The 142,418-nt window shown below is 49.4% G+C and overlaps 2 protein-coding genes across 8 annotated transcripts in view; one reads left to right on the top strand and one right to left on the bottom strand.

Moving 5' to 3' along the window:
* Positions 1-8,777: 8,777 nt before the first annotated feature.
* Fgd3 (FYVE, RhoGEF and PH domain containing 3) lies at positions 8,778-74,958 on the bottom strand. 6 transcript variants are annotated; one of them, XM_040755948.1, is made up of 18 exons: positions 74,838-74,958; positions 50,465-50,616; positions 49,051-49,529; positions 39,994-40,083; positions 37,126-37,262; positions 35,093-35,249; positions 31,106-31,244; positions 30,525-30,583; positions 29,088-29,234; positions 27,892-27,984; positions 25,842-25,921; positions 24,045-24,075; positions 23,240-23,347; positions 21,998-22,060; positions 15,598-15,720; positions 13,223-13,363; positions 11,608-11,748; positions 8,778-11,028 (listed from the first exon to the last, which is right to left on the bottom strand). In XM_040755948.1, exons 3-18 carry the CDS (start codon positions 49,477-49,479, stop codon positions 10,777-10,779), a joined length of 2,190 nt encoding a protein of 729 aa, XP_040611882.1. In that variant the 5' UTR covers positions 49,480-49,529; positions 50,465-50,616; positions 74,838-74,958; the 3' UTR covers positions 8,778-10,776. The 6 variants fall into 6 exon arrangements, with proteins under 6 accessions (XP_040611882.1, XP_012966125.1, XP_005066376.1 ...); XM_013110671.3 differs by lacking the exon at positions 74,838-74,958 and adding an exon at positions 72,250-72,737; XM_005066319.4 differs by lacking the exon at positions 74,838-74,958 and adding an exon at positions 61,232-61,464.
* A 21,174-nt stretch (positions 74,959-96,132) lies between these two features.
* Bicd2 (BICD cargo adaptor 2) overlaps positions 96,133-142,418 on the top strand; it is a 46,484-nt gene continuing 198 nt past the window's right edge. The window contains exons 1-8 of one of the 2 annotated variants that reach the window (XM_005066317.4): positions 96,135-96,509; positions 124,555-124,767; positions 131,178-131,330; positions 133,778-134,239; positions 134,916-135,941; positions 136,539-136,690; positions 138,689-138,899; positions 140,558-142,418. The exon at positions 140,558-142,418 is cut by the window's right edge and continues 198 nt beyond it. In XM_005066317.4, coding sequence (XP_005066374.1) covers positions 96,270-96,509; positions 124,555-124,767; positions 131,178-131,330; positions 133,778-134,239; positions 134,916-135,941; positions 136,539-136,690; positions 138,689-138,899; positions 140,558-140,563 — 2,463 coding nt within the window. In that variant the 5' untranslated portion in view covers positions 96,135-96,269 and the 3' untranslated portion in view covers positions 140,564-142,418. Of the gene's footprint in view, positions 96,510-124,554; positions 124,768-131,177; positions 131,331-133,777; positions 134,240-134,915; positions 135,942-136,538; positions 136,691-138,688 lie in introns of both variants that reach the window. The other variant, XM_005066316.4, reaches the window with a different exon arrangement.

The raw sequence follows: 142,418 nt of genomic DNA on the forward strand, positions 1-142,418 counted from the left end.
CCTAATTCTGTTCCTCTCCCAGTCCCCCATATCCTCCCTTTATCCCTGCAGCATCCCCTAAGAGAAAACTAAAAGAATAAATAAATAAAATAAAACTAAATAAGCAAACAAACAAAAACAAGAACAAAACAAAGCAAAAAAAAAAAAACTTTTGGTTTCTCCATCTTTTCCGCTTCTCCAACACCTCCTCATTCCCCCTGGTGGCACTGGGAGCAGTGTGTCACACAGCATACCCTTTTGTCCAACCAGCTTTACTAACAAATGTTCATTGCAGTAAGTCATTGTCTGGTTCAAGGCCTCTGCTTTCTGGTACACCATCCTCATTGGATCCTCACTGAAACTCCTCTGGGATACCCTGTGACTGTCCCAAGTCGTGGAGATCCTGCAGGTACCATTCCCTTCACCAGCTCCAGCAGGTCCTGGATGGGGTAGATGTTAGAGTGGGCCAACTAAAGGCCAGGCTGTGGGCCTGGGTGGTAGCTGAACTGGTCAGTCCCAACCACTGGGGCCACCCGTCTCAGGTGAGGGGCGGGGCTAGCTCCCCAGTGCCCATGCATCAGGGACAATTGTCCCTGGCCTGTAGTGAGGGGTGGAACCATCTCTCCGGAGTGCAGGTGCCAACTCTCTCTGTGAGGGGTGGGGCCAGCTCTCTTGCTAAAGTATCCAGTGAAAAGCAGGGCCAGCTTTCCCTGGGCCAGCAAGGGGTGAAGGGCGGGACCTGCTCAGCATGACCCTCTGATTTCATCACACATGGCTCCTATGGCCCCCTGAGGTGACACAGGCCACAGACATCAACACAGACCCAGCTGCAGCTGGACCATGGACCCAGACATAGCCCTGCAGCAGCTTGGACCCAAACCGTATCCTGGCTGTAGGTGGAAGCACTGGCCACTCAGATCAGGATGGCCCTGGTGGCACCATGGCCCCAGATACCACAAGGCCACAGCTTGCAGCCCCAACCCCAGTCTTCCATGTGACCTTTGGTGGCAACACAGGCCTCAGACTTCAACACAGACCCCAGCCACAGTAGGACTACAGATCCATACATGGTCCTCGGTAGTAGCCAGGTCTGGCTGTCACTGTTGTCCCAGGTGGCTGTGCAGGCCACTCAGACTGGCGTGGTCCCAGCGGTTAGCAAGGCCCTCGGACACTAGCATGGCCCCAGGCCTTGGGTGTCTGAATGGACTTCAGTGGTAACAGAAGCCTCGGGCATCAACATAGCCCTGGCTGCAGTAAGGCCACCGTGTCCTCCTTTTGAAAAACACAAACCATTGAATTTCAGTACTTTCTAATCAGTATGGTTTCTGTTTTTGTCTCTCTGAAATAGTGTTCTCTCTCTCAATCTCTCTCTCTCTCTCTCTCTCTCTCTCTCTCTCTCTCTCTCTCTCTGTGTGTGTGTGTGTGTGTGTGTGTGCCTCTCTGTCTCTCTCTGACTCTCTCTGTGTCTCTCTGACTCTCTCTGTCTCTCTCTCTCTATCTCTCTCACTAGTGTATGCAGCCCAGTCTCACCTTGAATTTCTTATCCTCCTGCCTCTGCCTCCTGAGTGCTGCTGGGGTTACTGGCATGGTCACTAGGTTTATACAGCAAGCACTCTGCCAACTAAGCTACAGCCCCACCCTCCTGTGTTGGTGGTCACCTTTTGCCCTGTCCCAGACTAATACAAGGAGACCTGCACCTCTTGAGGCATTCTTCCCTCAGGTCCTCCATTAGACAGATAAGGCTCCATACCTAGAGCCCTTCAGCCACTTCTCTGACTCTCAAGCCGTGGCGGCTGTGATGGTTCACCTTCACGGCCACCTTGACCAGATGAGGAATCACCATTGGAACACACTGCCATTGGAACACACCACTACGAAAATATACCACCATTGGAACACACCACCATTGGAACACACTGGCATTGGAACACACCACTATGAAAATATACCACCATTGGAACACACCACCAGCCGGGCATTGGTGGCGCACATCTTTAATCCTAGCACTCAGGAGGCAGAGGCAGGTAGATCTCTGTGAGTTTGAGGCCAACCTGGTCTACAGAGACCATTGGAACACACCACCATTGGAACACACCACCATAGGAACACACCATCATTGGAACACACCACCATCAAAACACACCTCTAATGGGTCTGCGCAGACATTTTCACAACCAAAAAGACCCACCCTGAATGTCAGTAACACCACCCCATGGCCTGGGGTGCTTAACTCAATAAAAAAGGAGAAAGTGAGTTGAGCACCAGCATTCATCACTCCTGCTGCCAGGGCTTTCCCACCGTGACAGACTGCGCCCTGAAAGTGTGAGTCATAAACCCTCCCTCTGTTAACTTGCATTAGTCAGGTATTCTGACACAAACAAAATAGCCCCATGCAACCTTCAGATGAACCCGTCTAGTGTTTCAGGAGACTTACCTCTGCAGCACTGCGGGCCCCAGCAAAGACACAGGCCCTGTGACATACGCTACTCTCTGGACTCTAATAAACACCGTCTTTTTGCAGTTCTGGTCCAAGTATCCCTAACCATCCCCCATCGCTGAAGTCTCACATCTTACAAATCACAGCAGGGACTTCATCTGAAGTTCCAGGGAAACAGGAATTGGAGGGCACCATTCAACACTTTATATCTGTGTAAGTGGAGAAGGACAGAAGCTTTCTGATGAGGCTCTGCCAGGACAGAGGACTCAGAGCCCCCTCCTCCACTCAAGTGACTATTTTGAGATGAGAATCATCTTCCTTAGAAACAGATGGACTTTGGAGCTGTCAGTAGTTTTCCAGTTGTCGTTTGGAGACAGGAGTTACTTTTCTTCAAAGGGGGCAATAATTTACATCTTTTGAGTTCTGATAAAGAAAGGAAAACAGACCTGACAGTGGTGGCGCGCGCCTTTAATCCCAGCACTCGGGAGGCAGAGGCAGGCGGATCTCTGTGAGTTCGAGGCTGGGCTGGACCGACAGCCTCCAAAACAATACAGAGAAACCCTGTCTCGTAAAACCAAAAAAAAAAAAAAAAGAAAAGAAAAGAAAAGAAAGAAAGAAAGAAAGAAGGGCCGGGCGTTGGTGGCACACGCCTTTAATCCCAGCACTCGGGAGGCAGAGGCAGGCAGATCTCTGTGAGTTCGAGGCCAGGCTGGACCGACAGCCTCCAAAACAGAGAAACCCTGTCTCATAAAACCAAAGAAAGAAAAAGGAAAACTGAGCTCTGTTTTGTGATGGAGACTCAGGAGGAAAGGGGCCGTAGTGTTTGTGTGAGTTGATGAGACCCTGAAGACTAAGCTTCCTGGAGGAACGGCCCTGGCAGGAGAGAAAGGGTCTCATCCCTCATGGAAGTGCTGTGAGCCTGGGTTCTGGGTCCGGGAGACATGGGCAAGGCAAGAGAGTCTAACAGACATTGACTGGGTCCTGTGGGCAGGTCACCTGTTTTTAGGACGTCTGGTCTAATGGGAACCATTGTTCTGGTGTCTCTGCCTGAGGTGTAATCAGAGCTTAGCCTGTCTTCCTTGCCTCGGTTTGGAACTCAGTGAGAGCTTCTTTCTTCTGGCTCCAAAATGACCTGAACTCATGAGTAGCTTGTTCCTTCTGTGGTCACAGTACCCTCCATCTTGGGTCACAGTGGCACCCTGAGCCAATCCCCAGAACTGAAGGAACTGGGTATGTGCTAGTCTTCCCCGTGCCATGGATGCGGAGTTGGGAGCCCACTTCTCAGCATACACTTGACTTTCCCAGAATTCAGAGCTGCAGTGACGCATTCCCAGCCTCCAACACTTCTCCCAGATGATTGGTGTTCCTGAGACATATTGGCACAGTCTCCTGCTGTCCTGTGTCACCTGTTTGCACAGTCTTCCATTGTCCTGCATCTTGCCCCAGCTGGTCAGAGATGGCTGAGTCCAATCCCTGGCCAGCAAGCACATCCTTGGCTTTGCAGGGATGTGAAACACAGAGGAAGCAAAGATGGCAGAGAGGGTGGGTACCATCCTCAGAGACCTCTGGGGATGCTCCTATCCAGGGCAACTTGTAGGTATGTGTTTCCTATGGCCCAACAGGAAGAGGTCTGGAAGTCCTCAGGATCCAAAGGCAATAAAGAGGTTGATGGGTTGGGCAGTGATGCAAGGTTGCTGTGAGGCCACACCCTGTCCCACTGGTGCCTAAGAAGCAGATTTCTGGAGGATTGCTAGAGGCTGTGTTAGAGTTCTTGACTGGGAGCAGGCACCCAACTCAGACACCATGGGCTGGGTGGGCCAAGGACACCTGAAACGTGTAGAATGTTGTAAGGGCTGCTGCTTTCCCAAAGCCCGCTCTGATCTGCTGCCTCCCCCCTTGTCTCACCCAGACCCACAGCCCTGGCATCAAGACATCCCAGCAACCAGAGGGGGTGCCCTCGCTGGGAGGAGGAATCTATGGTCTGGGTGGATCCCCTCTCGAAGTCTTCTCCCCAGGAGTGCCCCACCCACAGTGATGGATGATGAAGGGAGAAGCATTCTGGCAATGCTGAGAAGGTAGATAGGTTTAGACCCCACCCATGGACACCTGGCCTCACCCGTGCCCATGAGGAACCCTGCAAGGGAGACAGTTCAAGGCAGTCACTGAAGGATCTAGCCATGGAATCACCATGTAGCAGCCTTCATGACTACCAGCTGGGTCCAGACTTCTCCCTGCCATACTCCTGGGAGCTGTCTAGAGACAAAGGTGAGCATCTCCATTCCCTGGACACCCAGTGCCTGGACTGGTTGCTAAAGGGCAACAAGAGAGATCTCTGAGCAACTGGTGGTTAATGCCCAAACACCAGAGCCCACACGGGTGGCAGAGAGGGTTAGTGGCCAGCATGCCAGGAAATGTAGAATTTGGCAACTTCAGGCTTTGGGCTAGCCCTACTGCCTCCATGGCAGAGTTAGAAGCAGGCACATTTGGAGTCTGACCCACTGGGTGCAAACTCCTATCTACCTAGGTTATGGTCCTAGGGTATAGTGTCCTGCCTGGGACTCAGTTTCCCTGTCTCTACAGTGAAAGTGAGTATATGAGCAAGAGCTGCGTCTGATGCCTGGGGGACTCTGGCTGAGTCAGGGGAGTATAGGCATCCTCAACCTTGGCAGTCTCTTTTTTCCCCCATCTGTCACTGAGAAGTCCACATACTTCTCACATATTCAGGGGCCATGTTGAGCCCATCTAAGCTGCCTGCAGTTAGTCACTGAGCTCCCATTGCATGCCAGGTCCCACTCAGAGGCTGTATCACATGTGTGAGTGTATGTGTGTGTGTGTGTTTTATATGTATGTGTTCATGTGGATGCATGCATATGCATGTGCTTGTGTACATGTGTGTGGAGGCCAACATCAGGTGTCTTCATCAATCTCTCTCTCACACTTTCTCGTTTGTTTTTTGTTTTTTGAGACAGGGTTTCTCTGTGTAGCTCTGGCTGTCCTGGAAGTCACTCTGTAGACCAGGCTGGCCTTGAACTCGCAGAGATCCACCTGCCTCTGCATCCCGAGAGCTGGGATTAAAGGCATTCGCTATCGCCGCCACCGGCTCTACCTCACTTTTGAGACAGAGTCTCTCACTGAACCTGGAGTCCATCACCTTGGGTAGGCTGGCTGTCCAATGAGTCCCCCGGATCTGCTTATGTCTGTCTTCCCCAGAACTATGGTTACAGATGCACTCAGCGCTCTTCTGTGGGGTCTGGAGATCCGAACTCAGGTCCTCATGCTTGCTGAGAGACTTTACCCACTGAGCCATCCCAGCCCTCTCTTGGCACTCCAACTTCACATGGGGCAATAGCATGACCAGGAGAGCTAAGAGTTAAACAGCAATGTGGGAGGACTAGGGCTAGACAGGACCAGGGCTCTCACAGGCGGCCATATCAGGTCTCATAGGAAGAGCCCTGCCAATGCCCCAGCACAGGCAACAACACGTGCAAAGGCCCTGAGGCAGCAGGAGGCCAGCTGTTCCTGCAGGCTGGCAGATAGAGCACGCACTTGGGGTGGGGGAATGACAGCAGGGGAAAAAAAGGGTAAAGTGTGGCGGCGGGGCCAGGAGCCACAGGCAGCATCCAACACTTCTTTTTTTTTTTTTTTTTTTTTTTTTTGGTTTTTCGAGACAGGGTTTCTCTGTATTGTTTTGGAGGCTGTCCTGAGCATCCAACACTTCTGATCCCAGAAGCAACATTCAGTACATCCAATCTGCCTCCCCACATGCCACGCCCCCATGAGGCTGGCACTCAGGACATGTGGCCGCAGTGCCTGGTATGTGAACCCCAGCTGGCCCTCTCACTCACTGTGTGACTTCAAGCAGGTCCCTCTCTGTGCCTCAGTTGGCACCATGCAAGATGAATTACGATTCCGACGCCCGGCCCAGCCTGTCCTGCATCCAGCTGTCTTGGAGGCTGACCTCCTTTCCTTGGGGATGAAGCCAGTGCTCCGGGCATCGAGGGGATGGTGCGCCAGGTGAGACGGGCGGTGGGCTGAGTGCTGACACAGCGGCTGGGCTTTGCCCTCTCCATGCTCTCCATGGTTCTACACCTTTCCTTCAAAGGGAGCTGCAGATGGCTGTGAGCCATTTGCTGGGAATCAGACCGGGATCCTCTCAAGAGCAACAAGTGCTCACAACCTCTGAGCCGTCTCTCCAGCCCTGTTACACCATCTCCTGTGCACGTGGATCTAGGAGTTTCTTCTGATGTCCTGAAATGTCACCTTTAGGATTTATAATAACCAAGAAAGGAAAAATGTGCCCGACTGTGAGGGTATTTCCAGAAAGGACTGGCTAAGCAGGGTGGGCCAGGGAGGGCCCACGGAGGGCCCACCCACCCTCAACATGGGATCCAGGACTGAACAATAATAATAATAATAATAATAATGATGATGATGATGATGATGATAATGAAATCGAGCTGAACAAGCAGCAGCACCCATCGCTCTCTGTTACTTGACTGCGGATGCCATGTGACCAGCTGCCATGCCCCTGCTGCCACGCCTTCCCTACCCTGAAGGACCATATCCTCTCACTGTAAGCCCCACCCCCAATCCCTTCCTTCCTTTAGTTGACTTTGTCAGAGCAAAGGAAAAGGTAAATGATACAGAAAATTGGTACCAAGGAGTAGGGTTATTGCTGTGATAAACCTGACCATGTGGCTCTTGGGGCTTTGGAATGAGCCCGCAAGAGGAAAGTGAGTGTCAGAATTCAGAGCTGCAGGCTAGAGGACAAGCCCTAGAATTCTCCATGTAAATAGAGCTTTCTGGTAGGAGTTTAGAGGCCCAGAATTCAGAGAGAAGATGAGGGGGCCTGGCTCATGAGATTTCAGAGGGAAACAAGGACTCTCTAGGGACTGGGCTGTGGGCCATGTGTGTGATATTCTGGCAGAGAATCTGGCTGAAGTCTATTCATGTTCCAAAAGCTGGAATAGGGCTGAATTCAAAGGGGATGGGCTAGTTCCTTTGGTGGAGGATGTTTCAAGACAGGATAGAATTTGGCCTGTGGCATGGTCACTGTTTTCTCTTTTGAGTCTATATTAAAACAAAGCAGAAACTGGAGCAGAAAAATAAGAAAAGTGTGCAGCTTGGTGAGCAGACAAGTGTGAGGGCCTGTGAGGTCCATGCGAGGCCTTGCTGGGAAAGTAGCTGTCATTGTTAAAGACATTAACACCCTTAAAGAGAAACCCCAGCTTAGCACCAAGACAATGGGGAAGAGCCATTTGTAGACCACAAATCTGTTTGAAAGGAGAGAGCCTGGCCTGTGAATGCCACTGAGGTTTCCTGCTTGAAAACAACCACCTAGAGAAGTGTTTCCTCCGATTAGGCCACCCTGGTACACCTGAGTCACCACAGCTGGGGTCGAAGGGAGCCAGACTGCATCTGGAGCCGGAAGCAGAACTTAGTGCTGGTTATAGGCATGCAAGATGCAAGAGTTTCAGTGTTTGGGAGGCTTGCACTAGAGTCCTAGAAGGCAGCTTGAGGCCAGACAATGTGTGATGTGGTCAGATTCTCTTCAAATGAAGAGATTTGAAAGACCCCTGTGTGAAGCCCTGAAGGTAGAGCGTAGAGTCGCAACTCTAGGATATGGAAGGTGCCAGGTCCATGAGATGCCTCTTGAGGAAAGCTGCAGGTATGGGGTGGAACTGAGCGAAAACACGGGCTGCAGGAAGCAGAAGGGGAGGGGAGGGGATACCCAAGGCTGTTGAAGCCTAGATGATGCCATTGTAGCCCATGTGCTGGATCGAGATTTGATGTTTAGCTTGCTGGGTTACAGTTTTGCTTTGATTCAATTTTACTTGGTTGTGCCTGTAATCCTCAGTTTTGAAGACTTTTGTGTGTGTGTGTGTGTGTGTGTGTGTTTTCTCACATGCATGTGGGTACCTACAGAGGTCAAAAAAGGGCATCAGATCCCTTGGAACTAAAGTTATGGCGAGCTGTAAATCACTTGACTGGTGCTGGAAACAGCTGTGGTCCCTTTGTAAGAGCAGTGAGCACTCTAATCGTTGAGTCTCCTTTTGAGTCCCACGCTCACTTTTGAAATGGGAACACTTACTCTGTACCATTGTGTGTCAGAAGTATGTGTGCATTGTTTATTTCAAGGGCCTCGAAGTTAAGAGGCTGCCTGAGACTCAGCAGACTCCACCCTTACACCCTGGGAAAGGGAAGAGTCTGCAAAGGCACGAGGCTTCCAAGGGTGGGTGTTGAGGTTTAAAAGTGATGTATCTGAGTACCAAGTCCACAAGGGTTGTGGACTTGTGATGGTTGGTGTTGCCAGCCTGGAAGGGTTCAGTATCACCATGATGACAAAATTCAGACCATGCCATTTGAGTGTTTCCAGAAAGGTTTAATTGAGAAGAAGAAGAAAAAAAAACAAAAACAAAACGACCCTGAAGGTGAGCAGCAGCATCCTATGGCTTAGGGCCCCGGATGAACAAAAAGGAGGAGGTGGGTGGAGCCCGGTGTTTGTCCCTTTCTGTTCTCCCACCGTGGATGGAATGCGGCCAGCACTCCTGCTACCACGTTTCCCTTCGAGACAGACTGTACCCTCAGACCGTGAGCCAAGCAAACCCTTTCTTCCGTACGTTGCTCTCGTCCAATGTTTTGTCACCGCAACAAGCAAAGTAACTTGTGTACCTTTCCGCTCAGGTAGCATCAGGGCCCCCAAGCTGCCAGCTGACTAGTCCACATCCTGGGGGCAGGATACACAGGCATCCTCCTAGGGCTCTGATTCCTCAGAGGATGGGCACTCGGAATCCTTGAAATGCAAAGGCCAGAACTTTTACAAGCAGGGGGAAGCAGCGGAGGATGGCAAAGAGGCTGAAGACTTGTGTCCGTCTGGTGTGTCTGCCATGCCGTGTGCAGAGCCAAGGAAGGCGCCTCCTTCCTGTTGTCCCAGGTGGGCCACCTTCACCACTGCCCCATCCAGGAATGGGTCGGATGGACTTTGCTACGTTTCCTTGGTAGTAGCTAAAAGGCCTCATCCCTCCCGGTGTAGAAGTGCTCTGCTTGTTTTGCAGTTTCCTTGGGGTGATTTGGGACCATTCAGCATGGTGAGGGCAAGGCAGGGGACCAGGGGTTTGCAGGCAATCCCGAGGCAGCCTATGCCCAGTCCCGCTGGCTCTTACATAGACTCAGCCGTGCTCTGACACCTCCCCTGTCCCCTTGTATCCTGTCCACGTCACTTCTGCTCCCACCCACTTTACTTTTACCGCCATCCTACCGCACCTGGGCCCCCATCTCACGTGAGGCCCCGCCTCATCTGCGCCTCCCAATGTTACCTATAACCGGCACTCATTTCTGGCTCTACATTCCTTCTCCCGTCCAGGTAGCTGGCCTGATGCCTGCCTAGCTGTCTCCACACAGCACTGTGCTGATGTTAGAGGGCGGGAATGCTGAAGGACCAGAGCTCCATCATTGTTCCCTAAAGTTCCTACTCCTCGAGAGGCAACACCCTGAGCCCCATGACCTTTGTCACACCGCCACAAACCTGACTGCCAGCATCCCCACCCTGCCGTATGGCTTAGCTCCTCACCCACTCACTACGGCATCTGGGAGACAGAGCTGCTCTCCCAGACAAGTGTGTGGTCCATGCCGTTTTGTTACCTTTATCTGCCATCCCTCTTCTAGCCACCTGCCTTGAGGGAGAATCCTGTGAAGAGTGGATTTGAAGGTCTTGAGGCTGACGGCCAGCATTTATTTATCCTGACAAGCATGGCACCTGCCCACAGAGCAGCCAGCCTGAAACTTCATAAGCCTGCCACCCAGGGGTGAGAGCCGGCCTCCCCACAGTCTCTGAGTGTGGATGCTTTGGGAGGGTAGGATAAGAAGGCCCTCCCTCCTTTCCCTTCAAGGGCTCTGCAGAAATAGCAGATGAGCAATGCTTCTGGAGAGGACAGAGTGTGTAAGTGAAGCCCAGAGGGGTGCACCCAGGTCACGATCTAGCTCACATAGTGGATACAGGTCAGGCTCCAGACATCTCTGCCGTCCCCAGAGTGACATCACACCAGGTTAGACATGATCACCCCTGGGCAGTGCCCACCTGGCCTCCTTGTGCCTTTGAGGGCTGGCATCACCAGCCAAGCCTGCTCAGATGCCATTTGCTTTGTAGTGGCCATGCCCCCCCTGCTCTGGTCACAATGAAGGGGCTAGAGTCAGAAGCCCGACCCTTGTCTAAGACTTGTCGAGTGATCTTGGACCCACTGCTAGTCTTCTGTGGGCCATCATTCATCCTCAGTGGTTCCAGGAGTCCCTCATTCCTTCATGTGACTTTTAAGGTTAGCCAAAAAGAACACGGTAGCGGGAAGGACAGTAGGAGGCCCAGCTCATGGAGTGCTGGTGCTTGCAGAGGCTTGGGGCTGCGAGGCACCTGGTCTGTCCCCAGCTGTGTCCCCACAGCCAGCTGTGCTCAGAGCTTCCAGCCAACACTGCTGAAGCTTTGTGGAGGGGGCACTCAGCCACCAGGTCTGCGGGCCCTGATGCAGCTTCCACACACACCCCGCCTCCAGCCCTACTTCAGAGTCAGGCACCGTTACAGTACAGCCAGACAGTGGGATGGTATGCAGCAGTCTTCCAGCCTGCAGCAGAGACAGAGGGTTAGCAGGCCTCCAGCTCATGCCAGTGGCCACCCGAGCAGGCCTCTGTGTGCAGGTCCACTGGCGTAACCTGTCACCAGGTCAACTGAGTACAGGCTGCCTGACGGACTTTCAGGTAGTTGCTGGGATGAGGTTTTGGCTGCTTCAACATACCTCCCTCGGAACCCCTGCCCATGGGTAGGTGAGGCAGGATAACTCCTATGACTTAGCAACGGGAGTTGAGAGTAGCAGAACAAGGCTCAGCAGTGCCTAGATGCATCTGCCCAAGATGTATGAGTGAACGAAGTCATGAGTGAGTATGTGTGGGGAGGAGGGGCCAGCCTCTGTGTCCCTTGACTATGCCTGCCCCCACCCCAGCTGTCTTTGGCATTTTGACAATACAGGGACATGTTTTCCATGAGAGGGGAGCAGAGGGTTATTCTGGGCATTGGGAGAAGTTGAGGGGCAGGTCACATGACTGGGCCTGCCATGGGCACTTGAGGCTTGAGGCTCTGTACTGTGGTAGCAGAGCACATCTCACAGCACATAGCCCTGGGCGTGAAAAGGGACAGGGACACGTACCTGCCTGCCTGCCAGCAGGACTAGCACCTGGGGATCTGACTCAGGGATGTCTGCCCAAACTTCACTCCAGGCTGTACCATTGTCGGACAGACGCAGAGTGCTACAGACCAGGCTAGGCCGAGGATCCACAGAAGGAGGCTTCTGGAGACAGAACAATAGGTTGGGGCTAGTCTCACCTGTAGTGATCTCTTTGTCCCCTGAGGAGACTGGGCCTGAACCAGGGCCTATGCTTGGAAGGAGGTGACCACATAGACACAGCTAAGGCCTGGATACAGGCTGAGGCAGTGTTATGTGGTTCTGAGGGTCACTGGAGGCCAGAGGGAGGGTGGCATGTGGTATCAAGTAGGGTTTGGAGCTGGGCCCTCTTGGAAGAGTGAGCCCATTCCAGGTTAGGACAACACAGGGAAGCCAGGCACTCAGGAGGCTGAGGCAGGAGGATTGTAAGTCTCAGGCTAGCCTGGGCGACATAATAAATAAATGGAGGGCCGGGCGATGGTGGCGCACGCCTTTAATCCCAGCACTCGGGAGGCAGAGGCAGGCGGATCTCTGTGAGTTCGAGGCCGGGCTGGACCGACAGCCTCCGAAACAATACAGAGAAACCCTGTCTCGTAAAAACAAAATAAATAAATAAATAAATAAATAAATGGAGGAAATTCAACAGTAAGTACAAGAGTATGGGTCACAGGGCAAAGGGACTAAACACTTTATACCCTTCACCACACACTCACCACATAAACACACACTTTCCACGTGACACACGCGTGCGCACACATACCTCACATACACCTCCTGGGAGACTCTGCTTCCCTTTTGATGTTTCAGTGCTATCATGGAAACAAGACCCCTGAGTCACATGGACCTGGTTCTGACCATCAAGGCTACCATAGTTTCAGTCCTTAACAGCTGTTTGTCCTTGACTTCCTAGACAGCCAAAGCTCTTGCCATCTTGGCTGCACGCAGGGTGGCAGGAGCTTTGAGAGTTGCGGACCCTAGCCCTCTCGGACCATCTCACGCCATCTTTGGGAAGCAGACTGACATTTGAGAGAACCCCCAGGAGACCACAAGTGGAGACAAAGGAGAATGTGTTTTCCCTGGAAAACAAAGGGATCCTTTTCAGAGATGTCCTGCTCCTCCATAAAAGGGACTGTGTCCTTTAAGAAAGAAGGCTGGAAAAGTAACAGCCACACTCAGGAAGAAGATGTGGTAATGGAGGAGGAGCTGACAACCTTCCTATAATCCTACCCCATCATTAACCACCAGCATGCATGCACGTGCACATGCACACGCGCGTTGACACACACACACACACACACACACACACACACACACACACACACACGCTCAGGCACACGCACTCACGCACTTTTACCTGCCCTAAAGTGAAGGAGGTGCTCCATGAACCTCAGTGCCTAGATCGGGGCAGTTTCACGCTGTGCCTCCAGTCAGGCCAGGAACGGAGCTGACACACATTTCCGTCTAACTCCTGGCCCTGACTAGTCCTGAGATGGCTTTAGACACACACCTGCTCCAAGCATCTTTCTCTGATTCCAGACCTGTGGACCACACTGAGATGCCCCCTGCATCCGTCCTGGTCCCAGGAACCAGGGACACCCACCTCTGCATTCTGTTTGAGTTCTGTGCAAGTCTCAGAGCTAGGGCTTGCAGGGACCAAGGATTCTTCCAGGAAACACTCTCGGCAGACCCGGCTCTGCTTACTGTTCTCAGCCTTGAATTCTGAGCACTTCCTACAGATGACCTGCAAGACAAGAGGGTGCCTTTGACCATGCATACATCCTGAGCAGAGGTGGGGGGAAGATCTGTAGAGGAGGTGGGGATGATGCTTGTCCTGGAATGCTGGAAGCCACATCTAAGGGCAGAGTGTGGTGATACCTTGCTTATACTCTAACAAATAAAGCTTGCCTGAAGAGCAGAGGGCAGAGCTAGCCACCAGCTAACCATAGAGGTCTGGAGGTCTGTGCAGACAGATAGGAAGTGAGATGGCTGGGCAGAGAGGAATATAGGCAGAATGAGACAGGAACTCACTTTCTCTTCAGTCTGAGGATTCCATAGAGATAAGAGCTCTAGTGTTTGCTGCTCTGCTTCTCTGATCTTTCAGCTTTCACCCCCTAATATCTGACTCCAGGCTTTTCTTACTAAGGCCTATTAGAACTTGTGTTATAGCAGAGAGTGACTTTAATATCCGAGTGCCCAGCCCATTCCTGTCTTAATAGAGACCACAGACTCCAATTGTCTCCCAGGCGCTCCTATATCAATTGCAATCACTGAAACCCACTGCAAAGCTTCCAGGAGAACCAGGTTCCTCCTAGTCTTGATGACATCTTCCAGCCCATGCACTTGGGCTGGATCCCCAGCCTACAGGCTATCCTGTACTCTCCAAATTCCTCTTGTACTCATCCACTCACCCATCCAATCTCCTCTCCATCTATCATGTATTAACCCACTCATCAACCCACCCATCCATATCTGTCTACCTAGCCACTGAACATTCACCTACCATTTGCTATCAATCCGCCCACCCACTCACCCATCCACTGACCATCTGTCTACCTTCTATCCATCAATCTACTATACATCCATTGTTTAGATATTAATTTATACACCATCCACTGTACACCCATCACATGCCCATCTATCTATCTATCTATCTATCTATCTATCTATCTATCATCCATCCATCCATCTATCTATCATCTAGTTATCATCTATCATCTATTTATCATCTATCTATCATCTATTTCTCATCTATCTATCTATCATCTATCTATCTATCTATCTATCTATCTATCTATCTATCTATCTTCCATCCAAAGATTCATTATTTTATTCCTCCCTCTCCCCATTTCCAGTCAGTATGGTGAAATTTTGTGAAACTGTAAAATCAGAGAACACCAGTCTTCAAGTCAGTCTGTGAGATACATAGGCTGTCTCTTTCTCCCTCCCTCCCTCCCTCCCTCCCTCCCTCCCTCCCTCCCTCCCTCCCTCCCTCCCTCCCTCCCTCTCCTCCCATTTCAATCCCTCCCCGCAGGTGCAGCTTTGATATCTAAGTGTAAACATGCTTAGGTCATCAGCTCCTTCTCCAAGGACACTTTGCAGTTCAGTAAGTATTGATTCATTTGCTCATTGTCAGGAGCAGGGCCTTTGGGCTTCAGTGGGGAGGACTGGAGCTGGTATATTTTGCGGACACTGATCAGTGGTAGCCCCTGCTTGCACGATCCCGTCAGACATTCCTCACCGTTGGAGCACTCCCACCATGGCCAAGCCCTCCACCTTCTCCTGCCTGGACACCTTGCATAAGGTTACATCATCTCTCTATCTATCACAGGATGGAAACATTATGTCTTACTCACTCCCAGTTGGGGCACCGAGGCACACGGCCAGCAGTTTTCCAGCTGGAAGGAATGTTGTCAGACATCAGAACTGCCCAGAAATTAGCTTTCCCTTCAGAGGTTCATGCTCAAGGACGTCTATGTCTAGGGGACAGTGCCCTGGTTTAAATCTAAAATGTCCCACTCAGGCTCATGTATGGGAACAGCTGGTGCTGCTTTGGAAGACTGCAGAAAACATCGTTAGAGGAAGTGAGTCGCTAGGGGTGGGGTCTAATGTTTGATAGCCCATCCCCACTTCCTGTCCACTTCCTGCTTCCTGACTGCAGATACAACATGGCCAGGTACTTCCCACCCCCAATTGCCATGCCTTCCCTGCAACAATGGATTGTGTACCCTCAAACTAAGTTGCTTCCTGTCAGGTGTCCCATGACCCAGCAACGAGAAAAGTGTCACGCAGGAGGCAGCCCTGCAGAGCTGCCCTGTGGCTCAGAGCTCACTAGCAGTGCACGTGACAACTCTTAAGAAGCACGTGCCACCCTGCTCGTGGTGGCTGCTGCCCAGCCATTAGAACCTGTAAAGACCCAGTGAGTGGCCACCCGGCCCTGTCCGATCCACCCTCCTCCCTGACTTGTCCCATGCTCACCTGTCCACACAGCTTGCAGCGATGCCTCCTCTTGGTGAAGGAGTTGAAGGTCTCACCACAGCTCTTACACCCAGGCTTTTCTTTGTCACGTCTTGTTTTAGAGGACAACTTTTTGGACTCCACCTACAAGGAGGCAAGTGGCCATCATCAGCTGTGAGTGTGAGCACATGATGGTCCACTGTGGGTGTGTGAGGGAGTGTGAGCACATGATGGCCCACTGTGGAGTGTGAGCACATGATGGTCCACTGTGGAGTGTGAGCACATGATGGTCCACTGTGGAGTGTGAGCACATGATGGTCCACTGTGGAGTGTGTGGAGTGTGAGCACATGATGGTCCACTGTGGGTGTGGAGTGTGAGCACATGATGGTCCACTGTGGAGTGTGTGGAGTGTGAGCACATGATGGTCCACTGTGGGTGTGGAGTGTGAGCACATGATGGTCCACTGTGTGTGTGTGGAGTGTGAGCACATGATGGTCCACTGTGGGTGTGGAGTGTGAGCACATGATGGTCCACTGTGGGTGTGGAGTGTGAGCACATGATGGTCCACTGTGGAGTGTGAGCACATGATGGCCCACTGTGGAGTGTGAGCACATGATGGTCCACTGTGTATGTGTGGAGTGTGAGCACATGATGGTCCACTGTGGGAGTGTGAGCACATGATGGACCACTGTGTGTGTGGAGTGTGAGCACATGATGATCCACTGTGTGTGTGGAGTGTGAGCACATGATGGTCCACTGTGGAGTGTGAGCACATGATGGTCCACTGTGGAGTGTGTGGAGTGTGAGCACATGATGGTCCACTGTGGGTGTGCAGTGTGAGCACATGATGGTCCACTGTGGGAGTGTGAGCACATAATGGTCCACTGTGCGTGTGTGGAGTGTGAGCACATGATGGTCCACTGTGTGTGTGTGGAGTGTGAGCACATGATGGTCCACTGTGGAGTGTGAGCACATGATGGTCCACTGTGGGAGTGTGAGCACATGATGGTCCACTGTGGAGTGTGAGCACATGATGGTCCACTGTGGGAGTGTGAGCACATGATGGTCCACTGTGGGTGGGGGGGGGGGAGGAGAGGGGCGGTTAGCTAGGGATTCTGCAAGTGACAATGCCCAGAGCAAGAGTGGACATTGCAGAAGGGAACAGGCAGAGCTAAAGCAGCTGCACCCCTTCCCAGGGACCACGCCAGGGCATCATGTGTCACTCCACACACTGCCTGAAGCAAGGTGCCAAGAGGTCAAGACAGCCTGGTCAGTGGCTTTACCTGGTCTGAGAAAATACTGTGAGGCAAAACGGAGCAAAGTGGTGTGGACAGGAGTCTACACAGACGGCACCTGCTGCCAGAGCCTGGGGAGTCCTTGACTGCAGCCCAGAGGGATCCTGTGACCCCTAAAGTGGTGTGGACAGGAGTCTACACAGACGGCACCTGCTGCCAGAGCCTGGGGAGTCCTTGACTGCAGCCCAGAGGGATCCTGTGACCCCTAAATCCTGAGGGTCATCCTTCACCCTGTCACAGGCCTAGTCTGTGTTGAACACTTGGCGACAGGCTCACCCTATGCATAAATGTACATGTGTATGCACAGGCCTCCTATGCATAAACATACATGTGTGTTCACATGCCTCTTATGCATAAACATACATGTGTGTGTACAAGCCTCCTGTGCATAAACATACATGTGTGTGCACATGCCTCCTATGCATAAACATACACGTGTGTGCACCTGCCTGTGTGCCAGTCCTGCAGAAACAGGTCTTGTGAGGAAACCAAAGCAGCTGAGGTGGTGTTCAGACCTGACCTCTCGCTGTGTCTCCTGAAGCACCGCCGCCCTCCATTTTGTGAGTCCTTGCTCCAAGGACAGAGGTGGAAGATGGCCTTGGCCTCCTCCCTTTGCAGTATACCTTGTTCTCAGGCCCACTGTCAAGGCTTTCTGCCCAGTGGGCCGGCATTCCAGACCTGACATGCAAAACCCTCGCTCCCAAGGGCTGAGTCCTCCTGCATCTGGAAGTGTCCCCCTCACCTAGCCCTGTGTAAGACTCCCATTGTGGCCTCCTGTAGGGGCCACTGAAGGGTCCAAGTGGTCACTGAGAGGGGGGGGCGCCTGGGGCGGGAAAGACACAGCGGAGAGAGGACAGCCCATCCTCGGTTGTGCTGTAGTCCTGCAGCCTCCGCCCTCTGCCCACAGTCAAGATGCCCATACCCCTATTTTTCCTGTGAGGAATCTAAATGCCAAGGTGGTGGGATTAGTTGCTGGCCAAGTAGTCCTGGCTTGTGCTGGCTCTCAGGGACCTCAGACAGAGGCCCCAGCTGTTAGTCTGACAAGGTAGTTGAGAATGCAGGAGGCTCTGGGGGTCACTAGGGTACCCTAGTAGGACACCTGGTGATGGAGGGAAAGCCGAGGTGAGCTGGGGTATGACCAATGGGAAAGGGAAGTTCCTGAAGCAGGGCTTTAAGACTCAGCGACTGATTAGAAGACAGAAGCCCCTCAGCTTCTTTTACTCGATAGTAAGCATCACTTGACCAAGACAGAGCTGCCAAAATGTGTGCCAGACAGGGGCTTTTAGCCCCACATGGATCCCATGATGCTGAGGTCCACTGTGGCCCAACCTTCTTGTGACTGGCTCTCCAATCGTGCCGTCCACAACACAAGAGGCCTGATTGGATTTGTGGATCACGGAGGATCAGGGAGCCAAGGCATGAACACTTGGCGACAGGTTACATGTGTAACCAAGGGCAGGTCTCCCAACCAAGTACACTTCCTTCATGGATGAGATCATCAGGCAGGGCTGACCAAAGGATCCCGGGCCACATTTCCTGTATAGTGGGGCATGACAGGAAGTCTAGGTTCAAGACTGCCAGGAAGTAACTGACAAAGCAGTTCTAGTCAAAAGCATCTACAATATCCACCCTGAAGCTGTTCTCCCCTAAGGGTCAATAGAGTGATTTAATTTAGCTTGGTGGCTTAAGGGACCTCCCAGTAAGACAGATGTGACCCCTAGTCGGTGGCCTATATCAAGTCATAAAATGACCCAGCAGTCCACTGGGACACAGGTTAAGGACATCAGGTCCTGCTGGGCTCAGCTGAAACCAAGCCTGGTCCCTCTGCTCCTCTAATGGCATGTCTGTTCTGGAGCCTAACTACAGGTACAGAATGGGGCTTTATGGAGAAAAGGCAGGCCCAGTGTCACTGGGAAGCCATTGGTTTGTGGGTGATCAGAGACAGTGCTTTGATGGCATCTTGGACAGGTCTGTGTTACTCAGAGTAGTTATGGAGCTCTGAAGAGGGACTTTCAGACTATGAGTGAGTGTGTGTGCATATGTGTGCATGTGTGTGTGTGTGTGTGTGTGAGTGCATGTGTGCGTGCCTGCTTCTGTTGTGAGCAACTGGACTTTTAACAGAATGAGGAAGCCTTTGAATTCTGCAAGGTGCTTGCGAAACTTCCTGGATAGGGTTTGGCTTCTCTTAGTAAAGAGGGACTGACAGAGAATGTGCGTTGGAAGACACCTAGGCACAGGACACAAGCCCAGTATAGTGGAGGAATTTGTTTTCCTCTCCAAACATGCCAAGAAGCAGTAAAGTCTGGCACCCACAGCCAAAGCCCTTCTGATTAAAAATGAAACCTTGCTATTGAGCATCTTGTAGGCTTCCTCTGTGGTATCGTGTTGTTCAGTGCAGGTCCACAGATGCCTCCCACCCATGCTGAGCTCACCAAAATCTCAGCTCAGTTCGGCTCAGCTCAGTTATGCTCAGTGGAGGAATGGAAGGAGCAGCCCATGGCCATATCTACTGGAGTATCTGCTGTTGTGGACCTGTTTGTTGGAGAAGGGCTGGCCTCAGCTTGGTTTGGTGAGGAGAAAGGGACAGGGACATCAGAACTGGACACTGGGCTGCTGTGGGGTGAATGTTGTGAACCTGTAAAAGGCTCTGTCCTGGCACAGAAGCAGGAAAAGTAAGCGGGACAGACCAGGCATGAAGTATGGCCTGGTGCCCAGCAGTTGTGGTGACCACGTCCTGGATATGGCTTGAGGCCTTAACACTGGGGCTCCAAGCTGTCTCTTCCCAATCAAAGGGCATGGGCAGCTGACAAGAGCAGCCTGTCTTAGATACCCCCAGAGCGTCCCCATCACTCTCTCAGAAGACGGTAAGGCTGGAGTAGGCAACACCTACCCGAGGCTTCAATCCAGATCCAGCTCTACCTCGGTCCAGCTGCACATTCCTAATCTAGGCACTGTCCTCACTTAGCCCCAGCTGTGAGACATCTCACTTGCAGAGCAGCACAGCTAATGTCCTCAGGACAGTCCCAGGCACCCTTGTTCCTATAAACAGTGCCCATCCCCACCCTGAACCTCTGCCTGCCTGCAACTCCTGGGCATGTGGACTCAGCCCTGGCAGTTGCATGAACAAAGGACTGGTGGGTTTCCTGGGCCTGAAAGCCTTAGCCATGAGCTGGTCACCAGCAATGCTTCCACAAGCCCACCCCAGGGCTGAGGACAGAGTCCAGGGCATCATCAGGGAGATGGTCATGGGTACCCCTCCTGGCCAAAAGATGTGGCTTGGGAGTATTTCAGACTATGGGTTCATGCTGACTTGACCAGGTAACCGTGTGTCCCTCTGGAAGCTCAACTGTGGTGCAGCCACATAGCCACAAGCTTCAGGAAAGAGACTAACAGGTTGCATGGCTCTGGGTAAAGCTAACCTCATATATATACATACATATACACACACACTAGCAATTCAGAAGGTTGACACTAGGTTAGGTGGCGTTGAGAATGAGAAGTGTTTATCAGGAACCCTGGGACAAGGGACTTCCTGGATGTAGGCAGACCTGATATTGGGTATAAAGGCCAGGGGTCTGGTGGAGCCAGGGGAGGTCAGAACTATTCCAGTAGATGTCGGGAACAGACAAACTAGTGTAGGAAACCACTGGGGTGTCTAGATGTTTGTTTCCCCTCTGGCTGCATGCAACATGTTTAGACTTCCTGACTTCCAGTTTCAATGGAGCTCATCCCTGGGTGCCTGTCTACCCTGCAGAGGCCAGGCAGCGGCGGCAGCAGTGTTTTAACAGGGTCTCTCCTCTCGTCCAGTTCCTGTTTATTTCAGGGTTCACCTTGCTCTTTCCTCATCAAACCTCTGAAATGTCTCGGCCCTCCTCAAGCATTCTCAAGGTTGCCTAACAATGGCCCGCATGAGTTCACATCTGTGGGACTTGTGGCAGCTGTGGTCACTAGGAAGGGGGACAGCAATATTCAGGCCCACCCGGACAGGCCGTGGTCCCATACAGTCTGTGACCTGGACTCATTGTCACACCAACCCTCTTCTGTTCTCTATCCCAGGCGGCTCCGCCCACAACTTGTCCCTCACCTGCTTCAAGGCAGCTCACCTGACTGACCTGGGCCCACATCCTCCTCTTTATGGGAAGGAAAACCCAGCAGTCATAATCGAACAAGGCCATATTCTCAGAGCTCCAGGGCCGAGTCACCATCTGTTCTGAGCCCCGTCTGGGTAGCTCTTTCCTGTCTCCAATGGGAGATCGGGGCTACGCATGAGCAACTGAGAGATGAAGACAGAGGAGACGAGACAGAGACTGCGAAAGAGAGACCCAGAGACAGAATGGGGGACCAAGAGAATGGGGGAGGTAAAGAGCAGGCAACGGGTAGGGAGAGAACAAAGGAATGTGCCCCACAGTAGTGCCAAGGGGCCCAGGGAGAAGAGCCCGTGTCTGGGATGGGCTGGAGATACCTTAGCAGGTGGCATCAGTCACTCCCTCCCCTAACACAGCAGTCCATCAGAGCCCAGCAAGACGCTGGGCAGAATTATCACTCCAGACTACAAGTGAAGCTATGGTCCAGAGTTGCCCAGCTACTGTTGTCATGCGTGCCTGTGATTATCAAGCCCCAAAGTGTGGCTCAGTTGCTGGTACTTGGTCCACAGCAAACATGTGTGTACCTCAGCCTATCAGACATCCCCAGATTAAAATCCCCCCCCCAAGTTCCCATGGTCAGTCCCTATCAGAAAGGCACAGGAGCCTGGTCCTGAGAGCACAAAGGGAGAGAGCCCACAGCCTCCAGAAAACCTGCTCGGTATGAGGGACAGACCTGTCTGCACACTGCTGCTCTTCTTTACTGAAGACCTTATCAAAGTGCAGTTCCCACACAGCAAGCTCGTCAGTGTTCACACAGAGGCCAGACGGCACATGTAATTGTGTGACGTCCGCTGACAGGCTTCCTGTGACCTCCACCTCTGCTGCTTAAGTCATCAGTACCCTGCTTCAGGCACAGCCTCACATCTGCACACTCAGGCAAGTTGAATCCCAGATGCTCACCCTTCAGGATGCCTTGGTCTGACCCCACCCCCAGCACCTCCCGCGCTCCTGCTAATAATCCCTGGGTGTCAGTCACTCACCCCTGCAGTACCCCCACTGCTGTCAGCTACCCCTGCAGTTTCCGCAGAGTTGGCACTCAGGATCTGCAAGAGAACAGAGACCAGAGTGAAGAGGGTTCGCAGTCACATGACACGCCCCGTGTAGCCGAAGACATTCCCTCCACCTATCACCTCTGTGCATGGAGGAGGAGTGTGTATGAGACAGCTGTTATGATAAATTGGGGCTCCGGGAGCCACGCCCTTCCCTGAACCGAAGGCTGGCTTGGCCCACCCTGGCCCTGATACTGAAAAATCACGCGTTGTGGAAGGATGAGGTTGTCCTGCAGACTTTCTCATGCTCTAGGCCCAGCTGACTAACAACAGCCTGTCTGTACCCTTTGTCTCCAAGTCGCTTGCCCTCAAGGAGAGTGCTAATGTTTCCTCAAATACATATCCAGGAAGAAAAAATGGGAGTGGATTGGATGCAAATCAGAAGGAATAGGCAGACCTCTGGGGGCAGGAGGCCAGCCAGCTGGAGGTGGGTAGGCTGAGGAGCTGGGATAGGCCAGGTGTTCCCTCCAGACACACCCGTGAGTGTGGGAAAAGCCCATGAAGATGGAGGGGTGGGGACGCACATCATTGTCCCAGAGTGCGTCTTCCCAGGAGTTTTTGCTGCAGCCTCCGGTGCAGCCTCTAGGGCTGTCCTCCCTCAGGGCAGAAACCATCTTCAACATCCAGTCTGCTCTTTCTAAGTCTGGGGAGGCCCCAGCATGAGGGATGGCCATCCCTAGTCCCTGCCTCAGTCATGTCTCCTTATTGTACCCCTGGGGCCACTGCACAGAGGACGTGGAACCGTACACTCCTGGTGCCACTGGCAGAGGGTTTTGAGCTGACACCCCAGGCGTGCAGGGGGATTTGGGGAGAAAACATAAGCACAAAAAGACATCGCTTGCTGTTCCAAGTGGAGTGTGAGATGGGCACCATGACCTGAGGATGGCCTGGGAGTGTCACCGGTTCCATAGGAAGAAGATAAGGTTCCTTGATGCTCATGGCTGCCTTCCTGAAGGCATGAAGATGACAAAACAGCACTAAGCGGGGGGGGGGGCGGGCTTCCCCCACATGGACATCAACCTGCAAGGCAGCAGATGCAGCGGGTGGCAGTGGTTTCAGCACAGGGCAAGCAGGGAATGTGTATTCGAGCTGTCTGCGTCCTACCCTAGGCCTCTCTCCCTGGTCAAGAGCTAACTCCCACTTCCCCCAGACAACAGGCTGCTGCTGACTCACGGGCTGGTCTGGAGACAGGGTGGGCTCCTCATCCTGGCTACAGGCCCCGCCGAAGGCCCTGAAGGTCTCGCTCTTCTGTCTGTGCTTCTCCACGGTGGCCTGAATAACCTGGACACACAGCAAAGTCGCAGGGCTGTCAGAGAGCCAGGGAAGGACACAGAGAGCGCAGGGTCCACAGAGCAACCCTGATCATCTTATCCTCACTGATGACTCCACGACCAAAGAAAGACAACACCTAGCCCGAGGCCCCTCCTGGCCCTGGTTCCTTCCTTGTGGAGAAGGGGCTCAAACAAGTAAATGGATTGGAAGGCTTGTGGTACCTGAAAGCATACATAGAGGCACCCCATGGCCACTCCTTCCTTCAGACTTGAGGACAGGCAGTGCCAGTGTTAGGGAAGAGTCCCTAGGTCATGTGGCCCAACGTGAAATGGCCATACCACAATAACATGAGGATGTAAGCCATATATGGTGATGCATGTCTGAAATCCTAGCCTTCAGGATGCCGAGGCAGGAGGGCCGAGGGTTTGAAGTCAATGTTGTTCCCTCAACAAAACCTATCCCCAGATCTCTACGAGTTTGAGATCAGCCTGGTCTACAAAGTGAGTTCTAGGACAGGCTCCAAAGCTACCCAGAGAAACTCTGTCTCAGCCTCCCCCCAAAAAAAACACCCCAAACCAAAACCTATCCCCCAGCCCCAAGGGCTGGTGATGCCGCTCAGAAGCAGTGCCTTTGCTGAGCGGGCCCCGGGCTCCAGGTTTGATGCTCAGGAGGGAGGGACAGAGAGAGCAGACTTGAAAGGCTTCACCTGAACCCATTCTTTCTTCTCTTCTTCTGTCCTACAAAGACAAAAATCAGTATTTTATCACTCCATCCACCGACACCCCCTGCATGCCTACCTAACCACTCACCGCCTTGTAGCTGCAGCTCAAGGCTGGAAAGGTAGCTTGAGTGTTCAGAATACACGTGGCCTGTGGGGCCAGGCTCGCCCTGCAGACCCACAGCACCCTAGACCCTGGCAGGCGATTACAAAGCTCTCATGCTCTGGGTGGAATGTGACACACTGGATTTGACACACCGCCTGTGAGAGCTCAAGCTTGGCCTCGGGGGACAGTGTGACCAGATACAGCAAGACATGCCACATGCTAAGGGTTAGTTCCCCCTCAGAGGTTCATCTTACACAGGCTATTCTGGAAAAATATGTGAGATTATAGGATGAATCCTGGCACATTAACTGACAAAAGCCAGATGAAGGACTGGCGTCCTGGTTAGTGTTTTGTCAAACTGACACGGGCCGAGTTATGTAGAGAGGAACTCCAGTCGAGGGAATGCCTCCATCAGATGTCCTGTAGGCAATCTTGGGGCATTTTCTTTATATTAATGAAAGATCTGCGAGGATCCAGCATACTGTGGGTGGTACCACCCCTCTGCAGGCGGCCCTGGGGTCATATAAGAAAGCAGGCTGGTGGGTGTTGGTGGCGCGCGCCTTTAATCCCAGCACTCCGGAGGCAGAGGCAGGCAGATCTCTGTGAGTTCGAGGCCAGCTTGGTCTACAGAGCGAGTTCCAGGACAGCCTCCAAAACATTACAGAGAAACCCTGTCTCAAAAAAAAAAATAAAAGAAAAAAAGAAAGAAAGAAAGAAAGAAAGAAAGAAGGAAAGAAAGAAAGCAGGCTGAGCAAGACATGGGGAGCAACCCGGTAAGCAGGTTCCTCTATTTCAGTTCCTGCCCTGACTTCCTTCAGTGTTGGATATGACCTGGGAGTGTAAGCGAAATAAACCCTTCTCTCCCTAAGTTGATTTTAGTTATAGTGTTTTATCACAGCAATAGAAACTGTAAACAAGGGTGGTTCAGCAGTTAAGAACACTGACTGCTCTTCCAGAGGACCTGGGTTCAAATCCCAGCACCCACAGGGCAGCTCACAACTGTCTGTACCTCCAGTTCCAAGGGATCTGGCACCGTCACCCAGACATGCATAAGGACAAAACAAAACACCAATGCACACAAAATAAAAATAAATCTTAAAAAAAAGAAATCCTTACCAAGACACATGCTGTTTGTAACAGCCACCTTTGAATGGGTGTGTGCACATGCATTCATGTGCTCATGTATGCATGTATGTAGAGGACAGCATTGCGTGTCTTCTTCAATCACTATCCACCTTACTTTTGATGCGGGACTTCTCACTGAACTTGGAGCTCACTGATTCCCCTGGGATGGCTAAAGAGCAAGCCTCGGGGACAGGACTGGGATTACAGACACACACTGCTGTGTCTGGCTGACTCAGGTCCTCATGCCATGAGGCAGGCACTTTACCCACTGCGACATCTTCCCATCTTTAATTAAAACACACACACACAGACACACACACACAGACACACACACACACACACACACACAGACACACACACACACACACACACACACACCTAGAATTAAAAGCTTAGTTCTTAGTCGTTGCTAACCATCCTTAGTTACGTGAAGCATTGAACTCTAAGTGAATAAGAACATATTGAAGGGTTATCTCATTCAGTAAAAGAAGCCATCTGCTACAATCTCAGGTCAAAGATGCACATGCATGCGGCTGCAGGTGCTAGTGCCATACCGCGTCTGAAGCTCCAGGGACCTTTTCCTTCCTGTTATGATGAATGTGTGTGCTGCATTTGGTTTCACAACATCTTGCACCTGCAGGAACAACACAGAACAGAGCAAATGAACGCAAGTTGCCGTTTTAGGTGCTCCTTGACATAGACAGACCCATGCTCTCTGATTCAGAGGTTTTTTTTTTTTGTTTGTTTGTTTGTTTTTTGTTTTTCCTGTGGAAGTGTCAGGGTGACCCCCATGGGCTCTCAGACCTATAAGGTTGGGATACTGAGGCTCAGGGGGGAGGGCAGGCCATTCCTCTTGCCCACGCAGAGCTGGGTCTCGGTCTCTGTGTTTAGACAGATGCTTGGCGAATATACCTGTCCTTTAGCAGTTGTCCTCACACAGCCCTGACCGAGCCTCTCCCTTCCAGCATGCATGTCTTTACCTCCAGCACAGCATGCACCTCCCTGGGAGGGACGAAAATCTGAGAAGATCCTTGACTCCGTCCCTCAGAAGGTGCTTGAGCCCACATGGGCAGGTGCATTATGGGTGTAAAGGAGTGTACCCAGACAGAGTTGATGGAGTAGTATCATATCCTTACAGGCTCTCAGAACTCACCCTCTTCAATCAACAGAAAACCACAGAGCACACTTGCTCCTGGAAGCTCTTGGACTGGTCCCTGTAAGAGCCCCTGACCTCAATCAGTCTGTTGGAGGCATTCCTGGACCTGGACCCAGCCAGAAACAAACTCTGGACTTTCCCACTGCACATTGAAAATGGTATTAACATATGATAGTCACTAAAACAGGGCTGTTTTGTTGTTTTGTTTTCTTTTTTGAGACAGAGTTTCTGTGTAATAGCCCTAGCTGTCCTGGAACTAGTTCTGTAGACCAGGCTCGTCTCAAACTCACAGAGATCCACCTGCCTCTGCCTCACAAGTGTGTCATCACTGCCTGGACCAGGACTGTCTTTTTAGACTAATTTATGTGTGTGTCTGTGTGCCGTTATGTACACAAGTACAGGTGCCTGAGGAGGCCAGAGGGAGAAATTAGATCCCCTGGAGCTAGAGTTCCAGGCAGTTGTGAGCCACTCAGTTTGGGTGCTGGGAACTGAAGTTGGGTCCTCTGAAAGAGTCACAAGAGCTCTTGACTGCTGAGTCATCTCTCTAGCCCCAGGACTGATTTCTCATAGAGCGACTCCGCAAAAGTGGCTTCTTCTAACTATGGAAGAAGCAATTTGTTCCCCTGTAGCTAGTAACTGCTTATAACCATTTCTTAACCTGGATCAAGAGAATTCCAAGGGAATTTCTATGGAGTGGGTAGTTGTTTAATCAAATCTTGGCTTTTTCAGATAGTTAGAATCATTTAATTGGAAGATATTGGGGGGGCTGGAGAGATGGCTCAGTGGTTAAGAGCACTGATTGCTCTTCTAGAGGACCGGAGTTCAATTCCCAGTACCCACATGGCAGCTCACAGCTGTCTGTAACTCCAGTTCCAGCAGATCTGGCATCCTCACAGACATATATGCAAGCAAAACATAATAAAAATAAATAAATTATTTTAAAAAATAAAATATTTTTGTATCAATTATTAATTCAAATCTCTCTCAGTAGCAGATAGAATCCATATCAACCCTGAATATCATGACATATGGAATAGGCTTTTGGATCAAGGGGAGCAAAGACAGAGGATTTAAGATCATGCAGGAAATGAGGCAATTTGTGGTCTAGGGTACAGACCACACGAGTAGGCCCACACGCCATTCTCAATTTCACTTCTGGATCTTTAGACAGCCTATCTTGTGTCTATGTGACCCCCGTGGCTGTGAACTTTAGTTTCAGCCTCCTGCCCCTTCAGCATGAGACCACCAGGGACTGACAGAAGGTAGAATCCAAGGCTAGTACAGTACACCACAGGCAGCACTGCCTTCCCAAGGCTAGTACAGTACACCGGGACCAAGATGCTGTCTCAGAAACCCTTAAGTCACGGAGCTGGCCATCAAAGCCTAGCATCCCCATTCCTGCGTGTTCCCCTTCCAGAGTATAAGAGGGGAGAGAAGGACCCACCCACCTGGAGATCAGAGATGTCCATTTTCTCCCGTACACTGAACTTCTGGCCCATGAGCCTCAGTTTGGGTACACAGTAGAGTATCACATTGTTGAACTGCAAGAAAGATGTCATGGGGAGAGGTGGTCACAGGAAGCCCCTCATAGGGACCCACATAAGCTTTCTTTAATGTCTCATATACATACATATATATATATATATATATTACATGTGTAAGTTTATATCTATTTATTTAAAGATGTACACATATGCCTTTAAGCACAACCTTCAAAAGGCAGATTCTGAGCCGGTAATGGACAGTGATGGCCCCACTAAATACCAGTAGCCCCACACAGTACAGGCTACTGCCAATGATCTTGTTACCCTCCAGAACTTGATGGTAAGGTGCTATGCACTTTACCAGAGGAGACATAAGCATCAGCCATACGCAGCTATGAACCCCGTGAGCTATGTTAACAACGGGTCCAGCAAGACATTCCCACTGGTACAATAGTGGCTCGAATGTCTAGGGAGAAACCAATCAATTTCTGATTGGATTTAAGGCCACAAGATGAAATCTAACCCTAGCATTATTAGCCAATAACCTGTGGCTAGATATGCCACAGGCCTGAGGTTAAAAAAGGGAAGCTTTCAAAGATCCAGCTCCTTAGAGAGCCACCAGTATAAGGCAGTGTGATAGACAGGGTGTTTGCCTAGCAAATGTAAGGCCTTGGGAAGAAGCAGAAGAAAGAGGAAGAAGAGGAGGAAGGAGAAGAGGAAGGGGAGGTAGGGGAAGAAGAGAAGTAGCTATAGGAAAATGGGGAAAAAAGAATCTTGTCTCTTCCTATATTAGGTATTGATGGATCCCTCCCTATAATCCCTTCCTGCTTTTTCTCCTCCCTATAAACCAGTGTGCTTCCGGGGAAAGTTGGGGTCTTGATGTTTGGGCTACAGTTCTTTATATTTCTGGTTTCTGGAGACTCTTTCGTTGTATCACAGGTAGATCAAATTAAAAACAGAAATGCTGGATATCAGGAGCATCCATATTAGATGCTTGTGGAAACCAGGGCAGAGCCCTTGACAAGAGGTAGCACAGCCAATTATCAGGGGAGGCCACAGAAGAAGGCCCTCCTTGGCCGTCTGTGTCTTGCCAGTACTGCCCAGAGCCAGAGAAGGTGGGGGGGGGGCGGCTCTGTGGCTGGGATGGCCACCTGGCTCACCAAGAAGAGGTGCCGGTCCTGCGTGGTGCCGTTCTTGGCCGACAATTTCTGGATGTTGCCCTCCTTGATCAGCTCATTGGCTGGGTTGACGATGTCTTCTTCCCCACCCAGCTGCTCGTACACCTCCAGGAGCTTGTGCATTTTCTCCTGCAAGAGACAGGAAGCTCAGGCAGCTGCAGAGTCACCAAGGGCCAGGGAACTGCCTGGGACCCAGAGGTGAGCAAAGCCATGCTCTGCGACTGTGACTCAGAGTCCATTGCAGCAGCAAAATGGCTGCCAGCGAAAAGGGAAGCAGGCACAGGATGACACTCGAGTTGAGTATTGAAGGGCGACTGGAAACTCAACATTCAGGAAATGATAACTCATAAACCTCTGCTGTCATGTGCCGGGGACTGTTCTACATTTAATTATTTAACTCTAGCACAAACCCTATGGGGTGAGTGGCAATGTTATTTCTAGTTTACAGACAAGGAAACTGAGGTGTGCAGGAATCAGCTGAGTGGCTATGACCCAGACTGGGCCAATCTACGTATGTTCCCCAGACCTGGTTGGGGAGTCACAAGGCACAAAGGTACGATGGGGACAAGGTTAACAGCTCATGGCTCTAGCTCTTGGTTAGAACTCAATAATATTCACAGTAGAATCGAGCCTGTAGGGACTTAGGCAGTAGCAACATGGGCTGGGGCAGGGCCTGCTAGGCCTCAGATGGCCTGTCCTTGGACTTGCAATTTCTCCCTGTGTACCTAGAAGTTGGCAGGTCAGTCTGCCCTTCTGTCTCTTGAATGACCTTGCAGGAGCCAGCAGGTATATGGAGGAGCAGTATATACAGGTACAGTCATGGCATGTCCTAGCTTGCACTGGGAAGGTGGCTGTGGTAGTTTGAATGCAATTGGCCCCCATGAATTCATAGGAAGTGGCACTCATAGGAAGTAGCTTTGTTGGAGTAGGTATGGCCTTGGAGGAAGTATGTCACTGTGGAGGTGGGCTATGAAGTCTCTTTTGCTCAAACGTTGCTTAGAGTTGACACTGAGACCCCTTCCTGTCGCCTTCTGATCAAGATGTAGCCAGCACCATGTCTGTCTGCATGCCGCCATGCTCCCGGTCATTAAGATAATGGACCCAACCTCTGAAACTGTAAGTGAGCCACTCCAGTTAAATGCTTTCTTTATAAGAGTTGTCATGGTCATGGTATCTCTTCACAGGAATAGAAGTTCTAACTATGAGTGTTCGTATGCCTACCTGGTTTGTACAGAGAGGCTGAGCATGCACTTGGTATTGGTACTAGGATGTGCACCCGGCAGATCCTAGGGAGACTGGGCATATATGTGCTCACTGATGGGGCCCACTTAGAATCAGGGTCAAAGTGCTCACTTACACGGTCAGCCCTCCCCCCTCTCCCTGCACATGTTTTGCTCCCCTACAGCACTCTGAACTCACCATCTTCCTGATGGCAGCATTGGAATGGTCAGCAGCGGTGGAGATGAGCTCCAGGGACCCTGAATGAGGAGAACCGAGTGAGCCCGGGCACACGGCAACTCCACAAGTTCTCACTGGACAGGCTGACAGTGAAAATGTGGGCATGGCCTTGCTTCAGGGCGCCCAGACTGCTCCAAAGGTATGGCCCAGAGAAAAGACAAAGTCGAGAGACACTTGCTGACCTTGCCACGGCCAAGACAAGTGGGACCCCTGACTCTCCTGCACAGTCCCCAGTCCTCTGTTCCCCGCCAGTTACGTCGGTCTTGAATCTCGAGATAAGAATGTCCTCACTGTGGGGCCCATTGCTGGGTCCTAAGCTCTCAATGGAGTCAGTGCTTGGCAGTGTCTTCCCCAGATAGGAAAAGATTACAGCACTTTCCTAGTTTCCTAGTTACTGATGTGTGTGTGTGTGTGTGTGTGTGTGTGTGTGTGTGTGTGTGTGTGTGTGTGTGTGTGTGTATTCTGCCGTTCTCTGTGTCTCAGGCCAGGGTTCTCAGCCTCTTCCACAGATTCCCCTCAGCCTTGCAGCCACTCCTACTTACTCTCAGCATCCTTCCGGTCTGGGGCGTCCCTGGGGAGCCTCTTCAGGTAGTCTTTGAGCAGCAGTTCGTAGCGAGGGACCCTCTGCACAGGCTCCAGCATGTGGTGCTGCAGTGTCAAGTTCCCACACTCCTCCTGCTTCTGGGGGAACAAAGGACACACACAGGGTCACCAGCCTGCTTCTGGCACCACGGTCCCTGGAGGTTGTCTGGAGCACATGCTCTTTAAGACACAATCGGCACAGACCACACCTGGAGAAACTGAGGCTCACAGGGGCCTAATGATGGAGGGAGAACTGGAACTCTGGGCGGGCAGGTTTGGGTTGAAGAAGACAGATGCCAGGACGAAGCTCCCCCCACAGAAGTGATTCCCACTCCTATCCAACCCTCATCGCCCTCAGGTCCTCTCCCTCTCTGTCAGGTGGAGGCCACCTGTGCCTAGCTCCCCCAGTATCAGTCCCCATGCCTAGAGGCTGCTGAGAGTCCTTCTGCGAGGTCCCTGCATAACTAATGAAGGAAAGAGTAGGGGTGCAGGGAAGCCCAGCCCATGTTGTCCCCACTCTCCACACTTCCCCCCTGCCCTCCAGATAACAGCTCCCCCTTTTGTCACACGTTAAGGCCTCCTCAGTGCAAGCAGCAGGAATCTACACCCTTGGCCCTGCACACAAGTCTACCATGACGACTGCTGATGCACTATTGCCTCTTTGCTCGCGTGGGCTCTCCTGCCGTGCTGCCTGGCTCATCGACAGCTGAGAGGGCCTGCTGTACTGCCTGCTCCACTGCCCTGCCCCCAGCAACTTCAGGGAGGGGCCCAGCCACCCACATCTTCCTCAGATCAAAACTTCTGGCCCGGCTAGTGGTGGCACATGCCTTTAATCCCAGCACTCGGGAGGTAGAGGCAGGCGGATCTCTGTAAATTTGAGGCTAGCCTGGTCTACATCGACTTCCAGGACAGGCTCCAAAACTACACAGAGAAACCCTGTCTCGGGAAACCAAAAGACAAACAAACAAACACTTCTGGTAGAGATGGCTCAAAACTCTATTGGGTGTAACAGGTTCTTGGGATCTGAACTCAGGTAAGCACTTTACCCACCAACCCATCCCCTCAGTCCCTAAAACAATTAGTCTTTTGGCAGGCATAGTGGTGGCTTTTTGTTTTGTTTTGGTTGTTGTTGGTCTTTCCAAGACAAGATTTTTGTGTGTGTGTGTGTGTAGCCCTGGCTGTTCAGGCCTCAAACTCAGAGATCCACTTACCTCTGCTTCCTGAGTGCTGGGGGATTAAAGGTGCGAGCCACAATGCCTGTCTTTGGTTTTTAAATGAAGGCTGCACTTATGAAAAAAAAAATCTGAGCATTGGTGCTGGAGAGATGACCCAAGGTAAGAGAACTTACTGCTCTGGCAGAGGGCCTGCATTCGGTCCAAGCAACGACATGGCTAGCAGCTGTCTGTAACCCTAGTTTCAGGGGATCTGACATCCTCTTCTGACATACGTGCAGGCAAAACACTCATACACATAAACTTTAAGAAAATCTAAAGAAATGTCTGGGTGTCATGGTGCTTTCTTGTTACCCCAGTGCTGGCGATGCAGGGATAAGCAGATACCATTGGCCAGTGTTCCAATGAGTTCTGAGTTCAGTGAGAGACCCTGCCTCAAAACAAGATGGGGAGTGATAGAAGGCACTCAACCTCAGCTGACATCTGACCTCCAGTAGTATACACATGTATGAGCATACCCACACACATGTTCACAGGCATATACCACACACACACACATTATTTCAAGATAAAAATCAAGGGAAGATGAGGAATGGATGTTTATAGAGTTTCAAAATATCTCTCTGCTAGAAATTTATGAATAAAGAAGAAAAAAAAAAGGCTTTGCTCCAGTGACTCACACAGAGACACTGCCCAAACTGAATCATGGAAAAACCGCAGATAAACCCAAGTCAAGAGGCAGTCAATTCCCTCAAGAGGACACGGGCAGAGCAGTGTGTGGTCCTAGTGTGGCTTGTGAAGCACAGAGAGAAAACTTAGAAGTTCATCATTGGGATAGCTGATGACTATGTGGGCTGTGAGGAGACAGTGCTGTGACAGCCGTGTGAGCTTCTCGATTTCAGTCACCAATGTGGGCGTGTGGGACACACTCTCCTTCACACTGAATGATGAAACTGCAGTGCCTGCAGATGAGTTTCAAAACACAGTAATCATCACATGTGCTTAGAGATAATGGTAAATAGCACAGAGTGTCTGTAATGTCTGAACATTTGTCCTTTTGTGGCCATGCCTGGGTATGCTGTGTGCATACACATCTCTGGCTGAAAACTGAACTTCTTCTAGGCTTGCTGATCAATCCCAGAATCTACCTGTCTCAATGCCCTACCCTCAGCCCTTGGTAAGAGGGTTCAGACATATGCCACTGATGGGGGATGTCTGTGAACACATGTTTCTCTTATCATTTGATGAATAAAGCTGTTTTGGCCAATAGACAGGCAAGGTGTAACCAGGCAGGAAGTATAGGCAGGGCTACCAAACAAGGAGAATTCTGGGTAGAGGAAGACAGTGAGTCGCCAGAGAGACACTATGTAGCTGCCGAGGAAGAAAGAGATGTGGGCATCACCGGTAAGCCAAGACCATGTGGAGATACACAGATTAATAGTTATGGGTTAATAATTAAGGGAGACCTAACCAATAAGGAGCCTGAGCCATCTGCCAAACAGTTCATAATTAATATAAGCCTCTGTGTGTTTATTTGGGGTTAAATGGCTGCAGAACCAGGGGGGACAGGAAATTCCATCTACATTCCACCATACCTGCCTTCACCTGGTGCTAGAGGTCCAAACTCAGGTTCTTGGCTCTTTCTCTAGCCTTAAGTTGGTCACTTTACAAACTCTTGGTAAACATTCGAATTTTTTAAGGCTTATAATTTAAAATAGGTTTTGAATCAAGCAAAAAATTCTCCAGAGATCAAGGGAAACCTGATGGTCATTTGATCCCATTTTGTCCAGGTCGAGGCTTCTCAGCGTTGGCCATGGACTTTGCATAGGAGAATTTGCTGTTGTGGGGCATTCTGTGCCCTGCAGACCTGGCCCAGACTCTACCCTCCAGATACCAGAAGCAACATCGGGTCAGCAGACACAGTCCAGGCCTTTGCGGAGAACAGCTGAATTGTGCTGAGGCCAAGAGGCAGAACCAGGGCTGTGTCTAGTAGGAAGTATCCCCAGACCATACCCACTGCTCAGGGACAGCATAGGGCTGAGTCTATCAATGCAGACAACTGTCATCCCAATCCTGGAGGTGCCTTGTCACCTGAGGACCTGCTAGACCCAAGAGCCTGTTCTGCCCTGTGTGGACAGGGACAGTGGCCTGTGCTCGGGCTGAGCACTGCCTTGTCCTCTGGAGGGAGATGTGTGTAGAGCTCACTATACAGAAGAGTCTTATACTACACACTTATGTGAGAAGTTAGTGTCACAGCTTCTCCAGAGGGCTGGGATGGGGGGGGGTGTAACTGCATCAGCACGAGGACCTGAATTCAACCCCAGAACCCATGTAGAAAAAGCCAGACTTCCTGATGCAGGCTTGGAATCCCAGCACTTCATACGCCAGGTGTGGTGGTGCACACTTGTAATCTCAGCACTCAGGAGGTAAAGGTAGAAAAGTTGGAGGTCCAAGGTCATCCTTGGCTGCATAGGGAGCTCAGACTATTCAGGGATAGAGACCTTGTCTTGTGGAGGTTTATTTTGTTTGTTTTGGTTTTGTTGTTGTTTTTTGGTTTGTTTTTGTTTTGGACATGGTCTTAGTATGTATTGTTGTCTGGTCTTGAATTTGCTATGTAGACCAGACTGGCCCCAGACTCACAAAGATTTGCCTGCCTCTGTCTCCTGAGGGCTGGAATTAAAGACACATGCTTGGCCTGAGACCTCGTCTTAAAAAAAAAAATCTTTTCAGAGTTAAAAAAAAAAGTGTGTGTGTCACACTCCTGCAGCCACCTACCTGGATGCTGTGGATGACGTCCTTAAACTGCGGAGAGCGGTGGGTCCATGAGCTCACCAGCCCCATGGCCCTGTCAAAGTTCTTGACATACTCGCCATACATCTTCAGGAATGGGGCCAGTTTCTGCAGGATGTCTCCGAGTCGAGGGTTTGTGTCCCTGTGTGGAGGAGCGTGGCCGTCAGACCAATAGTCTAGGTGGAGTAGTACTCTGGTGTTCAGCATGTTTGTCACCCTCTCGGGGTGTGTTTCCTCCCAGATTGTGGACTGGACATTAAAAGAGGATTTCTCTAAACACCTCAGCAGCATCGGCTGAGGCCCAGAGACCAAACAGAAGGCCTTAGCAACAGTGCTGCCCTTGAGTGACAGAACACAGTTATCAAAGATGGTTGGTGAAGTGCCATTCTAAATGAGCACAGTTTTAAAATGATGGCTCTGTACACTGCCGCCAAAGCTACGGAGAAAAGGGGAGGACTTTGCAGGACCAATGGTAAAAAAAAAAAAAAAAAAATGTCTGAGTGCGCTGAGTGAACAAATAGATTCTAGGAAGCAAGCATTGCCATAGTAACTGTGCATTTATTTCCTCTGCGTTAAAACACCCCCTTCAGGAAAGGGAGGCTCCTTAAGACCCAGGCAGTAAAACTTACTGGGCTCAGGAAGCCACCAGAACTTCAGGAAGCTCCTGAAACTTGCATGAGCCAGAAGGCCTCCCCTCCAAGGCCATGCAAGCAATAGCGATTGCTTGGGAGAGACTGTCCACTCTGCCATCAAGCTGTGGGGAAGCTCCAGGGATGCAGCTTTCATGGGACCTCCCCTGCTGCAGCCACGTTGAAGTCACCCATGCTCACTGTTTCAGCTAAGCTGGGATTGGGTGGAATCCATTTGTTTTATTTATTTATTTATTTATTTATTTATTTATTTATTTATTTATTTATTGGTCTAGCATTGAAGCCCTGTCTTGGGTAAGTAGATGGTGTTCACATCTCCACAGGCAAAATCAACATAGTAATTTTTTTTTCTTAGCACTCTCTTTTGGAGATTTATCCTTAGTAATTGGCAAAAACCAAAGAAAAAAGGCATGGGCATGAGGCCATCACTTGGTACTCATATGAAACTGTGCACAGAGGCTTGGTTTTTATAAATTAGGCAACTAGAGATGCTAGACAAGTGGCCCTGTGTCGTCATCATTACAGGACTGTGGAGACACCCTGAGGACCAACAGACCCTCCAGAGCACGGAAGGAGAAAGCCTGTGCTGCCAGACATCCGCTTTGTCACCACAAGTCCACACCCAGCTCTAAACACCTGCAGGACACAGCGCAACCTTCTCTGCAGCTTCCGAAGATTCACAAAGTGGCCCAGCCACACACGGAGACAAAGATGACAAGACAGACATCCCCAGTCACCCAAGGCAAAGTCAGGAGCCATGAAGGGCATACAAGCCCTGCAAAGGAAGGCAGGCAAACTTCAAGCCTCCCAAAATGCGGGGAGCACACAGTTAAAACTGGTAGGCCTCCCCCAGTGTCAGGGCACTAATTGTGGTTTGCGGCTTTGGCTGAAAATAGGCAAGAGTTGAGGGGTGCAGAAAGAAGAGGACCTGGAGCCACTCCTGAGGATAAGGTCCTTTTAAAAAGCAAGGGTAGGGGGCTGGAGAGATGGCGCAGAGGTTAAGAGCACTGTCTGTTCTTCCAGAGGTCCTGAGTTCAATTCCTAGCAACCACATGGTGGCTCTGGTGCCCTCTTCTGGCCTGGGCAGAACACTGTATATGTAATAAATAATTATTTTTTTAAAAAAAGTAGAAACAGGCTGACCCAGCATCACTGTTGCTTCCAGATGTCAAAATCTCATCTAGATCACAAACTGAGAGACACCCAAGGCCCAGTCAAAGCCACCAGTCCAGAAAAGGCAGGGCTAGGATTGGGAAAGGTGGGCACCCAGGCCTCCAGAAGACAAACCCCAAACCCCAAGAACCTGTCAGGCTTCCAGGCAGAGGAATTCAGGTTTAGGGGCCTTATGGGTGGCCATGACACACTCACCACTCCTCTGTGATCCTCTTCTGCAACTCGGGCAGGAGGAACTGCCCATGGAAGCGGTAGATGGAGGAGATGTTGGAGAAAATGCCGGTGGTGACTTCTGGAGGGATCCCTGCTTCTGTCAGCTTGGTGCAGAAACCCTGAGCACAGAGAAGCCCACAATGGTCACCGAACGGGAGACAGACACCTGCCACAGGAGCGGGCTCTTGGGTTCTTCCCCCCACCCCAACCTCAAACGCACAAAGATCAATCTGCCTCTGCCTCCCGAGTGCTTGTGCCACTACCACCCGACTTGTTTTTTGGTTTAAAATTTTTTTCAATTAGGAGGCAGCTGGTTTAAAAATTTTTCAATTAGGAGGCAGCCTTTAATCCCAGCACTTGGGAAGCAGAGGAAGGTGGATCTCTGTGAGTTTGAGGTCAGCCTGGTCTACAGAGTGAGTTCCAGGATAGCCAGGGCTACACAGAGAAACCCTGTCTTGAAAACAAAACAACAACAAAAAGACCAAACAAACAAACAAACCTCTCTGTCTCTCTGTCTCTCTGTCTCTGTCTCTCTGTGTGTGTGTGTGTGTGTGTGTGTGTGTGTGTGTGTGTGTGTGTAGTGCATGTGCAGAGAGACCAGAGAAAGACATTGGTGTCCTGCTGTCAGTTCCCACCACATTCTCTGTCTCTGTCTCTGTGTGTGTGTGTGTGTGTGTGTGTGTGTGTGTAGTGCATGTGCAGAGAGACCAGAGAAAGACATTGGTGTCCTGCTGTCAGTTCCCACCACATTCTCTGTCTCTGTCTCTGTGTGTGTGTGTGTGTGTGTGTGTGTAGTGCATGTGCAGAGAGACCAGAGAAAGACATTGGTGTCCTGCTGTCAGTTCCCACCACATTCTCTGTCTCTGTGTGTGTGTGTGTGTGTGTGTGTGTGTGTGTAGTGCATGTGCAGAGAGACCAGAGAAAGACATTGGTGTCCTGCTGTCAGTTCCCACCACATTCTCTTGAGTAGGGTCTAGAGCTAGGTTAGCAGTCAGCAAAACCCAGCAGCCCTCCTGTCTTTGCACCTCCATGGTGCTGGGGTTACAGGCGTGCACTTTGAAAGGGTCTACTTGTGTTTATGAGTGCTTTGTCTGAGTTATGTCTATGCACTACGTAAGTGTCTTGTGCATTGGGGCCTTTGGATCTATAGTTACAGATGGCTATGAGGCTCTATGTTGGTGTTAGCATCCAAACCCAGGTCCTGTGGAAGAGCAACCAGTGCCCCCAGATGCTGATCCATTGCTCCAGCTCCGAAGCATGCCCTTTTTACTTGGGTGCTGGGATTCAACACAGGATTTCATGCTTGCACAGAAAACATCTGTGTTGGCTAGTGTTGTGCCAGCTTCACACAGGCTAGAGTCATCTGAAAGGAGGGACCCTCAGTTGAGAAAATGCCTCGTAAGATGCTGCTGTGGGGCATTTTCTTAGTGATTGATGGGAGAGGACCCAGCCCTTTGTGGGTAGTGCCATCACTAGGCTGGTGGTCCTGGATGCTCTAAGAAATCAGGCTGAGTGAGCTTTGAAGGGCAAGCTAGGAATCAGCACTGCTCCATGACCTGTGCATCAGCTCCTGCCTCCAGGCCCCTGCCCTGTTTGAGCTTCTCCCAACTTCCTTCAGAGATGGACTATGATGTGGAAGCCTAAAGCAAATGAGCCTCTCCTGCTCACTTTTGATCACGGTGTTTCAAAACAGCAATAATAGCCGAGCGTTGGTGGCGCACGCCTTTGATCCCAGCACTCGGGAGGCAGAGGCAGGCTGATCTCTGTGAGGCCAGCCTGGTCTACAGAGCGAGTGCCAGGACAGCCTCCAAAACAATACAGAGAAACCTTGTCTCGAAAAACCAAAAAAAAAAAAAAAAAAAAACCACAAAACAAAACAAAACCAGCAATAGTAACTCTAACTAAGGCACACTCTTACCTACTGAGCCATTTCTCCAGCCCCACTTAGGTTTCCTTAATGGATGTCAGAGCCAGAATCCTCCACCTTTAAGTCTTACTGAACGCTTGCTCACAGCTGAGGATCACGGGAGAGGTAGGAACAGTGTATGGGAGATGGGGCGTGACATCTTTCCTCATCATCCTCTCAGGAGAAGGGGAAGGAGATCTCCTCTGGCTTGTGAGGCACAGGCAGGAGCCACACAGAGCAGGCCTTGTTTTCCTGGGTACTCAGGATCCTCTTCGCATTTCCTCATGGGCAGGGATGCACAGCACCCGCTGGCCCAGCTATGGATGTTCTATGTGTGTGCATGTGTGCATGTCCATGTGGGTACGGGTGTGCATGGACATAAGTGTGTGTGCATGCCTCTGGAGGCTAGAGGCCAATCTCAGGTGTCATTCCTCAGGTATCATCCAACTCTTGTTTTTTTGTTTCATTTTGTTTTGACAAGGTCTTTTCACTGAATCTTAATCTTGCCAAGTAGGTAAGATTAGACTGTCTGGTCAGCAAGCTTCCGGTATCTCCCTGTCTCCGCCTCCCCAGTGCTGGGATTATAAGCATTAGCCACCACTATTAGCCTGGCATCTTTACATGAGTTCTAAGACTCAAACACAGGTCCTTGTGCATGCAAGGCAAACACTTTACTGACTGAAACATCTCCTCAGATCCCAGCATGCATTCATGTGTTCAAATGATGCATCCTCCATGAAGAAATGTCCCCCATTGTGAACACACTGGACTTCTACCCAGAACCACACAGCACTGAGAACAAAATATATGTTTTCAGGCCAGACTTCCCTTTATCTGAATTTTAGTATTTGTCATTCCTACTCTAAGCATAATACCCACACCATTGAAGGGATACAGTGCGAATTCTGGGCATGAGAGAGGGGATTCCCAGCCCTATGGACTACCTGGTCCAGCAAGTGCAGCCGCCTCACGTAGGCTTCCTCTGTGTGCAGGAGCTCCTGGGCAATATTTAGCAGCTTCTGTTGGTCAGAGCACTGCAGAGAGAAGAGAAGCCACTTACTAGGGGGCAGGGTGCATCTAACAAGGCTATCCACAATACACCAGGATGCAGAGAGAGCACATGGAGACTCCTGAGTCTCAGATGTGGTTCTTGGCTCTCTTAGATGCTATTTCTATGGAGAGTTCTAGAAAAGGCACAGCAGTTTCTGCCAGTGTCCTCAAAGCCACTACAGTCCAGATGGAACTGTTATGTTTCTGGACTTCTAAGTAGGGAGCAGCCATAGCAACAGCATCAGAATCCAATGTACAGATAGGGTGCAGTTCAGTGAAAGAAATTTTGCCTATTACATACAAAACCTAGGGTTCCATCACTAACAACACACACACACACACACACATTCGTACACATACATGCCCTACTGTGTTGTGGAATATTTAACTATGGAAAGATACGTTACATCTGTTTATGCTGCATAATATTATTGTAGCTGTGTAAAGGTGTGTTACGTTAGTTTCTGCTGCCTTTGCCAATGATGTAAAGATGCTATATTTGTTTTTCTGCATTTGTTAAATTATATAAAGATATGCTGCATTTGTCCCACCTTGCCTGCCTAAGGCACCTGATTGTTCTAAAAAAAGCTGAACGGCCAAAAGCTAGGCAGGAAAGGGATAGGTGGGGCTGGCAGGCAGAAGAGAAAAAATAGGAGGAGAATCTAGACAAAGAAGGAGGAGAAGTGTGGTGATATAAAGCCACTGGAGATCAAAATGCAAAACTAGCTACAGCCATAGAGTCAGGCAGTGATGGCACACACCTTTAATCCCAAGACTCAGGAGACAAAGGCTCTCTGTGAGTTCAAGGCCACCCTGGCCTACACAAGAGTGAATCACTCTAAAAGAGAAACAGAGCTCATGCCTTTAATCCCAGCACTAGGGGGGTATAAAAGGAAGAAGCAAGGATCTCTTGTGAGATTTAGTTTCTAGATAGGGAGAGCATTTATCTCTGAGGATTTGGTTAGAGACAGGATTGCCATTTCAGCTGGGTAGAGGTAAGAGCTACTGGCTAGGCTGCTCTGCTTTTCTGATCTTCGGCTTGAGCTCCAATATCTGTCTCTGGATTTTTATTATTTGTGCTATAAAAATAAAAACAAACAAAAAACCCTGAAACGTATTCCACAGTTGTGGAGGCTGGAATTTCAAAGTCAAAAGCCCTGGCGAGTCTGGTGTTTGGTGAAGTCACAAGTCTCTGTGTGAAAATGGTGGCGCTAATGCTTGAGCTCGCAGTGTGGAAGGAGGAGAGGTGAAGAGGGATGGATGCTGCGTCCTCAAGTGGCAAAGGAACAGAGGAAAAGGAACCCGCAAACTCCTCCCTGATCCCCACCTTATTGTACAGTGCTGGGGATTTAACCCTGCCCAGAATGCGCGCTAAGGCAAGCACTCTGCATCTGGGCTACATGCCCAGGCTGTCCCCGCTCCCTTCTGTGGGGACACTGACTTAGCACCTCCTAAAGGCTTGCCCATGAAACAGATTATGCTGTTAGTATTATCACATTGGTGAAAAGACTCTAGCAGGTGACTTTTGGGGCGCATAGTCAATCCATAGCAATGCCCTTCAGCATTCCTCCCCCTTTGAAATACGGCCTGGAGCAAAGGGGCGAGAACCCCCACACCAGGGCTCCTCCTGCACCAGGGCCCTTCCACATCAGGGCTCCTCCCACATCAGGGCTCCTCCCACACCAGGGCTCCTCCCACACCAGGGCTCCTCCCACACCAGGACTAGGCCTGCAGGGCAGAAACAGAAAACTTGGCCAGGCACTGATAGGTCTGGCTCCTCGGGGCTCTACCCAGGAGATTTGGGAATGTGGAATCCGTCTTGCATGAGTAGAGAGCAGATGAACCCGGAACAGGAGTGTGGAAGCCACTGAAAACAAAGGCCAGCAGCACGTTAGGATTCCGGTTCCACAGGCACATGCTCTGAGCAACCAACTGTGTTGATGGGTAAAGTCTGGATGGGTGAAATCTGGAGTGATGGTTTCTTCAAATGCTCCCATCCAGCCAAAACTAAAAGCAGCAAGCAAAATTTATAAACCAGACAAAGAAGCAGGAGAATACGGCCCACTTACATGAAGAAAGCACCCCCCTGAAGTTGACCCTAAAGAAATACAGATCTGGGGCTTAAGGAGGTCAATTCAGTCAGCAAAGTCATTGCCACATACGCACAAGAGCCTGAGTTCAGTCCTCAGTACTTAAATAAACAGCCAGTCATGGTGGCATGCATGTTAATTCAGTACCGGGGAGGGAGAGATGGGTAGATCCTTGGGGCTCTCTGGCCAGACTAATCAGTGAGCACAAAATCCCGGTGAGAAACACTATCTAAAAGAACAAGGAGGGCCGGGCAGTGGTGGTGCATGGTCTTTAGTCCCACTACTGTTAAGGCAGAGGAAGGAGGATCTCTGTGAGTTCAAGGCCAGCCTGCTCTACAGAGTTAGTTCCAGGATAGTCAGGGCTGTTACACAGAGAATCCCTGTCTTGGAAAACCAAAAAATAAAGAACCCCCCACCTAAAAAAAAAAATCCAAGGTGGATACACCAGAAGAAAGACATAAGGCTGTATGTACTCAGGCCTCCACACCCAAGTACACAGTTCTCTGAGTTGCTTGATAGGGGAAAATCTGTCATAAATGTGCTAAAAAATCAAGAAATGACATATGAACAAGGAACACCATCCACAGGGATAAAAACAAAATGATTAAAAAGAATGAAGAAGACATTCAGGAGTTTAGTAGCCTGCAGAGCTCATAAAGAGGGTCCATCCAGACTTAAACAGGCAAAAGAAACAACAAGCTTGAAGAGAAGTAATTTGAATAGATAAAACTGCTGTAATCGTCTCTCTTTTATTTTATATGTATGGGTGTTTTAGCCTGCTGTGTCTGTGCACCTGTGCATGCAGTACCCGTTGGTACCAGAAGAGGGCAGAATATCCCCTGAAATTGGAGTTCATGGTTGTGAGTAACGGTAACTGAACCGGGGTCTTTTGCAAGAGCAACCAGTGCTTTTAACCCACAAGCGGTCTCTCCTGCTCCCAAAGAAGACACTTAAAATCAATCAGTGAGAAAAAACCAAGAATGAAGTATTTTTTTTTCCGAGACAGGGTTTCTCTGTAGCTTTGGAGCCTGTCCTGGAACTCACTCTGTAGACCAGGCTGGTCTTTGAACTCACAGTGATCTGCCTGCCTTTGCCTCTAAGTGCTGGGATTAATGGCATGGGCCACTAACACCCATCGAAAAGTATTAAGGATTATAAAGGACTTTCAGGACATCTTCCAGTTGACTAAGATCTCAATATGACAGTCATAAAGGATGAAAGACAAAAGTCATTTGCAGAAATGATAACAAGACTTCTGAATCTTAGGAAATAAATTAACACACAAATCTAAGAAACTCAAAGAACAGCTGGACGGTGGTGGCCCAAGCCTTTAATCCTAGTACTCAGGAGGCAGAGACAGGCAGATCTTGGTGAGTTTGAGGTCAGCCTGGTTTGCAGATTGAGTTTCAGGATAGCCAGGGCTGTTACACAGAGAAACCCTGCCTTTAAAAAGAAAGGAAGATATAAAGAGAGAGAGAGAGAGAGAGAGAGAGAGAGAGAGAGAGAGGAGAAATAAACTCAAAGAATTCCAAGTAGAATAAGCAACCAGCCACCTAATTCATGCTTGTACTCCTGGACCCAGGAGGCTGAGGCAGGAGAATAGTGAGGTCAAGGTCAGCCTGGGCTACGCAGAGAGGACCCTTTGACGATAACAGAGGAGGCAGCATACAAAGGCACCCTCTGATAGAAAGATCTAAAAGTCAAAGACAGTATTAAAGGCAGCAGGAGAGAAATGGTTGGCCTCATGTGCAGGGGCTTCCATGGGATTGCCAGATGCTTCCTTGATGGGGCCTTTGCGGGCCAGAGGGAATGGACAGATATATTGAGTGCTGAGAGAAGACACTGTCCGCCAAAGCCATGATGTCAGGTGAAACTGTCCTTCTAAGACAAACTAGGGATTTCACAGAAAAGGCCTGTACAGATGGCTCAGCAGTTAGGAGCACTTGTTCCCCTGGCAGAAGAACCAGGTGTGACTCCCAGCCCCAGCATGGTGGCTCGTGACCATTTGTGACACAGTCTTCTGTCCTCTGTCAATACCAGGCGAGCATGTGGTACTTACTCATACATTGCAGGCAAAACATCCAAACTCATAAAATAAAATAAATCTCCAAAGACTTTTTAAAGGCTTTCCTAAAAAAAAAAAAAAAAAAAAAAAAAAAAAAAGGCTGAGAGGGTTGTGTTTACTATTATTGGACCCATGCTCAAAAAAAAAAAAAAAAAGATGAAATGAGTCCTGGGACTAGGGAGATGGCTCATCAGTTAAGGGTGCTCTTGTGCAACCATGAAGACTGAGTTCAGACACCAGCATGAGCGTACAAAGCTGGTGTCTTGCCCATTCCTATAACCAGATCCGAGGGGGCTGGAACAGAAGGATCACTGGGGTTTGCTGGCTTCAAGCCTGATAGAGAAAAACATGAACCCCAGGTTCAGGAAAAGACCCTGTCTAAAAAGAAAAAGCAAAGAGTGATAAGAAGGACACCTGAAGCCAGGCAGTAACGGTGCACACCTTTAATCCCAGCACTCAGGAGGCAGAGGCCGGTGAATCTCTATGAGTTCGAGGCCAGCCTGGTCTACAAAGCTACAAAGAGAAACCCTGTCTCAAAAAAAAAAAGACATCTGATGCCTTCTTTGCCTTCTTCATGTCTAGGTATGTACAGGGACATGCAGTTCCTCCGCTACACACACACAACACAGACTCATACACACTGTGGTGGTCTTAATAGTAATGGCCCCCATAGATTCATATGTTTGAATACTTGATCCATAGGGAGTGGCATTATTAGGAGGTGTGGCCTGTTGGAGTAGGTATGGCCTTATTAGAAGAAGAGTGTTATCATGGGAGAGGGCTTTGAGGTCTCATATACTCAATCTATGGCCAGGATGGTACACAGTCTCCTTCTGCTGCCTGTGGAACACTTGGGAGCCAGAGGCAGGTGGATCTCTGTGAGTTCGAGACCAGGCTGGTCTACAGAGAAAGTTCCAGGACAACCAGACAACCAGAGCTATACAGTGAAACCCTGTCTTGAGAAACCAAAAACTTGGGCTGGAGAGATGGCTCAGTGGCTAAGAGCACTGACTGATCTTCCAGAGGTCCTGAGTTCAATTCTCAGCAACCACATGGTGGCTCATAACCATCCGTATTAAGATCTGGTGCTCTCTTCTGGCATGCAGGGATATATGCAGACAGAACACTGTATACATAATAAATAAATCTTTAAAAAGAAAGAAAAGAAAAACTAAAAAGCTGCAGTGGTCATGGTGCCTCTTCACAGCAATAGAAACCCTAAGACACACACTAATAGTCAATAAATATGTAAACACATCTTTGGGGAGAAAAAGGATGGCAAAAGTAGTCCTTCAATAGAGATAGGATAGGGCTACAGATATATAGCACCTGCCTGGTGTGCAGGACTCTCAGGGTTCAATTCCAGCGCCACATAAACTGGGTGTGGGTGTGGGAGCACATGCCTTCAATCCTATCACCTAAGAGCCTAAGGCAGGAGAATTATTAGTTTGGGGTCATCCTGGATTACACAAGCCCAGAAAGAATAACAATAGAAACGTGAAATCTATCTTCAATGTTCTGTAACATATACAGGTAAATCTGTGACATCGGGGAGGGGAAAAGACTAAAGCTTTGTCAGTGTCAAACAAAACACCACAAATTTAAAATGTTTTAGTAGCAACAATGGTAACTAGAAGTAAAACATCTATGAATATGAGCAAAAGTAAAATAGAAGGAATCAACATATCATCACAAATATCAATGAAATAAATGCAAAGAAAAATGATTGAGAAGAAAGGAGAGAGAAAGAAAGAGACAAGGTACAGACAGCGACCTTAGGAATGGCCTTTACGTCCTTCCCCATTAGTATTGACTTAACATGTAATCACGTTAAACTCTTCAGGAAAAATACACAGGTCAATGAACTAAAGACGGCTGGAGCTGGGTGTGGTAGCACACGCCTGTAATCCCAGCCAGAGGACTCAGAGTAAGGGACAACTAGGCTACCAGGCAAGACTCAAGACAGTCTCAGGTTGAAAGTGACTCAGCCCCTCTCTCTTCCCCCATCCCACACCATCCAGATGGCATTCTGGGGCACCAAGGAGCAAGCAAACAACAATTAATTATGGGTTTATCTGTTTTTGTTGTTTGATTTTTTGAGACAGGATCTCCTGTAACTCAGGGCTCAAACTCCCTGTATAGCTGAGGGTGAACCTAAACTATCACATTCCCTCTTTCGTAAATATGTTGCTGTGGAATAATCTTTTTGCACACTGTGAAGATGTGTCACTCGGATCGCTTTAATAGAAAGCTGAGTGGTCAATAGCTAGGCAGGATTTTCAGGGTAGAGAGGATGCTGGGAAGAAGAAGGGCAGAGAAGCCGAGAGCCACCAGGCGGAGATGGAAGGATCAGGAAAGCCGTGTGGGCCGCACAGAATAAAGTCAATAAAACCACAAGGCAGAAAGTCAATTAGTAGGAAGGGATTAATTTAAGTTATAAGATCTAGTTAGAAACAAGCCTAAGCTATTGGCTGAGTTTCATAATTAATAATAATTAATCTGGCAGGAGGAACAGAAAAATCTGCCTACATATGCTACTCACAAGAGACTCCCTTCGTATATTCGCATACAGGAACACACATGATGACAGTGGGGAACGATGGGAGAATATATCCTATGCAAACAGCAACCCTCCCAAAAAAGGGAGTGGCCTTATTTATAGCATAAAGAATAAGGTGTTTGCCACTAACCCTGGTGACGTACGTGGAGGAAAGGAAAGAACCCATTCCGCAAAGTTGACCTCTGACCGCCACACCCCCGCCACACACTAAATAAATAACTATGTTTTTAAAAACTAAAAATAATAATAAAAAGCATGATTTAAAAAAGATCACCGCCGGGCGTTGGTGGCGCACGCCTTTAATCCCAGCACTCGGGAGGCAGAGGCAGGCGGATCTCTGTGAGTTCGAGACCAGCCTGGACTACCAAGCGAGTTCCAGGACAGCCTTCAAAGCCACAGAGAAACCCTGTCTCGAAAAACCAAAAAAAAAAAAAAATCACCAAGGGGGCTAGAGAGATGGCTCAGTAGTTAAGAGCGCTGACTGTTCTTCCAGAGGTCCTGAGTTCAATTCCCAGCAACCACATGATGGCTCACAACCACCTTGAATGAGATCTGGTACCCTCCGCTGCTGGCCTGCAGGCAGAAGGCTGTACACACAATAAATAAATAAAAATATTTTTTAAAAACTTAAAAAAAAAGATCACCAAGAAGATATAACAACAATTGAAGTCAACTGTGACTCCATTGGGTGGAGAACTAACCCGCAACAAATTAACAGCTAGAAGTAGGCAAACCCACACCACCATACACAATGGTTCACACAGCAACACATGATGAACATCGCTCAGGATAGACCATGTGCTGCACAAAACAGATCTTAACAAAGAAAGTTGAAATTATTCAAAATATCTTTTTCAGTCACAACAGAAGAAAGCCAGAAAATGGAGAAAATCCACAGATGCAGGCAAAGTAAGTAACACCAATGCATTCAGGATGCAGGGACTGGGGATCCCAGGGCAAGCTGGTTAGCTACACTGTAGGTTCAAGGAGAGATCCTGCCTCAATACACACAGTGGAGAAAGGTCTAGAAAGACAACCAACGTCAACTTAGGGCCTCCACACGCTTTCCCATACAGGATCATGTGCCCCTGCGTACATAAATATGCCCTCACACATGTGAACAGACACTCAAAAAACAAAGAGAGAAAGAGACAAAGAGAGAGAGAGAAAGGAAGGAAGGAAGGAAGGAAGGAAGGAGTGCTTGCATAGCTCTTATCTATCATGTGCAAGGTCTCAGGCTCCATTCCCAGCACCAGAAAAAAAAAATAGAGAAGCCGGGCGTTGGTGGCGCACGCCTTTAATCCCAGCACTTGGGAGGCAGAGGCAGGCGGATCTACAAGAGCTAGTTCCAGGACAGCCTCTAAAGCCACAGAGAAACCCTGTCTCGAAAAACCAAAAAAAAAAAAAAAAAAATAGAGAAACAAAATCTTAAAACAACCTAACTGCACATACTGAAAAACTAGAAGAGCAAGAGTAGGCTGAGCCCAAGGCTAGGCTAGAAAAAGGAAGGAAGTAAGAAAGATCAGAACAGAGATAAAGACAAAGAATGGAAAAACAATTTCAAAAGAGAAACCAAGTCAAACTTGGTTTTCTGAAAAGCTCAAGAAAACTCACAAACTTTATCTAGGTTACCTTACAGAACAGAGAGAAGACTCAGTTACTGAAGTCAGAAATGAAAGAGGGGGTGGTATTGTTACAATTGGTGATGTGAATGAAAAGGATATAAGAAAATTCGATTATGTGCTAACAATTTGTACAACCTAAAAAAAAAGAACCCTCATAAATAATCTGGAAAAAAAGGAAATGAATAAGGACATTGAATCAATAATTCCAAACTTTCCACCAAGGCTAAAGTACAGGTGGCTTTGCTGACGAATTCTACCAAACTTTTAAAGGAGAGTTAATAACTATCTATGAAACACACCTGCACACACCTGCACACACACACACACACACACACACACACACACCACCACCACCACCACCACCACCACCACCACCACCACCACCACCACCACCAATGAGGAAAAAACCACACTCACTTGCCATGGATGAGCACACCCAAGGTATCTGAGCCCCACCTAGCCTTGTCTGGCAGACGCCATCCCGGGCATTTCCCTTGTGTGGAGTGAGTGTGTGGGTACATTTCCTGAGCACAGGTGTGGATGTTACACACTACAGATCTCTAGTGCTGCCCAGGCACCCTGTGTTGGATGTGGAAGGAAGAGAAGCTTACCTGAGCCAAGCCAGCATTCTCCTCTGGCCTGGAAGGGGTGATCTTAGGATCAGGCTCCTCACCTACGCCACTATCTTCCTCTTCCTGGGGGGTGTCTTGTGGGACCTGGCTGTCCACAGCTGTCACAGGGTGTAGCCCCAGTGTGGCAGGGCCTGGGGAGCCCTCACTGCCCTCTTCACAGGGGAAGTTCTCACTGGCCACACTGGACGATGGACTGTCAATCCCACTGTCCCTGTTGGGGATCTTCATGGCACCACTTGGCTCCCCCACGGAGCTGTCCCCCGCTGAAGCTGAGCTGCCAGGAGCCCCTGGGTGGGCACCTGGCCCAATGGGAAGTGCTTGAAGCTTCCCCAGTGGAGAGCTTCTGGGCCCAGCACCAAGACGAGCAATGGTTTCTTCGCGAGTTGAGGAGCTTCTACCCAATTCCATCTTCACAGCCGGACTCACTGGGCTCTGCTAGGAGGCTGGTCAGGAACTTCCTGTTGGGGAGAAAGATGCCTGATCAGTACATTCACCGAAAGCAACCCCCAGAGAGTCAACCTCAGTCAGACAACTGGGCAGGCTGGGGCTGTGTGGGACACCCCATTGGCTTCAGTTGGGTCCTATCCAGACAGGCTTTGAGAGAATAGCAAAGGGAACATGTTTTATATGAAAAGTAAGGCTTTTATCTACATAAAAAAAGTAATCCTGGGCCTGAGGAGTCTGTGAGTAAAGTGCTTGCTGCCATGCAAACATGAGGATCTGATTTCAGACATATAGACCCAGCATCAAAAGTTAGGTGTGGTGACTGCCTGTAATTCCTGTGCTAGGTAGGGGTGGGGGCTGTGAGTTCTAGTGAGAAACCCTGCTTCAAAAAACAAAAGAAAACACTGATGTGACCTCTCTCTCTCTCTCTCTCTCTCTCTCTCTCTCTCTCTCTCTCTCTCTCTCTCTCTGTCTCACACACACACACACATGCACGCACGCACTCACGCACTCACGAATGCACACGGATGTACCCCACCCCATCCACACAGAAGTAATCCTGTGGAATGCTGTATGACCTTCCTAGGATGAGGCTACTGGCTGTTTAATAAATTTCAAATATATTCGTGAAACAGTGACACACCCAGCAGAAGGGTGGCGGCTTTCATTAATAACACACTACTGTGTCCACACAGCTTTTTAAACCCTGACATTCTTAGGAGATGAATCCAATGGCCTGGGCACTACAGGTAGTTCACATGACACTTGCACACTACACAGGAGACAGAGTCAAGTGTCAATTCTCAGAGCTCAAGGAATTCATCAACAGCTCTGAGGAGAGTCAAAGGTGAGACTTGACTATAGGGAGATAAACCATCTCTGAAATCATCCCTGTGACGCTAAAGGGAAGCTTCGGACGACAAGGGGGCTGCAGACAACAGTCACTTACCTGTTACCCAATGCTGTTGCCCAATGAGGCTGACAGAGATTGACGGGCAGGCGCCTGCTTCCTCCTGGGCTCTGGATTGCCCAACGGAGACTACAACTGGCTATTGAAAATCTCTTGCCCAGACCATTGTAAGTGGAGCTGTTTAGAAAGTACTGGAAAAACACAAAAGAGAATGATGCTTGGAAGAGTCAAAGCCCAGCTCTAAAGGAAGGAGCTAAAGAAACACACCTTAGGCCCCACCCACCATAGCCAACCCAGGGCAGAACCCAGGCTTCCTCGGGGCAGATGGAAGGCACAGAAAGAAAGGCTGGCTCACTGTGGGTTTCTAAGACCACACAAGTGACCCAAGAAGACCAGGACGGTACCAGGGTCGGTGCCCATGCGTGAGCAGTGCCCTGGAGCCAGGGATCAGCTGGAATGTGTAGGCAACGCCCAGGTTTAGGAGAGCCGGACACATCATAGTCCTGTCTAGCACTGTCACTCAGATGTCACTCAGACACAACTCACTGGAGAGTCCCCACACAGCAGCCGTCTTAACCACTCACACAAAGCAGCTCTGCTATTCACACAGTAGCTCGTACAGCCACGCTCTACTAGACACGGCGGCCCCACACACAGTCAACGTACTCACACTGTTCCTACACTGGATACGCGGTAGCTCGATGCACATGCTGCCTCTCCCTCCCTCCCTCACTCTCAGATAGTCCCTGGCCCGCAGCTTCTTTCCTCACTTCCTTCCCCGGAGAGCAGGGTTGGAACCATTGGTGCAGATGCCAGCCTCACACCCCTGTGCGCACAGGGAGAAAATGTCTGTCCTTGTCCTGGAGCTACACCTGACTGCCTTGCCTCCACACAGGCACAGAGTCAGTGGCTTCCCCTGCCTCTGAGCCAACGGACAGAGCTCCTCCCACCCACGTAGGCTCTCACCATCCTGTGTCTAAACTACCTTGGGGTGGACTCTTCAGTAAGTGACTCCAAAGTCGCTCCAGGAAGAGTTTTCATTGGTTAGCGTCACTGTCACATCCTTTTTTTTTTTTCTTTAAAGGAAATAGCTTTATTACTCTGGTTACTCTATAACACTGCCTCAAGGCCAGTGAGTCTTAGGTGTCCAAACATCTGTAGTAGCTAGACTGTAAGCGAATTTACCTGTCAAATTCAGCCAGAAAAACGTTTGTTGAGCATGCTCCAAGATGGTAGCAAGCTAAACAGTAACTAGAAGTCACGCTACATTCTTAGCAGCCTCGCTGGACAGAAACGTTAGACTTCCAAACAGAAAATACATGTTTTGCTGCATTCTTGTCATAGTATGGGAGATAAACTCCAAGTTTCCAGAAGGCAGACATGACACAGCAATGAAAAGCTCTGTAAGGAATGTGAGTTGAGTTCAGCTCGGTGTGGTCAGAGGCTGCGATCTGGCAGAGTAGAGGCTGGCTCGGCCCCACTGAAGGGGGAGCTGAAGGTCAAGACATGTGTTTGTGTTTGCGTGCATGCCAGAAGTCAGCACTGAGTGTCGTACTTAGTTACTCTCCATCTTATTTAGATGGCCTCTCACTAAACCCGAGCTCAGTTTGGCTACACTGGGGTTCTTCTTTCTCTGTCTACTCAGCACTGGGGTTATAGGAACTGGCTATCATGCATGCCTAGATTTTCTTTGTGGGTGCTGTGGACCTGAACTCAGATTGTCACATTGTACAGCAAGCACCTTACCCACTGAGCCATCTTCCCACCTCATCTTTGTTTCTGAGACAGGGTCACATGTAGTTCAGGCTGGGGACAAACCTGCCAAGGATCCAAGACTGGCCTTTAACCCTTGATGCTCTCTGCTTCTATCTCCCAAATACTGTCCAGCTCAGACTGGATTTATTTTTAGTGGAGTCAACATCAAATGGAGATGAAAATGCCCATTACAAGTGGTGTGCTGTCTGTAACTGTCTACCATACAAAGGAAAGTTTACGCCACACTTGAGACAGCAGAGCCCCACAAGCCTTGAGACCTGGGAACCAGTGGGTGAGACCTCTTGCTGTCTCGGATGACTGCCTAAGGACTGTTGTGATCCAGGGAGGAGGAAAGAGAGCCCAGTGGGCGCGCAGAGGTGAGAAGATGTCCAGTTGGCTACAAAGTCTGACTGAGAGCTTCACAGAAAAAGACCCAGAGATCTGCAGAGATGCTCCCAAGGGCTGTTGGGTACACGTGCGAAGACACTTCAGAAGCATGGACAAAGAACAGCCCTACAGAGAACCACGGGGAGCATTTGCAACACCTACACAGGGCAAGGTTCCTGTGACCACCGTCCAACCTGAAAACTGCAGATCTGCAGGGTGCCAGGTTCAGTGCTCAGGAGGGTCTTGCCTGGGTGGTGGGAGATCAATTACTGACCTTCCAGTGGCCCGTCTCTGCCATCCCACTTAACAAACTTTACAGGAAGACCAAACTATCTACAATTTAATTTTATACTTGAAGAAAACTCTATAATATCTATCATCTAGCATGGTAAAAAAAATCAAACAAAAAACGCAAACAATAACAACAAACAAACAAAAAAGCCACAATGCCTGGCATCTTCTTAAAAATTGCCAGGCAGGGCTGGGGGTGTAGCCCAGTTGGTAGAGGGCTTACATAGTATATGCATGACCTGAGTTCAGTCCCCAGCTCTGCTAAACTGGATGTGGTGATATACCCCGTAATCACTCAGATGAAAAGGCAGGAGGGCCAGAAGTTCAAGGTCATCCTTGGCCATGTGGGAGGGCAGAGACTACATAGACCTTGTGTGGGGGGGAATCCCTCCTCCCAAATACCAGATACACATATAACCAGTCATGATGGAAAAAACAAACCAAAAGCCCTATCAGTTGAAACTGACTCATAACTGAGGAGGATGTTGGAAACATCAGGAAAGAACAGTAAAAACGCATTAGGACTGTATCTAAGGATAATGACAGAATAGCTGTAGGCAAGCCACTCTGTGTCCTTGCTTAGCTTCTCCTTGGCTTAACTTAGTAGCTTCACACTGAAAGCCCACCAAGGCTGGGCGACAATGGCGCGTGCCTTTAGTCCCAGCACTCGGGAGGCAGAGGCAGGCAGATAGATCTCTGAGGTCAAGGCCAGCCTGGTCTACAGAGTGAGTTCCAGGGTAACACAGAGAGACCCTGTCTTGAGGGGAAAAAACAGAAAAGAAGATCCACGAAATCTATCAAGTAGCAAGCTCCAGGTGCCTCTAGCCTGCTCAGCCCACATTGGATAACCAGCACCCAGCATGATTAATGTCACCTTACGACCTAGAGGAACCTGGGAGTGATCAGTCTAGCAGCTGCTGCTGTGGCTAAGAATCCACCATCTGCTGAGAATACAGTGGGTGTCCCAACCCTTGGAGTTGGGGGTGGTATTCGTGGGACCTGGGGGGGGCAGTATGAGGGCAAACGGAGTGAAGAAGACAACACAGTATCTTTTTTTGTTTTTGTTTTTTTGAGACAGGGTCTTGCTATCGTCCACACTGACTTCAAACTCAGCATCCTCCTGCCTCTGTCTCCCCAGGGCTGTGACTGCAGGCATAAGTCACCATACTCAGAGGGAACCGTTTCTTTTTATTTGAACCACGCCGGGGTGGGGGGGGGGGTTGGAAGAGCTCTGAGAATTCACAGCAAGATGTCAACATCTCAGAACACCGGAGTTTACTCCTGGCCGGGTGCAGCACCGGGAGTGTGACTTTCAAAGGTGGGAGCCATGCAGAGAGCGCCCACCAACCTGTTGTTGAAGGCTCAGTGCACAGCCTTGGTTCTCTGTGCCACTGCCCTCTTCTCCCCGTCTTCTCAAACAAGATCAAGGCCCAACTGTACATCCTGTCACCTAGGTCTGGGGCTAGGGATAGTGAATGGTAGCACAGCATGGAGGACCATCCTGGTGACCCTGGTATTATTACTACAGTTTCAGCAAATGACTTTCTCATGGGCTACATTTCTAGGCCATAGACACCTCCCTGGATGACAGATCCAGAGATGGGGGAAGCAGAAGGGGAAAGACAGAATTCCCTGCATATCCAGGAACATCAAGCTCCAGAGGCTCCAGCAGCCTGGTCTCATAGGAAGACGTGCAGACACCCTCTGCTCTCACCCCAAGCTAGAATCCAAGGCCTTCTGTGCGCTAGCTCATCATTTACTTCTGTGGTATATCTCCAGCCTATTCATCCATCTTCAAGGCAGTGTGGCCCTTGTTAGCCCGGGGGGCTCACATGGAGCAAGGTCCTGCTTATATGCCTTATTTCCTAGAAAACCAGGGCCATTCCCAGCACTCGGGAGGCAGAGGCAGGCGGATCACTGTGAGTTCGAGACCAGCCTGGTCTACCAAGTGAGTTCCAGGACAGCCTCCAAAGCCACAGGGAAACCCTGTCTCGAAAAACCAAAAACAAAAAAAAAAAACAAAAAACCAGGGCCACACTCAGCCCTGGGTTCCTCAGAAGGCCCACAGCATGGTCCTACACAGATTCCTGAAAGCATGGGACAGCATACAGCCCCACACCCTGATTAGCCATTTTGTTCATTTTTGGACGTCCTAATAGGCAATGTAGCATATGCATCTGATAGATTACTGTCACCCAAAACAACTTTAGGACACTGTAACAAGCGGAGGCCTCTAGCCCATTCAGCAATGGCAGGACCAGGGAGTCTAAGTACTAAGCACAGCGATAATTTTGGCCTAAAGCTAGGTTGACAGAAAATCACAGGTTGCCAATTCAGGAATGCATGAGGGTTGGCCACCAGGGCTACAGAACATCAAGGACGGAGCTGCTTATTGCATGAGGTGGCTGTGATTGGGAAGTCAAATCTGGGAACTTTTTCATCTGATTTTTTTTTTTGAGACAGGGTCTTACCATGCAGCTTGTCTGGAACTTGTTATAAACAGCAAGCTGGCCTTGAGATCACAGAGATCTGCCTATCTCTGCTTCTTGAAGGCTGGGATCAAAGGTATGCACTGCCAGGCCTGACTCATTTAATCTCAAAATAAAATCACTCTTATATCTACTTAGATATTTGTTTGTGTGTGTGAGTAAGAGCCATAGCTACCATGTGGCAGTCAGAGGACAACTTTGTGGAGTCAATTCTCTCCTTCCCCATGCCGGCTCCAGGGTTACAAGACTGACTCAACCTGTCAGTCTTGGCTGCAGGAGCCTTTACCTGTGAGCCATCTTTCCATCTCAGTTAATCTTTCCACATCTATGTTTACTCAATATTTTTGTTTACTGTGTGTATATATGCATGCTTGTGTGCAGGGGGCAGGGCATGAGTGTGCCACAGCAAGAGTGTGGAGGTCAAGGGATAGCAAGTCCCATAAAGTGGAATGACATGGAGGACCCTCGGGTCCTGTGGGTAGGTCAGCCTGGACTCTCAGGTCCTCTGAGATGGAATGACCTGATCCCACGTCTTGTGTAGTAGATTTCTGGTTTTGTGGGTCCTGAAAGGTGAATGATATCATTACTCAGGTCCTGTGAGGTTACCTGGATACTCAGATCTTGTGAAGTGGGATAAGATGGTGACTTGGGTCTTGTGAAGTGCAATGACTTGGGCACACAGGTCCAGGGCGGTAGAGCGTGGCGATGTGATGGGCCTAGTCTAGTAAGGTCTGCTTTCTGGTGGAATGGTGCTTTCTGTAATCTCAATGTTCATTTTACATTTTAAAAATTTGCACATAGTCAAAGCGTAGCTCTCTGTGTGAATGTAGGCATATTAGAAAGGGTTCTAAACATTCACTGGCACGTTGACTCCAGTTCCACCATTCATTTGTTCACCTCGAGTACCTACTGAGTCTCACGTGCCTGGCCGAGGGTTATGGGATGAGATGGGGCTCCTTCTCTTTCAATTATATGCCCAGGTCTTCCCACTTCACAAGAGCCGGGTGCCCACGTGAAGGTCATAATTACAAGGAACTTAAATGTTTTCTATCGAAAGAGTGATCACAGGAATGTGACATTTGCAAAGCTATTTGTAATCTCCCCACCTTCAGAAACATTTTGTTTGCTTACAGGCCCCACCCCATTCCCGGAATTTAATGGCCAGGGCAGAGGAGCACTTTTCTCATTTCATTCACTCATTTTTTCCTTTCATTTTTTTATCAGTTCTTTGAGAATCTCACACATATGTTTTAATCAAAGCCACTCCTCTCCCCCAACTCCTCCCACATCCACTCCCTTCTCTACCCAAATTTGTGTCTTCTTTTATTTTTAACCAGCTAATCCCAGTTTGCCCTGCTCATGTGTTCTTGGATGTGCGACATTGCATTGGAGCACCATCGGCCTAGCGGGGGCTAGTCTTAAAGAAACCTACTCTCCCTCTTCTAGAAGCTGTCAGTTGCCAACAGCTCCTCGACTAGGCATGGGATTTTGTACCCACCTCCCCTCTCCACACTGGGATTTTGTCTGGCTTGAGCTCGCACAGATCTTGTGAGTTCATACATGCAGATCACACAGAGCACGCACAGATCTTGTGAATTCATACATGCAGATCACACAGAGCACGCACAGATCTTGTGAGTTCATATATACCACTGTTGTGCTGTGTCCAGAGGACACTTTCCTTGTAGTCATCTGTTGCCTTTGGCTCTAATAATCTTTCTTTTTTTTTTTTTTTTTTTTTTTTTTTTTGGTTTTTCGAGACAGGGTTTCTCTGTGGCTTTGGAGGCTGTCCTGGAACTCACTTTGTAGACCAGGCTGGCCTCGAACTCACAGAGATCCACCTGCCTCTGCCTCCCGAGTGCTGGGATTAAAGGCGTGCGCCACCAACGCCCAGCTTCTAATAATCTTTCTGCTCCCTCCTCTGCAATGATCCCAGAACCTTAGAAGGAGGGGGTGAGATACAGGTGTCCCATTCGGGGCTGTGTAGAACGTGACAGGAAGGATTAAATTGGGATGGGGGTGAGAGGACAAGGTAGAGGAGGGACTGCAGAAAGGGATAAATAACACTAAAGACCTTTCAAAAAAGCTCATATGAAAACCTACTGTACAAGGTTCTTTAACACGCACAACACACACACACACACACACACACACACGAGAGAGAGAGAGAGAGAGAGAGAGTGTGAGAGAGAGAGAGAAGACGAGAGAGAGAGGGAGGGAGGGAGAGAGAGAGGGAGAGGGAGGGAGGGAGGGAGAGAGAGGGAGGGAGGGAGGGAGAGAGAGAGAGATAAAATGGAGTTACACAAAAAAAAAATGGAGTTACCCTATAATGGGGTGACAATACTCCTACTAAACTCCTAAACACCATAGGTTAACAAGTAAAATACCCAGACCAGGAATGGGTTACCTCTTTTGGAGTTGTTGGCCAATGAGACCCCATAGACTTCCAAACATTACAGGCCAATGGTATTAGCTACCCTACAGAATTTGATGGTAAGCCCCAATTGCTGAGGATGCCATGTACTAGAGTCATAAAACATGGAGGAAATAAAACTGGCACTGATCTGGAAGTTTCATCCCCACTAGCTAGCTTTCATAGTGCTAGAAGTTGCCAAGTTACCAGAGGAAGAAAGTAGTCATCAATCATTCCCAGCTGCGCCCTGTCAGCTACCATAAAGACTGGCCTGAAAAGACATGCTCACTATTGTAGTAGTAGTGGCATGAACATCGTGGGTGTAAACAACTACTTTCTGATTGGGTTTAAGGCCCATTCCATAAGATGAAAGACATATCTGGCACCATTATCAGGCCAAGACCCTGTGATTAGACATGTCGTAGGCCTTAAGGGAGAACCTACGACTGCTATTCTGCCAGACAGACACTATTAAACACACTCCTGACAACTTATTAGACCCATAGATTAATGTGCCCTTCAACCCTCATCAGAGAAGTTTCTATTCGCAGTAGGTGTTCGTTAGCACAGAGGCTCACAAATTTGCACCAAATTTTAAACTAGCCAATAGCAAGAGAGATTGTGAGGCTGAAGCCCAACCAGTTGGGAAAAGACACAGCACCCCTGCACTAGGATAAAAACCTGCTCTATGTGCTTGCCACCCAGCAATGCACCCTTTTGCAAAATTAAAAGCTGCCTTGTCCGTTTGCTCATGTGACCTGAGCATTCAGATCACCCTGCCTTACAGGACCCGAGCATCTAATTAACCCTCATCCCTAGTGGTTCGGAGATGGGCAAACAATACTGAGGTAGGGAAAGGCAGCAAGTATGGAGTTAACAAACCAGGTCATGTGTGGTATAGATAGTATCCATGGTAGGGACCACTGGGGTGGGTGTGTTGGGGGACCAGTAAATTAAGTTCAATGCCAATGTAGATGGCAGCCAGTGGGCCCAGCCCCGTTTGGGGAGTTATTGAAACAGGGTCTCATCAATCAGGCTTTTAAAGGAAAGTCAAATGTGAGGCCCAGATGCCTCAGAGACCACCTGATAATGGTCATGGAAGAGGCTGTCCTGGCACCTGAGTCAGGGCACCAGCAGGAAGAGCAGACCAGACCTCACGTCAGCGGGCTGCAGCCGGCTTGCCCTCGGCCCATCATGTAGCCGCCTCCATTTTACACAGGATCTGCCGATTGCATTGCTCCCCACCAGCACAGACCTGTCAGAGCTAGCCACTCATCCATCTGCTAGGTGTCTGGGGCACAGAGCATCCCGCACACAGGGGGAGGCGGCCGCAATGAATGAAGGCCTTCTCATCTCTCATTTCCTTCCTGGACTAGCTTGGTCAGGCCGCCACAGCCATGACCAGCCGTGCTTTCTTCTGTCTTCCTTGTTTTCAGCACCCACCCATCTCAGAGCCTCCCTGGACCATGACAACAGTCCACAAACCCAGCCTCATCTGGGTTTTGTATCTGCCCAATGCTGCTTTTAACTCCCTTCCCAGTCACTTGACAAAGGAAACTCAGTTTTTCTATCTGTACGTGGGAATCGTGAGCAGCCTGCCTAGGTCCCATAAGAAGGTACAGTGTAGTGAATACTTCCTGAACATGCACTAAGATACCCAAAGTCCCTGTTGTAGTTCATGGAGTTGGTTTTATCATGGGGCAACAGGGCCACACTTCTGGCTCATCGGTCAGGCTACCGAAGACAAGCTCAGACCAGTGGTAACATCATAACGTGCTCTTGACCTCTGTACGCAGAGTCCAGAGGGGCCCCTGCACATTGGGAGGTACCGATCCCTCTAGAAACAGAAGTCAGACTCCACTGCTACCCCCAGGAGCAGAAGCAGGCTTCATGGGGCCTGTAGCAGCCCAGTTGAGACAAACCACTTCCTCCTGTCCTTGCTGGGTCTGGCCCCACCCATCCCCCCAAGGACTTTGTGAATTACCAGCTCAGAGAGTTTGTATGGTGACCAACCAGTCCCTTCACAGGCTTGGGGGCCCAGGATGAGCAGACAGAGTGATCTGTGCCTGTTTCTTCTCTCATAGCAATAGGAACTGGGGAGATATCTTGACCAATGAGAGGCCCTGTCTCAGAAACAACAAGGTAGACAGGTCATGGGGAGTAACTGCTGAGATTGTCTTCTGGCTCCCCCCTTCCGAGAGAGAGAGAGAGAGAGAGAGAGAGAGAGAGAGAGAGAGAGAGAGAGAGAGAGAGAGGGAGGGAGGGAGGGAGGGAGGGAGGGAGGGAGGGAGGGAGGGAGGGAGGGAGGGAGGGAGGGAGGGAGGGAGGGAAGAAATGGTTAACAAAGACCACCCTGGGTGTCAGGAAGGACCAGTATACACCCAGGTAGAGCTGCATAAGCTCTAAACCTTAGCAAGCTTGGCAGCATTCAGATTCCACTTTACAGACAGGGAAATCGAGGCAGAGTCTGAGAAGCTACCCAAAGACACAGTTCTGGGGCTCTACAACCGCCCAGAAACTCTGTTTCTGGCTTTCTTTCTCCATCAGGGTCCTCTGTCTGTTCCCCCCGCCACAGCTACTCATCTTCTACCACCCTAAGTGATCCCCAGAAAAATGGAAATACGCTGGTCACCAGCAATGACAGTGACTTCTGCCCTACCCTCCCCACAAGTCCCAGAGCCCAGCTTTTCAAATACGCCCTGCCTCTCCAACCTCTGTGCCCTCTGCTAGGCTGTAGTGTCAAAGCGTGAAACATAATCCCATTACTCCATCTCTGCTGCTATGATCTTGCCTGCCCTAGCTGGGGCTGCCAGCATCCTAAGCTACCACTCCCAGAGCTGCCCAGGCATAGCTTGGGGGTTCCAAAGAGTCCTTAATGGACTCAGCTTTCTTTCTTAGACAGTTACATCTAAACTGTAGATTCTAAAAGATTCTAGAGCGGGAGTGGGAAGGCCTATCCCTCGATAAGGACGCCACCCACGACCAACTCCTCAGCTTAGACAGAGAGAGACCTGTTCTGTTTCCCCCGAGCCTAGAAGACAGGAGAGAGACCTGAGGCACCTGGAATGGGGTCATCACTGCATGGGATCAGCCTTGGGTCTGTGCCCTTCTTGAGCTTCACCGACAGACTGACAGACTGACAAACTGCCCATCCTGTAAATTTGAGCTGTGCTCCATCTGCCAACAGCACGTCCTGTACCCCGTAGTCACAGAAGCTTCTCTTGCTGACCAGTCAATGCCTACAGCAATGCTATCTTTTCACCAATGTGAGCCACTGAAGGCCATTGGCACGAATTGAGATGCTGCTAGCACTCCACGGCAACTTCCTGCCTTGAAAACATCTGTCTCCCTTGAATAGTTCCTGTTTGACTTCTAGTGCTCCCCCACTTCCCTCCCTGTGTGCCCCCCTCATGCGACACCTGACAATATGTTAGGGCTCACCAAAGATCCCAGGGGCCAACCTCCACTCACCGTTCTTCCAAGATCAGGCTGTGTCTCCTCCAGGGCTGAACTCACTCAAGAACAAAACCCAACTTCCTCTTTCTAATTTTTGCAATATTGGTCACAAAACAGTGGCGTATTTGCATTTCCGCAGCAATGACGCAACGTGAGAGGAGGTTGGCTTTCTGAAGGGCCTGATCTGATTGTGGTGGGGATGACTTTGAAAGCGTAATCCTTAGTCACAACCATACAAGGCTCCTGGCTCTGCAGCAGCCAGGGCTGAGTTCAAGTTTAACAACTGGCTGGACCAGGACCACTGTGATCCTCCTCCTGCATCTGGCTTGATGGGTTGGCTCCTCTGAGCAGACCTGAGTGCTGCAGAAAGAGGATGCACTAGGAGACATGTGACCCAGGCTAGACAGACTCAGAAGCCCCACTGGGTCTTCTTCTAACCTTGGTGGGCGGAACAGCATAAGGGCTACAACGGTTGGAAGAAGTAGACTCCATCACTGAAAGATTGCTTCAAGGTGACTCCTCCGGGAGACCTGGAGAACCTCCGGTGACTTGGCTGATGAGGACTGGCCCCCGCAGGGCTGAGTGCTGCCTCTTCCAGTCCACTGTAAGGGGAAGGGCCCCTCATTATCTCAGGAAGTCAAGAAATAATGGGGGCATTTGACTCCATTTTAGTAACTTTGGAGGGGGCGGTTTAAGACGGGGTTTCTCTGTGTAGCCCTGTCTGTCCTGGCACTCACTTTGTAGACCAGGGTGGCCTTGAATTCAGAGATCCACCTGCCTCTGCCTCCCAAGTGCTGGGATTAAAGGTGTGTGCCACCACTGCCTGTCCAGCAATGCTTCTTTTGTTGTTGCTGTTTGGTTTTTTTTTTTTTTCAGCCACACACAGTTTAGTAATGCATTCTTTTTTGGGGGCTGTGGTGGTGCACACCTTTAATCCCAGCACTTGGGAAGCAGAGGCAGGCGGATATCTGAGAATTCAAGGCTAGCATGATCTACACAGAATTTCAGGACAGCCTTGAATTCTCAGATAGCCGCCTGCCTCTGCTTCCCAAGTGCTGGGATTAAAGGTGTGCACCACCACTGCCTGTCGAGCAATGCTTTTTGTTGTTTGTTGTTTGTTTTTGTTTCTTGAGACAAGGTTTCTCTGTGGCTTTGGAGGCTGTCCTGGAACTCACTCTGTAGATCAGGCTGGTCTCGAACTCACAGAGATCCTCCTGCCTCTGCCTCCTGAGTGCCGGGATTAATGGCGTTCACCACCACCTCCCAGCAAGTAATGCTTTTTAAATCGAGCCCAAATGTTTTTAATATATCCCCACAGCTTTGGGTTTTGTTGAGACAGTCTCACCAAGTAATCCAGGATGGCCATGAATTCACCAGGTGGTCCAAACCGATTTGAATTTACACCTCCTTTTTTTTTTTCTTTTCCTTTTTGGTTTTTTGAGACAGGGTTTATCTGTGTAACAGTCCTGGCTGTCCTGGAACTCTGTAGACCTGGTTGCCCTCAGGCACTTACTCTTTAACTCAACCTGGATCAGTCAACATGTCTAGGTTGGCTGCTCAGCAAACCCCAGGGCGCCTCCTGTCTCAGCCTCCCTAGTGCTGGGATTACAGGTGTGTGCTACTACACTAGACTTTCCCATGGGTTCTGGAGATTGAACTCAGGTCCTCGTGCTTGCATGGAACCATCTCAATTCTCTAAACTCCTATATACTCAGCTAATTTTTGTGTGTATATGAATGTGCACATGCATGCATGGGTATGCATATGTCTGTATGCACTTGTACCTGGGAGCCAGGAGACAAGCCTGGGAATCAGTCTTCAGGTTCTGTCCATCCATTTTGGGGGGAGGGTTCAAGACAGGGTTTCTCTATGGATTTGGAGACTGTCCTGGAACTAGCCACCACCGCTCTGCTACCCACCCATTTTTCTTTTTTAAAAGCAGAGTTTCTCACTGGACTGGAGCAGCAAGTAAAAGCTAGGCTGGCTGGCCAGCAAGCCCCAGGGATCTGCCTGTCTCTGCCTCCCGAGTGCTGGGGTGACAGCACATACTCCACACCTAGATTTTTTATGTGGGTTTTGGGGATCAAGCCCAGGTCCTCATGTTTGCAAGGTGAACACTGTCCCCAATCCAGAAGCTGAAGGCTGAGGTGTTGCAGAGCTTTTACAGGTTCCTTCTGACTCTGTTGGCCACTATGGGGGACATAGGCTCGCGTGCACACACACACAGCTGCCGTATGCAGAAGTGAGACTCTAGAGTGGTCAAGATCTCCAGGAGCTCAAACCTTAGCTCACAGGAGGTGTGTCCTTGGTAGGATGGAACTTCTCGGAGTCTCAATTCTTCTTCCATAAAATGGAGAGGGCATGCGTCAGAAGTGTCGTGAGAAATGAGGTCTGGCCCAGGCAGTACCTGGAGAATTTTAGTCCCTGTCTGAATCTCCATTGCTGTGCTGTCACTGTCTGGCCCAGAGGCCTTTGCTTCATTCCCTGAAGGGCCATGTCCCCCGAGAAGGCAGCCTCGGGCCACCCAGATGCTTCCAACTCAGGCCAGGAAGCACAGCACCTGTCACCCAACACTGTACAGTTGTCCCTCTGCTGCCACACCCAGAGCCTGGAGGCCTCAGTGGAGTCCCACCAGGACTGGGAACCATTCCATCAGGAATACAGAATCAGCTGGAGGAAGTCAAGATGAGAAGCCAGGCCGGGCGTGGCAACGCAGTGAGGGAGACGCCCTTGGCGTAAAAACAAGGCAGAGGCCAGGCACACTGGTGCTCGTCCTTAATCCCAGCACTCAGGAGGCAGAGGCAGGCGCACCTCTGTAAAGTCAAGTCAGCCTTGTCTACATATCCAGTTCCAAGCCAGCCAGGGCCATATAATGAGATTCTACCTCAGAAAAGGATGGGGGGGGGGCAGAACTGAGGCCTAATGCCCTCTGTTTCAGAGTGGGAGGAAGCAGTGCCTCCACTTGGGGTAACACCCCTAAAAAGAGCCCCATGATGGTCCAGTGATGGCTATACCCTGGTAAACTCTTACAGAGCCCCTCCCACTGTGAATGACCATAAATAAAGTGTCCAGTAGAACCTGCAGAGGTGGCCAGATGACTTCCTAGACTAGGCCATACACAGAACTGCAGTTTTTATTGGGGCAGGGTGCACTCGGTCTCTGTGTTGAAAGGTTACTCAAGCAGCTCTGAGGAGACACATATGTGGAAGAAACTGAGACCCTAGCCAACAGCCAGCACCAACTTGTCCTGAGTGAAGGGGTGAGGTACCATGGAAGATCCTTACCCCAGCCACCGTCTGACTATATCCAGAACCAAGCCATATCCAAATCCCTACCAGTCAAACTAAGCAGAGGTAATAGATTCACTACTGTGTGCATGGGTGCATGTGTGTGTGTGTGTGTGTGTGTGTGTGTGTGTGTATGAGTGAGTGTGTGTAAGATGTGAGTATATACATGTATGTGTGTTCACCTGTGTGTGCACATGTATGTGGAGGCCAGAGGTCAATACAGGGTGTCTTCCCTTACCAGTGTCCACCTAACCTTAATAGTATTTTCATTTAATTTGTGTGCTTGTGTGGGGTGCACATGGACCATAGTGCATATGGGACATAGACAACCATATGGGATCCCTTCCACCATCCTAGAGATCAAACTCACTTCATCAGGCTTGAGAGGAAGTTGGCCCCCACTTAGACCCAAGTATGCATATGTCCAGTGTCCTTCAAGGTCTTTGGGGAAGAACTGCCCCAGAAAACTCTGTGACGAGGAGGAAAGGACAGCAAAACAGCCCAAGTGTAAAAACACTGTGTCCTTGAGAAGACCTAGAAGGCCCAGCATTTCCAACAGGCCACTATTGTCTTTCAGTGATAGAAGATGCCTGCACTGGGAAAGAGAGAGCAGGAGCTCAGCCATGGAGAGAAAACCCAACCAGCCTGCCTCAACTTCTCCAATCCGTGTCTGCTGGCTATTGTGAGTAATGAATTTTTTTTTTTTTTGGTTTTTCTGTATTGCTTTGGAGCCTGTCCTGGAACTCACTCTGTAGACCAGGCTGCCCTCGAACTCACAGAGATCCGCCTGCCTCTGCCTCCCAAGTGCTGGGATTAAAGGCGTGTGCCACTAACGCCCAGTGTGAGCAATGAATTTGATGTTGCCATCTATCTTTGTTCTTTCGCTTGGAAGCCTCCCCTGAAGGGACACCATCCCTGAGCCATCTTGCTGGCCTTTCACTTTTTTTTTTGAGACAGGGATTGATGCTGACCCTGGAACTCACTCTTTCAGCTGGGCTGGCCGGCCAGGGAGCTCTGGGCATGCACTCACTTCCCTCCCTCAGCACGGGGTTACAGACAAGAACTGCACAAACTGCCTTGTGCATGGAATCCGAATCACCCACGGAGTCATCTCCTAGCCCCCACTACTTTTTCTAAGCCACTAAATTCTGGGTGATTTGCTAGGCAGTCGTAGATCCAAGGTACAATATTTTCATCAGGAAAAGAGCAAGGAGGTGACCCGGGGTCGGAAGGAGGAAAGCTCCTCCCAGGGTAGGAGGATGTGCGCTGGGAAGGGAGAGGGCTTACTCCGATCGATCGTTTTAATCACCTCAGCCTGGGGCAGGGGAGACCCATGTTACAATGGATCGACAGCCCTGCAGTGTTCCTAAACGTGGGAATTGTACGTCACCGAGACACGGGGCCTGACAGAGGCAGTATGAGGGAGGGGGGACCTATCCCGGCCAAAGGTTTCAAGGTTCATAGTCCATCAGTCCGTCTTGGCAGTGGGAACGTGTCAGGATGCTTGACAGAGGCTGAGCAGGAAGCAGGGAGGGTGTGACTGGAAGGGGCCAAGGGTAACACACATCCAAGGAATGCCCCCAGTGATTGACGCACTTCCTCCACCTAGGCCCCACCTGCTGAAGGTTTCCGGTATCACCAAACAGCTCTGTCAGTGGTGAAATAGGAAGCTAGCACTAACCAGCCAGGCATGCTGACATGTGCCTGTCAACTCATCACTGTACAGGTGGAGAAAGGAAGAGCCGCTCAAGGCTGTCCTTGGCTACATACTGAGTTTCAGGCTAGCCTGGACTACATGGGACCCTGTCTCAAAAAACTGAAACAAGCCGGGCTGTGGTGGCGCACACCTTTAATCCCAGAACTCGGGTGGCAGAGGCAGGCGGATCTCTGTGAGTTCGAGACCAGCCTGGTCTAGAAGAGCTAGTTCCAGGACAGCCTCTAAAACAATACGGAGAAACCCTGTTTCGAAAAACAAAAACAAAACAAAAAACTGAAACAAACACATGGATGTGTGGGAGACATTTCAGATTCAAGTCGTAACACCAAGGACATGAAGGTCTGCGTATGCTATTCAGTCTCAAGGACTAGAAGGCTCTGGAGGAAGGCCACATGGGCTCCAGGCTCCCCTCAGACGTCCAACAGAGAGGTTTCTCTCTTTTGCCAAACAGCTCACTGCACAGGAAGCATCTCCCAGGAGGAAGGACTCCCCTTCCTGGCCCCTATCCTGCCTGCAGGATCCCTAACTAAGCCCTATTTACCTTTTTTTTTTTTTTTTTTTTTTTTTTTGTTCTTTTGAGACAGGGTTTCTCTGTGGCTTTGGAGGCTGTCCTGGAACTAGCTCTTGTAGACCAGGCTGGCCTCGAACTTACAGAGATCCGCCTGCCTCTACCTCCCAAGTGCTGGGATTAAAGGCTTGCGCCACCAACGCCCGGCCCTAAACCCTATTTACTAAGAAAGCTAGAAATGACTCAGCGGGAGCCAGGCCCCGAACCCAGGCTCTTCTGCAAAGTTCAAAAGCAAAGGGTCTGTCAACACGGGACTCAAAGGGGCCTTGAAGGAGAGAGCAGTGCAGCAGAGACCTGATCTGGGAACCCCATAGGGAAGGTCCACTTGCCAGGGCAGAGCCCACAACTGAGGCTGAGAGCCAAATGCCCTTACCGGATTAGTCAATAACCCTTAACTAATGAGCTGCTATCCACAGAAGATACAGCAGGCCCCAAGGGCAGTTCCTGGAGAAGGAAAGACATTGAGACCTTGCTGAGCAAGGGAAGCCCATGTTGCCCTTCTGCTCATTTTAGGGGGCCACAACCAGTCACTCCAGTCATGAAGGCAAGGTGTTCTCCATTACCCATCTACTTTTGGGACCTGAGAATCACAAGTCCCAAACCCTTCCTGGACCCTTCAGAATCCAAGTGTTGGGCAAAATGTCCAAGTGCTTCTTGTCTTTCCATAAAGATAAATAAACACCAGACTAACAAAGCAGAAGGGTGGAGATCCTCCCGTTACTTCCAAGAGGCTTGGACAGGGAGCATCTTTGCAAGTATGTATGTGTGTGCGCCTGCTCATGCATGTGTGGGCACATCTATGTACATATGTGTGTGGAGGCCAGAGGTCAACTTCAAGTGCCATTCCTTAGGTGTAACACATTTTCTCTCCCTTCCCCTCTTGTTTTGACACAAAGTCTTACTATGTAGTCCAGTTGGTGTGGAACTCCCTGAGTAGACCAGGCTAGCCTTGAACTCAGCAGAGATCCACCTGCTTCTGCACCACACCCTTATCCCTTGAGTTCTGGGATCAAAGGCATGTGCTATTATGCCTTGATAAACTTTTCTGTTTTGACATAAAGTCTCTTACCGGCTTAGAATTTATCAAGTAAGGCAAGGTTGGCTGGCTATCAAACCCCAAAGATCCACCTGTCTTTACCTCTCCAGCACTGGGATTACAAGTTGGTAACATCATGCCCAGGGGTGTGTGTGTGTGTGTGTGTGTGTGTGTGTGTTTATGTGGGTATGTGTATATGCATATGCAGGTATGTGTATATGTATTCTGTTTATGTGGATATGTGTATATGCCCATACAGGTATGAAGACATGTGTATGCACGTGTGTGGGGAAGCTATCAGTCAAGATCAGGTATGTTCCTCAATTTCCATATCTGCATGTTTTGCCTGTGTGCATGTATGTATGTATACCATGTGCATGCCATGCCATCAGAGGACCATAAGGTGTTAGACTTCCTGGAGCTGGAGTTATAGATGGCTGGGAGTCACTATGTAGATGCTGGGAACTGAACGCTAGTCCTCTGGAAGAGCATCAGGTGCTCTTAACCACATCTCTCTAGTCCCCACCTTACTTTGTTTAAACATGAGTGTTAGGGATGTGAACACAGGACCTCATGCTTGCACATCTTGACTAAGTCATCCTCCCCATGCCCCACGCCCCACACCCCACCCCCAACCCCCGGCTCATGCCCAGCTCCTTTAGGTAAGATCTGAGGATTATACTCAAGTTCTTGCTGGTATTTGCAAGGTAAGCACTTTACAGACCGACCAATCTTCCCAGCCCCCCAGACACCCTTGCCAGCTTTCGGGTCCAACAGCTAAACACCCTGCAGAATGGTAGTCTAGACCCAGGAAAACAAAAGCTTCCGGGGGCCACTTGTACGGCTGTGTTGGGTAATGAGCATTCAGTGATTTTTGTTTTCTTCTCAAAGTTCCTCAATAGCTCGTACATTTTACAGAGATTAATTCTCAACATTTATAATCAAGAAAAAAGCCAATGCATTTACAAATAAGATCACAAAACTTCTGGTTGCTCATCCAAGATTCCCAGCCCAGAGCTCTTGTTCAATGAGAGCCAGCTGTCTCTGTGTCTGTTTATGTATGGAAATTTTAATTCCCGCTTCACTACCCTTAAATTTCCCTAAGGAAAAATGTAGCCAAGAAACCAAGAGAGGGATGCTGAGAGTGAGTCCTTTTTCCAAAAACAGCTTTTTTTTTCAGGAAACTTTCTGGGTCATATTAAACTGCGGTGGCCTTCAGGTCAAGAGTGAACAATAGTTCCCAAACTTGGACATAATTTTACCCACGCTTGCCTTCTCATCTCTGGAAGTAGCCCCGGGGTGCCCAAACCTGTAGGCAAAGGCTTGTGTGTGAAGTCAGTCAAGCTCATTGACCTTGGATGGGTCCTTCACTCCAACTAGGTCATGCATGTAAAATGCAGGGAACAGAGAGTAGCTAATTAGTCAGGCTTTCTCTTAACCTCTTGATCTAAAAAAAAGGGGGGGGCTTTTTAAAATATTTGACAGTTGAGTCCTCTTAGCCCACAGATCATCTAGCACTGAACTGAACCAGCAATACCAGCTCAGTGCCTAAGTGACATTCCGAGAGCTCCCCAGACAGGGGGCATAATTACAGGGTGCCTCTGGCAGTCACTTCAATAACATCTGAGCCTGAAGTGAAAGCAATTGCTTCTTCCTACTTATAACAAAAAGCTCTGATGTGTCTACCCCCATGCGAAGTCTATGACTGGCATCCCCCCACCCCTTTACGATATAAGAAAAAAGGCATCGGAGCATAAATAGAGAGTGATCCATAAAAACTAAGGCACTAAAGGGGTGGCCACGCCCCTACTCCATCAGGCCCTGAATAGGCCATAATTCCAGCATTGTTTTGGTGCAGCTGCGTGGAGTCAGCCACGAACACACTCAGAAGCCTGAGCGATGCTGGAACCTGCCTCTACTCTCGGTATCCAATCCAGACATTAAATCCTGCTAAATGTTTTTTTTTTTTTTAACCGTCACTTGGACCCAACCTTTACTCTTCAGACTTTATTCCCAGCTCCTCCCTAAGCGAAAACTGCTCAGGGTTTAATGGCAGGTGTGTGCTTAGAGGTTGTTTGTAACAGGATGAGGCTGAGCTAGGAAGCTGGGGGTGTGGGTAACTGGGAAGAACGGAGCTGTCAGCAACTGAGGATGCCCACGGCAGTGCTATACGAGCTATCTGGAAGGAGGGAGAAGGGGAGAGAGAAGGAAAGAGGGAGGGAGGGAGAAACAGAGAAAGGAAGGAAGGAAGGATGGATTCTGTTCCTTAGTTTTATGACTGCTGAGCAATTGGTTAGGTAAGCCCCTGCAGCAGACACAGGACTTTTTGGACATAGGGAGATTAAAAGTTCGTCAGCTGGGCTGGGGAAGTGGTTCAGCTGGTAGACTGATGTCATGGGGCAGCATGCATGAAGCACTGGGTTCGATTCCCAGAACTGTATACACTGGGCGTGGTGATACACACATGAAATCGCAGCTTCTAAGAGTTGAGTTGGAGGCAGGAGGATCAGTCATTCAAAATCATCTCTGTCTACAAAGCCAAGTTTGAGAACCACCTGAACTCCATGAGACGGAGCCAAACAGAGTTCCTCAGCATGCAGGCTGTGGGAGGGTGACCAGCTACACAGACGCTGTCTCGTACAGATGGTCCCCACGCAGCCTCCCTCCCTGAGAGACAGTGTATGCCCCTGCACCCATCTGAAGCCGCAAGGGTGAAATGACCCTGCATCCATTAACTTAGTAAATGGATATAGATGTGTATGTCTCCCCCAGGCGTGGAGGCGGGGAGCTCTTATCAGACCCAGCTGCCAGCCACTCACGGCACAAATGTACCCTTGGCTCTTCCACAACACAAAAAGCTGCCAGTAAGTGAAACATGATCTTACTGCAGTGGGTGCTCTGACCCTAAGGCCACGTGTGTACAGACCAACAACAGGCTGACTCTCACCACGAGCCTGAGAGACGGGCCCGCTTTCCCGAGTCTGAGCTATGAGTCGATGAGCTCAAGGATGAGGAGATGCCCCAGGACCCAGCCCCAAGACAGACAGACTGGAAACCAGTTGCCCACCCTAGATAACCCTGGATTTCATGCCTCAAAGCCAGGTGCACTTCAGTAAACTACCCGCTGCCCCAGAACAAGGTTAGGGAAGGAAAAGCCACAAGCTGTGGCCAAGAACAGCTGGATTTACCGCTACAGAGATCCCTGACTTTTGTGTACAAAATACAGCCCATAACAACCTGCTCAAATCCTTAGCTTACTCTTTCCACGCCACCCCACACAGCTAAACACACATTCTTTTCACCTCAAGCTGCTCTCAGCCAACAATGCCTAGCTCTTAGTTGTTCTGGAAAATGAGAACTCTCTAGCTGTCTTAATTTACAGATGTATATAGAGCAGTGGTTCTCAACCTTCCTAATTCTGTGACCCCTTAATAGTTACTCATGTTGCTATTTCACATCTGTAATGGATGAACTGCTGTGAATCATAATGTAAAAATGTGATATGCAGATGGTCCCAGGCAGCCCCGGTGAAAGGTCTTACAACCTATAAAGGGGTCATGACCCACGGGTTGAGAACTCTTGATATGAGCTGGATGCGTGATTCTGGAGTGTGTGTCCATAATATCAGCCCTTGGAAGGCAGAGGATTCGGAGTTCCAACTCAGTTACATGTTAGTATGAGACTAGCCTGGGCTACATGGCACTGTCTTACCTCATTGAAAACAAGGAAAAGAGGGAGGAGTGGAGGAAGGAGGGGAGGGATGGGAAGGAGGAGGGGAAGGAAGGAAGGAAGGAGGGAGGGAAGGAAGGAAGGAAGGAGTGACTGGGACATCCTGGAGTGCCCAGGGGCCTTCAGCAGACAGTGCAGACAGGTCACACTGCATGGCCCTTTGATAAAGTTTTCCCCTAGTTCACCTAAAGAGCAAGTTTTTTTTTTTCAATGATCTTCCAATTCCCCATAGAAAATCCACAGACCTCCTTTTCTCCTGGTTTATTTTCACTTTCATTAGAGGTGACTCTCAGGGAGAGCAGCACTAACAAAAAGAGGACGCTTGTCCCCTGACATGGGATCCCACCATGGTGAGGACCTTAAAGGCAAGGATAAATTATTTAAGTACGCTATTTTCCCTTCCTGTTCTTGGAAACAAAATCGGAAGAGTGGACCAAGGGTGGAGAAATCTCATCAAAACCTACTATATATTGTTCAATAAACACCTAGATAATTGATTCTGTGTGGGAGCCAGGAATTCCATAATCACAGCAGACTGCCCCACTGGCTTCCTAACAGCCTCATTCAGGAGGCTTCAAATTACACACCCTCCTTCTCCTCAGAAAGAGTCCTGTCAGCTCCACCCCCTTGGAAACCGGCCGCACAGACAGACCCCCAAATCAGGTCCCAAAACCACTTGAAATCCAGGGTACTTACCGACTTCCTTTGGGAATTAAAGTCATTTTAAAACAAGCAAGAGGAGTCCGTGCCTTCCTTCACCCGGAGCAGGCAACCTTGGAGGCTGGCACACTTTCAGAGGGACAGCTTCCGGAAGAGCTCAACTGGGTCCCAGAGGGCAGGAAGCTGAGGGGTCTCCTCAGAGATGTCAAGGGCTGAGCTGTGCTTCCAGGCCCTGACCAGCCCTGCCTGGGGTCCTGTGGGTGGTCCTGCCTCCCTGGCAGCACCGTTGTCTTCTGCCAGCCACAGCTGCGGAGACTGAGCCCTGACAAAGCCAGCACGTGGAGAGCTAGGGAGGCAGGCAGGCAGGCGGGCGGGGCTCAGCCCAGGATGCCACAGACTGGTCCCCATAGCAACATGGCAAGGAGCTAGGCTGGTGGGGCGAGCTGGTAGTGAGTGCGGACAGTGGCCTGGGCAAGCAGGAACCCATGTGGGTCTGGGCTCCAGGGGAGCGCAGTTAGAAAGGCTGCTTATTTTTTCTGACACCACCACCAACCTACCACTTCTGACAGACTCTTAGGGTCCTGAAGCTGCAGGGATCTTTGAATACTTTTAATATCACAGGGAACTCCTTTTCGTGGTGTGGTGATTTTTTTTTTTTTTTGAGACAGGGTTTCTCTGTGTAGCCCTAGTTGTCCTGAATTCTCACTGTAGACCAGACTGGCCTAGAACTCACAAAGATCTGCCTGCTTCTGCCTCCTAAGTGCTGGGATTAAAGGCGTGAGCCACCACTGCCCAGTCAAAGTGTTGATTTTGTAAGGAGATCTTTGTATGTACGGATGTTGTGCTGGAGTATGCATGCATACATGCAGGATAATAGTATGTGATGTGCACAATGTGGGGTGTGTAGGGCACATATGTGATATCCATTGTGTATGTCTGGGTATGTGGCATGTGTGTGGTATGTATCTATCTGTGTTGTAGGTAAGTGGTGTGTATATGGTGTTGTTTTGTGAGTAAGGAACCTAAGAAACCTGGACAGTCTCTACCATGGTGTCTACTTGTTATAAATGGACAAGGTGGAGTAAACCCTAAAGAACTACAGTTCTGAGTGCCCACCAGTTGGCCAGAAGTCATGAATCAGTGGCTCTGGGTGACCAGTACTGCTTCCCAGCCCAGAGCTCCTCAGATTTTGTTCTATGTCTATATACCCACCGTCTCATTACACATGTGGAATTCATTAGAACAAGGCCAAAGTCCCACAGATGGCCCTGAAGTGACAGGACAGAGAGGAAGTCAAATATCCAGAGTGCTACTGTGGAATTCAAATTAAATGCAATGTAGTGAATCTATTCTAAAGGAAAAGGGTGTCCCTACGAACAGCATCCACGGGGGCCTGAGCGCAGTCCTCACTGGGAGGGCTGGGTCTTGCTCTGTCTCTCTGTGAAGATCGCTGAGTGAGTTCTCATTCCTCAGTGCTGCAGAAGTCTGTGGATCCCAATGCCTGTGTCTCTGACTTAGGGCGCAGCTCAGTCTTTGTCTGGGTAATTTCCGCAGGTGCGGTCAGCATTTGCATGTACTTTTTGTCTTTTTGTTTTTATTTATTTATTATGCCATGTTTTAAATTGAGCTATAGTACTTTTTCTCCTCCCCCCCCCCTTGGTTTTTCAAGATAGGGTTTCTCTGTAGCTTTGGGGCCTGTCTTGGGACGTACTCTGTAGACCAGGCTGGCTTCGAACTCACAGAGATCCACCTGTGTCTGCCCGCACTTTTTATTCTTTAACCAGAATCTACCGCATGTATAGACCGTTTTCCCATTCTGCAATCAACTGCAGCTGTTGTTCTGTGGATTCAGATTCTCCCACCACTGAGACCCTTTCCACCCAGTCCTTCCGCTTCCTGGCCTGTGTTTTCCTCAGCCTTCTCCTCCCCACCCCACCCCACCCCTCCCCACCCCATCCCACCCCCATTCAAACCCTGACTGAGGTTGGAAAGGGCGGAACCCAGTGATGAGGTACTTCTCTCTCCCAGTGTGCCAGGTTCTCTTCTCCAGCCTGAACCACGAACCCACACAGCCTCCGCTGCCAACCGCAAATAGTGACTCATTGTTACACAGCCACATGGCTGTCCTAGAGGTGGATGGAGAATATTGTGCCATCCTAAGGTACCTCACACTACCCAGAGCATGCAGGTCTACACCCCTCCAGATCTCAAGTTCTGTTTGTATGTTCAGAGGTTTATTTAGCTCATGGTTTTTGTTTGTTGTTTGTTTGAGACACACGTCTCAGGCCGGCCTTGAACTCGCTATGTAGCTGAGGATGACATTAAACTCTGATGCTTCTACCTCTACCTCCTAAGTGCTGGGATTATAGTCCAGCTGGGGATCCAGTCCAGCGCCCCCTGCATCCTTGGCAAACACTGGACCACACCCCACATCCAGACCCTCTTCCCTTGTCCTTTATGACCGCATTTCCGATTTGTTCTTGAGTGCCATGTCAGGGAAGGAAACAGGGATCTGGTGGCCTGCACTTCAATCCCACAGCAGCAGCTACCCACAGGGTGCTGGAATCTCCTTGTGAGTGACCCTGCATGCATGAGGCTTTGCTTGGTACCCCAAAACTACTTACCTTGCAACCCTTCCCGCTTGGAGGCGGTTCTGGCTTTGAAGCTGTTATTGTCCCCGTCTGGCCTCCACTATGTCGGGAAAATCCCTGAAAATGACAGCATGGCTTGAGGTCTGGGATGAATGTCTTTGTCTCCTGAGGAGCTGAGCAGAGTGTGTCATGTGGTCACCAGAATAACCAGAGGGTGACACAGCAACACTGGGAGTCACTCAAAATAGGCAGGATGGCAGAGTTGTGGTTAGCACTTGGGGAAAAAAAAGTTTCTTCTGGAAATGTGGGGCAGGCAGGCCAAGCATGTGGGGGACGATGGGAAATGCTCCCTCCTTTCCCTCCTGCTGTGATGACAAATAGTAAACAAAAGGAGGGGAGAAGGGAATTTCCTTTGCTTCTGGAACATTCATTATGTTATGGGCACTCTTTATAAATGGCTTCGTTTAATTGTCCAAGTCCAGGTAATTTTGTGCCAGACTAACCCATCTCTTGGGAAGAAAACTGAGAAGTAATCTGCTGGGGTGTAGCTCAGCTGGTAGAGTACTTGATCAGCACACTGAAGGTCTTGGGTTTGTACCCAGCACTACCCAAACCAGGGATGAGGGCACGTGTGGCACATGCCTATACTCCTAGTGTTTGATGGAGGCGCCAGGAGCAGAAGTTCAAGATCTTTTTTGATTATTTAGTGAGTTGAGGGCTAGCCTGACCTTCATGGGATCCTGTATCAAAAATAAGGGAAAGAAACACTGGGGAGGGGTGTGGGGGGCAGGACTGCCTCATTTCCAGGATTCACTGCAAATTCTGATCCCCAAAGGAAGCCTCCGGTGGTGCTAACCACATGTCACACAGAACTCATTCCCAGAGGATCTGAGCCCTTAGTGGAATTTGTAGTTCAAATTCAAAATGTGAGGTTTGGGAAGAGTGGGTTTCCCAGGGACACACAGAAAAAAATGGGGCCACTTTTAACTCTGAGCTTCAACTGCTTGAAGAAACAGAGCCTAGCAGCTGGCTGTGCCTGTGGGACACTTCTCCTTTGCTACAGGGGGGGACAGAGGCTAAAGAGCCCTGTGACATTCTCTTTCCCCCCCTCCCCCCACCCGTGTGTGTGTGCGCGTGTGTGTGCATGCGCGCGTGCGCAAATGCCACAGTGCACACGTGGAGGTCACAGGATCATTTTTAGGCGTCATTTCTCACATTTCACCTTGTTTGAGACAGGGTCCCTCTTGTTTCTCGGGCTGGTCTGTGAACTGCAGGATAGCTGGCCCTGGAGCTCCCAGGCCACTTAGTTGTCCATCACCACATGAGAGTGCTAGGATTAAAGCTGTGAGTGCCCTGCACACTCAAAGTGTCCACAGTGAGCCATCCATCACTTATTCTGTAAATATTAGTAAGCGATTCTATTTGATTTTTTATTCAACATATATGGCAATATTTTATTTCTTTTTTCTTTCTTTCTTTCTTTTGTTTTTTGTTTGTTTGTTTGTTTTTCAAGACAGGGTTTCTCTGTATTGCTTTGGAGGTTGTCCTGGAACTCGCTCTGTAGACCAGGCTGGCCTCAAACTCTCAGAGATCCGCCTGCCTCTGCCTCCCAAGTGCTGGGATTAAAGGCATGAGCCACCAACACCTGGCTATTTCTATCTTTTGACCTCATACAGAACACAAATTCTGGTTAGATTTTTTTTTCTGGTAGCTGGGGTTCCTCCTGCCTCAGCCTCCTGAGATTTCAGCTATGCACTATCACACCTTCCCAAGGGTGGGTTTTCCTTTCCAGGGTAATGCTCATCCCAACTAGTGCTGGCACAGGCTGAGATGCCTGCGATGCCATTTCTGGCCCTGTGGTCCCAGTGCTGAGGGTGGCCCCCAGCTCAGCAGACTAGCTTGGGAGTTGGGGGGGAGCTGGGGCTACCCCTCTCTTTCTCCTCTGAGCAGAGCCACAGGTGGTGACCAAGGGAGAGGAACTGGGCTGCCTGTGCTTGACGACACAAAGTTCCTCTTCATCCTACAAGCTTCAGCAAATGGTACAAAGAAAAGAGATTCTGGGCAGGAGTTACATACAGCTCAGTTGGTGGAGTACTTGTCTAGCAACAGGAAGCCTTGAGTTCCACGCCAGACACCAAACAAACCAGGCACGGTAGTAACCACAGATCTTAGGAGGTGGAGTCAGGAGACTTGGGAGTTCAAGGTCACTCTCTGATGCATGAGTTTGAGGCCAGCCCGTCTCAGAAGCAAATTGTAGTACGAATAATGAAAACCAGAGACAGATGTTGGGGCTCAAGCTGAAGATCAGAAAAGCAAAGCAGCCGGCCACTAGCTCTCACCTCTACCTCAGACTGAAAGGGCGATCCTGACCACAGACTGCGTCTCCACTGAGTTGCTCTTCCGTCCCTCTGAGACTGCGCCGAGCTCCTTGTAGTCTCTCTAGTGCTGGAATTAAAAGCATGAGCTCTGTTTCTCTTTTCGACTGATTCACTCTTATGTAGCCCTGGGTGGTCTTGGACTCACAGAGATCCATCTGCCTGTGTTTCCTGAGTCCTGGGATTAAAGGTGTACGCCACCACTGCCTGTCCTCTATGGCTGTGGCTAGTTTTTGTTTGTTTGTTTGTTTGTTTTTGTTTTTCCAGGAAGGGTTTCTCTGTGGCTTTGGAGGCTGACCTGGAACTCGCTCGGTAGACCAGGCTGGTCTTGAACTCACAGAGATCTGCCTGCTTCTGCCTCCCAAGTGCTGGGATTAAAGGCATATGCCACCACTGCCCAGTGATGTGGCTAGTTTTGCAATCTGATCTCTAGGCAAGCTTTCAAAAACAATGTATCACCATAGTAAATGAGCAAGAAATCCAGACAGGGCCAGGTGGTGGTGGCGCACGCCTTTAATCCCAGCACTTGGGAGGCAGAGGCAGGGGGATCTCTGAGAGTTTGAGGCCAGCCTGGTCAACAGACCTACTTCCAGGACAGGTTCCAAAGCTACACAGAGAATCCTTGTCTGGAAAAAAAAAAGAAAAGAAAAGAAAAAAGAAGGAAAGAAGAAAAAGAAATCCAGGTAGATGGCTTAATGAGTAAAAGTCCTTAAAGTTTGAGCCTGATGAACTAGGTTCAGATCCCCAGAACCCCCATAAAAAACTGGGTGTGGTAGCACACACCTGAAATACAGTCCCCTGTGGCATGGAGCACATGCCTCCCAACTTAAACCAACACATAGACAAGTCGGCCAAAAGAGTAAGAAAACATGAGCTGCAGAAAACACAAATTCAAGAAGGCGGTTTTCTCTAAGGAAAGGAGAGGCTGGGGGCTGGAGCCTAGGTTGTAGGGAACTGCAGGTTTCAAAATGACAGTGTCCTTCAAGCCTGCAATAAAAATGACTCAGTGTTGAGAGAGAGAGGGAAAAAGGCAAAACCCAGCAGGACAGTCATTTATGGGAACAAACACTTCCAGCACAGGCCCCAAGTTTTCCATTATGGAGTGTTTTTCTGTGTCCCCAGGTTTTTTTCCCCTGAAGACATCTACCCATAATGAGAACTGGTCAATGGGCTTCATTTGTTCATTTCTTTATGTTTCCCTTGGTGAAAAACAAACAGACAAACAAATAAATAAATAAGGTATTGGGGACTAGAGAGATGGCTCAGTGGCTAAGAACACTAGCTAGTCTTCCAGAGGTTGTAAATTCTATTCCTGTCAACCACATGATGACTCATAACCATCTGTAATGAGATCTGGTGCCCTCTACTGGCCTGCAGGCAGACATGCAGATGGAAAACTATACATAACTAATAAATCTTTTTTTTTTTTAAAGGTCTTTCCCTGGCTCTTGGCAGAGCATCGTGTGGTAAGCACTTGGCTCATGGGCCTGGGTATCTGGTATTTGCAAGAGTTGACTTGGAAATGACAGCATTCTCCTAGGATCTCACACCCTTCTTGGTCAAACTCCCCAATGGTGTTTCCCATTCGCTTCTCCTTTTCAGGGTGCAACAGGCACCCTGAGCCAGGACATTTGCACCCTGAACACACTGGCTGGGCCAAGGAGGCACCCTGTTCCTAGGCCAGGGGTCCAGATGTCCTCATACAAGGCTGGAATAAAACCTGCTCTCCAGGTTCAACTCAGCTAGACAAATGACCTTCGGAGCCCTTCTCTGCCGGGTGCTAAGGGCAACTCCTGTAGCTTGCTGGGCCCTGTGACTTGTGAGTACTGACCAGGCTGTGTGTGCAAAGCAGAAGACAGTAATTCAAGCTCATTTCCTGTCTCCCAAAGACTCCTGATTCTTCATGGTATCTCACATATACAACTTAACATCACTCAGAGAAAAGTTTTTGTTTGTCTGTTTGTTTTTATTTTCTGGCTTTTTCGAGACAGGATTTCTCTGGGAAGCTTTGTCTATCCTGGAACCCTCTCTGAAGACCAGGCTGGTCTCAAACTCAGAGATCCACTTGCCTCTGCCTCCTGAGTGTTGGGATTAAAGGCATGCACCACCATCACATGGAAAATTTAAAGTTTTAAATATGAGACTAGAGACATGCTCAGCAGTTAAGAGCACCTGCTACCGGGGGCTGGAGAGATGGCTCAGAGGTTAAGAGCACTGACTGCTCTTCCAGAGGTCTTGAGTTCAATTCCCAGCAACCACATGGTGGCTGACAACCATCTACAATTCAATCTGGTGTATATGTAATAAATAAATAAATCTTTAAAAAAAAAAAAAGAGCACCTGCTACCCTTACAGAGGATCTGGATTTATTCCCCAGCACTCCGAAGCTCTAGCTCCAGAGGATCCAAGAACATATTCTAGACTCCTTGGTCACCACACTCATGTGCACAAACCTACACATAGATATGTACAGATATATGCAAGTTAAAATAAAAGTAATTATTTAAAACTAAGTTCTAAGCTGGGCGTTGGTGGCGCACGCCTCTAATCCCAGCACTCGGGAGGCAGAGGCAGGTGGATCTCTGTGAGTTTGAGGCCAGCCTGGTCTACAAAGTGAGTTCCAGGACAGCCTCCAAAGCCGCAGAGAAACCTTGTCTCAAAAAACAAAAAACACAAACTTTTGGAGTGTGTGTGTGTGTGTGTGTGTGTGTGGTGTGTGTGGTGTGTGTGGTGTGTGTGTGTGGTATGTGTGGTGTGTGTGTGTTTGCGCCCTCGCATGCACCATGGCATGCACATGGAGGTCAGAGGGCAGCTTGGAGGAGTCAGCTCTCTCCTTCCACCACAACACTTGTCTCATATACATAAAACCTGAAGTTGAACCCTCAGTAACACACACACACACACACACACACACACACACACCTGAAATGCAAATATAAATGCATCTAACTTGCAGGCAGGATCACCACATAAACAGGCTGCACTTTGTAGCTGCTTCAGGGAGGAGGAGCTGCAATTGGAACAGAGACCAGGGCCAGCTGATGGGTAGGCTGGAAGGAAGAGGAGCAGGTCCCCAGCTCTTAGACTCAGGGAGCCTGGACACTCATGGGAGATGCAGGTCCTCATGGGCACTCACCAACGTGGACTCAGGCTCCACAGCTGCTGGGATCCCTTTGTGTGACACAAAAACCAAAAAACCCAGAGACGGATATTGGGCTTCAAGCTTCAAGCTGAAGACCAGAGAAGCAAAGCAGCCAGCCACTAGCTCTTACCTCTACCTCAGGCTGAAATGGCAATTCTGGCTCCGCCAAGGCTCAGACTGCAATCCCAGACTGCTGCCTCTCCTTCATGTGGCTGGAGACAATTTCTGAGACTAATTTTGCTTCTTCCTTATATGCCTCTCTCTGTCCAGTCATATCCCAGTGTTGGGATTAAAGGTATGGTCCCAAGTGCTGAGCCTTTTGTGAACTGTTTCTCTTTTACATTGATTCAGTCTTCTTGTGTAGCCCTGGATAGCCTTGGATTTACAGAAAGGTCATCTGTCTCCTGAGTCCTGGGATTAAAGAAAGGTGTGTGCCACCACTGCCTAGCTTCTATGATTAACTAGTGTGACTGGCTTTGCATTCTGATACTTCAGGCAATCTTCATTAAGTCATAAATAATATGTCACCACACCTTTGACAGCTTTGCAGACTCTGAAGCAGCTGAGCTGGCCTCTACCTTTCCCACAGTCATCACCCCATGCTGTGGTACACAGGTGACCCCAAAGACTCAGAGTCTGAATAACTAAGGCAATGTTCACCCTCGCTCCTCCTAGATATCCCACCGTCTATAGCCTTGATTCCAACTCTTCAGCACCCATGTGAGCCTCCTTTGGCCTAAAAGGAGCTGTTCCCAGCACTAGGCAGAGGGTAGCAGATCTTGTCTGGCTGGGAGGCGCAAGAGGGGGCAGGATCTGAGACACCAGGGAGAAAGGGAAGGGAGCCCTGAGATCGGCAGGAAGGCAGCAATAGTGGCACCCCTGTGTGTTCCTGATGAATGATTATTATCCCATTGGATTTTTTTTTTTGGTTTTTTGTTTTGGTTTGGTTTTGGTTTTTCGAGACAGGGTTTCTCTGTAGCTTTGGAGGCTGTCCTGGAACTCACTTTGTAGACCAGGCTGGCCTCGAACTCACAGAGATCCGCCTGCCTCTGCCTCCTGAGTGCTGGGATTAAAGGCGTGGGCCACCACCGCCCTGCCTATCCCGTTGGATTTTACCCACAAACACATGCTCAGTGATAAAAGGGTTTAGAATCATAAAATAGGGACAGCACAGCGTTGTACCAAGTGCTGGCTTGAGCGTCAGGCCCTGAGACTGCACATGACGACCCATGAGGCCGCCCTGATTACAGAATGGAGAGGTGGAAGGTCCTATCTCAACATCCTATCTCAACATCCTATCTCCAACATCCTATCTCAACATCCTATCTCCAACAGAGCAGGAAGCTGTGAGTCCCGAGAGCTAAAAAAACGAGGAGACGGGCGCAGCGGAAGTGGACGAGGCTGTGTAAGCGCCACCAGCGCAGAGTCGGACGGGGCAGCGAAAGCTTCCTTAACAGGAGCTCATGGGTCTTGAAGGGTTAAGTGGGAAATCTCCAGAAGGGGGCTGAGGCAGGCATTCTGGGAACTGAAATGGAAGGTGTAAAGGTTGCTTCAGCCAGATGCCAGGTGAAACTCACGTTGAAGATAAGCTTGACCAGTACTAACTGCCTTGGTGACTGCGTGAGGGACTCTGTCATTCTCGCTGTGGTCCGTGAAGGGATCAGTTTTCTGTTGTCTGTCACAGGCACAGGGTAGGGAAGAAACGATGGGATGCCTCCTTAATGTGACTCTGGGACCAGAGTGGGTGGCAGTGAGACAGGAAGTGGGGGGCTTCTGGATCATGATGGATAGTGATCAGCTGTCAATGAGTCTGGAGGCTGATGTCCCAGACCTTCCATAACCACTTGGTTGGGTCCTGAATATCTAGCTTATATTTTCCATTTTACTCACTGGAACAGAACTGTGCTCAGGGAGCCAGCTGCTGCCAGGAGGCTAGTGTTCATTCTGTATGTCAAAAGAGACTTGTTCCTCCTGCTTCAATTTCTTTACCTATATCATAAATGATCAGGGTCTAAATGTGGTACCCTGACACCATGATTGCTTATAACCTGGCACAGTGCTCATGTTGGCTGACAACACCCTGTCCAATACTTGGAATACATTGCCCAGGCCCCAAACCAATGTCCTGATATTTCCTCAGCCCAAGAGTCTGCTCCTCCTCCTCCCTCCAGGCCACTCTAAGTGCCTCAAGTCTGGGCTCTGTGAGTTCCAGGACCACGTGAAGCCCATGGAAGGAGACTGGGAAACACACAACCCAGCATTGCTTCCAAAGATCAGACAACATCACCAGCAATCCAAATGTGTCAGCAATACCTGATACTTAGCGCTTCCTCCATCAGGAGACAGATGTCAATCAATGTCAGCTATGCTTAGCTATCACGTGGGCTATACCTGCCCTGGTCTGGGCACTGTAATTCAGAAACTCAGGCACTTTCCCCATAGCTGGGTTGGCTCCTATTCTCAGATAACACACCTCTAACTAATTATTGGGGCAAAGAAGAAATCTCAAGAGAAACAAAAATAACAGTGGGGGGGGTTGATTGGGGCTTAAGCAGGGGTCTGCATAACTGGCCTCAAACTTACTATGTAGCTAAGGATGACCTTGAACTCCTGATCCTCCTGCCTCCACCTCCATATGCCGAGCTCTTTAGAGTGAATCACCATGCCCAGATTAGAAAATACGTTAAGCCGAAATAAAATATATATCTTAAAATATGTTGGAGGTGGGTAAAACCATGTTCACACTGGATGTTTGTGACAGATGTCTATTAGAGAGAAGTGTATGGGTGGCAATCTAAGCATCTATCTTGAGAAACTAAGGACTGGAACAACCCTAAAACAAACATAAGGAAACAATGAAAAATAACAGCAGGACTCAGTGGGAATTAGGGAAAAATCAATGAAGCCAACAGTTGGTCCTTTGAATAGATTTAGCAAATTGGTCAATCCTTAGCCTCTGTCTTAGTTAGGATTTTTATTGCTGTGAAGAAAGACCATGATCACAGATCACAGCAATTCTGTTTTTGTTGTTGTTGTTGTTGTTGGGGTTTTTTGTTTGTTTATTTTATTTTTTTTGTTTTTTGGTTTTTTGATTTTGTGAGACAGTGGTCCTGGAACTAGCACTGTAGATCAGGCTGGCCTCGAACTCACAGAGATCTGCCTGCTTTTGCCTCACCAGTGCTGGGATTAAAGGTGTATGCCCACCACACCTGGTGACTCTTATAAAGAAAGAACATTTGATTTAATAGTTTATATTTTCGGAGATTTAGTCCACTATCAATGTGATGCAATGTGGTGGCTTGCAGGCAGACACAGTGCTGGAGAAGGAACTAAAAGTCCTGCATCTTGACCCACAGGCAACAGGAAGTGACCTGAGACACTGTAATATCTTGAGCATGGGGGACCTCAAAGCCCACCCCACAGTGACACACTTCCTCCAACAAGGCCACACCTCCTAAAAGAACCACTCCCCAGGAGAAAGAGCTAGAACTCACCAACCTCATAAGCCAGTTAAATGTCTCAAAGGTAAAAATGCTTGCCACCAACCCTGACGACCTGAATTTGATGCCTGGGATCTTGCCTGAGAACTGTCCCCTGCAAGCTGTCCTCCGACTGCCACATAAGTGACACTGCTCATGTGCCTCTCCTTGACATGCACACAGAATAAATAAATATCTAATAAAAACAGAAAGAGATTACATTCTCCCATTCCCGTTGCTCTAATGAATTGCCACTCTGAGGGTTATGTGCACCAGGACATACCCATTTGGCACGATATCTTTGCTTTATGTGGATTGCGAAGTGTGTCCCTTGGTCTGTAGAAATGTAACTTCACAGTATAAAAAGACATAGTTGGGTACTTTTATCATACTTTAACATTTTCAACTGTGGTACACTATGAAAAGTCCAGAGCAAGGTGTCTACTCCTGCCAGAACCAGCTTACAGCTCCAAGAAGGCTTTACTAGCGTGGATGGCTTCCATGTATTCTAGTTTCTGGCTCTGCTCTCAGAAAAGTGAGTTCCTGTGTGTGTGTGTGTGTGTGTGTGTGTGTGTGTGTGTGTGTGTGTGTGTGTGTGTGTGTGCGCGCGCGCGCGAGTGAGATTGGTGTTGAATGTCTTATTCAACTACTTTCCATGTAATCATAATCTTGGTGCTACTGGGCATTGCACCTAAGACCTTGAGCTTGCTTGGCAAATATTATAGCACTGACCTCTATGCCTAGTCCCACCTTATTTTTTGAAACAAGGTTTCTCACTGAACCTGGAGTTGACAACCTTATTTTTTGAAACAAGGTTTCTCACTGAACCTGGAGTTGACCAGTTCAGCTAGACTGGCTAGCCAACAAGCCCTAGGGATTCCCCTGTCTGCCTCCCCAGCACTGGGATTCCAGGTATGGACTGTCTACTTGACCTGACAAGGAAGCTATAAAGGGCCTTTTATACCCCAGAAGGTACGAGAGACTCACTTACAAGCATCCCACCTCTACTCAGCCACAGTTCTCTAAGTCCTCTCAGTTGTCAAACCCCAGGGGGCATCGCACTTGAGTCCCCTAGGACACACACCTGCTAGATCTGCTGGATCGTTTATCTTAGAAGGGTTCTTTGGGTGTCAATAGTGAGTTCCACAGGGCCATGCCTAACATGGGAAGCCTTCCAAAAGCCCACTTTATCACTGCTGTCTGTCACATGGCCAAGCCACTGGTCACTGTTTATGAGTCGGTGGCCTCCTAACACAAGAGCTCTGAGCATTGTGAAATCCTTCTACAACTGTAAGGAACATAGCCCACAGGCCATCTCACTGGGTGGATTCCTTCTTACTGCCTTGGCTCTGAGTTTCTTCATTAGTAGATCATGCCATGGTGGCCTTGGGGCCAGATGTTAGCCATCCACTTTAAGATAGTTATCTGCAAATTACAACTCTGCAGCTCAGTGGGGACTGCTCATGGGGTACCATCATTGTGGCCATCGACCTGGAAGACCCCTGGATGGTCTCCATTACGGAACTGTTCTCGGCACTGTCTTCCCTGGAGTGTGTCTCTGCTGTCTCTCATGCATTGTGGGAATTTCAGATTTAAAGATTATTTCAGGTCCCTCGGCCTTAGTGGAGTTCCAGTTAATGGCCACTTGCAAGCCAGTAATTTTGTCTCTAACAATAGATACACATGGCAACTGACAAGGTCTTTGTCCAAAAAAATCCCAGTACTCACCACTGGGTGGCACTCAAGGACTCCTGCCATCAACCCCAATCTAGCTGTCAACCTCTGAGAGAGCCATGTCATGTCCTGAAGAGAGTTTGTTGGTGATAAGATGGCAATGTTTAACATCGTCATTAATTAAAGCGGTCATCTCTTTGTCCAGCACGTATTGTACGTTATTTCAAATTAATGGCATATAACGATGTATATGGGATTAGGTAGCCACCTTCTCAAGCAGTGTAGCCAATGAACACCGGCTGCAGAGCAAACTTGCTCGCTTCCATCTCGCAACACGGAGGGAGGAAGTCCACCCCACAAACACATTCCGCTGGAGGAGACAGAAATCCATTCAAATGTTCCTGTGCATTCTCAGTGTCGTCTCCAGGCATTACTTCCCCATAGCACTCCCATGTAACTGGGGCCTCAGTCAGAGCTTCACCAACAGACTGTCAGAATTAGTTTGTAGTGGCCCACCTCCAAGTATGCCGGAAAGGTTTCCTCTCCAGCCCCTGGGAGCCTTTGGGGGGTCGAGAGGGTGGGGCTCCTGCCGTGGGATTAGTGGCCTGTAATCAGGGAGTCCTGAGAGCTTGTTCCCCACTACTAATCCACTCTTCCTGTCTCCCCATCTGCCCCTTTCCCTCTTGTGGAATATGTAAAAGAAATGTACTCCCCCCACCCCCTGCTATTTCTTACCTTGTACTATCTTTTCTGTCAAAAGGGTAAATAAGACAAAACTGGTTTTTTTTTTAATTGTGCCAGGGAGTGGTGGTGCATGCCTTTAATTCCAATACTTGGGAGGGAGAGGCAGGCGGATCCCTGTGAGTTCAGGGCCAGTCTGGTCTACAGATTGAGTTCTAGGACAGCCTCCAAAGCCACAGAGAAACGCTATCTCGAAAAAAACAAAAAAGAATTGTATGAAGTGGTTAGCTGGGAGGTGGGGGGGGAGCAGGAGGAGAGGAGGGAGGGGAAACTGTGTTTGGTAAGTAAAATAAATTTTAAAAATTAATAAAAAATTATAAAGAAGTCACTTGGCAGACAATCAAATTCCTTCAGGGTCTGTATTTTTTTTTAATCAAAATATGTATGCAAGGGCCGGGCGTTGGTGGTGCACACCTTTAATCCCAGCACTGGGGAAGCAGAGGCAGGCAGATCTCTGTGAGTTCAAGGCCAGCCTGGTCTACAGAGCTAGTTCCAGGACAGCCTCCAAAACAATACAGAGAAACCCTGTCTCGAAAAAAACCAAAACAAAACTATATATGTATGCAAGGTTGTACTCAGTGCTGAAAATGTCATTCTCCTCACCAGCCTTGATGTCTAAATTAGTCAGTCATACAAGGGTGTGATGTCTAGCTCCTGACTACTCAGAGGGAGGCACAGGACTGACTTACACTAGGGTTAAAAGCCCAGTGGACCCTGCGGGAGTGCTTGACTGCTTAATCTAGCACAGGCATTCACCCTTCTGCAAAATCAAACCTTTCATTTTAGGGAAGTATTCTGGATTGTGCGGTCATTTTGTTGAGATTCATGTCTTACCTAGTGTAGAAGCCAGGGAAGACTTGGGTGTGGTCAGGGTGAGAACCACTCTTCTGCTCTTCGCCAGGGGTAGTAGCTGTCTTGGCTCTGAGTATGAATTGGCAAGCCTTTGGCTGAATGCTCAGCTATGAAGTCACAGAGGCAAAATCTGGGAAGCAAGGCTTAGGCATAAAAATAAAACAAAACCACTACACATCGTCAGGGAGACAGAGTTTGGAAGCAAACAAACACACTAACAAAAACACCATCTGAGCTGGTACAATACTGTACTTCAAAGGCCAAGCATTTAGCAAACACTCAGAAAAAAAGAAACCAAGAAAGAATTGTGTCCTATTGTCCCCAGACACTGGGTTTACCAGACAAAACCTTCAAAGCAGCTAGACTAAAGAAGTTCAAAGATTAAGTTTTAGAAAAGTTAAGTAGCTAAAAGATGAGCGATTGAACAAACAAGGAAATTCAACAAAGACAGGTTATACAGAAGAACCAAGTGGAAATTCTAATTTTGGAATTGAAAAGCATAATAACTGAAGAGGAGCACTTACTAGCGACATCAAAGGCAGAGCAAACAATTGAAAGCTTAAAGACAGATCAATAAAACTGGCCAATCTGGAAACAAAGAGAAATAGACATGGATAGCAATTTTACTAGTCAAGAACAGCACAGGCTGTTTGTAGCCAATATCAGCAATTCCATAAATATTTAGATTGATGCATGCAATTGGGAAATTTCCAGAGCACTGAGTGAATTGGCCTGTTGCTTTTTTGGTTTCACTATTTGATTATTTTCTCCCAGACTCATTGGTGCTCTTTGGGGGAAAAGACTTAACTAACCCTATAACAATATTGGGTCATAATTGATGATTATGGGGCTGGAAATGTGGCTCCATCAGTAAAGGGCTTGCTGTACAAGCATGAGGACCTGAGTTCAAGTCCCCAGTGTGTGCCTGTAATCCCAGCCCTGAAGCAGAGTCAGGAGGATCCCTGGGGCTGGCTGAGCAGCTAGTGTGACTGAATTGATGCCCTGCAGGTTCACTTTCAACAACAGGATGAAGGGCTATTTAAGAAGATACTCCATATTAACCTCTGGCTTCCACTAACATCCCTACAGACCACATGAACACACACAGACACAGACACAGGCACAGACACACGCTTCCACTAACATCCCTACAGACCACATGAACACACAGACACAGGCACAGGCACAGACACATGCTTCCACTAACATTCCCACAGACCACATGAACACACACAGACACAGGCACAGGCACAGACACACGCTTCCACTAACATTTCTACAGACCACATGAACACACACACACACAGGCACAGGCACACACTTCCCCACAGACCACATGAACACACAGACACAGGCACAGACACACACTTCCACTAACATCCCCACAGACCACATGAACACACACAGACACAGACACAAGCACACACACACACACTGTAAATAACATCTTGTTGTAATGTTATCTCTCCATCTATTTATTTTTGCAATACTATAGGTTAAACCTAAAGCTTCGCCGGGCGTTGGTGGCGCACACCTTTAATCCCAGCACTTGGGAGGCAGAGGCAGGTGGATCTCTGTGAGTTCGAGGCCAGCCTGTTCTACAAGAGCTAGTTCCAGGACAGCTAGGGCTACACAGAGAAATTCTGTCTAAAAAAAAAAATCCTGAAACCCAAAACAAACAAACAAGCAAACAAGCACTCCTCCACCACAGCATTGTATCTCCTGCACTCTATTTACCTTATCTCTCAAGCCAATTTGGGTTCCCACTAAATCGCCCAGTCTGTCCTTGAACTATCTCTGTCTCTGTAGCCCAGGCAAGCCTTGACCTTTTTTTTTTTTTGTTGCTGTTTTTTTTTTTGTTTGTTTGTTTGTTTTGTTTTTCGAGACAGGGTTTCTCTGTGGCTTTGGAGGCTGTCCTGGAACTAGCTCTTGTAGACCAGGCTGGTCTCGAACTCTCAGAGATCCGCCTGCCTCTGCCTCCCGAGTGCTGGGATTAAAGGTGTGAGCCATCAACGCCTGGCCAAGCCTTGACCTTTTTATCTCTTGCCTCAGCCTCTCAAGTGCTGGGACTATGGGCAGGTACTACCACATCTAGATCCAAATAACGGTTTTATTGCAAAAACTCTCTTCTATTGTGACTGGGGAGATGGCTCAGTGCCTCAGACTGTTTGCTGCCCTTCCAGAGCACTTGGATTTGGTTTCCAGCAACTGCCTGTAACTGGAGCTCCAGGGGATCTGACATCATTTCCTGGCCTCCTTGGGCATCTCCACACACATGGCATACAGCCACACCAACACACACACATACACATAAATATAAATAATCAAAAAAACTTTTTTAAAAACTATCTTTTCGGGCCGGGCGTTGGTGGCGCACGCCTTTAATCCCAGCACTTGGGAGGCAGAGGCAGGTGGATCTCTGTGAGTTCGAGGCCAGCCTGGTCTACAAGAGCTAGTTCCAGGACAGCCTCCAAAGCCACAGAGAAACCCTGTCTCGAAAAAAAAAAAAAACCAAAAAAAAAAAACACTATCTTTTCTTGTTATCTATTTTTACTCACAAACCACTTCTACGACACTTAGGTGTTCCTCTGTACCCTGGGTTGTGAAGGCTGTCAAGCTGAAAGCTACATCTCCTAGTGGCCCTTCCTTTTAGAATACTGGATGGACAGACCTGAGGTCTGCCAGTGAGAAGCGACTCGTAGAAAGGAGAAGGAAGAAGGCACTGCTCTGCAGACAGTGGCAGGCAATGCGCAGGCTCAGGCCGATGTGGACTTTAGAAGGACCTGTCTCACCGAGCTCTCATCCAGCTTCCCGGGTCGAGGCAGCTGTGACCTTGGCCGTGGTTTTCTGAATGTTCTTGTTGCACAGTTGGAACACCACTACTGCAGCATGGCTTTGAGATCTAGCCACAGGTCCCTGACAGCTGCTTTGCTGACTTTGTCCTTTCATAATTGATCTCTACTTTTAAATCTTCTTCAGTCTGAAACATCCGGAGTGATTTCAACTTCTGAACTACAACCTCCCTAAACAATTATATGTTATAGGAGAAGTGTGTTAGTTAGCTGGGTAGGAAGTATTTGAGTCACTGGGAGGCATGCCATTGAAGGGGACAGTGGGACTCTGGTCATGAGACAATAACTTCGCTCTGTGAAGTATTGCCTCACCATAGGCCCCAGAAGCCAAGGGCTCAACCAATCATAGTTTGAAACCTCCAAAACTTTGTAAAGTGTCTCAAGTATTCCTTACAGTGCTAGAAAGCTGACACACTCATGAGCCTTCAGTAAGGATTAACACAGGTAAATGCTTACGGCCTGAAGAACAAAATCTGAGACACAGTAGATTCTCAACAAACAGTAGGCACATTTTTCTTTTGTATTTTAGTGTGTATGTGCGTGCGTGCGTGCGTATGTACGTATGTATGTTACACAGGTATTGTGTGTCCATGTACACACCAGCCCTTTTAGATTAGATCAGCCTCTCCCCACATATGAGCTCATTTAATCTTTATTACCTTCTGTCTTAGTTAGGTTTCTATTGCTGTGAAGTGACACCATGACCATGACAACTCTTTTTTTTCTCATATTTTTTTAATTTAACTTTTTACACATGTTACTCTCAGTTCCCTCTCTCTCCTCTCCTCCCCCACCCCCAACCCTCCCAACCCCTCACCCCCACTCCATTCCCCCTCTGCTCCCCAGGGAGGGCAAGGGCTTCCATGAGGGATTTTCAGAGTCTGCCACATCATCCTGGGAAGGGCCTAGGTTCTTCCCCCTGTGTCCAGGCTGAGAGAGCATCCTTCCATGTGGTATGGGTTCCCAGAGCCCTTCTGTATGCCAGGAATAAATACTGCTCCACTCTCCAAGGTCCCACAGATGACCACAGCAACTCTTTTTTTTTTTTTTTTTTTTTTTTTTTTGGTTTTTCGAGACAGGGTTTCTCTGTGGCTTTGGAGGCTGTCCTGGAACTCGCTCTGTAGACCAGGCTGGCCTCGAACTCACAGAGATCCACCAGCGCTCAGGAGGCAGAGGTGGATGGATCTCTATGAGTTTGAGGCCACCCTGGTCTACAAGAGCTAGTTCCAGGACAGCTTCCAAAGCCACAGAGGCTCGAAAAACAAAACAAAACAATTATAAGAAGAATGCTATATGTGAACTAGGAAGAACGAATTTACCAAGACCCGGGCTGTGCTGGTACCTGGGTGATCCTGGACTGTGAGAAAATAGATTTCTGTGATTTGCATCTCTGTGTCTGTGATTGTTGTTATGACATCACAAGCAAACAAATGCACTCGCTGGTGTTAATGCTATCCTTAAACTTCACTGCTAGTGCACCACAGGCGTCTCTCCCGGCCCTGTAGGTTTTTTATCCCGCCCCCTCCCATGCTACTACCTCATCTTTTACTTCAGATGAAAATGTTTTGCTCTAGTAGCATTTGGGAAGCAGAGGCAGGCCAAGCCCTGTGAGTTCAAGGCCAGCCTGGGCTACAGAGTGAGTTCCAGCCCTTCCCCAGATGGGGCACTCATAACACACACAGCCTGCAGAGGTCCAAGACCCTGTGCAGGGGCTCTGAGGCTGCAGCTTGTGGCTGATACCTCTGTGCTCAGGGGTTGAGCCACATCCAGTGAAGGAGAAAGCTTAAATGTGGGAGCACTCACTCCTCCTCCATCGCTCTTGCTCCCCCAGCCCCTCAGACTCAGATGTCACACCTAAAAAACACTGCTTAATCAATCCAAGGACACAAAAATCTCCACCTGTGTTTTCTTCAGGAGTATTTTAGTGCCAATTAGGTCTTTAATCCTAGTTGGTCTTAATTTGCATCCGACAAGAGGTGGTTCCCAGTTTACTCTTTGATATTCTTTCGGGTGCCTTCTTTCGCGAACCCTGGGTTAGTTTCTAGGTGCTCAGCTCTCTCCCCTTTTTGATAGAGTTCTAGAAAACAAACAGAGCCACCTGGGGTTCTGATGTTGAATCTGTGGATCAGTTAAGGAGTAGGTCAGAGTTTTACAGGACAAAAGCTTCTCTGTGAAGCTGGGAGAGGCACTGGCAAACAGCCTAACTGCTGGGTGATAGTCCCAATGGGCTGTCTCATCCAGAGCTGTCTTGGCTCAAGCCACAGGACCCCATGCCCCCAGATACATGAGCAAAGAAGTAGAGGTCAGGGCAGGAGCACCCAGGGGAGAGGAGTATCCATTTGCTCATCAGCCAGGAGTGAGAGGAGAGGAAGTGTGAAAGCCAGTTCAGGGCTCTGTTATTGAGGGACCATGTGATTGGTGTGTGTGTGTGTGTGTGTGTGTGTGTGTGTGTGTGTGTGTGTGGTGTCTGTGTTATGTGTCTGTGTTTAGGTCCAAGAACAACTTGTGGGAGCCTCTCATTATGTGTATCTGGGGACTGGACTCTGGTGACCAGTCTTGGAGCAAGTGCCTTTACCCTCTGAACCATCTCGATAGCCCAAAAATTAATACCGAGGCACGGGCCTTGGAGCAGGATAAATGCTAAAAGGGCCGTTAAGGTCTCCTGTAGTACCACGAGTGATGTGTGGAGCCCTCCAAGGCCTTTCACAGAGGAGATTGTTGAGTGAGTGACGTTTAGATTTCAGCCAATGAGCATTTGCAGTCTGTCATACAGCATGGTGTTCCGGAATACCGTATCGTGTGCCATCCTTCTAGGTTAGTCAAGCACGCCCAAGCAGGCTGCCTCCTGAAGACAGAGCACTTTGCATCCTTGCTCACACGGGCAAGGACAGCTCTCCAGGCGTCAGTAAGTGGGCAGAGCCTGACAACGTGCTCCATGGGGGGCACGTCCTAGCCAGTCAACACAAAGATGCATGACTGGCCAGCTTTGTCTGGGTTGCCTGTGACACTGGAGCCTTTGCTCACAATGGTATAGCAAGTTGCTAGGGAGAAATTCGCTCCTCTTCACCCCTAGGGCTTTTGCAGTCCATCACTAGACAAGGCCACTGTCTGCATTTCTGGTAGGAGTCCTCACTGCTTGCTGCAGGCTCTTCTCTGCTAGGCTGCCTCCATCCTCTTGTACATAACCTTTTTTGTCACCAGAGGGCGCACTATTCCGGGGAGTAGTGCTGGATTAGGTCAGACTGCACGAGAGGAATCTCTTGGGACTCTGACTGGAGCTCCAGGTAAGGGCCAGAAGAAGGTGCTGGGCCTTGCCAAGGTTCCTGGCCTCCTGGAGCTGACATTCTACGGTGACCCACAGTGTCAGAGTCCATAGCGCTCAACAGAAGGAAGCAACCAAAGCACAGAAGGGGAATTAACATTCAGATGGTGTAAAGAAGCCTTTTAGAGCTTGTCCAGCCTTGGAAGTAGTTGCGGCACTTTAACTTTGTCTTGGGAGGGAGGGGGAAAGGTGATTAAGATTAAGGCAGAGATGATTGGGCTGTGGCTGGGGAATGGCCATTGGGACAAGCAGGTAACTCTCATGCAGTGTTTGCTGAGGAGCAGGGTGTCTATTGCTGTAAAGGGATACCATGACCATGGTAACTCTTTTTTGTTTTGTTTTGTGTTTTTGAGACAGGATTTCTCTGTGAAACAGTTCTGGCTGTCCTGGAACTCACTCTGTAGACCAGGCTGGTCTCAAACTCACAGAGATCTGCCTGCCTCTGCCTCCCGAGTACTGGGATTAAAGGTGTGTGCCACCACTGCCCGGCTCCATGGCAACTCTTATAAAGGAAAACATTTAATTGGGGCTGGCTTACATTTCAGAGGTTTAGTCCATTATTGACATGGAGGGAAGCATGGCAGCAGCAGGCAGACCTGGTCCTGGAGGAGGAGCCGAGAGTCCTGCATCTTGACTCACAGGTAACAGGATGTGACTTGAGATACTAGGCATAGCTTGAGCATAGGAGACCTCAAAGCCCACCTCCAGAGTGACACACCTCCTCCAACAAGGCCATGCCTACTCCAACAAAGAAAGCCACACCTCCTAAGAGTGCCACATTAGACTACATTTGAACCACCATGCAGGGTGCCAGTCTTTGCTGGCAACGTGAATGGGTGAGTGGGAGGATTTGGCAGTGGACCTCGGTTTCCTCATTCATAAAACAGATAGTGTGAACTGGAGTTTTGGGAGCACAGAGTGAGCTGATGTAGGTCAAAGACCTTCGAGGTTTGTGACCCAGGGAGACCTCAAGAGGTGACCCATCATCTGTGGTCGGGGAGGTTCATCTAGTTTTATTTCTGTGGGCTCCCTACTTGCACATCCTTGATGTGGAGTCCTCTGGCTCTCTCCCGGGTGTCACTCCCTCAGGGAAGAATTTCCTGGTTCCCCCACCCCTGCCAGTGACAAACTGGATCCTAGAATACTTCCACCTGGTGCTAACCTTGCTGGCCAGCACTGTCCCTGCCTCAGGAAGGAAGCCCGTGATGGTAGTGACCCACCCTCTGCATCTTAACGTGCCTGCCATCAGCTTGTCTTCAAGTTCAAAGCTCCCTGGTGGGTTTCTGCACCAGATGCTCATGGGTCTCCCCCTCCCTCCTCACACTCGGCTCTTAGACAGGTGTGGGTCTGCGTGGGGAGGTTCCCAGTCAGGCCGGTCAGGATGGATAGGTACAGCTATTTGTAGAGCTCCGCCCTTGTTGGAGCAACATTTGTTGCTTCTGGATCCTGGCTGTCCTGGAATTTGCTATATAAACCAGGCTGACCTTGACTTTTCAGAGATCCTCCTACCTCTCCCTCCTAAGTGTTGAGATTAAAGGTGTGTTCCACCAGGCCCAGTCTATTTACTACACAACTCTTGGGTTGACACTAGATTTTCTTTTATCTTTTTTTTTTAATCTTTGCGTGTTTGCACGAATGCATGTATGCACACGTGCGTGCATGCGTGTGTGTGTGTGTGTGTGTGTGTGTGTGAAGTGGGTTCATGTTCCTGGGTGTGCACAAGGACCCCACATGCAGATTGGAGTCAGAAGAAAATATCCAGTGGTCAGTGGTCTTCCATCTTGTTTGGGACAGGGTGTCTTTGTTTTTTTTTTTTTTTTCTTCATACACCAGGAGATTCTCCAGTCTCCACCTCCCGTCTTGCCTCGGGAACATTGGGGTTACATCTTTTTTTTTTGGTTTTTCGAGACAGGGTTTCTCTGTGGCTTTGGAGCCTGTCCTGGAACTAGCTCTTGTAGACCAGGCTGGTCTCGAACTCACAGAGAACCTCCTACCTCTGCCTCCTGAGTCCTGGGATTAAAGGCGTGCGCTACCACCGCCGGGCTCAGACTGTGCTTTATGTGGGTTCTGGGGATGCAAATTTAGATTCTTGCGCTTGTTGAGCAAGCGCTTTATTCTCTGAGCCATCTCTCCAGCTGACCTCTATGTTTCATGGTGGTCTGCAGCTGTAGGGTGTGGTGTTTGGGGAGGGGCAGAGTGCAAAGAACAAGCTTGTTGTATCCAAACCACCATGGGAGGAGGGAAGTTTTATTTAGACTAATAGTGAAGAATACAGCTAGGCTTGAAATAATCTCTCACGCCGAAAACAGGGGGCAGACAACATTTAAACACCGTGCTCACGAAAAGTGCCTTCATTTCATGAAAGAATATTCTAACGGACTGTGGGACAAGAGGAAGTGGTGTCCGGGTTTGGGCTCCCCGTGAGCGTCTAGCGTCGGGTTGTCCACATCCTTTTGGCAGAGCCCGTGGCGCGCGCCACAGTCATTCAAATCCCGCACAGAGCGCGCGTCACAGACTGGAAGCGATGCCCTGACATTGTGGTGGGACACGAATCTTACTCAGCTCGGCTTGCCTTATTCTACAAAGGCTGGGAGGGCGAGGCTGGAGGTTCTCTGGGTGGCTGCCGGGTCCCCTGGGCTCGGGTCGCTGGCACCCCTACTTCTGTCACGTCAGCGGCGCCGGCCAATCACCGACTGGAGTCAAGCGGGCGCGGCGCACAACGGGCTAAGGCGTGAGCGCGAAGCAGGACTACGTCTCCCATAATGCTAAGGAGACGTAGGCGTGCATCGGCTAGGACCCCGCCCCCTTAGGATTTAGACCAATCACAGACGCAGGGCGGGCGGGCGTGAGGGACCACGGGTTGTGTAGTCCATGAGCGGTGGGACTGCAGCCCCCAGTGTTCCCCGCGCGTCAGGGAGGAGCAGTGCGGCGGCGCGGGCGGCCGTCGGGGCTGGGCGGCGGCGGCGGCAGCTAAGAGGGCCCGGTTTGTGGGAGCCAAGGTGGGAGCCGGCCCCGGCGCGCCGCCACCATGTCCGCGCCGTCGGAGGAGGAGGAGTACGCGCATCTCGTGATGGAGGCACAGCCGGAGTGGCTGCGCGCCGAGGTGAAGCGGCTGTCCCACGAGCTGGCCGAGACCACGCGTGAGAAGATCCAGGCGGCCGAGTATGGGCTGGCGGTGCTCGAGGAGAAGCACCAGCTCAAGCTGCAGTTCGAGGAGCTCGAGGTGGACTATGAGGCCATCCGCAGCGAGATGGAGCAACTCAAAGAGGTGAGTGGCCGGCTGCGACCCCCGCCTGGGGCGCTAAGGTCACCCTGCCCAGTGGTGGGAGGTGCCAGGGAGCCCAGAATTGCGGCCCACGGCAGTCGGGAGAGTGAGCGAGCTCGGCCTCCTCCAGCGGCCAGTGCCCGGCTGAGGGGTCCAGACTCTCTGCAGTCAGTCCCATGCATCCGCTAGTTTTCTTTGCAGGCCTTGGTGACCCTTTCGTTAAGGTCCGATGCTCTGCCGTGGTCGTTGCTGCCTTGGGTGTGTCTGTGTAGGTGGAGGGCGAGCAGATGATGCGCTTACAGCTGAGGCTATCGATGTTAGTAGGCTGACCCTCAGGGAAAGGCTGGGCCTGGGCCACGGTCTGTTTGGCCACTGCTTGTCACCTTCGAGCAAATCACTTCCCCTCTTGGCATTTCATCTGATTTCACGACTGCCTGAGGCTGGGAAGGGATGGATACAGGCTGAGTGAGTCGCGGCTCCTGGGTGCCTGTGGCCCTTGACCGGCTGGGTTTCCCCTTGTCCTTTCCACCTGTGACTTAGCTCTGGCTCAGCGAGCTGCTTTTCTCTCATCTGTTCGTGGTGCCCCCACTGCTGGGATACATGGCTTCCGTTGACCACTTCATGTCTTGCTCTGCTTCTTGGGCTCTGCCTGTCACCGTGGTGTCTGTCTTCTTTCTGTAGGAAACGTGGTGCTCTGTGTCATCCCACTGTGGGGAGAGAGATTTGACCCCCAAGCTGGCCAAGAGCTTGGGGAAGGGCAGAAGGAGGGACCTGGGTAGGCTTCATAGGATGACTTAGGTGTTAGTGTCTCCCATCCTTCTTGACTCCCCAGCCTTGTCCCATAGACTGTGGAGAGATGATTTTTGGGAGGACACTGGAGTATGAACCAACTCTTCCCTGTGGCTTATGATGTCTCCATGGGCGAGCTCTCCCCAAGCCTTAGCTTCCACCTCTGCCAAATAGGGGTGCAGCTTCACCAACCCAGAAGTATTGCTCTTAGTATTCTATTAGGAAAGCCAAGCAGGTAACTTGCTGGGTTATCTCAACCATTTCCTTCCCTGTCAGACTCAGTTCTGGTCTTGGTATTGGTCATAGGCTCATCTCTGCTGGGACGTCTGCTCCCAGACAGCCTTGGATAGGCCTGAACTCTCTCAGAGCCTCTGTTACTTTTTTGGGGAATGGGTCCTTAAGGTCTAGGTAGAGCAGGGCTGGCTGAGTACCAGAAGTGACTGCTTCTTTGGGTGGGCGGGAATTGGGTCCTCACACAGCACTGCAAATCCATTGTCTGTCAGAGGACCTCAGTAACTTTCCCAAGCCAGGCTCCACTGGCAGTGGATTGACAAGAGGTGTGGAATGCGTACCCCTTCCTTCCCTTGGGGTAAGGTGATGTGACAGATGGAGTGGGTGTGCCCTCATCCCATAGCTGGTCTTCTGTCTGGGACTCCCCTTCCCTTCCTTTACCTGGTTCTCCAGCCAGGTAGCAACTGTTAATTATAGTGCCACTCCCTTTATACACATAGATAGGTTGCCTGCCCACTTCTGGTGGATTGCCACTTCTTGGGAAGCCTACTGTCCTCTTCTGAATTAAAATTTCCTTCAGTAGCATTTGCTTCACCAGGCTGTTGGTGACCTATCCGGTCCTCACTGCAGTGACTTCTGTTTGTCAGTCTCTGCAGTCATCATTATGGGCACAATCATTTAATGGCACACTGAAGAACTATGTTGTGCATACAGGCTTGTCTTTATCTGGAGGGAAAGTCCGTAGGAGATGGGGGAAGAGGGTGTGATCTGTTCTCTAGTTGGTCTTTAGGTATCTCTTTAGCCTAATGCCACCTCATGGCTCATCTCCACATGGCCTGTATAGGCTTGGATAGACTGCTCCTCTCCCCTTGGTAAGGTGGATAAGGTTTCTTCTAGAAGTTCCTAGTAGCGTCTAGAAGAGCGCATCGGCTTCAAACGGTGTTGCCAAAAGTTTGTGCCAATTTGCCTCCTGTCAGCATTGTGTGTGTTCCTCATACCCATGCCTGAGCAGGCCCTTGTCAAACTCCTTCATTTTGGCCAGTATTGTATTTGAAAATGCTAACTTCTACTTAAAAAACAAATCAGGATTTAAGGAGGTAGTGTATGTGGGAAGTTTTCTCCCATGGAGAGGTGAACCATCTTGTTTGTTCCTTTAGCTGTGGTAGATTTAGTTACTAACAAGTCATGCTGAGGCTGAGTTGCTTGTACTGCTGCCTGCGTTTAATGATGAAAGTCTTTGAGGTGAGGAAGCCGGCTGACCCAGGTAAGAGGGTTTATGACCAGAGCTAAGGAGAGGCTTGTGGTAGGTGAGCCAACTCAGTGTTTTGTGTTGTTTTTTTTTTTTTTGGTTTTTCGAGACAGGGTTTCTCTGTGGCTTTGGAGGCTGTCCTGGAACTAAGAGGCTGTCCTTGAACTCGTTCTGTAGACCAGGCTGGCCTTGAACTCACAGAGATCCGCCTGCGTCTGCCTCCCGAGTGCTGGGATTAAAGGCATGCGCCACCAACGCCCGGCTGAGCCAACTCAGTGTTAACCCCGCTGTCTGTATTTGTGAGTGAATGGCTATGTCCTGCTGACCATGGCCTGGGTGTTGCCTGAGGCTAAAAGTAGAGAGGGTGTCCAGTGGTCCATTGTGCTGATTGTGTGTGTGCCTGAGTCTGAGTTAGTAAGGGCCACATCTGTCCCAAGTCACGCTGTGCCTTCTTTCCTTATCCAGCATGGTGGGACAGAGACTTTTCCAGCCTGAGTGGCCATGAAGCAGCTTGCTGCGTCCTTGGCTGCAGCTTTGGGAATACCGGTATGATGGGCTGGCAGAGCAGGGTACTTACTGTAGGTGAATGGGCTGCGTTCGGGTTCCCCATCTCTGTCATGTGAGATTCCCGGGAGCAGTTTCTGCTCCACCTGGGCTTGACTCAAGAACAGGTCTGGGCGCACCCTGGCTGCTGTCCCCTGTCACTTCTGGTGGTGCTGAGTTCTGTGCATCATCGTGCTCATGTGGGTGGGGCCCAGCTCCACACTGGGCGCTGCACCTGGACCCAGTAAAGGCTTTGTCAGTCTAACTCCACCTCACTCAGGCCTCAAGCTCCTCCATGTGGTGCATGCAGCACCTCCCCAAGCCTGTCTGCCTGTGCTCGACTGTCATTGCCACCTCTGAGGGATGCCTTGTGCCCCATGCCTTGCCAGTTTGTGGGGCCACTCTGCTTCTCCCTTCTTCCTGGAAGTCCCATTCAGCTCTCAGACTTAGACACTTTCTGGTAGGTCCTTTGACTCTGGGCTTGCCTGAGCTGCTGTTTCCAGCCCCTGAGCCACTTGAGGAGGCAGGAGTGACAAAGGCATTACCAGGGGATGCACTTCAAGGTGTATAGGTTGGTGCCTTTTCAGAATGAGGCCCAGCCTCCTGGAGTTTTTGCTTCCCGAGAGGGGAAAGTCCTGGTTTCTTTTTAAATGTGTATGAGGTTTCCCTGATTCTTGGACATCCTCAGACTGTCATTTTATCCATTTCTTGAGCAGACAGATATTAGGGTCAGGCACAGGAGCCACAGATGTGTTTTGTGGGGCCAGGTAGGGTATCAGTATTGTACTGTTTGTGTGAAGGTGATGGACTTGAGTCTTGCAAATCCTTAAGGCAGTTGAAGAGAGGCAGCGATGGCATAGAGATAGTGGCCTTGTGGTCCCACTTCTTCCAGTGACTGCTGGGTGACCTCCCTTCTTCTGGGCCTGCCTTTCTAACCACCAGATGTGGGGCAGGGGGTCATGAAGGAGTTTGATAAGGTTCTTCTACTTTTAACAATGTCTTTAACTGCCACAGCAGACCCTGCTGTTCTGAGGGGCATGGGAACCAGACACCTGTACCTGGCAGAAAATCTACCCCAGGCATATGAATGGCTGCTCCAGGCTAACCCTGCCAGCATGTGGAGGTGTGGCCTTGGCTGCCTTCCACTGGGCACAGGGCTGGCACAGCTGTGATGGAGCAAGCTGTCTTCAGAGATGCCAAGCATACTTTGAGGCTTAGCAGGTGGGGCCAAAGGGAGGCCCAGGCCCCGTGCTGGGAGCCCACAGCTCTCAGAAGAGCCAGCAGGCCTCAGAGAAACCAGGCATTGCCTGAGCAGGAGAGGAGGCTAGTTGCATGTGGTGCTCAGTCCTATGATGCCAGAGGGGTGTTTGAGGACCGTGCCTAGGCTCTCAGGAACTGTGTGGCCTTAAATAAGCCACTTCTTTGTCTAAGCCTTAGTGGCTTAATAATGGTGCCTGTCACTGCAGTCTGGCACACTAGGAGTACTTGGACGGTCACTGTCCTTCCCTCAGCAAGAGCCCTGGCCCAGACTCATGTGGCATTCCTGTTGGTTTCACTCAGGGTCCCAGGCCTTTGTTTGAGTGTGGAGAACAGATATGTTCTTGCCAAATGGGGCAGCACTCCCACTACTCAGTCTTTTTTTCTCCCCAGGCTGTTCTGCATGTAGGGTAAAGAATGATTTCATTTCTTCTTTGCATTCTCTGCCATGTTGTGATGGCAGCATGTGAGAAAGACTGACCGTGCAAGCTGAGATAGTTGAGGGTTAGGCTCCAGGCCCCTTCTGGTTTAGTATTCAAAGTAGTTCCTCAAGCCTACTCTTGAAAGTCGTGTGGCTGCTCTCCTTCCTCTCTAGACCAAGCCTGGAGGTGGATGATGGCCTTGAAGAGAGCAGGAGTGGAGGGCTACTTCACTATTTAGAAATCAGTGTTTAAAACTGTATATTTTAGGGGCTTCAGAATACAGAGCAGAGCAACCAGTGCAGTGGAACCTGTGCAGTGAGGGAAAAGTGGGAACACTGGGTGTTTCTCCTTGCTGGTTCCTCTTTTCATTAGTATGTGACACACACAGACACCACGATACAGGGAAACCATGGTGCATGTCACAGTTTTCAAAAAGTAGGTGAGGGTTTTTTGTTTTGTTGTTTCGAGACAGGGTTTCTCTGTGTAGCCCTGGCTGTCCTAGAACTCACTCACCAGGCTGGTCTTGAATTTATAGATCCACCTGCCTCTGCCTCGATGAGTTCTGGGATTAAAGGAGTGGGCTACCATGACAGGCTGAAGAGTGCTCTAAGTGAGGCAAAAATAGAGAGGCCACAGTGGACTGACTCATCCGTGCTCCTGCCTGCACATGCGTTTTCTGGCTGTGGCCAGTCTTGCTTCTGTGCCTCAGTTCATCTTTCTTCCTTTCTTCTGTAGCAGTGGCTTTTGTTGAGAAAATAAGGAGTATTTTCCTACAGAACAAGATCTACTGAGTTTTCACACCCGAAACCTAACAGTTCCTCATTGTCATCTGTCTGAGCAGCATTTCATTTTTCCACCTTGACTCTCGATTGAGATTTCTAGAGTTTTTGTTCCACAGTGATTGGTATGTGGGGAGAAGATATGAGAATAATGGGAACTTTGCATTTACCTGTGTGTAGTTTCATTTATAAAAAACACCAAAAGGGTTGGCAGAGTGCTTGGCTAGCATGCATGAATTCCTGGGTTTCATCCTCAGTGCCACATAAACAGGCTACGGTGGTGCACGCCTGTAATCCCAGAGGATCAAAAGGTCAAGGTTATTCTCAGATGCAAGTTCAAGGACAGACCAAACTATGTGAGATGCTGTCTCACATAACAGTAGTGAACACAGTCCTGGGCACAGCTGGCCTAAGCCCTGTGAGAATACACTTGCACATCTGATTGGACACTTCTTGTACCAAGGGAAAAGTCTGCCTGTCACCACCTCACAGACGCTCCAGAGCTGCCAGCCCATGACACCACATCCACTCGAGCCCCTCGGCACCTTGTTGGAACCAAGTGTCTTGTGCCAAAATTTCTGTATTTCCACCATTGACTCTGTCAAGCTGTGTGCTGCCTTTTTACCATTAATTAAAAAAATAAATCACTTAAGGACCATTCTAGATTTATAGAGAAATTGCAGATAGTAAAGAGAGCTGTCCATCCCCCCTTGTCCCTCTCATACATGTTGTATATTAGTGTGATACATCTTTTAAAGTTGATGAACCAGGTTTGGGGAGTTGTTGTAAAGCCTGTGCTTGGTCTAGGTTGTCTTTGCTTGTCCCTGGTGTCCTACTTCTAGCCTAGGGTCTCATCTGGGACATCATATTACATTTATTTGGTCACCTGTCTTCTCAGGCTACTTGGGGGTATGACAGTTTCTCAGACGTCCTTTATTTTGGTGACTGGCAGTTTTAAGGAAGATTGGTCGGGTATTTTGTAGAAAGTTACTAGTGACATTTTTTATTTGATATTTTTTTCAGTAGGCTTGAATTACGGGTTCACAGGAGAACAGTCATAGTCCTGTCTTGTCAACATGTCAGGTCTGTGCTTCACCATGGCTCTTGTTGACTGTGATACCTGCCTGAGACTCGTGGGGGTGGGCAGGGTGTGAAGTACAAGGGATTGTTTCTCAAGATGGTAAACAATTCTGTATGACACTGGAAGGGTATAAAATGATTTTATGTGCTTGTCAAAACCAGGTAATGTGGGAAAAATAACCACAAACACACCAATGTGACATCTTGAGACAGGGACTCATGTGTCAATCTTCACAGACTTCTCTACACTAAAGTTGCTCCTTTCCTTCTTTTCCACGAAGTGCTTGCTCTTCGGGGGGAAGTCAGCAGAATGTTGGGGTTAGTTTTACGTAGACTTGTCCTTAGCTCCTCACCCTTTCTTTATTATTTTATATGTATAGATTGATTGGACTTGTACTTTATTCTGTGGGCTGTAATAATATTTAATTTGGCTGATAAAAATTTCTCTAGCTTTGTCTCTTATGATCTGGTATACTCTATTATTATGACTTATTTTTTGCTACTAAGCACTTTGTGTGTGTAGGTGGGGGGTGGGGTTAGTATGCAGGTGCCCATATGTGTAAAAGGCCAGAGGTAATATTGGGTATATTCTTCACTTGCTCCATACCATATTTTTGGGAATGTGTTTTTCACAGAACCTACAGTTGACTGATTTATTTGGCTAGCCTGGCTGGCCAGCAAGGCCCCTCCCCACCATTATCTTGTCTCTGCCTCCCTAGTTCTGGGGTTACAGATGCCTTTTACATTAGGTGTCTTTGATTTGAACTCACTTGAACAGCAAGAACTTTACTGACTGAGCTATCTCTCTAGCTAGCCCCTTGTTAAGCACCTTTTTGCTTTGTTTGTTTTTCAGGATGGTTTCTCTGTGGCTTTGGAGGCTGTCCTGGAACTTGCTCACTAGACCAGGCTGGCCTCAAACTCACAGAGATCTGCCTGCCTCTGCCTCCTGAGTGCTGGGAATGGTGTGAGCCATCACTGCCTGTCTTTGTTAACACCTTTTTAAACTTTCTGATACTACAAGATGTCCCAGAGTTATGTTCTATATTTAGTTCTGGAACCAGACATTTCTCCCCAAAAGCTCTCGTTGCTTTAAACGAGAGAGATGCTAGAAACAAAGATCTAGTTGCTCATTGTACCAAGGTATGACTAGTGCTGGGGCCTTTCAGCTGCAGAGCAAGTAGTGTGTCGCCTAAGTCATGTACACACACTATCTGCAAATATGAATTCATATCACTGCGTCCAGCTTCATCTGTCACCACATGGCTCATTCTGTCCACCTGCTTATCTGCAGCCTCCTACTCCAGCAGTGAGACACCTGGCACCCACCATCTGTCTGTCACAGCGTAGCTTACTGGTCCTAGTTCACACGTGCAGGTATCTAGATGGTTCGTTTGTGCCCCAGTTGGCTGCTTCATCAGCCTTTTGCCTTTAATTTTACAGGTTTCACTTTTCCCCACAGTTACTTATGCCATCGTGATATTTTTGCACCCCTCACTTGCAATTTAAATTGTTTGACCACAATCTACATTCCATCCTAGGATCCCCAATATAATTTTTTAAAACATTCACATATATTCAGATTTCCTCATTGGTACATGACACATTGTCTCAGAAAGCTGACTTTTTTTTTCTTTCTGTTATCTGGCTTTGACCAGGTGCATAGTATCATGTGTGTACCCTTCCAGTGTCATACAGAATTACCACCTCGAAAAATAATCCCTTGCATTTCACCTGCTTACCTTCACCTCTGCCAGGTCTCTGCCAGTCACTGATATTTTACCATTTCTATAGTTTTCTTTTTATCAGAATGCCATGCACTTGGAACATGTAAGATTCATCTGTGTCTTCATCTCTTGTTTGACTGATGGTTCACCCATTGAAGGGTATTTTGGTTGCTTTACTTTTTTCAGTTATGAATAAAGCTACTGTAGACACATTTTCAAATCATTTGGGTAAATATGCAGGTTTAAACTGTTTAACTGTAAGAAGCAAAACTGACTTCCAAACTGTTTGGTCCATTTGGTATTTCCGGCAGCAGTAACCGAGCGCTCCTGCTGCCCCCATTCTTGGTAGCATTCCCTACTGCTGCTGGATCTTGGCTGCATTAATACACGCATAGTGGATGTGGTTACTGTTTACTTTGCACTTCTCTGAGGATGCATGGCCCTGGGCATCTTTCCACCATTTCATTTCATCATCATTTTGCCATGCCTAGGTTGGAATCCAGGGCACTTTTCATATGCTCCTTTGCCATCTGTATGATTTTGTGTCATTCCTGGCCTTTCGGTCATTTTCAATCCAGTTGTTTACTTTCTTATTCAGTTGTAAGTGATCTCATTAGTATATGTGTAACCACACTAGTCCTTTTAGTATCTTCTTAGTAGTGTCTTTGACAGACACTTTTTTTTTAGTGCTGCTCTTGTGTCTGTGGATCATGTTTCTACTGTTTGGAACTTTATAACCAAACCCAAGGTCATGTAGGTGTTTCTTGCATTTTAGCTGCTTTCATAATTTTTTCATTTTTCATGTGTCCTTTTTCCACCATATGGGTCCTAAGAATCAAACTCAGACTTGATGACAAAGTGCTGTTAGCTGCTGGGCTATCACCCCAGACCCCTTATTTGTTTTTATGTTATGTTTCAGTCTGCTTTCCTCAGAAGCCCTGTAGTTTTTCTTTATGCACAGTGAGTTTTAGGAATACCTACATAATGCAAACCGAGGACTGCCTCTTCCTGCCTTCCTGCCTGGGGCTCTCCAGTCCCTGGAATGGCAATGGGGTTACCATTGGTCACTGCCAATTAATGATAGTCTTGGATCAATTTTCATAAACAATGAGTATATTTCTCCTCTAGTGTGTCCTCATGCTCTTGCTTCTAAATCTGTCCACAGGATGTTTCTGTGTCATCTTTTCTGCCTAAACCCAACTCAGGATAGCCCCCACTCCTATAAGACATGTGTTTTTTTGATCAAACAGCCATTAAGAGAGGGATCAGCTGCTGGGCTCCAGTTCTTGGGCATTCACTTAAGTAGGAGCTGGTGCTGGGCCCCTCTTAAAGGGTGTCGGATTACTATGCATTTGAGCCAGATGCCTCTACTATCATTTCAGTGTCAACCCCATCTTCATACAGCGCCTGCTGGTACCCGCTGTTAGCACCTTCCTCTGGGAGTCCTTCCTTATACCTCGGCTGGCTCCTTGTCCCATCCTCACTGAAGTCCCAGGGCCCAGCCACTCTTAGACAATTGCCTTCTCCTCCTGTGCCTTTCCCTCTTTACATTGGGGCAGTTGTATGTATGCTTGCATAAGGATCTTTGTGGTTATTTGGGTGGCACTCTGAACTCCGGACCAGATTATCCCAGGTCCCCTGTGACATAGTATCCAGTCCCCTGCCTGAGGCTTCTTACTCAGGACCACAGCTGCTCTTGGACACACTTTCTCCTCATGCTCTGACTGTGCCTCAGTTTTCCCCATGGGTTGCCTTTCTTCCTACTATTATGAGCTGCAGTCTGAAACACCTTTGTACTCTCAGAAATGCCAAGGGTGAGCGAGACTCAGAGGCCTGCCTCTCCCACAGTCCTCCAAGAACTTGAGCTTGTCTTGCGTCCTTCCTTAGTGTCTCCTCTCCTTTAAGAGCCCCACATTTAGCCAGGCGTTGGTGGTGAATGCCTTTACTCCCAGCACTCGGGAGGCAGAGGCAGGTGGATCTCTGTGAGCTTAAGACCAGCCTGGTTTACAAGAGCTAGTTCCAGGACAGCCTCCAAAGCCATAGAGAAACCCTGTCTTAAAAAACCAGACCAAACCAAACCAAACAAACCCAAAAACCAAAACAAAGAAATGTGTGAGAGTCATGTGACAGCTTGAGAAGAAATGGAAGGCTACCCAGGGTGACTTGACAAGACCAAGGCGTATTGCAGCCAAGATCTCTAAGTGGAATCGGAGATCAGACAGCTGTGGTCACTCTAACTTTCAGGACACATAGTCCCAGCATCCTTTAGTCTGAGCCTACTGATACCATTTCAAGGTATGCAAGTTCCTTGTGGCGGGGACCTGCCCATAGAGGACCAGGGTTGGATGTGCACCCAGGGTATCTGTTGCCACTGCATTCTGGGACAGTGCTGCAGTGCTGTAATGTCCACAGGCTTAACCACTGCCTAGAACCTTCAGAACTGAAAAACTAAGCTTATCTGTGTTCACAGTCTGTGATGGTCTCCCAACTCTCCTTGGGCTCTTGTTATTGGTCCCGTGGTGAGAAACCCTCTAGGGCATGGGTGGAGATGGCCTATACTTGAGATTCTCCTCTCATTTTTTGGACATGAACCCCTCTGATTTCTTTTGCTAAAACAGCCTAGTGAGATGAAGGAATGTGACGAGGGCTAGAGACAGTAAGAAAGGCGGGCTGCTGCCACACGTACCTGTGGTCTGTAGCCTCTTGTGCTTCAGGCTGTTCTGCCTGCTTGTTGAGTTGTCTTCCTCTGGCCCAAAACAGATGTGAGCTGGAAGCTACCCATGGGGCCTCAAGATCCCTCTGCCTGTCCTGACCACAAGCCGCCAAATGGAAGTCCCGTGTTGAGCCAGCTGCTGTGGAAGATGACGGCTGGTCTCCAGGCCCCAGTGCTGGGCTCTGTGTGCTTGGATAGGGAAGCCAGGGTCTCTAGGGACTTCTGCCAGTCCCAGGGCTCAGCTGGCAGAAGGCTGCCTGCTGACACCAGGGCAATTAGGGTGTAATCTTCTCTAAATGTCGCCCAATTCTGGCTAAATCCCTTCTGCCCAGGGATGAATCCCCAGTTTTCTAAAAGCAGCTTAACATTTGGACGCTGCCCAGGGCAGCTGGGTTCCCAGTCGGCAATGGAATGGCCCCTGTGGATTGACACAGTCCTCTGGGAATGGAGGGGAACCAACACAGACAAGACCAGAGATAGTCACTACAGCCCTATGTTGTTTTGGGGTACCTCCAGGGCCCGTGGTCCCAATGACTCTCACGGTCATGAGCATAGGGCTTCTGGGAGAAAGGAACCATTTGGTGACTGCCTCAGCTTCTTGCTGTGGGTAGGATGATGTGTTTTTGGAGAGGTGTAGTGAGATATCTACCTCCCTCACATGTGGTGCTGACCATGCCTGTTTGGACGTGGTCACAGGTGTGGATATGATGGAGGGTAGGACTAGGAGGTCTGGGGTCCCAAGCCCAGCTCGATCTCTTGCTCCCGGCTGGATCACAGAGAGCAGCCTGGGTGGATCCTTGGAGCGGGAACTTGTGGTGGTCATCTGTTTCTCTTGTAAGTGCCTTCTCCCCAAATAAAATTATATTAACCTATATTGAGCCTACTCCCGTGAATCTTGCTTCCCCATTGGCCAACAGTGTTTTATTCATCAACCAATAAGAGAAACATATGTACAGAAGACTTCCCCTGTCGGAGAGGCTTGGGTTTGGTGGGAATCCTGAATGTCTGCCATGTGATCGGTGATTGAGGCCTGCTAATTATGGGGTTAGGCAAATGTAGGTGGTCTTTGTGCCCACATGACTCCTGACTTCCTGGAAGCCTTACTCTTTCTTGTAGGGACTTTGCTTCAAAGACAGGGATGGGTTTTTATAGTAAAAATGCCCCTGGTGATGCTCTGAGGTGGATTGTCTGGCCTTTCCAGCCCCAGTTTGCTTACCTATGAGATGGGAGGTAAAGGTTCTCTTGTGCAGGGCACCTGATGAAACCCTTCCCTTCTCGGTCTGTCTGGAGCTAGCATGCCCTGCATTGCCCGTGCCTGCTTTAAACAATGGGAATCCCACTTAGAACCTTCTCACACAGTAGGAGTCAGGGTGAACAGCTGGCTGGGCTGGGGTGGGGTATGGGTGGGAGAGTCTCCCATGATGCCTCTGGGGTCCCTTTAAGAGTGCTGGCAGGTCTATTTGCCCAAAATTGCCTACCCACAGATCATGTGGGACTTCAAATATTCCAAAACCCAGACCACACCCAGGGTGATTAAATCCTCAGTAGTACTGATGTTTCTGAAATAATCTTAGGGATCTAAGTGGGAGTTCAATTGCTGGACATCTGAAATTTGCCAACATTATCCATTGGTTGTGATTTGGCCCATGGATACCAACCAAGGGCCACCCAGGAATGTGCCTGGGACATGGCTGGTGGCAATGAGGCCTAGTCTGGGACCTACTCTTGCTGCTCAGTCACTAGATGAATGTTCACTAGATGAGAGTAGCAAAGAGGAGATGGCCTTCTTCAAGGCCAGCCTACCTAGCCCTACCCTGTGTCCCCAGCATCTTGGACTTGCGGTCTCCACCTGCCACTGATAGTGAGGTTCATCATATGGCTGTATTCTCATATCTGTCACCCATTCATTGCCTGTATCCTTCCTGAGTTTCTTAACCTGTTGCCACATGCATTCCCCTCCATTTCTGTACCTGCTGAGAGAGGAGGCACAAACTTCTTGCACTGTAGTGCACTAGACAGACTGCCCTGTCCTGCACTATAGTGCACTATGCAGGCTGCCCCTATCTTGTTAAGGCAGCTCTTCTGCCTCACTGTTTTGTGGGGATGGTCCTGCCTTGCTTCCTGCACTGGTGATGGTGGTGTTGACTTAGAGGGCATTCCGCTGTTCGGAATTCCTGCTGGACTCTGTGTCATTGCCTAAGCAGGTCTAGTCCTCCCTGCTGACCCTGGGCCAATCCTGTGTCCTGAACTAAGCTCAGAAGCTCCTCACATACAGGTTCCTAGGAGTGTGCAGGGGCTTTAGAAGGGGCTCCAGCGGGCAGGTCCACTCCTGGAGGAGGGTTTGCGGCTTAGTGCTTCTTCATAGAACTGCCCGACTCCATACTGGCCAAGACAGTAGCCTCAGCTCTTGGCAAGAGATGTATCATGTCTCTTTTGAACCTCAGTTGACACCCTGGTTCTGAGGTGTGGCCCGATTGAAATGCAGGCAGGAGGCTCTTTCCAGCCATCCAGAAAGTTCTTTCTTCATGTATGATCTTGGGAGGCCTTCTTTAGAGGCTGCTAGAGACCATGTTGCTCACTGTTGGAATGAGTGTGAATCCCTGAAACAGACTGTGAGCTGGGCATTGGTGGCACACGCCTTTAATCCCAGCAATGGGGAGGCAGAGACAGGTGGATCTCTGTGAGTTCAAGGCCAGCCTGTTCTACCAAGCCAGTTCCAGGACAGCCTCCAAAACAATACAGAGAAACCTTGTCTTGAAAAACCAAATAAAACAAAAACAAAAAGACCAAAAACACCAAAAACACCAAAACCAAAACTAGGTTGTATTTTTGGGCAGCCTTTGACTCCAAAGGGTGTCTGTTCTACAGTGGACTGCTTTTCAGGTGACTGTTAGCCTTCATTGTTTTAAAAGATTTGTTTTATTGGTGTTGGAGAGATGGCTCATGATTAAGAGCACTGGCTGCTCTTCTAGATGACCCAGTTTCCAGCTCCCACACGAGGCTTACAACAGTCTGTAACTTTAGTCCCAGGGGCTCTGATGCACTTTTCTGGCCTCTGAGGGCACCAGGTACACGTGGTACATAGATATACGTACAGACAAAGCACCCATGCTCATCAAATAAATAAATAAACAAATATTTAAAAATTTTTTATTTATTTTTTCTTCGAGATAGGGTTTCTCTGTAATGTTTTGGAGGCTGTCCAGGGACTCAAGCTGTGGACCAGGCTGGCCTTAAACTCAGAGATCCGCCTGCCTCCGCCTCCGGAATGCTGGGATTAAAGGTGTGCGCCACCAACGCCTGGCTAAGATTTTATTTAATTATGTGGATCTGGCCAGACAGTGATGACACACACCCTTAATCCAGACACTTGGGAGCCAGAGGCAGATGGATCTGTGATATCAAGCCCAGCCTGGTCTATAGAGTGAGTTCTAGGATAGTCAGGGCTACATAGAAAAACCCTGTCTCAAACAAACAAACAAATTTCTCTCTCTCTCTCTCTCTCTCTCTCTCTCTCTCTCTCTCTCTCTCTCTCTCTCTCTCTCTCTCTCTCTCTCTCTCTCTCTCTCTGTGTGTGTGTGTGTGTGTGTGTGTGTGTGTGTGTGTGTTATGTTTGGGTGTGTGCATGTGAGCATAGTTGCCCATGGAGGCAAGAAGAGGCTGTTGGTTCCTCTGGAGTTGGAGTTACGGGCAGTTGTGAGCTGCTAGATGTGGGTGCTGGGAACAGAACTCATGTTCTTTGCAAGAGCAGTGCATGCATCGAGCCATCTCTCCAGCCCGAAAAGTGAGACACACAGTAACTATGGCTCACTTTTGTGAAGGTTCACACCCAGCACTTTCTCTGCTGCAGTGACCAGTGTGGATCTTCTCAGCCTTGAATGTGGTATACATTGGCAGTAAGCAGCAGCCGCTTTGGAGCATGTACCAGGCTGGGTGGGGATGTTTGCATGTGTCCTTTCTTCTTAGGGAATGCCACGCTCCACTTTCTCCAGGCATACACGGACAGACAGCCAGTGAGGTGCCTTCATTTCCTGCTGTTGCCTGTTACCTTGTGTCTAGGAAGGCAGGGCTAGGTGACAAGAGGAAGTTGATTTTCTGTGGGGAGTGGGATGAGACTCAGGACTTGTTTTGCTTTGTCTGAAATAGGCCTCCTTCTGCTCTTCCCAGGATCCAGGCCTCACCACGGGTGCGCCTGCTCTGGGATAGGCAGCTCCTATTCCCCAGAGCACTCTGTGAAGCAAGCAGGAGTTGGTCATGCTCTGTGACTTCTGCCTCATAGGTCTCAGACTTTTTGCTCTTTCTGTCAGTCTCTTGGGGAAACTTGTTTTGAGACAAGTGTTCTCAGAGTTGTTTTCTCAGTTCTAGAAGGAGCTAGTATTCCTGTGAGAAGCCAGTGAGCTTGGTCAGGGCAAACTGTGACGTCCAGTGACCCTGAAGATGATTGCTTTTCTTCTTAGGTACCACTTTTGACAGCTGTTGTCATTGTCTTCTGGGCCTTCACCAGGGCGGGAACAAGCTGTGCTTACAGCCCGAGCTGTCTTCATATGTGGCAGCCCAAGGCTGGTGGGTAGAGTTATGTGACTGGAAGTTGGGAGGGAGCCCCTCAACTTAGCAAACCCAGTGAAGGTGCCTCAGAACCTGGCTGCCTGTGATGTGTTTAGAGTCCACCTTCGCCTGTGCTTCTCTCACCACTGTGTCCAGCCTCAGGCCTCCTGTCTTGATCAGGTTGTTACTGGGTGGAATAGGCAGGTGCTCCATCCTCTAACTCTAACCCCATCCAGAGTCCACCCTGAGATTCTTTGTGCCGGTGCTTTGTACTGTCTGTGCTGTGAGTTTCTTCTTCTTCTCCTTCTCCTTCTCCTTCTCCTTCTCCTTCTCCTTCTCCTTCTCCTTCTCCTTCTCCTTCTCCTTCTTCTTCTTCTTCTCCTCCTCCTCCTCCTCTTCCTCCTCTTCCTCTTCCTCCTTCTCCTTCTCCTTCTCCTTCTCCTTCTCCTTCTCCTTCTCCTTCTCCTTCTCCTTCTCCTTCTTCTTCTTCTTCTTCTTCTTCTTCTTCTTCTTCTTCTTCTTCTTCTTCTTCTTCTTCTTCTTCTCCTCCTCCTCCTCCTCCTCCTCTTCCTTCTCCTCCTCTTCCTCCTCTTCCTCCTCCTCCTCTTCCTCCTCTTCCTCCTCCTCCTCTCATTAGTTGGCTTTGAACTAATGCTCCTGCCTCCCAAGTACTAGGATTATAGGAGTGTACCACCATGCCTGGTTCTGTGCTGTTTTTGAGTTAGTGTTGCTGTTAACTCTGGTTGGCCTAGAACTTGCTATATTGGCCAGACTGGCCCCAAGCTCAGAGGAGATCTTGTGTCTCTGCCTCCCAAGTGCTGCACCTCTACACCTCTACACCTAGCTGGTTCCATGTTCTTATATCAGATTTTGATCAAAGTACATTTATGGAAATGTGATCTTTCATCTTGTTTGTGGTGCCATCTGTTTCATTAATCATGGGTAATTGAACTCCATGGAGTGGATTCAGACCTTAAGTATGTCTGGCTTGGGATTTTATTAACCTTTAAACTATAATTACATAGTGCATAGACATTCAAACGCATGTGTGTGTTGGCACCTTTGCTGGTCACCTGCACTTCTGCTCCCTTTCTTTTTATACTCCAGGAGTTTGAGTGACCACAGCTCTATGCTCCATGCTGTAGTGTGCCTAGTGTGTGTTCCAGTAACACTTTAGATACCTTCCCTGTACCTATTGTTGGGTTATTATTTTTTCATTCATGTGTGTGGGCACTCAGACACAAGAACACATATGTATATCCATGTGTGTGGAGGGAGGTAGGAGGACAGTTTGAGAACTGGTGTTCCTTCTATCATGTGGGTTCTGGGGTCAAGTTCAGGTCACCAGGCTTGGTGGTAGGTGCTCTTACTCACTAAACATCTTACTGGCCCAGGTTATTTTTATTGAAATGAAATTGGCTTTCTGTTTATCTTAAAGCTTTATGCATGGCAGTTTTAATAGACTCAAGGATGTGTTTTTATTTTTGTATGTGTGTAGGTATGTGCACATGCATGCAGTGCCTGTGGAGGTCAGAAGAGAGTGTCAGATCCTCTGGAACCATATTTGCAGATGGTTGTGGGTTACCATGTGGTGCTGGGAACTGAACCCAGGTCCTCTACAAGAACAAGTGTTCCTAACTCCTAAGCCATCTCCTCACTTCCCATCCCCGTGTTCATTTGTAAGTTAAAGTGAGCTTTCTTGGTGTGTAAGACTAACAAAACGTACCCAGATTGCAATTATATGGCTCTGTGATTCACTACAGTGAATGTAGCCAATGAGAAAGCAAGAAGGCGTGTGTGGTCAGCCTGCTGTGGCTGCTCTCGGGCCTGCATGAGTTGCTGGCATCATGGGCTGATCTTGTTCACTTTCATTGTTTCCCAGTGCAGCCATTCCGATCAGTGCAGTAGCCCCTTGCTGGGCTGTTTGCCTTTCCTTTCCATGGATGGTTTTCATGCTTCTGACAAATGAAGAACAGTTAGGACCTTCATTGGGTGTTCCTTTGAGCACCTTCCGTAGTCCTGGGAATCAGGTGTGCATCTTTCCCATCTGATCTAATTGTGCTTCTTCCCTGTCACAGCCTTGACCTCTGGGAACCTGCATTTCTTCCTCCCTACAATTTGAACATGAGAGTTCTTAGAATCTTGAGTTAGGGATTGAGTGCAGTTATATACCTTAGACCTACACATTGGCAGCCACTATTGTTACTGACAGTAAAAGGAAAAGAGACCTCACACCCACTGTGTGGCTGTTGTCATAGACAGCAAGTGTGACACGCATGTGGGCAGACCAGAGGGTTGCCTCTCAGCAGGTGCAGTGCACAGTGGGCAGAGCCATCCCGAGCCAGGCCGTGGTGGTGCACAGCCTTAATCCCAGCCCAGAGGCAGCCCATATCTCTGTGGGTTTGAGACTAGTCCATTTACAGAGTGAGTTCCAGGACAGCCAGGGTTACAACACAGAGAAACCCTGTCTTGAAAATAATCAAAAAGAAAAGAAAAAGCCATCCTGGAGCTACATTACGTGTGCTGTGTTAGCTACCTGGTGGAATGCCTGACTGGACAATTCAGGCTCATGGTTCAGGAAATACAGTCCAACATGACAGAAAGGTGTGGTAGCTGTGGCTTCACACTTGGTGGCAGGAACTTGTAGCACAGCTGGTCTGTCACATCTTAGCAGTTTGAGAAGCACAGAGATCTCTGACCCGAAGCAGAGGTTAGTTAGAACCATGCCCTGTGCCCCAGTGACCCTCCTCTTTCAATTTGTGCCGCCTTCTAACAGCTTCACAGCATCCCCAAATAGCATCAGATAGCTAGGGACATGTTGTGACACATGAACCTGTGGGGAGCAGTTCATACTCAGATCATGACAGATAACAAGAGACTTAAACTACACATCCACACAAAAGCATATAGGTGGGGGCTGGGCATGTTGGCATGTGTGCCTGTGATTACTGCACTCAAGAGTTGGGCAGCAAAATCGCAAGGTCAAGACCAGCCTGAGCTGTATAATGAGTTCAGGCCAGCCTGGGCTACATAGAGAGACCCTGTCGTCTCAAAATATCAAAAGGCAAAAACCTCAAACAAAAACAGAAGTTTCCTGAAGACTTTTAAATGAAGGACCATAGTACTGTTATTCTTTTTTTTTAAAAATATAACTTATTTTATGTGCATTAGTGTGAGGATGTCATATTCCCTGGAACTGGAGTTACAAGACAGTTGTGAGCTGCCATGTGGGTGCTGGGAATTGAACCTGGGTCCTCTGGAAGAGCAGACAGTACTCTTAACCACTGAGCCATCCCTCCAATCCCAGTACTGTCATTCTTAATAGCCTCAAAGGAAAAACACCACAAATGGCCATCACATTATCAGTAGGTAAACATGTGGTTTGCCTGTGCCATAGAATACTATGCAGCCATGAAAAGGAATAGAGTACTGATCAAAGCTTGTAATATGCATGTACCTAAAAATTGTTGTGCTAAGTGGGAAAAAAGCCACATAAGATCAGTATTGTATGAATTACATGAAATGTCCAGAAATAGACAAATTTATATGAACAGAAAATAGATTGTTGGTTGCCTGACTGTGGGGAAGGGGAGCTGGAGACTTATTGCTAATGGGGACAGGGTTTCTCTCTGAAGAGGGGTTTAGTGTGGAATTAGTGATAGTTTTCTCACAACTATAAATGTTACCCCCCAAAAAAATAACTCCACTGGATTCAACCTCCCTGAATTCAAAAGATGGGTGTTCATAGATGGGCTGTTATCTTTATGATTTGGGTTGTGAGTGGCTCCTGAGGCTGTAGCTCATCTGGTAGTGCTCTTGTCTAGCACACGCAAAGCCCTAGGTTCCATCTGAAGTGCCACATCAATCAGGGTTAACGTGCAAGCCCAGCAGCCAGGAGGTGGAAAAAGGATCAGGAAATTCAAAGTCCTATTTGGCTACATAGCAAGTTTGAGGCCAGCCTGGGATACAGGAGACCCTGTGGCTATAAAACAAAAACAAATACAAAAGAAATTTTTAAGGAAAGAGGAAGAATTTTTGTTTGCAAAATTTTCTAAGTCAGTTTCTCCAGAGTCTGAAGAAATCATCCAAGGATCCAAGGCAGTCTTCTTCCAGCTTTCTAACAATGGTGCTCATATGGAAAGAACTTTGCATGACATGGAGAGACTAAATTATAAATTACTTTACTAACATTTAGCTTTTCTTGTTACTGTGTTTGTAATCCTCATTGAATAAGTGTCATTTTTATTGAAATTGGCACCTGTGGAGTTTGTGCTTTGAGATAAAGGTTATAAGTGTGTGTGTTTTTTTAAATTACATATTCCTAACTGAACAGTCTACTTTGGAGATTTCTTTTTATTTATTTTACTTTTAATTCATGTTGGGGGGATTCCTTTTTTGCAGTTCCTTTCAATAATTAGCTAATGTCTGACTCAATATTTCATCTTCAGACTTTGTAGTTTACTTTTGCTTCTTGGCCTATCTTGTTCCTTAACACATGGTGAATACACACTTTAAAAATTGAACTAGCTTGTCTCAATTTGAGTTCCGGCATGGTCTTCTGATGACTGAATGATTTATAAGGCAGGTTCTGTTTACTGGGTTTGCTGAGTTTTCACTTCTGGTATCAGCATGGGATTGGTCTCTGAGCACCTACCATTTGGAAGGGAAAATCTGCTGAGATCTTGTCAGTGCCATTTGAATGTATGTAGTAATAGCTAGGGACTCTGGTCCTGGATTCCTGGTTTCAAGTCCTACTCCGTGACTTACCCAAGGAAGGGAAGTGGTGCCATGGATGTGGGAGTCAGCTCTCATAATCTCACAATGTCTGTAGGAACGGAGCAGAGTTCAGCTCTGCAATCTGGGGTGATAATTGCATATTTGTTAGTAATTGTTGCTGGGTAAAAAGACACACTAACGAGGTTGCTTTGCCTTTTGTGTTTTGTGTCCATCTCTGCTGAATGAGGCTTTGGCTTGCTACTTTGTTTAGAGTCAAGGAACAGCTCTTTTTATCATTCATGTTTATTTTTAGTTGCGGCCTTTCCCCTGTGCAGTCCTGCTAGACTATCCTGAGTGTTGATAAGATGTTTCTATTTTTGTTTACTCTGTTTCCTGTTGTTTAGTTCTGTATGCCTTTTCTGATACAGACATAATTAAATTATTTTTTCAATTTTTGTGTGTTTGGGTATAATTTTCTTTTGCATTTTTTCAGAACAGTTTTAGATTATAAAACATACATGAAAAATACATTTTGTTCTTTATGGCACACAATACTAGCAGTTTCTTCCTATTTTAGATCACTGTTACATTGTTTACAGCTTCTTCACATAGTTTTCCTTATAGTTGGCAGTTTGGAAAGAAGACTTTGTCTGTCATGCTGTAGAGTCTTTTGTCTCTCCAGTCTTGATTGTCATTGAGGAGGTCCCTGATTGTTTGTTTTTTTTTTTTAACCTCGTTGGCAATTTGTATACTAGCCTCTTCCAGGCAGCATAGGTTTAATCAAACTTTGATTATAGATTTAATCTCTTAATGCTGTAAATTCTTTATCTCTAAATGAATGGTGTCGAGCTTGCATTTCTATCAGCTTAGTTTCCAAACCATCTTGAGTATAATAAGATTTGATGCCATTTGGTGTGTGGAATCCTGGTAATGCAGGACTCTGAGCATGCACTTGGAATTGCCCAGGATGGAGCAAGACTCACAGCCCCATATGAGCAGTGCTTCCCAGGCCCGTGTTCTTCTTCCCAGCCACATTGGATTCCTCTTTGTGGCTTGCTTATGTGATTGGGTGGTGGATGCTTCAGTTGATCAGTGTTTTTTGAATGGCTGGGTCATGGGGATCCTCACACTACAATGCTTACACTACTAGTTCCCATCAGAGGCCAGGCAAGCAGTAAGTACTACTGACGCCATTAGTGAAAGGTGGATAGGATGTATGTGCCAGCTCTAGGCATTTCTAACAAGTCTAGATAGAAAAACGGGTGCTGTGGGGGGCTGTCCTCATGTCCCCTTTTCTCTGTGGTGTGGGGATGGGGAGGTGGTGGCATGAGAAGCAAACCTTCTCTGCATCTCCAACCCTCACCAGGAACCAAACAGCATCTCCATTTCAGCAGGTGGCAGCAGGCGTGCCAGGATGGGCAGCTGGTACAGCTTAGGGATTCCTGGGATTCCAGGCCCAGCCTGATGCAGGCGCGGTGGCCCTTTTGGAGCAAGTGCGGAACTCACAGTCTGTGGGTAGGCGGTACTGGATCAGCCCAGACAAAGGTTTGGAGGATCCTGGCTTTGTTGTGGAATCTGCTTCCTGGAACAAGCTTTGTCTCATTAGATTGCAGAGGCTGGCTCCCCTGGTTTGGCAAGTATTGTGCCTGCTACATCAAATGATCAAAGTGGTTTTGGAAGAATTCTATGGGATAGCCCTGTCTGGAGGATTTCCATGTATTCTCCAGATTGAAAGGTCAGTCTGTACTGCTGGTACAGAAGAGTAGCTCTCATTGTGAGATGTCCACAGTTCTCTCTGGTACTCCTTTGTAGGTGAAGAAACTTTCAAAAGACATTGACAGGGAAGCCAAGCTGCCCTTCTGGCTCACTCTAGAGCAGGGACTGATTTGGGTTGGTCTTCAAGTCCTTATCTTTTTAATTAATAGGCTGGTTGTGGGTAACTCTGGCTTAGTACCATGTTCTTTCAACACAGGGCTGGACCTTTTCACACCCAGCCTTGGGAACTTAGCCTTGTAGTTCAGTTTTCAACCAGTTTCAGCAAGGAGTGCTCACACTGAATCTGACTGTCAGTGCACAGGAGCTGGGCCCAGGTAGCCTAGTTCCAGATGTGCATATACCTGCTCACTCTCCTCCTCTGCAGTTATGCTAATGGGAGTAGTACCCCCTGCCCAGCTGGTCTGTGGACAGGACTGTGAGTCTGCATGGCAAAGTAGGAAGGGATGTGGATTCTTGTCTGACTCGAGGCACTGGCATAGGGACCTGGGTCTCCTAGTCCCACCTAGTCCTTTGACCTCACTTTCTCCTCCCTTGGCATACTTCTCTACCCTCCTAAGTTCTCACCAGCTGCTTGTTTTCTGCTCTATACCAGGCACAGGACTGAGGATGCAGCCTTACCAGACTGGGCTTAGGTTTTCTACAACAGACCATGGGTGGGAGGGAGACAACTGAGAGTTGTTCAGGGTTGTTGGAACACCCAGATGACAGTAGGGAGCTCTGCAGGTGTCCTGCTCATGGGAGGATGGGACTGCTGCCTAGACTGGGTCTCAGCAAACCCCTTCCCTGGGAAGCAATTTACAGTAAAGTTTTTTTGGGGACCAGCTTATTAGATGGCCCTTAATGTCTTGAAACTCCATGAGGCATCCTAGAGTTAGGACCACTAAAATCCTGATTTCAAAAATCATAGAAGTGTCTGCCAGGCCATATCTCTACTGCTTCAGCGTCTGTGCTTTGTGTTGAGGACCAGAGCATCAGTTGTGAACTGGGGCCAATTCTGAGGCCTCGTGGCCTTCATTGTGCTGCCCTCATTCTAGATCACTGGGGTTGGGAGCAGGGTCGCACTCAGCATGGTGATTCTGGTCCAGGATGAGTTCCTTGCTCTGTCTTGAGTCAGACATACTGCTTCTATCTGAACAGAGAATGGCTCCCTGAAGTTGTGTTTGAAGGCTTCTGTTATTGGGGACTGGGGGGGGGTGTTGAGAGGTCTCTCAGTCTCTGATGAGAGAATTGAGTAGAGGATTAAAGACACATTTTGGATGTGACTCCAAAGCCCTGTCCAGTCAGCGCTGCCTCAGTGTTATACCACTCCGCAGTGCAACCAGACCAAGCCCCTGTGTCAAGAGCACTTAAACTCTGTTTTGCATCAGTTTCTATGTGCAAAGTGGCTGCCTGTGCAGCCCCCACACCATGGCACCATGGAATAGTCTAATGCTTAGTTAGGGCATGCCTGCTTGGTTTGGTTTGATTTTTCAAGACTGAGTTTCTTTAGGTAGTCTTGGCTGTCCTGACACTTACTCTGTAGACCAGACTGTCCTGGAACTAACAGAGTTCTAACTGTCTCTGCCCCCTGAATACTGGGATTAAAGGTGTGTACCACCACCACTCATCTGGCATGCCTGTTTTATGGCAGTAGTCATCTGGCAGATTCCAAGGATAGGAGGCATTGAACCCTTGTCATAGACCCCAGCCTGTGCCTTGCTGCTCCACCTGCCCTGACCTCCTTCCTGGGGTATAGTTTCAGCTGCCCTTCCTGCTCAAGCTTTTTATTCTCCTCACCCCCCCATCCCCACCCCATATCGCTGCTCATGCTGTCCCCTCCCCTGAGGCCACTCTTCCCACTATGTATGGTTTTGAAATTGCCTGTAGAGCTGCTGTGATTGTTTTGCCTACCTCAACTTCTCTTCTCCCACCCTAGTCAAACTTGACAGTGTCCCACTAGGGTCCTACAGCCCGTCCCAAGTCCCATCTCTGAGGGTGATCCTGTTGCTGAAGTCATGATTGGCCTGGTTCCTTGTAGGCATAGATAGATGATTGCACCATGGCTACATGGGTGTGGCTGACCTTGAAGCCAGCATTGGGGGGGGGTATTATGTGTTGGCCAAGAGCAAACATGGGCCGTGCTCCTCTTGAAGGCGCCTGACTGACCATGAGCTCATGCTCCTGCTCTCCCAGCCTTGTTGGGTCTTGCTGAACCTGGGAAACTTCAGAGCAGCAGGCAGGATGTGGGCCAAGAGTCTGTGTTGAGAACTGAATCTGCCTGGGTAGTCCTTAAGAGACATTACCAGAGACTGCTGCTCACAGCACAGAGCGTCCACCATCCTGTGGTTAAGACTGGAGTTGAGCTAGCTAGCTGGTCTTTTTTCCTTGTCTTCTTCCTTTCTTGAAGCAGCTGGAGAAGTTTGTAGGAGAGGCAGGTTAGAGGCTGCATCTGGGGTCCAGGGGCAGATCCTGACACCAGGATGGTAGACAGGTACCACCTAGGAGGCCCACAGGATGAGGCAGGGAAATCTACAAACTGTTCCCTACCAACCCCGAGGTCAGACAGGAATTCCTTTCCAGGGAGTACTTCTTCAAGACAGAAGGGAGCCTACAACCAGTAAGATGGGAGGATGATCCTTTATGCAGCAGGATTTGAGATGGATTTGAAAGGTTGCATAAGATTGGATACAGTGGGGTCTGTAAGGGTCAATTGAAATGTGATCAGATAGACATCACCACCTCTCTAACCCTCATCCTCCAAACCGGTAAGCTAGAGATGGTGGCCACAGGGATGGGCTGTGTCTTATAGGTTCATACTCTCCAGGTAAGGGGTATAGCACTTCAGAAACATCCATGCTGTTTACTTAGGCAACATTAGTGAGCTTCATGTACTTCAGTATAAGTTTTTGTGTAAGCCTGTTTCTGAGACTATTGGCAAAATCAAGGTAATGAGCCTGTTTCTGGTCCCTCCACCCCACCCACTGCATCTCCGTTTTAGTTTGCATTTCTAGAGTTCTATGTAAAGATAATCAAACAGTATCTTTTTCCACTAGGGTGATTTTGATGTACCAACTCTTTTTTTTTATTGGGAGTACTTCATTATGTGGATATACTGTATTTAAAATTCTTTAATTTATCCTCTTTCTCTTTCTCTCCCCACTCCCCATGTGCACATGGCAGTGCGTGCATGCGTTTATAGACGTTAGAGGACAACCCTGTAGAACTGGCTTTCCTTCCACCTTTATTCACCTGGGTTCTGGGGATTGAACCCAGGTTAGTAGGCTTGAATGGCAAATGCTTTTGCCTGCTGAGTCGTCTCTCAGCCCTCACACTTGAAAATAATGGAGAGATGGGATTACTGGTGCACACGCCACCACATCTGGTCTTTATATAGCTCTGGGCAGCTCACACTCAGGTCCTTATTATTACATGGCCAGCATTGTACCTACCCACTTAGCCATCTCCCCAACCCACCGTGGTTGTTCTTTCTCCCAAGATGGGGTCATCTCTATTGCCCAGACTGTTCTATCTTCCTGTCTCAGTCATCTGAGTAGTTGGGATTATGTGCATTCACTGTTGACTACCATGCTCAGATCTGAGGTTCTGGGGGTGGGGAAAGGAAGGGAGGGAGAGAGGGAGAGAGAGAGAGAGTTGGTGAATCCTTCAGATGCACGCTGTTGACCATGTCTTTCCTCTCCAGAAGTTCTTTCTGCTGGCATCTTTTATGTCCTGTGTTGTTCTTTGCTTCTGAGTTGAGGATTTGGTTCTGGTACCTGACCCTCCACCTGCTGCCCTTCTGGGCAGCGCAGAGCTGTGTGCTGTCTGCAAATCCTTCCTTCCTCAGGCCTTCACCATAGAGCTCACCTACTGGCAGCTGGATGTGTTTGTTTTCCCGAGTGTGTTCTGAGCTTTGTTCTAGGATGTAGTGGCTTGGAAATGGATTAATCCTTTCATGGTCTGTCTTTACACTTTGTTCTGCTGTGCTAGAGCTGCATGTAATCCAGGCTGATTCTGCCAGGCCCCAGACATGCTTTCCCTAAGCCTGTGATTCTGGCTAGCAGGAACAGGCTTGTTTTCAGACTGTGGCAGAGATTGTTCCTGCTCTGCCATATGATCCTTCCCCTGGCTTCCCCAGCCCTACACTGACCACCCTCAGTGAAGACTCACGCTGGTCCTTAGCATCTTCCACAGGCCCTGCCATCTGCTTCAGTCCTCTGTCCTGTGCCATACCATGGAGCTCCTACGGAAGGGATGAAGGCTGTTGCAGGATTCTCCTCATCCTGTCATTTTACCTGCATCTCAGACTTGAAAACCAATGCCTACTATTTTATCATATTTAACATTATTTGTGTGTATGTGTGTGGGCACACACCACATACGTGGCGTGCACATGCCATAATACACATGTTGGGGTCATAGGACAACTTTTGGGAGTCAGTTCTCCTGCCACGTGGGTCTTGAGTTTAGTACCTAGGTTGTCAGACTTGATGTCACACGCTTTTACCTGCTGAGCCATCTCACCAGCCGTGTTCCATCAGACTATTCCTGAGCTTTCTAGTTCTTAATTTCCTACACAGGAAGTAGAACCTGTCCCTGTGTCTGTGTGTCTTCTCAGTTGGAGGCGGATGTCTCCATCACAAGGTGTTTAAAAAGCTGTCCAGGGCTGCTCCTGTGCCCTAGGCTGGTTGGTGGCTTGGGTGGAGGTAGAGAGTCGGGGCCCAGATTGGCAGGCCCAGGCTTGAATATTGTATCACGATGCTTAGCCATCACACTTTGGGGAAAAGTTCTGAGAAGTCCTTGCCCCAACTCCCAAGTTGATGGGTGTGTCCCAAGCAGCCACAGGTGCTGGACTTCAATACAGTCCCAGAGCCTTGAGTTGGGGGCCAGGTTGGTGTCTGGTTCCCTTTGTGTGTCTAACGGTGGACAAGCAGCACAGGTCAGGTGCTCTGTAGGTAGCAGTGTGTGACTTGACCTTCCCTAGGATCAGGGCGAAGTCAAACAGACCAGGAAGCTCAGATCCGAGCGGCTGTGATTTGTGTAGAATGAATGCTGTGTTGGAGGACCGAGAGCGTATGGGCAAGGCCTGGCTACCCCCTGAGGGAATCCATAGTCTTGTGCAGGAGTATTACACTGTGAGCCCAGGCTGCCCCTCCACTCTCACACCCTGGGTCTGCTGGGCTGTGCATCCTCGGGCCCATTGTGAGGCCTTCCCATAGTAACTGGGACATGGCACATGCCTCAGTCTAGACCCTGCTCCATCCTGCCAGTTCCCTATCAGGATGAAAGGTAGTTGTTTTCTGCATTTTCATGTGTTGGTATTAGAAACTGCTCAGCTCAGTAGTATCCCTGTACAATGTGGCTTTGTATATTTTGCTCATTATTTTCTTGGACTGAGTTCCTAGACCTATGAAGTCATCAGTGAAAGAAAATAGTCCTGTTCTCTTTTAAAATAGTGAAAACCGTCATTTTCTTGTTCATTAGTAACTCTTCTCTTAATATTGTTTCTTGCCATAGCCATGGCTCCTGTAAAGAGTCAGGAAAGGAAGGCCGAGGAGATAGCTCAGCCTCTCAGTGGGGTATGTAATGGAGGCCAGGCTGGCCAGGGCCCCAGGGTATAAATCCAGCATAGCTGCTGGCCTCAGTGTGTGACTGACATGGAGTTGTGGAGAGGCCAGTGCTTGTTGCTCTCACTCTGTAGGTTTTCTTCCCGAGTCCTAGAGTCCCACATTCTTGCTCCTCACCCCAATGTCTGAAACATGCAGGTCCATGCATGTCTGTACTTATGTACCCTGAGATGGCCACTCTAGCTAGTTGTTACTGTGCCCTGTCCTTAGAGCTGGGGGCCCAGGCCAAATGAAGGACGATTTGACATCTGGCAGCAGGATGGAGCGGCTCCTCACCCCTTGGGTGTAATGGCTGGCACAATTTAGTAAGCCTGGGATGGGTGTTGGGTGTGCTGCTCTGGGGTTGCTTCCCATTAGCTTGTCCAGGCTCACAGTATAGACCGTTTGTTTCCTGGTCCTGGTAGTCTCCATGTTCCTTCCTGTCACTCCACGTACTGCTCCTGGACTAGTTTGGTTTCTCTCACTGTAATGAACCCTGCCTGCTGCTTGCACCTCAATGTGTGTTTTAAGCCATGCACAACATAGAACTGCTCACAGGTCTGTGTTTCTTGTGGTCTTGGGTCTCCATTGGTTTGTGGCCCCAGGACACCCATTTCATGAAGGTCTTTTCTGTCCACACAGGCATTTGGCCAAGCACACACAAACCACAAAAAGGTGGCTGCTGATGGTGAGAGCCGGGAGGAAAGCCTGATCCAGGAGTCAGCCTCCAAGGAGCAGTACTATGTGCGGAAGGTGCTGGAGCTGCAGACAGAGCTGAAGCAGCTTCGCAATGTCCTCACCAACACTCAGTCTGAGAATGAGCGCCTCACATCCGTGGCACAGGAGCTAAAAGAGGTAAGTGTGTGGGCGTGACCTCTGTCATTGTGGCAGTGGGCTATTTGGCTGCTTCAGCTTCATTGAAGCTGCATTTTGCTCCTGTGGTCTCAGAGCTGAACACACAAGCAGTTCTGCGTCTGAACTGTGGCCATCTTCAGTGGTGTCTTGAGTAAACTGAACAGGCCCTGACCGGCAGGGAGGAATATCAAAGTAGCCTAAACGATGAATGGCTCAACTCAGGATTTGGTGGCCACAGAAACAAAGATAAGCCACGAGCCATAGAGATTCTGTGGAACTATGAGGAACTTGAGGGCCCATCACTAAGTCTCCATGTGAGAGCCACAATCCTGCTTGAGGTCCACCTGTCCATGGTCTTGGGGGTTAGCCTCAAGATCCTTTTAGAGGCTTGGGATAACACTGGGATAGCCCTCACTTGCACTAGAGATTTGGACAAATAGGAGACATAGGACAAATAGATAGGAGACACCCTGTCCCCACACTGCATAGCCTCCAAGCTCTCTGGGCCTCATTCCAGCTGTGGAAGCCTACTCTCTGCAGTAGTTCTCATAGGGCAGTCAGCAGAGCATAGGCCATGAGGGTGTGCTCCAGTCAGGGCCCTGGAGGGAACTGCATCCCAAGCAGGAAGTCAAAGGAGAGGAAAAACAGGAATGGCTATTAGGACACAGGTCATAAGGAACCACCGAATACCAGCAAAACCAAATACAGCCCAGCGGGGCCAATGCTGGGCAGGGAGGGGACCGTCATGTTCAACCAGGAGACAACAGCAGAGGAGAGACTAAAGCTAAGAACGGGTGGAGACAGTTGTGAGAACAGAGCCTCTACCCCAGACAGGTGCTCGGAAGGTGAAGGCTGAAGGGCTGCCTACGGCTTGGCTGCAGAGGTGGACGGAGAAGGGGCACTTAAAGAAGAGGCAGCTAAGGGGTGTGTAGGGAGACTCAGGATTTCCTCCTAAAGCATAAACAGGAACAACAGGAATCTCCCCCCACCCCAGACCTGCCTGTCTTCAATTCACTGAGCTCATTTCCGGCCCAGGACAGTCATCTAGCCCTCTTGGCTGCCTAGGGGCTGAATGTGGGAGAAAGCCATGCATGGGCCTTTCAGGAAGGAGGGGTAGATAGATGGATTGTCACCAGAGCTGTTTCTCTTCCTCAGTGACGGCCCCTCCTCCACCCTCACGGAGCCGTACTTGTGGGAGGAAATGAGATCATGCACTGGGCTCCAGGAGACTGCCCTCCCCCCCACCCCCTTATTCAGACTGAGTTCCTCAAGACCTCAGAGACCCCACTCCAGGAAAGTGATTGCTCCCTGCTATTGATGGGCCCTGGGTCAGAGTCCCTGGGCCTAGCTTGCAGGGCCCTGACTGGAGCACACCCTCATGGCCTGTGCTCTGCTGACTGCCCTGTGAGAACTACTGCAGAGAGTAGGCTTCCACAGCTGGCATGGGGCCCAGAGAGCTTGGAGGCTGTGCAGTGTGGGGACAGGGTGTCTCCTACCCAGGATTTCAGAGACTGAAGACAAGGATTTGTCTAGGTCTCTAGTCTAAGAGAGCTAAAGCCAGTGTTAGCTTTATATCAACAAATGATTTTGCCCATGTCAGATAGTTATAATGTCTTAGACCCAGTTATCCTAATGGCCCTCCAGCCTTCTGTCACACATGAAGAAACTGAGACTTATGGTGAAGGGCCCTGACTTGTGACTGCTGTGTTGTGTGTAGGACCAGTAGTGGAGAGTTGAGTCAGTTTCTGTCTTGCTGGCATTATTCCTGGTTGGTAGATGAACATTTGAGGAATGGCTTGTGGCAGACATGGTGCTTTCTCGGATGAATAGCTTGGCCCAATAGTCCCAGTAAAGGATAAAAGTGCCCCCCCCCAGGTGATAAAGGGACAAGCTCTGTGTGGAAAGGGTTGGGAGGTGAAGAGGCCAGCAAAGAGGACTGACAATCCCCCAACACAGCAACCTCTTGAGGCAGGCAGTTGTCACGCCCTTCTTTCTGGTCAGGGGGTCCAGATGAAGGAAAGCTGGTGGATAGGACCTCAGATGGTTGGCTCCAAGCCCATATGCCCACTGTTTACATCTGGGCTGCTCATCTGCGCAGAGCAGAGCCTGTACCCTGACATGAGACACTCTACCTGGGAGGAGGTACTTCCCTGAGGGAAAACTAAGCCCTTGTGGCTAGTTGGAGCCTGCTGCAGCTCTCAGGAGTTAGGCATGTGATGGGTGGAGGTGCCAGGCAGCAGGCCAGCTGCACCTCTCGTCTAAGCCTGGAGGCTGAGGTTGGAAGCAGTCTCCATAGAAAGAGTGCATGTGTTTGAGTCCTGCACCGTCAGCAGAGAAGGTGCAGTTAACCTGTCACGTGATGCTTCCTTGCCAGCACGTGACTTGTGTGTATGCACATTTCTCTATGCTTGTCTTTCCACAGGGCACTCACTCGCAGGCCGGTGCAGGCCCATACACTCCACAAAGGGAAATACTTTGGCTAATACCCTGGATTCTGGTCCTAGCAGTGTCGTAAGAACAGAACTCCTAGAGAGCCTCATGAGAGCCAGATTTATGGAGGCACTGAGGACTCACAGAACATGTGGACACTGCTGTAGGGGCACAGCAGCACTCATGGTGTGGCTCTGGGCCTGGTTCTTTCAGGCTTCCATCCTGGCCTTCAGCCTGTCTTTAGTCATACAAGCTGCACTCTCTGCCCTAGGCATCTGGAAGCTACCACTGTGTCTCTTACCCCTGCCTTCTAGGTCTCTGATTCCTAGTGGGGGGACTCAGACCTTGCCCTCCATTCCCACTCTCCCTGAGGGCTGTGACCACCTGGACCTTTTTGTACATATTTTTGCTTTCTGCATGGCAAGCCCTTCTGAGTTGCTGAGAGAGAGAGAGCAGGAATTGAGATCATTTCTGGCAGAGAGAAAACATTTAGTAGTTACTCTCACTCTTTTTTGAGCTCCAGGTAGGGTGTAGAGAGCCTGGGTGTGTTTCCCTTTGTAAAGCACCCCGGGCTTTTAAGAGCAGGTCTGTCTGTGCTCCTGCCTCCGTGGTAGCTGTGCTTGGGGTGGTTTCTCTTCATCTCAGCATGCGTCTCTCTCACCGTCTCCTCCCTTGTGATGTTGTGTCCCCCTTTGGCCTTCTCTTACTCTCCTTGTGGTATCTGTTTCTTCTGGTGTCAGTTCTCTTGCCTCTTTCAGTCACTTAATGAGAGGGCTGTGTTCATCTTCATGGATTGTGAACTAAGTCTTCGTTTTGATGCTAAGCATTTGTCAGTCATGTTTGCTATACACACTCTCTTCCGCTTTTTGTTGCACTCCCTTCCTCTCCATCTCTCCGTTTTTTATGATATTTTTCATTTCACTAATCCAGCGTTACTGTTTTGTATATCTCCCTGCATGGCATCTTATGAGGCATGAGGCATATGCGCCTCAGATGAACACACAAATGTGACTGTAGACGCCGAAGGCACAGAGCCGTGGGCCTGGGTTCAGGGCTCTGGAGCAGTGTGGTGTTGGTCTGAGGGACCATCTGAACATCAGGGACAGGGTTAGAAGTGAACGTGGGCAGGGAGGGTATGGGGGTTGTTTAAGGTATTTTGTTCCCAGGAGACATTGGTGGCATGTGAAAACACATTCACTAGTTACACGGTAAGAGGCTGCAGCTGGTGGAGAGAGGTCAAAAAATTGCTAAACAACCTACAACATATAATAGGAAAGCAACCACAGCAAAGGATGGTGTGGCTCGGAGTGTGTAGGAATGAGGTTCCTGCATCCTGTATACAGGGTGGGCAGTGCAGGTTGAGAGTTGCTAGTGTGGGTCTCGTGCTTCTCTTGGCCCTGCCCTAACCCTTCCCTGTGACACTCTTCCCAACTCCTCACGCCGTGGAGACAGAGACCAGCTTCCAGCAGATGTATTGAGGCCGAGTGTATCCTATACAAGTCAACAAGTGTGCTCCATGCTCGCTTCTAATCCCTGTTCCTAATGCTCAGATGACCAACAGCACAGGCATTCCACAGCCCTCAACAGGAAGCCTAGGCGCCTGCTCTGCCCTCACTGGCATTGTCCCCTTAGCATCTACAGCATCTACATAGTCACTCGTAGGTGTGTGAACCATCCTACAATTGTTACTCTTTTTGTGGTGCTGGCGGTTGAACCCAGGGCCTTGTATTCAATGCCAGGCAAGCCTTCTGCCACTGCTAGCACACTTCGAGCCTTCCAGTTCATTTTAGAGTATTTCATCGGTCCAAAATGAAGCCCGCTTTTCAGTTACTCCTGCATCCGTCGTTAGCCCCACTAGTCTACTGTCCATGGCTATGGATTGCCTGTTTCAGAACTCTCTTATAAATGGAGTCTTACGATGCATGGCCTTTTGTGACTGACTTCTTTGACTTAGCAGAATGTCTTCTACTTCATTCATGTTGTAGCAAGTGTCAAGACGTCATCCTTTAATGTGGCTGAATAACACTGCATTGTATAGATAGACCATGTTTTGTTTATCCATTCACTGGCCAGTGGATACTTGGGCTGCATCCACCTTGAACACTGGGAACGCTGATGTGCAGGTTCAGTGTGGGTGTTTGAACATCTGTAAACATGCCATAGTGTTGCCCCACTTACCACTTGGCCAGTCAGATGACCCCATCTTGCAGATGGAGAAAAAGGGTCAATGTTGGGGAGGGAGTGAAGCCCTGAGTGAACGTCTTGTTTGAGGTAGGCATGGCCATGTCAGAGACACCAATGCCTCACTCAGATCCATGGGAGTGGTAAAGCCTTCCAGGGTGAGGCTTAGAAGGATCACAAATTCTTCCTCTAGTCCAAGTGTGAATGCTGACAGTGTGTGCAGAAAGTGTTTCTTCCTGGGTGTTTTTTTTTTTTATGGACTGAAGACCACTCCCGTACAGACACTGCTCCTACCTAGATTAGTACACCCCGCCTCCGTGTTCAGCTGTGTATACTAACCATGCTGAACTTCTGAGATGTTGTGGCTTCTCCATCAGAGTCCAGATCACCCCATCCCAGCCCTCCTTCTGTGTCTGTCATTCCTTCACTCCCTCACTCTCCAGTTATGGCAGTGCCTGGAGCCTGCAGAGCTCAGCAGGATTAGAGCAGGTTGAGTCACTCGCCAGAAGTTCCACACCTAAGAGAAGTAGAAGGGATCCGTGCAGAGACCTGCTGCTGTGTATGTGGGGGGGGGGCGTTCAGGTTTCAGAGTGGATTGTGGAGTGGGGGCCTGGACGGGGGTGGGCAGACACAATCTGAGGGTGAATCAGGTTGACTGCCAGTGCCTTATTGAGAAAAGATTACAGCTTTTAGACTGTATAGTTGCACTTAGGATTAAAAAAGAGACAAGGGGCACATGAGCTGGAGTATGACCTGAGATCAGGGGTTGCTGAATCAAGCATTGACCTTGACAGTAGGCAAGGGTCATATGTTAGTGAAAGGCCGCAAGTTCCTCTTGTTAGAGATAATGTGTCTGTGTTATCAATCAGGGACTTTGACGCCCACGGGGAATGGAGCCTCCTATCCATATGCCTGACCTTGGGAAAAGGACGTCTGGGGGCCAGACACTACTACAATGTCTTGGTCTTACTATATGGGCCTGTTCCCCTCTTAATGCTCCCAAAAGGGAAGGTTCTGATGTCTTACTCTTCTCCCATTATACTGTATCATTCTGATTTCTCTGTATTTATTAACTGAACTCTTGCCCTTAATGGCCTCAGTCTCTGGATCTGAATTGTAGGCAGTTCTTCCTTGGGATCAGGTGTGTCCAGTAAATCTCTAACTTTCCTGTTCTTGGTGTAATTAGAAGGACACAATGGGATTCCTGGTTTCACAGGGGCAGGAACTTTTCTCCAAATCATTATTTTGTTTGGAGAGGCTACCATTGTACACATGTTTTATCCTTCACCAAAGCCTACACACAATTTCCCAAAGGGAAAGGCATTAATATTAAGAATCATTAAAAATGATGGTAAAGGCCGGGCGTTGGTGGCGCACGCCTTTAATCCCAGCACTTGGGAGGCAGAGGCAGGTGGATCTCTGTGAGTTCGAGGCCAGCCTGATCTACAAAGTGAGTTCCAGGACAGCCTCCAAAGCCACAGAGAAACCCTGTCTCGAAAAACAACAACAACAACAACAACAAAAGATATTAAAAAGGTTCTGAAGAAGTGTGGTCTGCAGTGTTGAAATGCTGGAAGTTTGTCAAGCAGCAGTGGTCACCATGTGGTCCGTGCCAGATCTGACTGGACTGTTTAATGCTCTGCACAGACCCCACTGCCCAGGGCTTCCCCCCTCCAAGCAGCCACACTGTTGTCCACAGCGTGTGCCTGGCGGTGCTGAGCCCCTATGCCACTTGGAAGCACAAGTGGTAGGGCCCGCCATAGAAGCAGCCTACCCAGCTTTTTTCTCTGCCCCTGCAGATCAACCAGAATGTGGAGATCCAGCGTGGCCGCCTGCGCGATGACATCAAGGAGTACAAGTTCCGGGAAGCCCGTCTACTTCAGGACTACTCGGAGCTGGAGGAGGAGAACATCAGCCTGCAGAAACAAGTGTCTGTGCTCAGGCAGAACCAGGCGAGTCTCCTCCAGTGTAGGGTCACCCTGGCATCTCCGTCCTTCTATCCACTCGTCTTCCCTTTCTTGTGCCTGAGGCCAGGGGCAGTAGCACCTCCACAGTGGAGATGGGAATATGGCTCATAGCACCTAGCACGCCAAGAGGACAAAGAGGCCTGTGACTTTAGTATGACAATTTCCCAAGCCAAGTGTAGCATGACTCTTGCTGGGGAATCTGTTTCTGTTGGGTACAGATAGGGTACTGGTGACAACAGAAAGTCCACTGTGGTGAACCAGTGACAATGTTGAGCTGATTTACAGGGAGGGGCATATGTGAGAGGTTACAGAGCCACGGGTGAGGGGTTACAGGGCATAGGTGAGGGGTTACAGGGGCATGGGTGAGGGGTTATGGGGACATAGGTGAGGGCTTACAGGGGCATGGGTGAGGGCTTACAGGGGTATAGGTGATGACTTCCAACAGTTGCTAGATGGAGTTCTTTCTAAATTTAGCCTTCTGCTTCCTGTCTACTCTAGCAACCTCTGAGATAGCTGCAAGGGGATTGATTGGGTGTAGCTGGGGTCAGGGCACAGGAGGCAGGGAATGGCTGGAATCTTGGGTGAGGGTCTAACAGCACTTTACCCCTTCCTTCTATGAGAGAATGTTTATAGGCCTGATCTTGTGAGGGTCTCCAAGCTGGGTAATCATGGCTGCTCTGATTCGAGACAGCAAGGGCCATGTCATGTCCGGAGGACAGTGTTCCACATCACCAAGGTATGGGGGGATCTCAGATGAAGAGGGTGTACTAAAACCTCCAGAGACTGGCCATGAAGCCTGAAATGCTGCCATGATTCTGCCTGTTGCAGAGGTGGGATGTCCCCTCTGCCTGTGACAAAGATTAGGAAGTCCTCCCTGGTGGGTGAGGGTGAGAACCACTCAGTGTCTGAACACGCTTCCCCTTCTTTAGGAGTTATAGTCTACAGGGAGCTTTTTCTCCCTGGAAACCACAGACCTTACCCCCAAATGCCATGGATGCTGACTTGCCTTTGTTAGAACCCCTCTAGCACCCAGATCATCTTACAGCTAAGGCCTCACTGTCAGTGGACCCAGGATTTATATCCTGCAGGAGGAAGCCCGTGTGTCTGTGTAGAAAGAAGCTTTTGTGTTTACAAAAGCAGGTAGGGCATGGATTCTGCTGCTGGGCAACCCTAGGAACAGAGCTCACTGCTCCATCTTGTAGTTCTTAAGCATGAGGTGCCATTGGGCATTGATTGGTGCTACTGTCCACAGTGCCCTGAGGAGAAGAGAAGCCAAAGCTCAAGGAGACCCTACTCTCCGTGGAGCCACACCTTTCTGAGGTTCCTCACCCCCACTTGGGGTACTGGGACGTGGGCACACTTAGAATGCTGAATCAGGTTTCCCTGCCTACCCCAAACCCAGAGAGATCCGTTCAATACTTCCTTAATATTACGTGAGATGTTTTTATATATGCCATAAACCTGGAGCCTCACGGTAAACAGCAACTTCATTTGCTCTTTCTTTGTCCACTCTCAGATTGTGTCTTGTTAACAAGACCAGTTATGCTTTCCCTCACCCTCCAGCTCCTCCAGATTGCATTCAACCTTGAGGGGAAGTCCAGTTCCTTTGTTTTGAAATATGATTCAAAATAATGGCCATAGCATACAGCAAAGCATATATTTTATGTGCCTTAAAATAATCTGGTTGGCTGGAGAGATGGCTCAGCGGTTAAGAGCACTAGCTGCTCTTGTAGAAGTCCTGAGTTCAGTTCCCAGCACCCACATTTTGGCTCACAGCCATCTGTAATGATATCTCTTCTGGACTGTAGGCATATATGCAGACAAACACTGTATACAAAATAAATTAAATCTTAAAAAAATAATCTGGTTAGGCTGGTGAAGTGGCTCAGTGGGTAAAGGTGTTTACCTTGCAAGCCTTTGACCCGAGCCCGGTTCCCAGGACTCACATAAAGGTGGAAGGAGAGAATCTCCACTTTGCACAGTGTCTTGTGCATGCCCTGCCCCCCCATGCATCATGCACACACATTTAAAAGAGAGAGAGGTTTGGTTAGCTGTTAATGTTAACTGAGTGATTTTATAGAGTTTAAAATCAATGCACACTGGTACTAATTTTCAGAAATGTAATGGGAATGGTAGCCTCCATGTGAATCCTCAGCCATGGCGTTGCAGGCTCCGTGTGCCTCACAGGCGCATTGGTCCTGGCAGGGGGTTGGATGTCTCTGTTACTTCCAGGGCTGCAGAAGTACCCTCTTAGCATCCATGTTGCTCAGTGTAGAAAGTGGCCTTGGCTGCAGCCACTGCCCTCTCCTACAGGGTGGCATTTCATTCTGTGGGTCTCCTTGTTTTTGTGGTTGGGGAGGTAGTGTTACGACACTGTCCTGAGTGGAGCCTCCATATCGCCTTGACATGGGAGTGTCTGTGTTATTCCCCAGGTGGAGTTTGAGGGCCTCAAGCATGAAATCAAGCGCCTGGAGGAGGAGACTGAGTACCTCAACAGCCAACTGGAGGATGCCATCCGGCTCAAGGAGATTTCTGAACGGCAGTTGGAGGAGGCTCTGGAGACCCTGAAGACAGAGCGGGAGCAGAAGAACAACCTCCGCAAGGAGCTGTCACACTACATGAGCATCAACGACTCCTTCTACACCAGCCACCTGCAGGTCTCCTTAGACGGCCTCAAGTTCAGTGATGACGCCGTCGCCGCTGAGCCCAACAATGACGCTGAGGCCCTGGTCAATGGCTTTGAGCATAGTGGCTTGGTCAAATCCTCCCTGGACAACAAGATGTCCACCCCCAAGAAGGATGGCCTGGCTCCACCCTCCCCGAGCCTTGTTTCCGACCTGCTCAGTGAGCTCCACATATCTGAGATCCAGAAACTGAAGCAGCAGCTGGTGCAGGTGAATAGGCAGGGCCGGCCTGGTGCTCCGTCCTTCCCTGTCCCCATGCTTTTTGCAATGCTGGCAGACCTGCATATCCTGCAGAAGCAGTGCTGTTGTGACAGTGGCGGCTGCCTTTCATTTTCTCATACTGGCTTGAAATCCTGTATCTTTACCCCAAATGAGACTCTGTTAGTAAAGAGTAGTGTCCCAGAGAAGTGGGTCCCGGATTATTGTGTCAAGTTTAGTACCATGGTGTCTATGTTGCTTCCCCCTCTGCTACCCATATCATGTCAGGGTGAGGTGACATGGCCCTCATGTAACTCCTATCTACAGACCGCAAGCTAGAGTCTCAGCTAGACCATACATGGCACATCTGAAAGTTTACAGTGATCTAGGAAACAAGTGTCCTCCACAACACGAGAAGGAAAGTGGTAGAGAGCTGTGACACTTAGGGACCCTGCCAGTGTGCCCCGGAGGTCCACACATGAAGCCCAGCTTTGCTCCAATACATGCAGAGTGAGCCTTTATGGGTGACGACTTTTGTTGGTGAATTCTCCCCAGTCTTGTCACTAGTGGCATGACCAGGGATTTTGCATAGCCCATGGCTCATCTGGTACAGCCTGAGATGTTGCTGGGCCATCCTGGAGTCCTTTAAGCCTGCTGACCCTCTTTCCTGCTGTGTCTACCTTTGCAGATGGAGCGGGAGAAGGTGAGCCTACTGGCAACCCTGCAGGACACGCAGAAGCAGCTGGAGCAGGCGCGGGGGTCCCTCTCTGAGCAACAGGAGAAGGTGAGCCGTCTCACAGAGAACCTTAGCGCTCTGCGGCGCCTGCAGGCCGGCAAGGAACGGCAGACTTCCCTGGATAACGAGAAGGATCGTGATAGCCACGAAGATGGTGACTACTATGAGGTGGACATCAATGGGCCTGAGATCCTGGCCTGCAAGTACCACGTGGCTGTGGCTGAGGCTGGTGAACTCCGGGAGCAGCTCAAGGCATTGCGCAGCACACACGAAGCTTGTGAGGCCCAGCATGCAGAAGAGAAAGACCGCTACGAGGCTGAGGGCCAGGCGCTTACAGAGAAGGTCTCTCTGCTAGAGAAGGCTAGCCACCAGGACCGCGAGCTGTTGGCCCAGCTGGAGAAGGAGCTGAAGAAGGTGAGCGATGTGGCTGGTGAGACCCAGGGCAGCCTGAGTGTGGCTCAGGACGAGCTGGTGACCTTCAGTGAGGAGCTGGCCAACCTCTACCATCACGTGTGTATGTGCAACAATGAGACACCCAACCGTGTCATGCTGGATTATTACCGGGAGGGCCAGGGCAAGGCTGGCCGCACCAGCCCTGAGGGCCGAGGGCGCCGCTCACCTGTCCTTTTGCCCAAGGGGCTGTTGGCCACAGAGGTAGGCCGAGCAGATGGTGGGACTGGGGACAGCAGCCCCTCACCCAGCTCCTCACTGCCATCACCACTGAGTGACCCCCGCCGGGAACCCATGAACATCTACAACCTGATCGCCATCATCCGAGACCAGATCAAGCACCTGCAGGCAGCTGTAGACCGCACAACTGAGCTGTCCCGGCAGCGAATGGCCTCACAGGAGCTGGGCCCTGCCGTGGACAAGGACAAGGAGGCCCTCATGGAGGAGATCCTCAAGCTGAAGTCACTGCTGAGCACCAAGCGGGAGCAGATCACCACACTTCGCACGGTGCTCAAGGCCAACAAGCAGGTGAGATAAAGCGAGGGGCGGCAGAGCCCGGTAGTCTCCTACTGTCTCCTTCCTCAGGACGCTCAGACAAGACAGGCGCAGTGGCTGTGGGCATTAGAGGGCTCTTGGAAGTAACAGCTGTGCCCCAAGTGGCATGATATGGGCCTTTGTGGCTTTTCCAGGGCAGGCTCTGTGTTACACCATTCTTCCCTGCTAATCAGGATTAGAGGGTGGGACTCACTGAGGCAAGCTGACCCTCAGTGAGCATGGCTATCCTTTTGTCCCCAAGACTGCATATGAGGGAAGTTTTTTCCAGAGAACTTTTCTTTCTTTTTGTCTTTTTTCATTTTTTAGTTTTTTGAGACAGGGTTTCTCTGTGGCTTTGGAGCCTGTCCTGGAACTAGCTCTTGTAGATCAGGCTGGCCTCGAACTCACAGAGATCCACCTGCCTCTGCCTCCCGAGTGCTGGGATTAAAGGCGTCACCACCAATGCCCGGCTCCAGAGAACTTTTCAGGGCAGCAACCCCACCTTAGTCCCAGGGTTTCCACTGTAAACCCAAAGCTTCCCTTGAGCAGCTTCACCCCTATTTACCCACCTTATACCTCTTTGTCCCCCAGACAGCTGAGGTGGCCCTCGCCAACCTGAAGAGCAAGTATGAGAACGAGAAGGCCATGGTGACCGAGACCATGATGAAGCTACGGAATGAGCTCAAGGCCCTCAAGGAGGACGCGGCCACCTTCTCCTCTCTGCGCGCCATGTTTGCTACCAGGTAACTGCACCGCTAGTGGTCCTCCCCCTCCTGCAGCCCCTCCCCTCCTGGAGCTACCTGTTGCCCTACCCCAGGGTTCCTGAGGCCTGCCGGTTCAGCACCTGTTGCTGTAGTACCATCAGGCAGCCCAGCACGGCTCACAGTGTGAAATGACAGCCCCAGCCCAGCCCGCATGCGAGTGGGGCTGCCCTCCTTGCCCGGCTCAAGTTAGTAACAAGGGAGAGCAAGGAGAAGGAACGACTGCAGCACCAGGCTTCTGGCTGGCTCCACCCCAGCCTTCTGTGGTAGGCACCGCTTAGGCAGACGTTCAGCAGAGGTGTGTCCGGCTCCTGTTCCTGTGACCCCCAAAAGAAACATGGCTCAAATTTCACAATTAATGAACCTGGAGGCTCAATTTGTTGTGCTTTGAGCATAGGAGTTGTAGAAGCAAAGGACCACCCAGCAGTGGTGGCGCATGCCTTTAATCCCAGCACTCAGGGGGCAGAGGCAGGTGGATCTCTGTGCTTCGAGGCCAGCCTGGTCTACAGAGTAAGTTCCAGGACAGCCAGGGCTCAGAAAACAAAATCAAAAACAAAAAGAAGAGGTAAAGGGCCAAGAGGAGTGAGCTTTGGAAATGGGGGATACAATTTGAGCTCTAATTTTGCTCAAGCAGGACAAAGACTCAGACTCGTTTGCTATTCCTCTCCCTGTAGCAGGACCCTGTCAGGGATCCAACTCAGCAATTTGCCATCCATTTCCAGCCTTCCCTTCAGGGAAGGGGTGAGGGAGCTTTAGGCCTGGGAGGTGTGCAGCCTTCCTTCCTTCCTTCCTCTCCCATGGGGGATCTTTGAGGTCTGGACCTCTTCAGGGTGTATAGGCTTCCCAGGCTGGGAAAGAACAATAGAGGTAAGACTGGAAAACAAAGCCCCTGCCTTCTCTCTCCAAAGAGAGGTGGTGCCACCTGCTGATCTAAGTTGGTATAGCACTGTGGGAATGGCAAGGCTGAGTGAGACTGAACTTGGTAGACCTGGCCCTTTCCTGTAGAGCGTGAAGAAGCTAACAGAGGCAGACAAGATGGGCCAGGGGCCTGCTCCCTCACTCCCTTTGGCCGCTCCTAGTGCCAGGTCAGCAGAGACAAGTTCCAGGATTTCTTTGGAAGTTTCCTCCTACTGGGGCTTAAGGGAAAAAACTTTTTTTTTTTTTTCTTTTTTGATGCAGGGTCTTACTATGTAGCTTTGACTAGCCTGGACCTGCTATGTAGACAAGGTTGGCCTTGAACTCACAGAGATGTGTCTGCCTCTGTCTCTCAAGTGCTGGGATTAAAGGTGTGCCCACCATGCCTGGCTCAGTGAGGGTTTCTATTGCTATAATAAAACACCACGGCCCGAAGCTACTTGGGGAGGAAAGTGCTTATTTTATCTTATAGCTTGTAGTTGATCATCCAGGGAGATGAGGGCAGGAACTGGAGGCAGGAATCTGGAGGGAGGAGATGATGCAGAGGCCAGGGAGGGTGCTGCTCACTCACATGCTCCTGTGGCTTGCCCAGCCTGTTTTCTTACAGCACCGGGGACCACCAGCCCAGGGATGGCCCCACCTGTGGTGGGCCGGCCCTCCCACAGCCATCACTAATTAAGAAAACACATCACAGGCTTGCCCACAGCCCAGTCTGGTGAGGGCATTTTCTCAGTTGAGGCTCCCTCTTCCCAAATGACTGTAGTCTGTGTCAGATTGACAAAAATTAGCCAGCACACCACACTCCTGCACCCCCTTCCCCAACACAAAAGAAACAAACCCAGTAACAGAGAACTGAAGGCAGGCTTACAGGGCTGCTCTGTGTGGGCATTGCCGTCTGTAGCCCTGGTCATGGCCTTTTTCTGAAGGAGCCTTTGCTGAAAGAAACTCAAACAAGCCTCACCAGCCCTGACTCCGGCAGGCAGACAGAGTGAGAGACACCCTGTGGTGGAAGGCCTGGGGCTTGCCTTCCCTTGTCTGGGCTTCAGCTGTGCTCTGTCTCCACAGATGTGATGAGTACATCACACAGCTGGATGAGATGCAGCGGCAGCTGGCCGCCGCAGAGGACGAGAAGAAGACGCTGAACTCCCTGCTGCGCATGGCCATCCAGCAGAAGCTGGCACTCACCCAGCGGCTGGAGCTGCTGGAGCTGGACCATGAGCAGACCCGCAGGGGCCGCAACAAGGCCACCCCCAAGGCCAAGCCAGCCACACCGAGCGTAAGTCACACCTGTGCCTGTGCCAGCGAGCGGGCGGAGGGCGCCGGGCTGGCCAACCAGGTGTTCTGCAGCGAGAAGCACAGCATTTACTGTGATTAGGGTTGTGGGGCGCCGCACGCCGCTAACGTCCGCTTCACCTCCACTAACCCAGTTGCAGTGAGACAGCAGTGCTAGGCTGGTCTTAACGTGACTAACGCACGGAGGGCAGCATCCTAGTCGAGTGGCAGCATTGGGGCACATCTGTTACCAGGACACTTTGAGCTTTGCGCTGCTTCTCTCTCCACAGCCCCCTCAAAGACATCCCATGTCAGTTGCTGTCTTGGGGGGGGGGACTGCTCACCTTTGTGTAAGACAGTGAGGTGAAAGGATTGTCCAGGGTCCCCAGGCACTGTCAGGAGAACCTGAGGAGAGTCCTTCCCTGGACACATGGGCAGAACCTGAGTTGAAGCATGCATGTAACTTGCATGTGTCTAATGTCAGCACTTGAAAGCAGTTTTATGAGGCTCCAGCCTGCATCATAGGAGCAGCCCAGGTAGCTCTGTGGTTGGCGTAGTTTCATGAAAAGAGTTTCCTTGTATTTTGTGCAACATCTCACTGCAAATCCTATTCAGGACAGAGGTGCAGAATTTCTTCCATATCACAGAGGGAACTGACCCCAAGAGCCTGCATTCTCAGTGAGACTCCTCACACTTCAGACACCAACCATAGCCCAGGAGGACAGAGCTTAGCTGCTTAGGGCCTCATCTCTGAGGTCCTCATGCTACTCTGCCCTGTGAGGTGACAAATTGGGCAAGGCCTGAGATCCTAGGTTTTCTTTTTTTAATGAGAAAGTATCCCAAGTGCCTGGCCAGACCCTGGCCCTTGGTGCAGAGTCTGTTCTTTGGTACTTGGAGACCTTAGCCCATGCTCGGGTCTTTTCCTGGGAGTTGTCAGAACTAGCGTTTTGGGATCTGCTGGTGAGCTCTACTGAGTTGCACTGGTACAGTAGAGCCCAGCTGTGTGCTGGAAGGACTTTCTGTGGTCCCGGAGCTCTGATCAGGGCCAGCAAGTAAGAGTCATGTGTCTCAGTGCAGTTTGGGGATGCTACCGGAGGAAGAAAGGTCACTGAGGACTGTCCTTTTCCAGGGGCTCTGTCCAGCAGAGCTGTGGCATCAGGCGTTTGCTTTAGTGCACTGTGAAGTAGCACTGCTCAGTATTTTCCTCCCAGACTCCCATCTCCTGTGACAACCGCTTGCCTGTCTCTCACGGCGTGGAATGCAGCATTGGTACCCAACACGGGACCCTGTGGTCTCCCAGACAGCTTTCTTTTTCTTCCCTCTGTTTGGTGCCTAGGTTGTTCCAGTCTCCTTCAGATTCCAGGCACCACACAGTTACACTGAGGATAGACTAAGCCTCGTGTCCCTTGCATGTCCATCCCGGGAATGGCTGCCCGCATGCCACCCACCTTCTGCCTTTCCTTTCCCTTGGGCCAGAACGCAGCTTCTCTTACATGGTGTGGGGCTTCGAGGGCACTTGGAGCCCCATCCCCTAACACACATGCAGGCCTTCTCTGCCAACTAATGTGCTCGCTCACTCCCAGAACAGGAGCTTTAGCTGTCGAGTGAGCAGGAAGGCAGGTGACTGGTTTCTAATGCTGTCTTGTTTTCTCCTGTTTTCAGCTGTAGAGTAGCTGCTGGGAGGATGTGGCCACCGGCCCTGTCACACTGCAGTCCCTCCCCCCCCCTCCCATGGCCTATGCAGAGGAAGGAAGGGCAGCCTAAAGTCCACTTAGAGGTGTTTGGATATGCCACTGTAATTCTTTTCAAAATAGCATTCCCCAAGTTTTTAATGGGAGGAAAAAAAGCTTTACTATTGAGAATGCTGCGAGCTGCTGCTTGGAAAGGCTGTGTACGGCCGAAGACCCTGCTTCCACAACACTGCCAGGCTCTCTGGGGCCTGCTGGACCGCCTGCCATGGGGGGGTCCTCCTTATTACACATGCTCCTTTTTTATCCGATCAACCTGTGCACTTTTGATATTTTGATATTATATTTGCTTCCTTAATTCCTCGCGTAGAGACGGTCTCCGATGCCGTGGTCTGTGCTCGTGGTCCTGTAGCTGTCCGTCCTAGCTCCGGGCGTGTTGATCTGGCGTCGGCACGAGGCAGAGCTGTGCTCCATAGTGTGTAGCTAGACTGCAGGTGAGGCTTCGACCCGGCAAGGAGCTTGCTAGTATATCCACGCTGTGGTTCAACAGCCTTTAGAGGACACGGCATTGTGGTTCATGTTTGAAATTACAGATTTTAAATGCCATGTTCATTAAGAAATCCAGGGTATTCCAATTCTGGGGTTTTTCATATTGTATTATTATTATTCTTAGGAATAGTTCAATGTAACAAGAAGAAAACTTGACCTTTGCTCTGGTTAAAACAGTAATAGGCACTTGAAAGCATAAATTATTGAATGAGTAGTATTACCTACAAATTCCAGAATTTTCTGGGTTTTAGGACATTGTGAAGCATGACTGACTAACAGAATTTTATACAACTGCACCAGTGAAATTCCAAATTGGAATTGTTTTGTTATTCTGGTTGTTGTGCCAAATTGTGGTACACTTAGAAAATTCTACAGTTGTCGATTTTTAGGGTGTTCTATTTCAACACCTTTTTGTTAGTAACCATTGCCAGTAGTGCCTTCATCAGTTAAGGGAGGTGTCCCAGCCAAGTAAGCTCTCTACAATAGGCATTGGAGAGCTAGTTGGGAATGCTGAAGGCCAGTGTGGACCAACAGGTAGGAGCGGGTACTGGCTCACTTCGTACCTGGGCATCTTCATTGAGGGAGAGAGAACCGTGATTGTGCAAAATTCTGTCAGTCAGTGATTCTTCACATACAAATTCAGGGGCTTAGAAACAAAACAGACACAAAACACCTGGAGTGTGCTTTGGGAACCAAATGGACTTCATGGGACACGCTAAGCAAGCTATACATACAAACATCACGTTTGTGAAGAGCTGAGGGCATCAGGAGAGCCGGCGGCGCAGTCGGCCTGTGAGTAGGGAAGAGGGTTAGCCATAGTATTCTTTGCAAATGTGAAAATAAGACATTATCTCTTCTCTTGCTTGGTGTAACTAATCACTGTTAATTTCAGGAAACAGAAGTCACTAAAACTCCTTAGCAAACTGCTTGCTAAGTGAGGTTCAGGTGTGGTCAAATTGGTACTAATGGAGGAAGAGAAATTGTCCTCTGGCCTCCAAAAAAGGGACAAATTATAATAATATAAATGGTTAGGAATTGAAGAATTCTGTTTCCTGGAATGAGCATTTCTTATTCCTAGTTGTTGGGACTCTTTGCCTTCTGTTACAGTGTTGATTCATACAAATATTGTTACATTTGAGATAACATCATCTGTATGGGGTATTTATTTGCAATGATGTCTAAGTACTGTATTTTTTCTGTGTGTTACTTTAGTGTCAGAATGTTGGTCTTTATTTTAAAAGTCATATGCATGTTCTCCTGCCAAGGAAACTTTACACAGACCCAAA

This window comes from Mesocricetus auratus, unplaced genomic scaffold (genome assembly GCF_017639785.1).
Source record: "Mesocricetus auratus isolate SY011 unplaced genomic scaffold, BCM_Maur_2.0 Super-Scaffold_100013, whole genome shotgun sequence".
In the NCBI taxonomy this organism is placed as follows: domain Eukaryota; kingdom Metazoa; phylum Chordata; class Mammalia; order Rodentia; family Cricetidae; genus Mesocricetus; species Mesocricetus auratus.

Bases quoted from the DNA above. Each gene is read 5' to 3' on its own strand.
- Fgd3 (XM_040755948.1), bottom strand. From the start codon at position 49,479: ATGGAATTGGGTAGAAGCTCCTCAACTCGCGAAGAAACCATTGCTCGT. The intron at 40,084-49,050 runs GTAAGCTTCTCT...TTCTCTCTGCAG, and splicing joins AGAATGCTGGCTTGGCTCAG to TGCTCTGACCAACAGAAGCT. The intron at 29,235-30,524 runs GTGAGTTCAGAG...TGTCTCTTGCAG, and splicing joins ATGCTGCCATCAGGAAGATG to GAGAAAATGCACAAGCTCCT.